Raw genomic sequence first — 144,179 nt, forward strand, 5'->3', positions numbered from 1 at the left:
TTGTGGTTTACAAATATGCACACATTTCAAAAATGTGTTTGGCCTAAGCATGCTGAACTTTGAAAGAGCTAAATTTCTGTGTTTTTGAATGTTTTATGTCGTCCTCTACATAGCATAAAAATACTGTTCATCTGTTGTTGACTGTATTCTTCTAATCCGTCTGTAGTCAGTGATACTTGTTTTTTTTCACCAACTCACCAACTTTGGTATGTTTCAGGGTCACCGAGGTTTGGTTGGGCCAGTAGGACCTGCTGGACGTCCAGGTCCTAGGGGCAGTGTTGGTCTTTCAGGACCACATGGAGATATTGGAGCACCTGGTCAGAAGGTGAAATTAACATCAATAAAGTTTGATCAATGATTTTTTTTACAGCATGTTTTTTACCTCGTAGTAACTATGTACATTTTTGTGTTGTTTCAGGGAGACAGGGGCCTCCAAGGAGATAGGGGATTGTCAGGGCTCAAAGGCTTGGAGGGGGCTGCAGGTGACCAAGGCAGGAAGGGTGAGACTGGAACCAAAGGACAACCAGTGAGTACTTTCAAGTATTTATAGGAGGTAAAAGTCAAATGTTTAATACCCCGAGCTTGTACAAATGGGAATTCCATGAACAAAATGAGAAATATACCGTATTTCCTTGAATTGCCGCAGAGCATATAGTATGCGCCTGCCTTGAATTACTGCCGAGTCAAACTCACTTCCCAAAATAATTAGCGCATGCTTAGTATTACCGCCTGGTTAAACTTGTGACGTCACGAGTGACGCTTCTCCTGTCATCATTTTCAAAATGGAGGAGGCTGATTTCAATACCGTTAATTTGAAATCGCATAAAGGGAAGAAGATTAAGAGCTATTCAGTAGGATTTAAGGTCCAAGTTTACATCACACTCAAATGTTTACTGCATACCTTTGGTAAGTGCCGGAGTGAGAAGAGGTTTTAAAATAATTGCGCATGCTTACTTTTACCGCATGCCTTTGGTAAGCGAAGGAGTGAGAAGAGGTTTTAAATTAATTAGCGCCCCGGCGGCAATTCAAGGAAATACGGTACCTCTTAAGTGGCATTAAATGTCAACAGTTAAGTTATTATTAGACTTTGATAAATATTCTAAATATTTCGGTGATGATTGGTTTGGTTGCGGGACTCACCATCACAACTCAATGACAAGTCGCGACCAAAATTGGTCATCATTACACACAGCGGAAAAATATTTTACTTACTCACCATTCCATATATTTTGGGTTTTTTTGGACCCGGAGAAGGTATTCAACCGTGCTCCTAAACCAGGGGTCGGCAACCCAAAACGTTGAAAGAGCCATATTGGACCAAAAATACAAAAACAAATCTGTCTGGAGCCACGAAAAATTTAAAGCCATATTACATACAGACAGTGTGTCATGAGATATGAATTTAATTAAGAGGACTAAATGACCTTGAATATACCTACAAATGAGGCATAATGATGCAATATGTACATAAAGCTAGCCTAAATAGCATGTTAGCATCCATTAGCTTGCAGTCATGCAGTGACCAAATATGTCTGATTAGCACTCCACACAAATTAATAACATCACAAAACTCACCTTTGTGCATTCATGCACAACGTTAAAAGTTTGGTAGACAAAATGAGAGAGAAAAAGAAGTGGCTTAAGACACGTACTAGAAAGTGGGAGAAAGTTATACATGTAAACGAACTACGGTGAGTTCAAAGACCGCCAAAATTAGTAGGACAAAACGGCGCTCGCCAAATACTCTAATCAGTGAGGCATGTTTAATACAAACAATGTGCTTTATAACAATTAGGGAAGTTTGTGTCATGTTTGTCCTCCTACAGAAACCATATTAAAACAAAACATGTTTTTTTCCCCCTCATCTTTTTCCATTTTTCATAAATTTTTGAAAAAGCTCCAGAGAGCCACTAGGGCGGCGCTAAAGAGCCGCGGGTTGCCGACCCCCGTCCTAGACCATCCACTTAAAACACCCTACTCAGTGGCCTAGTAACCTACTCAGTGGCCTAGTGGTTAGAGTGTCCCCCCTGAGATCGGTAAGTTGGGAGTTCAAACCCCGGCCGAGTCATACCAAAGACTATAAAAAAATGGGACCCATTGCCTCCCTGCTTGGCACTCAGCATCAAAGGGTTGGAATTCGGGGTTAAATCACCATAAATAATTCCCGGGGTGCCCACTGCTCCCCTCACTTCCCAGGTGGTGATCAAGGGGATCCCAGTGTGCACAGAGACGTTTAATTGACGTTGAAACAACGTTACATTCCCGTGTTGAAACAACGTTGGATTTGGGTTGAAAATGAAAGTTGGATCAAGGTTTAAATACCGACGTTGAATCAACGTCAATGTTTCAACGTTGATTAAACTTTCAGTTTCTACCTAACAGAGACGTTTAATCAACGTTGAAACAACGTTACTTTCCCGTGTTGAAATAACATTGGATCTGGGTTGAAAATTAAAGTTGGATTAACGTTTAAATACCGACGTAGAATCTACGTCAATGTTTCAACGTTGATTCAACTTTCAGTTCAACCTAAGATCAACCAACCAATTATCAACGTAATATCAACCAATATATAAATATAATTAAAGACCACAAAACATAGTGCATATATAGCTCCAGGCTGAATCCTGTTAATGCAAAATTAAAATTAAGTAAAAAGAAAATGAAGAATGTCAATCAATATAATTATTTATCGATATAATTATTTATTTAGCCTGTGATGCCCATCCTATTCCTCCCTTCCGTCCAGGGGCATATTTCAGTTTATTTTTTTATGGCATCATGGACAATCGTTTCGGTCCCCTTCTGGGTATCCAAGACACTAGCTGTAAACAGGCAAAAAGAATACAAATTAATTAAGTGTGCATGTGATTTACCCCAATCAAGTTAATGTAATTATTAAACACACACACAAACTCACCTGTGACTACATCGAGCAGCTTCGTCTCGGCAAAGCCAATTTTTTCCTCCTCTCCCCTTCATGTTCAGATTGGACATTAATTAATTTGTCATGAGCCTGAAATTGAACACGCAAGTCATTCATGCAGGCCAAAAAGTACGGAATTTTGCATTATTATAATTCCCGATCTAGCACTCATAGATTAGAATTTGGGTTTTACATCGCCTATTTTTAATATATATGTAGAGAAAGAGGAAAATACCTGTCCATGACGGCGTGGACGGCGTGGCGCAGTGGAAGAGTGGCCGTGCGCAACCCGAGGGTCCCTGGTTCAATCCCCACCTAGTACCAACCTCGTCACGTCCATTGTGTCCTTGAGCAAGACACTTCACCCTTGCTCCTGATGGGTGCTGGTTAGCGCCTTGCATGGCAGCTCCCTCCATCAGTGTGTGAATGTGTGTGTGAATGGGTAAATGTGGAAGTAGTGTCAAAGCGCTTTGAGTACCTTGAAGGTAGAAAAGCGCTATACAAGTACAACCCATTTATCATTTATTTATCATGATGGTGCTTAAACAGCTCTTTAAGTCATATCCACCAATCTTTGAGAGCCTGACTGTCCGCAAATATACAAGAGAATGTGTTTAGCATACACTGGGGGAAGGGGCTGGCAAACACATACATACATGTATAGGGCCTGTTTTATCTACACGTGTTTTATCTACACGATTTCATAATCTGAAATTTCTATCTAAATACAATAATATTTCCGATGTAAAAACAGCTACACAATTATAATGTTATATTACTTACCAGCAAATCTTTCTTGCTTGGTTGAGTTTTTATCAACTCGTCAAGGTCGAGTAGTTCCTCCACTGTCTCCAATTTCTGCACATGGAAGGACAGTTTTATCAAAAAATTATCCTTTTTGGTATTATATGTATCATAGCAAGTGTACTGTGTCGTTCCATATATGCATAAACTGAAATCATTGGTACATTGCCTTGCATTAACGTTCTGCTTTACAATTACCGGTAGTGGTACATGTACATAGACTTAGGGGCGGACCAGATGAAACGTGGGGGAGGGTATGTTTTTTTTTGGAAAAAAAGAGATTGTTTAGCATAAAACTGAAAAATAAATAGTTTTTTCTCCAGACGTATATAATAAAAAAAGTTTGCTCCTGTACGCTCTGCAAAAAAAAAAGTTGGTTGCCTTCTTCTGCCAAGAGAAAAAACTTTGTACCCCCCAAAAATTTCTGTGCTCCGTGCAGTCTTTTATTGTCAATCATAAAACATATGAAACAAAATCTGTCTGGATATTTTATTGTCATATATTTTAGTATACATGTTGGCCAACAGGTCAACAGTGAAACCATTTGGAAGTTTCAATACTTGACAAAAGCTCTTGTAATAGCAGTACTGGCCTTATCAGTAAAATAAAAAAATAAGTAAAGATCATAGCATTTAATATTACATGGATCCTTTTATGGGCGACCCGTGGACTTGCCTTTTGAGACAAAGCCTTGCTAACAAGTCAAACTAATTAAAAAGTACCTGTACGTAAAATAAACTGGCAACATTTTAAATGAACATTAAAATAAGCCAGAAAAACCTAACTACCATCCAGACAGGTGTTTTGAAGATCAAAATCAAGAGGAAGTAAATTAATACATTGCCTGGCGCGGCTGTAAAAGACAATGGGTACAGAACCAAACATTTTTTTTTTTTTTGTGTTAGCCTGGAAAAACAATTGTTTGCTTTTGGGCAAGGGGGGGAAAAAATTGTTAGTTGTCTGCTTGGGGAGAAAAAAAAAGTTTGCTCAGGTCCAGTTTATACAGTCAAAATAAACGTTGAGAATAGACGTGAGATAAAGTTCTCGTTTTCCTGCAACCCTCTTGTGAAAGGGCCACAATTATATCGATATAAATAACCAGTATTATCTCAAGGTACAAACCTGAATCTTTATGGACGTCGATGGTTTTCTTTGCAGTGATATAGTTCGATTTCCAATTCAAATCTTCGCTCTTCGTCTTGCTTGCTGGATTGGAAAGTACTTGAGCACGCATGCGCACAAGCTTGGCTGTGATACGCTAGGTGGTGTGTGTGGTGCAGCACGCTGCCATCAAGCGGCGGTTTCGTTGAAAACTGTCGCAAATGGCCGATGCGCGCAGAATGGTTGGCAAGTTGAATTGTACACGTTGAAACGACGTTGAAACGACGTTGAAACGACGTTGAAATGACGATGTCCCCCAATGAGGAAAACAAACCAGATTTGCAACATATGGTGTGGTGGGGTCAGTTGGTTGTGATTTGGTCGGGATATGGTTGAGTGACGTCGCGACGTAATTTCAACGTCACCTCGACGTTGAACTAAGGACGGGTGCCCACTGGAATGGGTCAAATGCAGAGGAAAAATTTCCCCACACCTAGTGTGTGTGTGACAATCATTGGTACTTTAACTTTAACTTTAACTTTGGCGGTCTACTCCCTGTATGACCAGTGTCAAAGATTATTCCACATTGCCGGCAGTAATTTCGACTTTGTCAGGGCAGCCCGTTGTCACCAATTTTGTTCATAACTTTAACGGGCGGAATTTTTCGATGCAGTCAGGGCATTGAGGGCATTGGGTTTCACGGCTGTGGGATTTTTTGCGAATAATCTTCACCTCCAAGTCTGAGTCAATGGTTTCATGAGATCCTGTCCCAAGTAAACCATTTTAAGTACATCTTCACGAGTGAGGGAAGAATGCATCATGAGATCGACAGGCCTTCTGCAGCAATGCGGACTCTGTATTGGTCCGTCATGGTGAACAGGGAGCTGAGCCGGAAGGCAAGGCTTTCAGTTCACCGGTGGATCTACGTTCCCACCCTCACCTATGGTCATGAGCTAGATAGAGGGAAAGATGAATACAGCAACGTAATGTACTGCAAAAAGGAATGGGCAAAGAATAATGGGTAAAACTGCCCGTAGATAGGTGTGCTGAGTTTGTAGCATCATATTAAAAAAATGTGCGTCTGTAATTGCTGCCAAAGTTGCATGAACAAAGTATTCAGCAAAGGCTGAGAATACTTATATGTGATGTTGTATTGTATTTTAATAAATTAGCACAAAATGTATGACTGTATTCCTTTTTGGAATAAGACTGTAACATAACATGTGGTGAAAGTGAAACGCTGTGAATACTTACCAAATGCACTGTCTAAGGTCATATTTTAATACCTAACTAAATATAGCTTTTGGGGGCTCAGATTGCAGTCAGCTCCAGAATGCATGTGATGGACACTTTTCTAGCCAAAATGAAGTCGAAGAATTGTCTGCAAAGTCTTTGGATGGAAACATTTTGCTTGGTAAGGCCAAGTTATGTAAGATCCTCACACTCCAGAGACCCCAAAAAAGGTGCTTTACTTATGTAACTCTTCAAGAAAATAACATTCAATCCTTTCAGCTTTACCCTCCCTCCCCTCCTATCTCCATTTATGTTAATGAAACGGAGAACACAATTCAGCCCTTGGGGTCAGATCGTTTTACACTATTTAGTGAATAGAGTTGCTTAGCCAAAGTTGTTGGCCCAAAAGTGGATCTGTCTAGAGGATGTGAATGACTGGCTGTATAAACATCAGGGCTGCCACCATGGACGACAGACAGACCTCAGACCGATTTGGGTGCAGACACTTGAACCCTATCACAGTGTGTGTCTTAGATGTAGTGTGTGACTATGGGCTGGGGCTACTGTTGATCCAGACATTGTGCATGTCCCCTAGTTCTTTTGAAATGCAGCAGGGTTGTGTAAAGGCCAACGTATTGCATTTCTATTTGGTTGGTAATGGCCTCGCAAAAAAAAAAGAAGAAAACATGACACCAACACACATATCTGCACACTCCTTTGAACTTTGTCTTGTAATTAAATGAACAAAACACCTTGTTGATGATCATGTGTTTTCCAGGGGCAGCCAGGCAATCTAGGAATGGCTGGTTTGCAAGGCTTTCCAGGTCCAAAGGTAAAAAAAAAAAAATAGTGCACCAACTGTATGCTGAATTATCAAAAACTAAACTATTGTTCTTTCCTTAGGGTCCAAATGGAGACATAGGACTGATAGGTTTAATCGGCCCTAAGGGCCCAATGGGAACTATGGTATGTTCATGCTGTAGTTATCGATAATCAATCAATCAATCAATCAATGTTTATTTATACAGCCCTAAATCACCAGTGTCTCAAAGGGCTGCACAAACCAAAACGACATCCTCGGTAGAGCCCACATAAGGGCAAGGAAAACTCACTCCAGTGGGACGTCGGTGACAGTGACGATGATGACTATGAAAAACCATGGAGAGGACCGCATATATGGGCAACCCCCCCATTCCTAGGGGACTGAAAGCAATGGATGTCGAGCGGGTCTAACATGATACTGTGAAAGTTCAATCCATAGTGGATCCAACTAGTCCAGTCAGATAAACCCTCTGAAGTATGGTAATTTTCGGACAATAGAGCGCACCTGAATGGACATCAGCCGCCCAAGTTTTGGACATAGTGTAATTTATACAGATATTGGTCGCATATTAGCCACTGGTGTACACATTGAAGCATGAAGTATTTACACTGGTACTTGTGTTCATTCACAAATTTAACAAAAGACAGTTCCTGTAATTCTGCACTCTGGGGCAGTTGGTTTTATCATTTTCGGTGTCGAAGTTGAGATCAGTTGGAGTTGCTTCAGGCGGCGGTTTCTCTGCCTCGTTTTTGCTTTCACTTCCTTATCAAGGCGGATAGCCTCTGGACTTGTTCACTCTTCTTCAATGTGTGGCGGTCCAGCCTTACAGGTCCAAATGGTTGTGGTCGATTTATGTTCAATGCTGCCGCTGTTTCCTTTTTTAATGGTCGGATCAATCGTCTTCGGCTGGGGGTTGTCACTTCATGATAAGCGTGTTCAATTTATTGTGGACAATTTCTTTAGTCCACCGCGACATTTTGGTCAATTTCTGGGTCTGGTGTGACGAGGCTAAAGTTATTTGCAGGACAGGATGCTTGGAATCCGAAAAATTCATGAATTAGTTGCAGAATTGCACAAAGCAGAGGGTTCAAAGCGTAGCAGCTTGTAGTCTGGAAATTAAACTAATCAGAAAAAGTGTAAGATTCCCTTCAACAGTCTCCGTAACTGTCATTGTACAAAAAAACTCAAGTCACATTCAATATTATTGTTTGTTTCAGGGATTTGCCGGACCAGTAGGACCTGAAGGAAAAATGGGACCAATGGGAAAACCTGTAGGTTTCTGTGTGTGAGTGTATGCGTGTGCAATTAAATTGTCTATTTTCATTAAAACAAGGGGCGATGAAAATAGGAATATAAAATACAAAAACATTAGTCAAAATGTTTATTTTTTATTTCTGCAGGGGCCACGAGGTCCAAGGGGGAGCAGTGGTGAAATGGTAAGATCGAATTCCAAACTGTAATCACAAATTAAAAGAATCCAAAACTTATAAACCAGGGGTCACCAACCTTTTTGAAACCCAGAGCTACTTCTTAGGTACTGATTAATGCGAAGGGCTACCAGTTTAATACACACTTAAATAAATTGCCAGAAATAGCCAGTTTGCTCAATTTACCTTTAATATATATATATATATATATATATATATATATATACATTGGTAATTCTGTCTGTCATTCCGTCGTACATTTTTTTCCTTTTACGGAAGGTTTTTTGTAGAGAATAAATGATGAAAAAAACACTTAATTGAACGGTTTAAAAGAGGAAAAAAATAGAAAATTAAGATTAGTTCATCCTTAATTTCGACTCTTTAGAATTTAAAATTCAACCGAAAAAAAGAAGAGAAAAACTAGCTATTTCGAATCTTTTTGAAAAAATTAAAAAAATAATTTATGGAACATCATTAGTAATTTTTCCTGATTAAGAGTCATTTTAGAATTTTGATGACATGTTTTAAATAGGTTAAAATCCAATCTGCATTTTGTTAGAATATATAAAAAATTGGACCTAGCTATATTTCTAACAAAGACAAATCATTATTTCTTCTAGATTTTCCAGAAAAAACATTTTAAAAGAAATTCCAAAGACTTTGAAATACAATTTAAATTTGATTCTAAAGATTTCCTAGATTTGCCAGAATATTTTTTTTTTTTATTTTAATCATAATAAGTTTGTAGAAATATTTCACAAATATTCTTTGTCGAAAAAACAGAAGCTAAAATGAAGAATTTAATCAAAATGTATTTATTATTCTTTACAATAAAAAAAAAATTGAACATTGATTTAAATTGTCAGGAAAAAAGAGGAAGGAATTTAAAAGGTAAAAAGGTATATGTGTTTAAAAATCCTAAAATCATTTTTAAGGTTGTATTTTTTTCTCTAAAATTGTCTTTCTGAAAGTTATAAGAAGTAAAGTAAAAAAATAAATGAATTTATATAAACAAGCGAAGACCAAGTCTTTAAAATATTTTCTTGGATTTTCAAATTCTATTTGAGTTTTGTCACTCTTAGAATTAAAAATGTCGAGCAAAGCGAGACCAGCTTGCTGGTAAATAAATACAATTCAAAAAATAGACGCAGCTCACTGGTAAGTGCTGCTATTTGAGCTATTTTTAGAACAGGCTTGCGGACGACTCATCTGGTACTTACGGGCGACCTGGTGCCCGCGGGCACCGTGTTGGTGACCCCTGTTATAAACTATAAAGATTTTTTTTACGATACACTTGTGTTTAATATATATCAAGATTAGGCTATGGCGTCCGACTTAATAGATACAGATTCTTCACTGCAAACTCATTCTTAAAGTGGTTTATGGCTATAAGTAATACTATGCATGGGAAAAACGGTACTTTATTACTCTACTGAAGGGATATTCAATTAAATGGTTTTGAGGGCAACATTTCCAGAAAGCTAAGGACCGTGGGACAGGACTTCACACTTCACCATTAATTTTATTTTGTCCATTTCTGGAGAACCGGCGTCCTCTACCATAGGTTTGATTTTGGCCGATTTAGTTTGCCAGAATTACAGGAGAGCTCTGGTGTTTTTAGGGCCTTTTTGCACAAAAGCTAGTCAAAGATCATTTCTATGACAGCACTCTAGTGTTTTCAAGAATCTGTTACTAAAATGTTAGTCTCACATAAGTTTTTTGAACTGAACTCGCGGGCCACAAGTTTAATATCCCAAATCCAACCTTGAGGAACACTAGTTGTACAGCTAAAAAATTGAACACATGACTACTGACTGCATCCGAAGTATACAAGCTACAGCAACACATTTGGGGAAAAAAGGTAATAACTTAGAGTGGTGCCTTGAAGAATGCTTTAGTTTCTGTAAATCACAAGTGTTCTATGTTTGCTAGCAAAATTAAAATGTCAATGCAAGGATTTGTCAATGTGTTAACAATGGTCCAAGTTCCTCTATACAACAGGAACACTATTGTGTTTTTAGGAATTTGCTGGTTTTGAAATGAACTGGTACGGCTCCACTGTATTTAAAAATAAATAAAAGCAAGCTTGGTTTGAGTGGCAGCTTGAGTAAAATTCATATTATCCCTGCGATATGCTTGTGTCTGCTGGCACTCGTTGTGTGGCCTTGCTGTACTCTCAAACAGCCTTGCGTAATCATTCTCAAGGAAATGCCGTGTCAAATTGTTAGAATGACAAACCGCAGCATTTTCTTCACATTCACTTTTATGCCAGCTCATAATATGTAATGTAAACTTAGAATATGGCCTTCAGAATTATTCATCATTTCCCAACACTGCCAAGTCCTTCTATTTATTTTCTGTTAGCCCAAATTGATTACTTCTACAAGTAAGGGCACTGCTTCAAAAGATGTATACTGTCTTTGTAGTTTCATACTTGTGCTTGAATGGCGTTTATTAAAAAAAAAACATTTGTGAAATTGTATTTTATGTCAACAGGGTTGCATAATATGACATGTCTTGCTCAGTCAGCTCTTCTATTTATACACAGGCTACAGGCAAAAGATAAAAAAACACTTCCAAATGATGTCTCAAAAATGAAAACTCAAGCACCAATATGGACATAGACGGAGACATGTTAGAATTCCACTCACAATTATACTTCTTTGCAAAATTATAGAGACTTTTGCAAGTGTGGAGATACAGTTTGGCCATACAGTACAGCTTTATGCTTGCACTCTTTCACATTCATCAAAATAATGATGATGATTTTGAACATTTTCACACCAAAATGTTATTTTTCAGGGGCCCCAAGGACCACATGGACGTCCAGGACCCAGAGTAAGTTGCAGCAAAATGTCATTTAAATTGCATTCTTTATCATTGAAACATATTAGTCTCCTCTATTTGGCACTGAAATCAGGGTTCAGAACATTTAGTGAGATTTTAGAATGTATTGGTAAACCAAATATTTATTGATAATTTAGCCGATCCTTCATACCTAATTTACACATATTGGGAATTTGATATGAGTCTAAAAAGTGTCTTCAAGACTAAGAGAGGAAATAGAGTACTTATTTGGAAAGTGAGCACAAGGAGAAGACAATGGATTTGTTTAGAGGTGAGTGTGCAGGTGCAGGAGGGCTTTGTTTCATTCTTAGCATTGGGTCATAAACCAGACTTGAGTCAATGCAAGCAAGCTTGAACTAATGTTGGAACCATCTTCCCAATCTCAACCTTTTTGATCTGAAATTTGGCTTCTGCTGTACAGGGTTGCGACAGTGAATCACTTACATGATTGTTTGGCCTACTTTTGCGCTTCATGATGCACGGGTTCCACCTAGATCAGGGGTCACCAACCTTTTTCAAACCAAGAGCTACTTCTTGGGTGCTGATTAATGCGAAGGGCTACCAGTTTGATACACACTTAAATAAATTGCCATAAATAGCCAATTTGCTCAATATACCTTTATCTCTATGTTATTATTAATAATTAATTATATTTATCTTTGTGGAAACACTGATCCTCTTAATGATTTCTCACAATAAATATATATTTTTGATGACATGTTTTAAATAGGTTAAAATCCAATCTGCACTTACTTTGTTAGAATATATAACAAATTGGACCAAGCTATATTTCTAACAAAGACAAATCATATTTTCTTCTAGATTTTCCAGAACAACAATGTTAAAAGAAATTCCAAAGACTTTGAAATAAGATTTAAATTTGATTCTACAGATTTTCTAGATTTGCCAGAAAAAAAAATTGATCTTTAATCATAATAAGTTTGAAGAAATATTTCACAAATATTCGTCGAAAAAACAAAAGCTCAAATGAAGAATTAAATTTAAAAGTATTTATTATTCTTTACAATAAAAAAAATAAATTTACTTGAAAATGTATTTAAATTGTCAGGAAAGAAGAGGAAGGAATTTAAAAGGTAAAAAGGTATGTGTTTAAAAATCCTAAAATCATTTTTAAGGTTGTATTTTTTTCTCTTAAATTGTTTTTCTGAAAGTTATAAGAAGCAAAGTATAAAAATAAAAAGAATGTATTTAAACAAATGAGGGTTGGGGGGGGGGAGGCAGAGCAGAGAAGCGGCAGATCAACTCCTCTAAAAAGGGCTCTATTTCATAACTACAATATATAAACACATTTTAGGGCGGTACTTGAATGCTTCTACTGAGGACGCCATATTTGCCAACCTTGAGACCTCCGAACTCATTCGGAAGGTGGGGGCGTGTTGAGATGGTAGCGGGGGGTGTATATTGTTGCATCCCGGACGAGTTAGTGCTGCAAGATTTTTGGGGTATTTGTTCCGTTGTGTTTATGTTGTGTCACGGTCCGGATGTTCTCCCGAAATGTGTTTGTCATTCTTGTTTGGTGTGGGTTCACAGTGTTGCGCATATTTGTAACAATGTTAAAGTTGTTTATACGGGCGCCCTCAGTGGGACCTGTATGGCTGTTGATCAAGTACGCCTTACACTCACTTGTGTGTGTGTTAACGCCACATATATTATGTGGCTGAGCTGGCACGCTGTTTGTATGGAGGAAAAGCGAACGTGACGACAGGTTGTGGAAGACGTTATAGGCACGCCCCCAGTAGTGTTGTCCGGTCGGAAATTGGGAGAAATTCAGGAGAATGGATGCCCTGAGAGATTTTCGGGCGGGGCACTGAAATTTGGGAGTCTCCCGTGAAAATCATTAGGGTTGGCAAGTATGGAGGAAGAAGCATCTCTAAATATTGCTGGTAAGGCATTCCAGAGTACTGGACATTGTCCAGCCCACCAACAAGAACAACATGACACAGACAAAGAGCACATTCAGCATTTATGTTCAAGTTTCTCAAGGATACCATTGTATGACAGTATTTTAGTCACATTCATATTGAAGATCACTCCATGAAAAGGCTCCTGTTACTTCAGAGTCTAATGATACAGAGTAAACTATCTATTCGTGTAGCGCCTTTTTTAATGTGTACTTTTTTTTTCCATTCATAGGGTCCCCCTGGTGCTCCAGGTCCTACTGTAAGTAAGAACATGTTTTTTTGTCTAAAGTTGCATACATTTTTCAACAAGATTATGCAATATTGATGGGAGATTCAGACCACTGTCTCAAAGTTTTCCCATTGTCCTTCCCCTTTTTGAAAATATGTTGGCCATTTCTTATTAGAATGAGTATTAAAATTGGTTGTTTTCTAGATACCGACCAAATTCCCTCAGTACTACTGGATACCAGTTCACGTAAAATCAAATGTTAATCTATTGTGATACCTTCGTTGCACATAACATGAGTTCCCATTGGAGACTCGGTACCAGCTACAGCCCTTGGCGGGTAAACAAGCGTATTTATATCCGACTCAACCGGACTGCGTCTAGGTAATGTTCCAGCAGTTGGTGCGTAATAAGTATAAACACTTTATAGCGATCAACAAAAGACAAGACTGGCACAATCAACTTAAAGGCAAACACCACTTCCTGACTATGGAGATAAATGCATACTTGCAAATGAGACTCAGAAGTAGAAGAAAACAAGATATATTGGACAGCACAGTTATTATCAGATCAGTATTGAATGTTAAATGTTTTGAACAAACAAATGATTAATTATTACAACATGAACACAAGCAAAAGTACCAAAATTGGCTATTTAATAGATATACATGTACAGTATAGCATCGATCAATTAATTCCATTGTTTTTTTGACAGTTAATATCAAACTGTCAGCTTTCACAATCCCCTTGCAAGCATACACAAAGAGTAATCTTTTCATGGACTTCGATGACATTCACAAGAGTTATTTTATTATTATTATTATTTATCTTCATGTTATATTTTTTTATTATCTTCATGTTATTTCTTTTTACACAGCCAAAAAAAAGGCAAGATGGAAATGTCTGCCTCATTAATGAGCCCGCTTTCATTTCATACTTAAGCACTTGTGCCTCGCTTACTGATTAGTTGGACAAGAGAGCGCAAATATTTTTTCCACACTTCTAATAAACCAGGAAAAACATCAAACATAATTGTTTTGTCTCCACACAGTATGTGATAACTGTTGGAATGTTTTATTTACCCCTCCGCAGGGAAAGAATGTGACAGCTTATTGATACAAGACTTTACTCTCATATTAAAATCCTTTTTTTCCAATTGTAGCTATAGTAGAAGTATATGTTTTTCTTTAACCCAGGGGCAAAGGTTATTTTTGTTCAATAAAAATAAATGTTTATTTTGTCCCCACAGAGGCAGCTATATGAGGATTCAGCATTCTACAGCCTGTCTGACTCTAATGGTTCCCCCGGGAAAGAGGTGAAGTATTGAATTAATTTCAATAAAGGAAGTTTGAATGCATAACAGACAGATGAATAGTGAAATACATTTATTACTACAAACCCCGTTTCCATATGAGTTGGGAAATTGTGTTGGATGTAAATATAAATGGAATACAATGATTTGCAAATCATTTTCAACCCATATTCAGTTGAATATGCTACAAAGACAACATATTTGATGTTCAAACTGATAAACATTTTTTTTTTTTTGAAAATAATCATTAACTTTAGAATTTGACGCCAGCAACATGTGACAAAGAAGTTGGGAAAGGTGGCAATACATACTGATAAAGTTGAGGAATGCTCATCAAACACTTATTTGGAACATCCCACAGGTGTGCAGGCTAATTGGGAACAGGTGGGTGCCATGATTGGCTATAAAAACAGCTTCCCAAAAAATGCTCAGTTTTTCACAAGAAAGGATGGGGCGAGGTACACCCCTTTGTCCACAACTGCGTGAGCAAATCGTCAAACAGTTTAAGAACAACATTTGTCAAAGTGCAATTGCAAGACATATAGGGATTTCAACATCTATGGTCCATAATATCATCAAAAGGTTTAGAAAATCTGGAGAAATCACTCCACGTAAGCGGCATGGCCGGAAACCAACATTGAATGACCGTACCTTCGATCCCTCAGACAGCACTGTATCAAAAACCGACATCAATCTCTATAAGATATCACCATATGGGCTTGGGAACACTTCGGAAAACCACTGTCACTAAATGCTGTTTGTCGCTACATCTGTAAGTGCAAGTTAAAGCTCTACTATGCAAATTCAAAAGCCATTTATCAACAACATCCAGAAAGGTCGCCGGCTTGTCTGGTCCTGAGATAATCTAAGACGGACTGATGCAAAGTGGAAAAGTGTTTTGTGATCTGACGAGTCCCCATTTCAAATTGTTTTTGGAAATATTCGACATTGTGTCATCCGGACCAAAGGGGAAGCGAACCATCCAGACTGTTATCGACGCAAAGTTCAAAAGCCAGCCTCTGTGATGGTATGGGGGTGCATTAGTGCCCAAGGCATGGGTAACTTACACATCTGTGAAGGCACCATTAATGCTGAAAGGTACATACAGGTTTTGGAACAACATATGCTGCCATATAAGCGCCGTCTTTTTCATGGACGCCCCTGCTTATTTAGGCAAGACAATGCCAAGCCACATTCAGCACGTGTTACAACAGCGTGGCGTCGTAAAAAAAGAGGGCAGGTACTTTCCCTGGCCCGCCTGCAGTCCAGACCTGTCTCCCATCGAAAATGTGTGGCGCATTACGAATCGTAAAATATGACAGCGGAGACCCCGGACTGTTGAACGACTGAAGCTCTACATAAAACAAGATGGGGGAAAGAATTCCACTTTCAAAGCTTCAACAATGAGTTTCCTCAGTCCCCAAACGTTTATTGAGTGTTGTTAAAAGAAAAGGTGATGTAACACAGTGGTGAACATGCCCTTTCTCAACTACTTAGGCACATGAAATTCTAAGTTAATTATTATTTGCAAAAAAAAAAAATACAGCTTATGAGTTTGACCGTCAAATATCTTGTCTTTGTAGTGCATTCAATTGAATATGGGTTGAAAAGGATTTGCAAATAATTGTATTCCGTTTATATTTACATTTTACACAATTTCCCAACTCATATGGAAATGGGGTTTGTACATGCGTCAGTTTGGTGCTGATTGTGTTTATCAAGATATTTCTCTAATTTCTGACCAGAATTTCCAGAACACTGACGTTAGCCTCCCAGACCCAAGTTTCGAGATCTTTAAGACGTTGAATTACATGAGCAGTGTGATCGAAAGCATTAAAAAGCCCCACGGAACAAGAGAGAACCCTTCTCGTGTCTGTAAAGACTTGATGGATTGTCATCACAAGCTAAAAGATGGTGAGGGCAGCCTGACAGATGAGAGTCGATGATTAAAAATGTATTATTATAAATTAACACTAAAGTCATTTCTTATTATAATGTTTAACTTTGCCCTAAGTCACTCTTCTCATCTTGTTCCCGCTGTCTTTAAGGATGGTTCTGGATTGATCCAAACCTTGGATGCACTTCAGATGCTTTCCAGGCTTTTTGCAACTTTACTGCAGGGGGTCAGACTTGTTTACATCCCCTGGCTCCCAATAAGGTAATACAATATATAGTTATCAAATCTTAAGATGCGTAATGCAACAAAACAAGCATTCACCATGATGCTAATAGCAGTCTTAGTTTTGATACTGAAGCAGTTGATGACAGATTGATGGAACCTCTGTTTTTGTCCCTGCAGATGGTGTTTGGTGTAGGGAAAGTCCAAATGAAGTTTCTCCATTTACTGAGTACTGAGGCCAGCCATAGCATCACACTCCATTGCCTAACAGATCCTTCCAACAGCACCGCAGATGGCTTCGTCTCTCCCGGCCACACACATAATCGTCGGTTTCAAGGCTGGAACAATCAAACGTTCGAGACCGACACGCTACTTGAACCACACATGCTACAAGACGAGTGTGAGGTAGGACTGCAGCATTGTCCTGTTTTTTTTTTCCAGACTCGGTCATATTTAACACTGGTAGAGTCGGTCTGATGTTCCTACGGGTGCGTGACAATTCCCAATACTCTTGCCTCTTTTGACCTTGAGTTCCTGCAATGATGATTCTGCAAAATGTATGAGCCTGCCTTGTTATTTTCTCAGTGAAGCTGTCTTTAAAGAACCCATAGCGTCCAGATGACCACATTTTTTTTTCTTTATGTACAAACCCCGTTTCCCTATGAGTTGGGAAATGGTGTTAGATGTAAATATAAACGGAATACAATGATTTGCAAATAATTTTCAACCCATATTCAGTTCAATATGCTACAAAGACAACATATTTGAAGTTCAAACTGACAAACATTTTTTTTTTTGCAAATAATCATTAACTTTAGAATTTGATGCCAGCAACACGTGACAGAGAAGTTGGGAAAGGTGGCAATAAATACTGATAAAGTTGAGGAATGCTCATCAAACACTTATTCGGAACATCCCAAAGGTGTGCAGGCTAATTGGGAACAGTTGGGTGCCATGATTGGCTATAAATGCAGCTTCCATGAAATGCTAAGTAATTCACAAACAAGGATGGGGTGAGGGTCGCCATTTTGTAAGCAAATTGTTGAACAGTTTTAGAACACATTTCTCAACGAGTTATTGCAAGAAATTTAGGGATTTTATCATCTACAGTCCGTAAAATCATCAAAAAATTCAGAGAATCTAGAGAAATCACTGCACATCAGCGATGCTATTATAGACTTTTGATCCCTCAGGCGGTACTGCATCAAAAACCGACATCAGTGTGTAAAGGATATCACCACATGGGCTCAGGAACACTTGATAAAACCACTGTCAGTAACTACAGTTGGTCGCTACATCTGTAAGTGCAAGTTAAAACTCTACTATGGAAGGCCAAACCCATTTATCAACAATATCCTGAAACGCCGCCGGCTTGGCTGGGCCCGAGCTCACCTAAGATGGACTGATGCAAAGTGGAAAGGTGTTCTGTGGTCTGACGAGTCCACATTTCAAATTATATTTGGTAACAGAGGACGTGGTGTCCTCCAGAACAAAGATGAAAATAACCATTCGGGTTGTTATAGGCACAGAGTTCAAAAAACAGCATCTGTGATGGTATGGTGGTGTATTAGTGCCCAATGCATGGGTAACTTACACATCTGTGAAGGCACCATTAATGCTGAAAAGTCCATACCGGTTTTGGAGCAACATATGTTGTCATCCAAGCAACGTTATCATGGACGCCCCTGCTTATTTTAGCAAGACAAGTGTTACAACAGCGTGGCTTCGTAAAAAAAAGAGTGCGGGTACTTTCTTGGCCCACCTGCAGTCCAGACCTGTTCCCATTAAAAATGTGTGGTGCATTATGAAGCGTAAAATACGACAGGGAAGACCCCGGACTGTTGAACGACTGAAGCTCTACATAAAACAAGAATGGGAAAGAATTCCATTTTCAAAGCTTCAACAATTAGTTTCCTCAGTTCCCAAATGCTTATTGAGTGTTGTTAAAAGAAAAGGTGATGTAACACAGTGGTGAACATGTCCTTTCCCAACTACTTTGGCATGTGTTGCAGCGATTAAATTCTAAGTTAATTATTATTTGCAAAAAAAAAATAAAGTTTATGAAACTGAACATCAAATATCTTGTCGTTGTAGTGCATTCAATTGAATATGGGTTGAAAAGGATTTGCAAATCATTGTATTCCGTTTATATTTACATCTAACACAATTTCCCAACTCATATGGAAACGGGGTTTGTATTTTTTGCTCCTGAAAATGAGTCGGGCCACCATTTCCCGAATCATCAGTTTGTTTTTCAATTATTGTTGGATTACCAAATGTACTTGGAAGGCCCCCTTTCCTTCGGCACACTCCATATGCTGTCCACTCTTGGCGTGACGTCATCAAGAGAACTAGAGCCCATATCCTTGCATAGACAGTGTGGATGAAGACATACAGTATAAAACTTGCATTCTACTCACTTAATTGCATGTTTTTGTCGCCGTGGTCCATGATTAATACAAAACTGAGGTGGTTAACATTATAAGCAAAAAGGAAATATAAAATAATCGCCATTTCAGGACTTCCTCGCTCTTCCATCTCATCTTCCATAGACAGTATACCGTGGTTCCTTGTTATCTTTCAACATTTCTTCAATCGTGAGGAAAAAAACATCAGATTTTTTTCAAGATGGCACCGCTGTAGTTGCAAAGCTGTTTAATTTAGATAAAATCTGCTTTTGTGGGACAGGACGTCATGCACTTTTTTAAAAAAAATTCTGTTTTCAAGGCGGATCGCATTTTAAATTTTGAAACATCCCAATGGGCGGCGATTGACATGAAGTCAACTTGTCGAAGGTTTTTCATCTTGTTGAGATAAATGGATGAAGACATGCCGATTCTAGAGGTCCAAAATTAAAGAATACTACAAAGGCATAAGCCAGGCCGCTATACATGTATGGGTATATTGGGGCCTTTGTCAAATATCTGCTGTTACGGCATACTTGCCAAGCTTGAGACCTCCGAATTCAGGAGACGGGGGTTGTGGGAGCGGTGGGTGTATATTTTAGCCTGTAACAGTTAGGGATGCAAGGGATTCTGGGAATTTGTTCTGTTGCGCCTATGTTGCCGCGGGAGATTTTCGGGAGGGGGCACTGAAATTCAGGAGTCTCCTGGAAAAATCGGGAGGGTTGGCAAGTATGTGTTACGGGGACCGGGAAAGCAAGTGATTTTTTGTATGACACGCTCGCCAGGCATGATGTAACTTTGATAAGTTACATCAAGTTGCCTTTATCAAGGCAACTTTATCAAACTTTGCCTTGATAAAGTTGATAAAGTTGTTTATCAAGGCAAAACTGTGGTCTGTGTTACTGGTAACAGTCTATTTTTAATGGCTGGACCAAGTTTATTTGCCTCTGCTCCCCTGGAAGGACATATTAAACTTTTTGTGGTTGGCTTTATTACAACTTCCCTTATTACGTGATTATGTGCGGATTTGCGAGGTCTCGTAAAAGCCTGCGCTATTTTGCTACACAATTTAGTCGCATCAGAACGGCGGTGGGGTTTGCCAGGTGGTGGTGCCCTACCATGGTGACGCTGTGACGCCGTTTCGGATCGCTTAGAAATCCAAGGTCATTCTGCTCACGTTAAGTAGATCAGCTTTGCGTGTGCTTTCAGGTTTGCACGTGTTTTAATACACGCAAACCTCAAGGAACTCAGGCCCTCTATTTCCAACATGAGTCACAGGAATAATTTGAAGTAAATGGTAAATGGGTTGTACTTGTATAACGCTTTTCTACCCCTTTTTAAGGAGCCCAAAGCGCTCTGACAGTATTTCCACATTCGCCCATTCACACACACATTCACACACTGATGGCGGTAGCTGCCATGCAAGGCGCTCACCAGGACCCATCAGGAGCAAGGGTGAAGTATCTTGCCCAAGGATACAACGGACGTGACTAGGATGGTAGAAGGTGGGGATTGAACCAGTAACCCTCAGATTTCTGGCACAGCCACTCTACCAACTTCGCCACGCAATCAAAGTTTATTTATATAGCCCTTAATCACAAGTGTCTCAAAGGGCTGCACAAGCCACAACGAAATCCTCGACTCAGATCCGACATCAGGGCAAGAAAAAACTCAACCCAATGGGATACAATTAGAAACCTGTGGGGACTTAAATGCTTCTACTGATTGACTACTGCCGTATTTTTCGGACTATAAGTCGCAGTTTTTTTCATAGTTTGGAGGGGGGTGGGTCTTATACTCAGGAGCGACTTATGTGTGAAATTATTAACGCAATGATGTATAACAGGGGTAGGGAACCTATGGCTTGCGGGGCTGATGTGGCTCTTTTGATGACTGCATCTGGCTCTCGGATAAATCTGAGCTGTCATTGCTTAACATGATAAGTAATGAATAATTCCACTTGTAATAAATGTTAAAAATAATGTTCAAAATATAAAACATTCTCATGCATTTTTAGTCCATCCATCCGTTTACTACCGCACCTGTTCAAGAAGTTGCGTTAAGAAGTTATTTATTTATTATTGGTTAGTGTGGGGCTTGTCCTCCTGGGGGTTCTTCAGACCACCAAGCACCGACATGAGAGCCCGTTTCAGGGTTACACTATTGTTTTATTTTTCAATAAGTCTCTCAGTTGCTTTCCAGCAATTGTATTTTTCTCTTTCGTTCTCGCTCGCGCTCTGGCTCCCATCTCTCCTCCTGACTGCTGCTTATAACAGAGCGACAGGTGATTAGATAACAACGCTCATGTGGGCCATCTATGCAGCTCTCGCTGATTTCGAGGCCGGTCCTGGCACACCCCAGTTCGCTGCAGGCCCGCGGGCTACGCCCCCTCCACAGTTAGCTTCAGAATAACAATGTTATTACAAAGAATAAGAGACCTATTATACTCTAGAAATGTTGGTCTTACTTAAAAATGCACACGTTTCGTTGTGTTCAGCGTTAGAAAAAATATTATATGGCTTTTACGGAAATACATTTTAAAATATTTGGCTTTTTGGCTCTCTCAGCCAAAAAGGGTCCCGACCCCTGCTGTATAATATCAAATAATATTATTTAGCCGATTCACGTAAGAGACTAGACGTATAAGATTTCATGAGATTTAGCGATGAGTGACAGATTGTTTGGTAAAGGTATAACATGTTCTATATGTTATAGTTATTTGAATGACTCTTACCATAATATGTTACGTTAACATACCAGGCACCTTCTCAGTTGGTTATTTATGCGTCATATAACGTACACTTATTCAGCCTGTTGTTCACTATTCTTTATTTATTTTAAATTGCCTTTCAAATGTCTATTCTTGGTGTTGGGTTTTATCAAATAAATTTCCCCCAAAAATGCGACTTATACTCCGGTGCGACTTTTATATGTTTTTTTCCTTCTTTATTATGCATTTTCGGCAGGTGCGACTTATACTCCGAAAAATACGGTATTTGTTAATAATTCCACTATTGTGTTGCAGATCCAAGATGGCAGCTGGCACCAGTCCCGTTTCTTCTTCCATACTCAGGAGACTCACCAACTACCTATCGTAGACCTGGTGGAACCCACAACACCACGTCCCAATGTTCAGCAACATATAGAAGTTGGTCCTGTCTGCTTTTTTTGAAGTAACTGCCATCATTCTCGGCCTTTTTTACACAGTTGGCTGGATCCCTCCTGAATGTCTTCCATCCAAGGAAAAAAACTGTACTCATCTCGTATGAAATATGGTTATGCTTGTTTCAATATTAGCCGAATGGTGCTAAAACTGGCTGTATATATGGACCCATATTGCCCTCAAATCGCAGTGTTGGGCCTCACTCTGCAGCAGTCAATCAAAGTCCACTAAAACACACCGCGCCTCCCCTCCACACACGCTCAGACCCTACGTAAAGGAGTGTCTATGATGGGAGCACTGTATAACTCCAAGTATATATGAGTGCAATAGCATGTGGATGTTGTTGAAATGATTTCCAGGCCGAGGCTTGATGGATTTTGTTTTCATGAAATGTTGTCTTTGGTCCTGTTCATCTTCACAGATGGTGCTCTACCTCTACCTTGCTTTCTGAAATAATTGCTTCTAGGTTAGTCTTTGTTTCCTTTGTGTCGTATGTACCGGTTACATCAAGGTTTATTATGTTGTATAAGTACTTATGTTGATTTGGTCACTTTTAATTTATGAACCGTTATTTAGTGTGCTACATATTTTGTAGCTTTAGCTTACATGTGGTAGGTTCTTCTGGGGAATCTTGTCATTGGTGCTGCAACAACGAATGAGTCAGTGGTAGTTTTTCTTTTTTTTCTTTTTTTTGCGTTTCCTGTGTATATATTGCCAGCATACTGTATGTTTATTTATATCCTTTTTGGTTTTTAACATTACTGTACAACAGTAAATAATACTCTCAGAGAACTACTTGTTCAACCACACTTATAGAAGTATTTATGTTTTGGTGGTGTTTTTTCTGTCACACTCCAGTTTGATCAGAGGTAGCTGCAGTCAACTGGCAGCTAAAGCCAGAATTCTATAAAACACAGTCGTCATATCCTTAAGTTATATTACTTTAAGCAAAGTATGATTATATAAATTGTCTGGATAAAAGAAATGGATGCATCTGTATAAATAATAAATATGATGACAAATAAATTGAACATTTACCACTGGTTGTGTTTTCTTAAGGTATTATCACCTGTATGACTTATTTTGATTGGAAAAGAATAAGTGCAGGCACGCATTTCACAAAAAACAGCAAAAATAAGAGTGAAATACGCCAAAACAAATCATTCTAGTTATTGTTTACAAAAAACTCCCTTCTTGTCTCTCATGGACACACAACTGTTGCTGACTTTGGACTAACAACCGCACAACATCATGGCCGCGGAACAGAGACACGCTGCAGGCTTTCACACACACATGCATCCACAAAAAAATATACGCCACACACACATACCCCATGCCCCATCCAACGCCCTTGATGCAAATCCCTTAAGAGTGATGGACAGCTGGGCAGCGCCCGAAGAGCTGCAGCCAGCCACCGTAGCCCCCACTCCCTCCCCTCTGGTAAAAGTCTTGAGATGTGTGTTATAATATGTACATGTATATGTGCTTTGCTATGGAGGTTTGTTCCTACTCCCACCCCCTAAGGAGCCCAGTCTAGAATGTATTTTTTTACTCATCCTCCCCCAGCGTTTACCTTTTCCCCATCTTTTACGGGGCGCCTTGTGACGACCCATCAGCGTTCCTGTTCTGTAACCCTCTACACCATGGGTGTCAAACTCTGGCCCGCGGGCCAAATTTGGCCCGCCGTTTAATTTCATTTGGCCCTTGAGGCAATATCAAATTAACATTAGAGCTGGCCCGCCAGTAACACCACATTTACCGCTAATACTCATACTTGCCAACCCCTCCCGATTTTCCCGGGAGACTCCCAAAGTTTAGTGCCCTTCCCGAAAATCTCCCTGGGCAACCATTCTCCCGATTTCCACCCGGACAACAATATTGGGAGCGTGCCTTAAAGGCACTGTCCTCTACAACATGCCGTCACGTCCTCTTTTCCTCCATATAAACAGCGTGCTGGCCAAGTCACATAATATATGCGGCTTTCACACACACATACATGGTCAACAGTCATACAGGTCACACTGAGGGTGGCCGTATAAACAACTTTAACATTGTTACAAATATGCGCCACACTGTGAAACCACACCAAACAAGAATGACAAAACACATTACGAGAGAACACCCGCACCGTAACACAACATAAACACAACAGAACAAATACCCAGGACCCCTTTCAGCACTAACTCTCCCGGAATGCTACAATATACACCCCCCGCTACCACCAAACCCCACCCACCTAATTTTTGTTTTATTTTCGAATTTATTAGCCTGCGGAAAAAGTTAAGGTTGATATTTACCTCAGAAGGCTGCAAATAGAAAAGTGGCATTAATTTCTTAAATTATGTTTTATTTAATATACCACTGATGTTTGTTCGTTTGTTTTTTGAAAGTTGATTTTGCACTATTACGTTATATAAGCTCTGCCTGTTCCATGGGAGGAAGCCCGAGTACCCAGAGGGAGCCCACGCAGTCACGGGGAGAACATGCAAACTCCACACAGAAAGATCCCGAGCCTGGGATTGAACCCAGGATTACTCAGGACCTTCGTATTGTGAGGCAGATGCACTAACCCCTGTTCCACCGACAGTGCTGCACTATTTAAGCCTTGCTTGTTCAATATTCATTGCAAAACTTGTTTGGGTCACTATTAAAAGGTTAATTTGTTCAACCTTGGCCCGCAGTTTTGTTCAGTTTGAAATTTTGGCCCACTCTGTATTTGAGTTTGACACACCTGCTCTACACTGTGTGTTTGTCTAATCTCGAACGGGTTTGTGCTGAAAACAAAGTTTTGTTGTACTTGTGCAATGACAATAAAGACCTACCTACTTACCTATTTGACCACAATGATCGTAATGGAGGCCATTGGGACTCAGGCGGGTATTTGATAAAACAAAGTACTCACTGGCTTCTTACGCTCTCACAGGAGGAAAAGCAGTCAAGTTACACGACAAAAATCATGCACACTGCGTTCCTGCTCGTTGCAAAATAATCTTAAAAGCATGTCAGTTGCAAACTGGATTCTACCACAACAAGCTATAAAGTTGAGGCTCCTGAAGTAAGCATATTTTTATCATGTTTTTATAGAAGAAAAGTAGATCATCCATGATGGGAAATCTCACAATATTTACAAGTTTAGGTTTTTTTGTTCGTCAAACTAGTGGCATCATTGGGCCTTTTTGAGGGAGCTTTCAACTCCCCTAAATATTCTTAAAACCCACTAAATTATTTGGTGTCATATTAATACATCATTATCATTATTAGTGCATCTATAGATGGGTTGCAATCACGTGACCTTGAGGGACATCCGTGCATTTCTGGGTTTCAGGCGATGGCCTAAGCCCCATTAGGCTACCTGTTTGTGTACCTGAATCCAACCAGATCGAGGCTTTGTTTTTAAGTTTTAGAGCAAACATATAAGCGATCATGAAAATATATTTTATATAGGATGGAATGGATTTAAAAATATATATATTTCAACCATTTATCATTTATCACCATTTACTGCTCTCTCACTTCACTTGACACTTACGGGATTTCGAGAAGAAAAGATTGGAGGCACATCATGTATTTCCAATTAAACATTAACCGGTGAAGGAGAAAATTGTACTTATTCCTGCATCGGTTAGTAGCGTATTTGATTGACATAATGAGTGCCGTGTTGCTGAGATCGTGACAATAATGAAAAAAGATATGTTTGTTTGCAGTTGAATTCCTGCTACAATTATAAGCCTCATCTACAATTAATGTCTGCAGTTTTTTTCATGCTGTGAAGTTCATATTTTATCTCATTATTTAGCTATAGATGTCCCTGGTGTTCACCAATGTTTGCTAGCGATATCGAGATTCAGTATATGCTGTTGAGTCTACAATATAACTGTTCTTCTAGTTTATTAATTCCATTAAAGGCCTACTGAAATGAGATTTTCTTATTTAAACGGGGATAGCAGGTCCATTCTATGTGTCATACTTGATCATTTCGCGATATTGCCATATTTTTGCTAAAAGGATTTAGTAAAAAACATCGACGATAAAGTTTGCAACTTTAACGTCACTGGATGTAGGGCTCCTCACATCCTCACATTGTTTATAATCATAGCCTCCAGCAGCAAGAGCTATTCGGACCGAGAAAGCGACGATTTCCCCATTAATTTGAGCGAGGATGAAAGATTCGTGGATGAGGAAAGTTAGAGTGAAGCACTAAAAAAAAAAATGCGACGGCTCCAGGCGGCGGCAGTAGGAGCGTTTCAGATGTAATTAGACACATTTACTAGGATAATTCTGGAAAATCCCTTATCTGCTTATTGTGTTAATAGTGTTTTAGTGAGATTATAAAGTCATACCTGAAAGTCAGATGGCTGCGGTGAACGCCAGTGTCTCTGAGAGAAGCCGAGGAGCCAAAATCACAGCTGCCTTTTTGAGCTGCAGGAGGAAGTCGCATAATCCACTCAAGTCTCCGGTAAGAGCCGACTTAATATCACAATTTTCCCATCCAAAAACTTGCTGGTTGACGTAGAGAAACATGTTCGCTTGATCGCTCTGTGTTAAAGCTTCACAACAAACAAAGAAACATCGGCTGTGTTTCAGTAGCTAAAGGCAGCTGCAATCTACCGCTTTCCACCAACAGCATTCTTATTGGACGTCTCCATTATTAATTGAACAAATTGCAAAAGATTCAGCGACACAGATGTCCAAAATACTGTGTAATTATGCCATGAAAAGAGACGACTTTTAGCTGTGTGTGGTGCTGGGATAATATGTCCCCTCATACCAATAATGTCACAAGCACGCGTCAACATAAGCGTCATCATTCCGCAACGTTTTAAACAGGATACCTCGCGGGAAATGTAAAATTGCAATTTAGTAAACTAAAAAGGCCGTATTGGCATTTGTTGCAATGTTAATATTTCATCATTGATATATAAACTATCAGACTGCGTGGTGGGTAGTAGTGGGTTTCAGTAGGCCTTTAAGGATATTTTCTTGATGCAATCAAATATCACCAAAGACGCTATAATGTGGTAATCCGTATCGAATAAAGCACTTGGCTTTCCTGCACAACAACAACAAATAAGCTTTCAGTTTCTGTTATGAAAACCAAGAAAGAAAATATAGTGGATTGTACCAACAATGACAATATTTATCACTAGAATTTAAAATGACGTTAGTTTATTTCCACAATCTGGTCTTCCTGATTATATTTAGGCATAGCAACATAGCACAGAAAAACAAAAAGTAATGAGATCTCTTGTCCGTCCTTTACCGTTTCTTTAAGACCCTACTCAGTGGCCTAGTGGTTAGAGCAGTGGTTTTTAACCTTGATGGAGATACCGAACCCCACCAGTTTCGATTGCACATTCCCCGAACTCTTCTTTAGTGAAAAATTCAATGTTTTTTTCTTCAAATTCACGAAAAAGTCATATGTTTTCTTACTTGTGTACAAAATGAACATTGCATGAACCATACTTGCAAACCCTCACGATTTTCCCGGGAGACTCCCGAATTTCAGTGCCCCTCCCAAAAATCTCCCGTGGCAACCATACTCCCGAATTTCTCCCGATTTCCCCTCGGACAACAATATTGGGGGCATTCCTTAAAGGTTCCATCCTTTAGCGTCCTTTACAACCTCTTGCATGTCCGCTTTTCCTCCATAAAAACAGCGTGCTGGCCAAGTCACACAAAATATGCGGTTAGTATACACACTTCAGTGAATGCAAGGCATACTTGATCAACAGCCATACAGGTCACACTAACAGTGGCCGTATAAACAACTTCAACACTGTTACAAATCTGCGCCACACTGTAAACCCACACCAAACAATAATGACAAACACATTTCGGGAGAACAACCGCACCGTAACACAACATAAACACAACAGAACAAATACCCAGAACCCCTTGCAGCACTAATTATTCCGGGATGCTACAATACACACCCCCGCTACCGCCAAATCCCGCCCCCCAATACTGCCCACCTCAACCCCGGCCCCGTCATCTCCCAAATTCGGAGGTCTCAAGGTTGACAAGTATGGCAAAGAACAAAACCAACACAGTGCATGAACTCACAACAAATTACACAGCTTACACACATTACCATGAATTAATTAACTTTCAACTTAAACAAGTTGAGAAACATATTCGGGTGATACTATTTAGTGGTCAATTGTACAGAATATGTACTGTACTGTGTAAACTGTACTGTTTCATATAATGTATTCTCTTCCTTTGCTATCCACAAGTAAAAGTTTCAATCGATCACTCAAACAACCTGCAAATCAGATGGAAAATTAGAGGGAACATTGTTTGGGGGTATCCATAATACGCTGATAGGGAGAAGTTTTTATTTACATGATAAGTCAGAAGTGTCTTTACCTCCGTGGCGGAGGCTCCGCCGAACCCCTGAGACCGACTCACCGAACCCCTAGGGTTCGATCGAACCCAGGTTAAGAACCACTGGGTTAGAGTGTCTGCCCTGAGATCGGTAGGTTGTGAGTTCAAACCCTGGCTGAGTCATTCCAAAGAATGTAAAAATTTGACCCATTACCTCCCTGCTTGGCACTCAGCATCAAGGGTTGGAATTGGGGGTTAAATCACCAAAATTGATTCCCGGGCGCGGCCACCGCTGCTGCTCACTGCTGCCCTCACCTCCCAGGGGGTGAACAGGGGGTCAATTGCAGAGGACACATTTCACGACACTTAGTGTGTGTACTGTAACTTTAACTTTAATTTAGTTCTGCTATCAAACACTACTACTACATAACTCGATTTCCCGAACAAATCTGTTAGAATAATTGTATCTAAGTTATCACAAAACTTTGTGTTTCAATGTGTTCCCGGCGAGTAGACAAAAGCTGTCTTCGATCCTACCAAGAAGAAGACTTGTAAAACTCGTAGGATGGGAAGCAACATGAAGGTGTTATGTTTCTTTGATGTATTGCAATCCACAGAAAGATATTGTCTTGACCCGAGATCTACAAAGCGAAGAGGAAGCATGACCTGACGCAAGCTCCAGGGACCTCTTCTTTGAACTGTTTTTAATCAAAGGCGATGGCTGTTTACGACCCCCTTTCCTTTAGAAGCAACTGGTGCCTTGCAATCAGAGAACGTCCAAATAAAAGAGGTGGCGTTCAATCTTTCGTCAGAGCAAAAAACATTGTACGAGGGTACAGGTGTACGTGTTTCTCCTCATTGAGCCAAATGTAATTCTGTCTATGTTTAATTCCTTGCTTCTTGTCTTGTTTAATAGATGTCATCAGTGTTTGAACATGACAAAATCTAATTTTCAAACAAACATTTTACAAAATGATCACTGCAGACACACGCATGGACTGATTGTATTCCACAAGATGATGAAAGTGATATTTTTAACAGTCATTTCCTTTGTCGCACTCTCTTTTTCCTGACTCTGTTCCCTTTATGAGACACTTCTTTCGGGACTCTAGGAAAGCTCTTTCCTATCTCTCTTATTTGAACGACTGGAACACCTAAGAGCAGAACAGCAAAAATGCATTTTCTAATCAATCTCTACACTCACTCTCACTTGTTTTAATGCTACGCTCAAGCTGCTTGACCATCATGTGAATTAAGCCGCGAATAACAAAAAACAATGTGATGTCCTATGCAAACATCCTTAGGGGGTTGAGCCTCCGATGTCTTTAAAACCTATAGTGACGCCTGTATTATATTGGTGCTGTGTGTGAATAAATAAAGGTGAGATTTTATGACGATTATAAGGAAGTTGTCGATAAATGTTCCAAAATCCGCGGCAGACACACTACAAAATGATGTACAAAATCTTTCTAGATAATTTGTCTCATATTGTCTCTTCCAACAGTGCATTCAAAAGGTTTAGACAGCGCTTCACTTTTTCCAAATGTTGTCATGTTACAGCCAGGACAATGTGAAAACATTTTTTTTTTTTTTGCAAAATAAAAATAAATTCCATGTACATAAGTTTTCACCGCCTTTGGCAGCAATTACAGCCTCATGTATTTTAGAACAGGATGCGACAAGCTTGGCACACCCATTGCTTTTTGTCCATTCCTCTTAGCAGCATCACTCAAGCAGGTTGGATGCGAAGTGTCTTGTGCAGCCTTTTTCAGATATTTCCAGAGATGTTCTAAAGGATTCAAGTCTGGGCACTAGCAGGGCAACTCAAGGACATATACAGAGTTGTCTTGAAGCCACTCCTTTGATATATTGGCTGTGTGCTTCAGGTCGTTGTCCCGCGGAAAGATGAACCGTCGCCCAAGTCTGACTTTAATGAGCTCTGTGGAGCAGGTTTTCATACGGGATGGCTCTGTCTTTCTTAACACAGTTGTACTCTAATTAAGCTGTGACAACGTCACAAGGATGATCAGTTGAAACAGGATGCCACTAAGCTCGCTTTCAAGCTCCACTGCAAAGCCTGTGAATACTTATGTCAAAAGTTTACATACACTTGTGAAGGAAATACAAACCCCGTTTCCATATGAGTTGGGAAACTGTGTTAGATGTAAATATAAACGGAATACAATGATTTGCAAATCCTTTTCAACCCATATTCAGTTGAATATGCTACAAAGACAACATATTTGATGTTCAAACTGATAAACATTTTTTTTTTACAAATAATCATTAACTTTAGACTTTGATGCCAGCAACACGTGACAAAGAAGTTGGGAAAGGTGGCAATAAATACCGATAAATTTGAGGAATGCTCATCAAACACTTATTTGGAACATCCCACAGGTGTGCAGGCTAATTGGGAACAGGTGGAAGCCATGATTGGGTATAAAAACAGCTTCCCAAAAAATGCTCATTCTTTCACAAGAAAGGATGGGGTGAGGTACAGCCGTTTGTCCACAACTGCGTGAGGAAATAGTCAAACAGTTTAAGAACAACGTTTCTCAAAGTGCAATTGCAAGACATTTAGGGATTTCAACATCTACGGTCCATAATATCATCAAAAGGTTCAGATAATCTGGAGAAATCACTCCACGTAAGCGGCATGTCCGGGAACCAACATTGAATGACCGTGACCTTCGATCCCTCAGATGGCACTGTATCAAAAACCGACATCAATCTCTAAAGGATATCACCACTTGGGCTCAGGAACACTTCAGAAAACCAATGTCACTAAATACAGTTCGTCGCTACTTCTGTAAGTGTAAGTTAAGGCTGTAATATGCAAAGCGAAAGCCATTTATCAACAACATCCAGATATGCCGGTGGCTTCTCTGGGCCCGAGATCATTTAAAATGGACTTGTGCTGACAGTGCACTGAGACTCGCCCTCACTCGTGCTGAGTGCAGCACGCCCAAGCAGCAACAAGCCTACAGCATGCAAAAATCAACACACCTGGAATTGATGAGAATAAGCAGCATAAAAGCCAGCAGACCCGAGGAACCTTTGCCAGAACGTCGCTATCTTTTCAGTAAGCATTACGTCTGGCATTCCCTCCCCGGTGCTTTGCTCTTTGCTCTTTGCTCTTTGCTCTTTGTTCTTTGCTCTTTACACTCTCCGAGTCTCCCTTGTTCATGTCCCTTGTGTTTTCCACAGTGACTCCCCTGTCGTCCGTGATTGTACCTTACCTCTCGACATCCATCCGGATTCCTAACTGCCTTCCTCGATCCACGACTTCCCTGCTCAGACCCAGACCACGCTGCCTCGCTCCTGTCCCCGACATCTTGCCTGCTCACCAACTGCCTCTTCGCCTTGCCCCTCTGGATTCGACGAAGGATACAACCAACACTCACAGACAACAAACCCTGATAACATGTACATTATTATTATTACACATAGTCATCAGTCATTCACTAAGAGTAGCATACACACGCCATGTAATCATCAAAGGTTTAAATAAACCTTGTGAACCGTAGTTGTGTCCTGGTTGTCGCCTCTTTCCCTCCTCTGTACATAATAGTACGTTCTGGCCAATAACATGTCGGAACCAGGCGACAACGGCAAGTTCCAGGCCCAGATAGCCATATCTTCCGACCTAGCTCTCCTTAGCTACGTTGTTAGTGAACATCAGGTTCGAGTTACTGCCCTTGAGGGCCAACAATATGTTTCTAGAAAAAAAGGTGATGCCTTTAATCTCAGGAATACCATGCCTACCATCAAGCATGGCGGTTGTAGTATTATGGAACTGGTAGTATTATGGAACTGGTGCTTTACAGAGAGTAAATGGGACAATGAAAAAGGAGGATTTTCTCCAAATTCTTCAGGACAACCTAAAATCATCAGCCCTGAGGTTGGGTCTCCAGCGTAGTTGGGTGTTTCAACAGGACAATGATCCCAAACACTCGTCAAAAGTGGCAAAGGAATGTCTAAATTCGGCTAGAATTATGGTTTTCGAATGGCCTTCTCATAGTCCTGACTTAAACGTTTGGACAATGCTGAAGAAACAAGTCCATGTCAGATAACCAACACATTTGCTGAATTGCACCAAATTTGTCAAGAAGAGTGGTCAAAAATTCAACCAGAACTTAAAAGCGCCTTATTGTAGTGAAACTTGCCAAGGGACATGTAACCAAATATTAACATTGCTGTACGTATACTTTTGACCCAGTAGATTTGGTTACATTTTCAGTAGACCCATAATAAATTCATAAAAGAACCAAACTTCATGAATGTTTTTTGTGAAAAACAAGTACGTGCTATATAAGAGTTGTAAAAATGACTGGAAACTCAAGACAACCATGACATTATCTTATTTACAAGTGGATCCTCTTAAGGCCCAAGCTGTTTGTTTACATGCTTTTTTATTTCTCTTTGCTATTTGGGCTTATTGGACTCCAATTAGAATAAAAACTAAGAACCATCTTTTGATATGATGTACTTAGTCCATAAGTACACAAACGTGTACTTCATGTTTAGTAACTGTTGGATTTGGTTGTCCTTGTATTTCCTAGTCAGATTTTAGAACAGCTAAAGTGTGAGTCTTTTACATAGACCTTGAATTTGGAATGGTGGAATGAAGACATAACTATCCGTTATCTCAACTGTCCGACGTAGGGAGGAGAAGAAGAGGGGCGGGTAAGACTGAGTGAGGAGGGAGAAACTGCCATTTTAGGATTAGATCAATTTGGACCGAGCTTTGAAATGTTGTATCTAGATTGATCTCGCAAGGCGCTTTGGTAATAAAATAGCAAAATGAGCAACCTCTTGATTTAAAACCAGCTTATGTGTCATCAAAGAACCTGGGGGCGTTGACCGAAGGAAGAACAGGTCTAAAACGCAACTATTTGGGGGCTCGTCCGGGGATGACACGCTAAAAATTGGACTGCTCTTGCAAACTTACGGACAGACTCACTTGGCCAACATCAAGGTAAGCAGTGCCTTTTTCTAAAATCTGCATTAGGAGTCAGTCTAAAAGTCTTGTAAGTCAAACACTGTTATATACAACAGAGACAGGGTGCTGATTTTGATAGGTTGGTTGCATTATTGCCTTGTCCGCCATTGCATAAAAGTTGTAGATAAGTGGTCAACTCAAGTTATTGTGTCTAGATTACCGTGACGGGCTGCTTCATTGACGAGTAAGCAAATAGTCGGGTGTGGTTCGCCCTGGGGAATTGGTCTCCCCTAAAAGAGTAACGGGACGGATAACCGTTGTGTGGATAGTAAATACTCCCCGGTTGTGAGATCCAAGTGACATTAACGTGTGCACGGAAATTAAGAATGGGTTGGAAGCCATTTGTGAAAGTACAATAAAATATTCCCCGGTTGCAAGATCCAAGTGACACTAACGTGTGCACGGAAAATACAGACCGTAAGGGTGGAGGCCCATCTGTGCCACATGACAAATTCCGAGGTTGGAGGCCATTTGTAAAAAGTACAATAAAGTTCCCGTTTGAGAGATCCCTGCGGCACTCAGGTGTGCGTTAAAATGAAGGAAAAAGACACAATGGCAAAGGAGTGTGACAGACAGGAACGTAATGGCGGCTGGGAAAATGTGATCAATCGTTACTGTTTAATGATCAATTGAATGTACTGTTGTCGACAAGAAAATTAACAAAGAGAAAAAAAAAAAAAAAAAGAAGAAAAAACAGAGAAAATAAAAAAGAGAACGTTGCTTGAAAGGGGTAAGAGGGTGTTTACTACACTCGTAAAGTAGTGAACTCAAACGTTAGGTAAATTAAGAAAAGTAACTCGAAGTTTTATGGTAAAGTGGAACGTAGAAAGAGAGAGCAAGAGAGGTTTGAAGGTGAAGAGAATGGATGGTGAAAACCTTACGTAAATGGTTTCTAGGAGAGGAGAATAGAAATAGAAACAGTCTGAAGAGTAAGGAAGAGATGGATACAGGATGTGGTTTGAAAATGAAAAAGCAAGTCGAAGTAAGGAAGAGAATGTGTCAAATAAAGGTATTGATGGTGTTTGTGTGTCAGCGTATGCTGTTGGGGGTTCACTGCATTTGTTTGTTTGTATGGCTGGTTGTTAACTCCTAAAACTTAAATACATTTGGGTTTTATAGTTGTTCTTATAATACTTAGTTCAGAAATCGTATGAGTGAGTGATCCATCTATTTAATTATCTTCCTCCGCTTATCGGAGGTCGGGTCGCCGGGGCAGCAACCGAAGCAGGGAGGCTCAGTGACTTCACTTATACAGGGCCAGTTTGTGAAGCTCAGAGTGAATGACAAATGTTGTTTGCAGTTACTAAGGGTTGATATGATGCAGCTGCGCTTCTGGGTGTGCCGTGAGATAAGAGTTGTCTTAGAAACAAGGGCATCTTTGAGGGTATTCCGCCTTATCTCTTGGAAAGTGCGTTCGCGCACACAAATAGGTGTGTGTATGTGTGTGTGTGTGTCACATTGATAGTTTTAGACGAATGAGAATAAACACATGCCCTTATTTTGTAGAATATCACACACGACAGGAAGTCAGAATGCACAACTAACTAAGTGATAGACACAAACGATAGTCTCATTAACTTATAGATAAGCCAAAGCTTGTGCAGTTCAAAGGATTCTTAGATAATCTTTAGTTGATTTAGAAAAGCTACTTAAATATACATAAAGTAATGCGTATAAATCGCTGAAATAGGGGTATTGATTAACATTTAATGGGACAATTAATGTTGGGGTTTTAAAATGTGATATGCATAATTGGGCGAAGCAGGATGACGATGATAAGACGGATGACAGAGTAACAAGGAAACGACTCCTTAATTTTCAAATCACTGTAGAAAAAAAAATGTCAAAAGAACCGAAAGGACAAAAGTCAGCTAAAGTATATTCAGCAGTGGGTGACCTTCCTTTTGAGTTCCAGCAGGCGGAGAAAAGAATCCGCAACAGATAAGAGACCAGACAGATGGACTCGGATGGTGGACAACGCGGTGCTTCAAGGTCAATCCGGGGTGGAAACTGTTTCGCCTGTGCCCACAGCTGGACGCCCAGAAGGGGATACAAACAGACCTCTGCTGGACATCATCAATCAATCAATCAATGTTTATTTCTATAGCCCCAAATCACAAATGTCTCAAAGGACTGCATTGTCCATTGACATAAGTGTCAATGGACAATGTTATCAGTTTGTGATTGACACTGGTGCCACCCACTCATCTCTGAATGCAAAGGTACCAAAGAAACTGTGTGCTTCCCTTTTGAAGGTCAAAGGCTTCGCTGAGGTCACAAGAAGGTGACCTGTCACCAAACTGCTTCCGGTTGAAATTGCTGGACACACACTGAAGCATCCCTTTGTGGTCGACCTGAACACACCGTGCCTGCTTGGTAATGACCTGCTTTACAAACTGTGCCCTGACATTCAATATCGCACAGAAGGGACCTTTCTGGTGTTACCTGACGGTACGGCCACCAAGCTGCGGCACCACTATCAAGGCACCTCCATGAGCATGAGTTCATACCACAACCTGGAGCACCAAACATGGCTGGCGCCTACTGAGTACCTCAACTCCTGCTGCAACTGTTCTATCAGTGAAAACCCTGGCTGACTGAGCGTTTTCCGTGTGCCCCACCACCTGACCCGCCATATGTTATGATCACAGGTAGACGACATATCAGGAGGCCTTTGACTCCTTTTTATATATCAATCAATCATATATATATATATATATATAGTATATGTTGGAACTCAAGGTGTGGCTACTCACGTTGACATATCTTTGCAACAACTAGCATGGTATAAGATGGACACCAATGCAGTCCCACATTGTTCCCTTGCTCTCTGTCCCCCCTACGGAAACTAAAGACTTAGGTCCAATGATGAAACCACACAAATACCACATTATTAATTGTTTCAGTTGTCTGTTAAACACATAGCTATGGGCTGCACTTTGGACACTGCGGCTGTAGGCTACAAGGAGCTAGCAGCTACACAACAGCTGAGCTAAAACTACACATAACATTTAAGCATATCAAATAATTACAGTTGCTTATTACATGAACAAAGTAGTCAAGACAGAAGTCTAATCGAAAGTATTCGGTAACAAACGGGTCCGCATCATTCAACTTTCTACAACATGAGCCTGACTTAAGGAATTATTGCGGCCACAAGGTGTGGTAGAATGTCAAATTACTATTGCAAAAGCATCCGCCATAAGGTTGGTTTTTTCTAGCATTTGTGTCAATATAAATATAAGCATATTTTGTCGCCTTCACCAGGTTGAATAATTTACTTTACTATCAGCTAAACTTTTTCTTAGATGTTTCTGAAAGTAAAAGTATTACAAACACCTTTGATGTCCCTTCTTCAGAAACAGAAGGGGGAGGAGTTGAGGGTGGAGTCAGACTCCTTATAAAAAAAAAAAATCGACAATCATCCGACTCTGACAATTTCCATAGTTTTAACATTTTTCAAGTAAAAACAAAGTCAAATTTAGAAGTGGTAATAAAAGCATTGACTAAAAATGATTTGTTATTTAGAGACCTGACAATCAACAGACCCATACTGATGATGTTATTGACAAGCTTCGATGTTGGCTTTGATTAGAAGAAGATAGGAATGAGATTGTTTAGGTTAGCAGGGTGGCTAAGTTTCCCAATGTTTACTCTCTTGGTGGTCACAACAGGAATGTAGAAGGTGCCATGATTGGATGTAGGCAAGACTGCTGTCAGGGCGAGGTAAGGGAGAAGTGGAGTAGTTGTAACATTTTTTAGTGGGTAAAAAGATGTAACGAAACTTAATTTGAAAATAACGATGTTGCACATCGATAGTGGTTTACTATATTAATTTGGAATATGGAGGAGGTGAGGTAACATCTGGGTAAAGTTTGTAATTTTATTGATATGATCAATCAGGTACAAGGGAAAAGGTACTTGCTGACTTGCGTTGACAATTACAGTGGTTTTTGCCAGAAGCAACCACAACCTAAAAAGAGGATGCAAAATCAGCAAAAAATAAGGATTGTTAATGACCTAATAGCTCAACATTGTTACCCCAAAAAAATCATGTCAGAAACGACACCCATTTTAAAAATGCTCACTTAGCTTTGGTCGAAAAGGATCTCGGACTAAAACACAGGTTTTGTTCGGTGTACCATCCTCTTTTTAGGTAAGGTCGAGAGAATGAACAAGAATTAAAACAAATTGGCTAAAATCTGTGCACAGACCAAATTAAAGTGGGTTGACGCAGTACCATTGGCTTTAATGGCCACTCGAATGTCCATGAACAAAACTGGTCTTTCACCCTATGAACTGCACACAGATCAGCCCTTCCCAGGTCCAGCCACCCCCTGGAAGGAGGAATCAGCGTAATACCAAACTGGTAAGTTGAGCAAATTCAGAATTATGTGCCAGTTCCTCTGTGCAGATTTGAGGATGACAGCCCGCCACACCAAATTCCCTTCCGCCGGTCGAGAGGCTCAAGGTCATTAACCGCAAGCGGACGGAGCCCAGGTGGACCGGTCTCTTTGAGGTCGTGGAACTGACGTCTCACTCCCTTCGGCTGGCAGATGTCACTGCCGCCATCGCCACATCACCGGCCCCACTCGGTCCCCTTGCAGAACTTACACACATAGCCTCACAACCCAAAAGACGACGCCGAGAGAGGTCTCCCCACGTTGAGCTGCCGTCTACCGTCGTGTAGATCTACCAGACCTACTCAACTGCTGTTTCATATATCCAAAGCTATCATTACTTGAGATCAACCTATATACTCGATGTTATATAACTTCTCTTACTTGTTTTCAGCATAACTATTGGTGTCGCTACAGTAAGTGAAAAGTTTGATGTTTAACCCCGTTTAGTTACCTAAATTACTCTGATTTTGATAGACGAAAGGTAGGATGTTACACCCAGCAGTATTCCCTGACAGATTGGTACTTAGGCTTGTTCTAATGTCCTTGTGCCTCAGTCCTCCCTTCCTGACGACAGTGACTGACAAGTGTCTTAAAACATAAGGAGGACTTGAAATAGACTTGATCAAGGGGGACAGCAAGACTTTTTTTTTTTATCAGTGCAGTGTGATTGATAGCGAGGGACATAGTAGCTATTACCGTGGTAGTAACCTAAATTTTTGATACGACGCAACTCTGAGCTATTAGTGTCGGAAGCAGAATACATACTTTAGGGTGTGGTGACCCTGGTGAAAGCAGGTAACCCACTACACCGGGCATTGGAATCCCACTGGCCCCCAGTATTACATCAAAACTACTCGGGAAGGGATGACCTTCCAGAGGAACTGTGATCGTTCCCAGAACCCCATCGCCCTAACAAACGCCAATGTGGGTGTCATGCCCAATTTGCCCAGTCCGTTTTATGTTGTGTTAGGGGTTGACCAGACTGGTAAAGAATCTAAAGGGATTATCAAAATTAATGTCCTCGAGAGGGCGCCAAAGTATGGGTGATTGTGTTGCTTGTTCCGCTGGAAGTCCTTTTTCCCGCACTTACCCCGCCCCTTTTAGGTTGACTGACAAATGGCCCAAACTGGCTTATCTCCTTGTTTTCTGAAACCACGCTGCCAGGGTGCAATTTGTTGGCTAGAGTGTACCCTCCTGTTGACAATTTCATCCGATTTCTTCCCCTTGTGGCCCCAAAAATGAATTACACGTGTTTTCAATTCACAGGACCCTCTTCGGCTCCCAACAAATTGGGTGACATTGACCCTTCCTGGTGCACCACACTGATAGATGGCTCCAAAATAGACCCTTGGGCAAGGGCTGACATATTCTGGTATTGTGGGGAACACAGATTGTACATTTGAATCCCGACGTCAGCCGTTGGGCATTGTGCTATGGTTAGACTGGTGACCCCACTCACCCCGGTGGGTACCAAATTAACACCCCCTGTAACTCCTGTTTCATCGGCCTCTTTAACTTCCTGCCGACGCCGTCATGTTCAATCTAGGAGGAGTGTAAGGGGCTCCTTTGATTTGATGAGAAACCCTGGTGGTGTTTGCTTTCAGGTAAAAGGGCAACCAAGAGGGGTCCCAAGACAATATAAATTGTGGTGTGATTCCTGTGCAGGTTTTGAGGACCTTCCTAACTTTGGTGCTATTTTCCCTGTGACTGCTACTAAAAATGTAGAACAAATTAACTATGTTTTTTATAATCTGTTAAGATTGACCAACCTGACTCGTGACGCTGTTGAGAGACTTGCTGAGCAACTTGCCCCGACCTCCCTCAGGCCATCCAGTTAGGCAAAGTGGTGACTTTTGAGAATGGCTAGCTTCCCTTTCTTGACGAGGACTCCCTCCCTCTATCCAAATCCCAAATGTGACTATTATTTTATTTTAGTGTGAGCTTGCTAAGACTTTGATGTGAAGTAGGTGCTTTAGAAGTATTGTAGTTGTGTTGGGAGATCTTTTTTAGAAGATCTGAAGGGGGACTGTTGGATTTGGTTGTCCTTGTATTTCCTAGTCAGATTTTAGAACAGCTAAAGTGTGAGTCTTTTACATAGACCTTGAATTTGGAATGTTGGAATGAAGACATAACTATCTGTTATCTCAACTGTCCAAAGTAGGGAGGAGAAGAAGAGGGGCGGGTGAGAGTAAGTGAGGAGGGAGAAACTGCCATTTTAGGATTAGATCAATTTGGACCGAGCTTTGAAAGGTTGTATCTAGATTGATCTCCCAAGGCGCTTTGGTAATAAAATAGCAAAATGAGCAACCTCTGTCTCTGATTGATTTAAAACCAGCTTATGTGTCATCAAAGAACCTGGGGGCGTTGACCGAAGGAAGAACAGGTCTAAAACACAACATAACTTGCTAATTCTTATTTTTACACTTTTTTTTCCAAATTCCATTGTATGTTATACTCTTCTGGCACCACCAAATGGCAGTATAAGTGTCCACATAAGCGGCCATAGACCCCAATTCAGTAGTGTACACAATTTTGGGAATAAGAGCTAAAAGGTGATGTCCATGCATGTGGCCACTAAGCCTTTAGAGCAGGGGTCTCAAACTCACTTTACCTGGGGGCCACTGGAAGGAGAGTCTGGGTGAGGCTGGGCTGCAAGAAAAGATTTCCTAAAAATGTTTTTGCATACTCCTCAGCATGTCTAGTTGTATAATGACGTTTCAGAGATTATCCCAACTTTCTCTCTGCAAATAAGACATGTCGGGGTGTCCCTGTGCTCAACAAAGAAATATTGCATCTCCCACTTTTCCTGGAATTGACTTTGCTCATCATTAACCCTTCACTTCACTGCAGGCTTTGAAAAAGACATGTTTGGGTTTGTGTGATATATTTGTATTCAACCGACGCATGGAGAATAATGTTATATCCGCAATGTGTGTTATTCCGCTTTTACTCCGTACAGCAGGGGTCACCAACACGGTGCCCGCGGGCCCAGGTAGCCCGTAAGGACCAGATGAGTAGCCCGCTGGCCTGTTCTAACAATAGCTCAAATAGCAGCACATACCAGTGAGCTGCCTCTATTTTTTCAATTTTATTTAGCTGGTGTCGCTTTGCTCGACATTTTTAATTCTAAGAGAGACAAAACTCAAATAGAATTTGAAAATCCAAGAAAATATTTTACAGACTTGGTCTTCACTTGTTTAAATAAAATAATTTATTTTTTTACATTGCTTCTTATAACTTTCAGAATGACAATTTTAGACAAAAAATACAACCTTAAAAATTATTTTAGGATTTTCGAACACATGTACCTTCTTACCTTTTAAATTCCTTCCTCTTCTTTCCTGACAATTTAAATTGATGTTCAAGTATATAAAAAAAAAATTATTGTAAAGAATAATAAATACATTTTAATTTAATTCTTCATTTTAGCTTCTGTTTTTTCGACAAAGAATATTTGTGAAATATTTCTTCAAACTTATTATGATTAAAATTAAAAGAAAATATTCTGGCAAATCTAGAGAATCTGTAGAATCAAATATAAATTGTATTTCAAAGTATTGTGAATTTATTTAAAATTTTTGTTCTGGAAAATCTAGAAGAAATAATGATTTGTCTTTGTTAGAAATATAGCTTGGTCCAATTTGTTATATATTCTAACAAGGTGCAGATTGGATTTTAACCTATTTAAAACATGTCAACAAAAATATATATTTATTGTGAGAAATCATTACGATGATCAGTGTTTCCACAAAGATAAATATCATTAACTATTAATAATAACATACAGTTAAAGGTAAATTGAGCAATTTGGCTATTTCTGGCAATTTATTTAAGTGTGTATCAAACTGGTAGCCCTTCGCATTAATCAGTACCCAAGAAGTACCTCTTGGTTTCAAAAAGGTTGGTGACCCCTGCCCTACAGCAACTCGGCAGTCGGCGGATAATAGCCAGGAAAGAACCGGGATAGCGAGCGCAAAAAGTGGCGGGTCCCGGAGTGTTATTCGGCGTCATATAATGTAGTGTTCATCGTTTGAGGAAATGCAAAATAACAATAAAAACAAAAAATCTAATAACATTTTGAATTGGTCCAGGTTATCGGGGATTGTTATTACTGTCGGACAGGTGTCGCAGTGTGACTGCAGCCAGGCACATGAGAAAACCCTTGTCTCCGTGGCAACGTCTCTGTCGCTTTCACTCACTTGCCGCTTTTCCACTAACGCAGGGGTAGGCAACCCAGAACGTTGAAAGAGCCATTTTGGACCCAAATAACACAACGCTGTCAAACGCCATTCATATAAAACTTGCGGGCCGCACTAACATTAAACTTTCATATTAAGGTGGGGGCCGCAAAATAACGTCTACGGGCCCCATGTCTGAGACCCCTGCTTTAGCGGGCATGTAAACTTTTGACCACGACTGTACATGTGATTTCTTACATTTTTATTTTTAATACATTTGCAAACATTTCTAAATAAAAACAACTGTTTGTATATTGTCGTTAATGGTTATTGTGTTCACAATTTTGAGGACAAAAATGAATTTATTCCATTTAGGAATAAGGCTGTAGCATAAAATTTGGACAAACTGAAGTGTTGTAAATACTTTCCGGATGCACTTTATGTGTGCAGTGATCACATGTTTCATCACTTTTGTCTCTACAAAGCAGATCAGTTGTGTCCAAACTTTTTCCCTCCAAAGGAATGAAAAATTATATTTTTTCATTTCTATCTGTTTTACAAATACTATATATTTTAGGAAAAAGCTTGGATATTTGTATTAACATGTTTCTCGAATACAAGCGGCCAAAATGAGTTTCCTCCGCCAGGTGGCGGGGCTCTCCCTTAGAGATAGGGTGAGAAGCTCTGCCACCTGGGAGGAGCTCAAAGTAAAGCCGCTGCTCCTCCACATGGAGAGAAGCCAGATGAGGTGGCTCGGGCATCTGGTCAGGATGCCACCCGAACGCCTCCCTAGGGAGGTGTTTAGGGCACGTCCAACCGGTAGGAGGCCACGGGGAAGACCCAGGACACGTTAGGAAGACTATGTCTGTCGGCTGGCCTGGGAACGCCTCGGGATCCCCCGGGAAGAGCTGGACGAAGTTGCTCGGGAGAGGGAAGTCTGGGCTTCCCTGTTAGGCTGCTGTCCCCACGACCCGACCTCGGATAAGCCGAAGAAGAATGATGGATGGATGGATGGATGTTTCTCTATACATTGTAATCAATGTCCTTCACATTTTTTGTGGGTTTTTCTTGTTTTTTTTTATTGAGATTGAGACTTTTATTTGTATATTGCACAGTACAGTACATATTCCGTATAATTGACCACTTAAAGGCCTACTGAAACCCACTACTACCGACCACGCAGTCTGATAGTTTATATATCAATGATGAAATATTAACATTGCAACACATGCCAATACGGCCTTTTTAGTTTAGTAAATTGCAATTATAAATTTCCCACGAGTTTCTTGTTGAAAACGTCGCGGAATGATGACAAGTTCGCGTGACGTCCCGGACTGTCAGGAAATATTAGCACTGCACCACTAGCGGCTAAAAGTCGTCTGCTTTAATGGCATAATTACACGTATTTTGGACATCTGTTTTACTGAATCTTTTGCAATTTGTTCATTTAATAATGGAGACTATAAAGAACAATGCTGTCGGTGGAAAGCGGTGGATTGCAGCTGTCTTTAGCACCGAGACACAGTTGGTTTTTCTTTGTTTGTTGTGAAGCAGAGCGGTCAAGCGAACATGTTTTCTCCATGTCAACCAGCATGTTTTTGGATGGAGAAATTGTGATATATATCTTACCGGAGACATCAGTGGATTATTCGTCGTCCTACAGCAGCTGTTTAAAAGGCAGCTGTGAGCCTGGCTCCTCAGCTTCTCTCTGAGACACTGCGTGTTCACCGCAGCCATCCGACCTCGAGGTATGACTTTACAATCTTTAAAATCTCACAAAAACACTATTAAAACAATAAGCAGATAAGGGATCTTCCAGAATTATCCTAGTAACTGTGTCTAATTACATCTGAAACGCTCACACTGCCGCCGCCCGGAGCCGTCGCTTTTTTTTTCTTTCTAGTCCTTCACTATCAATATCCTTATTCACGAATCTTTCGTCCTCGCTCAAATTAATGGGGAAATTGTCGCTTTCTCGGTCTGAATTTCTATCACTGCTGGTGGCTCCCATTAAAAACAATGTGAATATGTGTGGAGCCCTGCAACTCGTGACGTCACGCGCACATACTTCCGCTACAGGCAGGGCTTTTCTATTAGCGACCAAAAGTTGCGAACTTTATCGTCGATGTTCTCCACTAAAACCTTTCAGCAAAAATATGGCAATATCTCGAAAAGATCAAGTATGACACATAAAAAGGACCTGGTATTCCCGTTTAAAGGCCTACTGAAATTAGATTTTCTTATTTAAACGGGGATAGCAGGTCCATTCTATGTGTCATACTTGATCATTTCGCGATATTGCCATATTTTTGCTGAAAGAATTTAGTAGAGAACATCCACGAAAAAGTTTGCAACTTTAGGTGCTCAGAGAAATGCCCTGCCTCTACCGGAAGTCGCAGACGATGACGTCACACGTGTGGGGGATCCTCACATATTCACATTGTTTTTAATGGGAGCCTCCAACAAAAAGTGCTATTCGGACCGAGAAAACGACAATTTCCCCATTAATTTCAGCGAGGATGAAAGATTCGTGTTTGAGGATATTGATAGCGATGGACTACACAAAAAATAAAATAAAAAAACGCGATTGCATTGGGACAGATTCCATCAATCAATCAGCCAATCAATCAATGTTTACTTATATAGCCCTAAATTACTAGTGTCTCAAAGGGCTGCACTAACCACAACACAAACTACTACGACATCCTCGGTAGGCCCACATAAGGGCAAGGAAAACTCACACCCAGTGGGACGTTGGTGACAATAATGACTATGAGAACCTTGGAGAGAACCTTGGAGAGGATGTTTTTACTAGGATAATTATGGGAAATCCCTTATTTTTCTATTGTGTTGCTAGTGTTTTAGTGAGTTTAACAGTACCTGATAGTCGGAGGTGTTTGTCCACGGGTGTGTTGATCCGCAGTGTCTCAGGGGAATCGACGGCAGCTGTACGGATGGCACAAGCTCAGCTGATATCCGGTAAGAGGTGACTTTTTAACCACAATTTCCTCACCGAAACCTGCTGGTTGACATGTGGTCGGGATCCATGTTCGCTTGACCGCGCTCTGATCCATAGTGAAGTTTCACCTCCAGGAATTTTAAACAAGGAATCACAGTGTGTTTGTGTGGCTAAAGGCTAAAGCTTCCTAACTCCATCTTTCTTCTGTGACTTCTCCAATATTAATTGAACAAATTGCAAAAGATTCAGCAACACAGATGTCCAAAATACTGTATAATTATGCCATTAAAGCAGACGACTTTTAGCTGTCTGTGTGCGCAGCGCTCATTCTTCCTAAAAACCTGTGACGTCTTGCGTGCACGTCATCATTACACAACGTTTCCAAGACGAGACTCCTGGAAAATTTAAAATTGCAATTTAGTAACCTAAAAAGGCCGTATTGGCATGTGTTGCAATGTTAATATTTCATCATTGATGTATAAACTATCCGACTGCGTGGTGGGTAGTAGTGGCTTTCAGTAGGCCTTTAAATAAGAAAATCTAATTTCAGTAGGCCTTTAAATGGTAACACCCGAATACGTTTTTCCACTTGTTTAAGTCGGGGTCCACGTTAATCAATTCATGGTTATTGTTATTGTATTCATACAATGAGCCACGGAACACATTTTTATTATTATAAACAAACAAAAAAAGACCAAACCAGTCAAGATGTCATTAGGTTGAGTGTTTACTCATGAGGACCTTACATAAGGGCTTCACATGAAGGTGGAAGGGCTTCACGGTGGGAGAGGGGTTAGTGCGTCTGCCTCACAATACGAAGGTCCTGCAGTCCTGGGTTCAATTCCAGGCTGAGGATCTTTCTGTGTGGAGTTTACATGTTCTCCCCGTGAATGCGTGGGTTCCCTCCGGGTACTCCGGCTTCCTCCCACTTCCAAAGACATGCACCTGGGGATAGGTTGATTGGCAACACTAAATGGTCCCTAGTGTGTGAATGTGAGTGTGAATGTTGTCTGTCTATCTGTGTTGGCCCTGCGATGAGGTGGCGACTTGTCCAGGGTGTACCCCGCCTTCCGCCCGATCGTAGCTGAGATAGGCGCCAGCGCCCCCCGCGACCCCGAAAGGGAATAAGCGGTAGGAAATGGATGGATGGATGGATGAAGGTGGAAGAGGGGTTAGTGCGTCTGCCGCACAATACGAAGGTCCTGAGTAGTTAGGGTTCAATCCCGGGCTCGGGATCTTTCTGTGTGGAGTTTGCATGTTCTCCCCGTGAATGCGTGGGTTCCCTCCGGGTACTCCGGCTTCCTCCCACTTCCAAAGACATGCACCTGGGGATGGGTTGATTGGCAACACTAAATGGTCCCTTGTGTGTGAATGTGAGTGTGAATGTTGTCTGTCTATCTGTGTTGGCCCTGTGATGAGGTGGCGACTTGTCCAGGTTGTACACCGGCTTCCACCCGATTGTGCCTGAGATAGGCACCATGCCCCCCGCGACCCCAAAGGGAATAAGCGGCAAAAAATGGATGGCTGGACCTTACATAATAAGATGTAATTGCATATCCAGACACTGAGGAGCGCTAAAGAGCAGTTCAAACCGGAACTCGCAGCCAGGAAATTCCCGCATGGTCACTGGTGGAAGAAGAAAAAGAAGAAGGTTTGTTTTGAAGCGTGGCTGCTCGCTTCTGCAATGTGCTCCACATGTTCCATCCCGACAAACATCATCATGTCGCCACCGGAGACATCTGTGCACTGCGGTAGTGATGGCGAAGAGTCGAAGGGGACGAAAAGAAAGGTTTCTCTCTCCAAGTAAGTGTTCGGAAGTCAAACTCAGACCATACGCAGATATCAAGTTCACATAGAGTTTATTTGTAATAATGTAGTTATTAATATGATATCACCGAACTCTCAATATTCGTGTCGTTCACAAACTAGACTATAAAGTTATTTTATATAAACACAACACGTTCCTGTACCGTTGCTCTTCCGGTGACACCGACTTGAAACACTGCCTTGTAATATTTGGTCCACCCAGACTCTAGCACCCCCCGCCGCCCAATAAGGGACAAACGGTAGTAAATGGAAGGATGTTGCCAAAATCGTTTTTGTATGTCTATAATATCTGGAAAAATTACATTGTGACGAATACCCAAAACTACAACTAAAGTAAGAGGGATTTCTTCTCAACTCTCTGTCATACTTGCCAACCTTGAGACCTCCGATTTCGGGGGTTTGGGGGGCGTGGTTAAGAGTCAAGTATTTCATATATATATATATATATATATATATATATACATATATATATATAGATAGATGGGGTGTTAATTAATATAAAACCTCTCCTCACTCCTGTGCTTACCAAAGGCATGCGGTAAGAGTAAGCATGTGCTAATTATTTTAAAACCTCTTCTCACTCCGGCACTTACCAAAGGTATGCAGTAAATATTTGAGTGTGATGTAAGCTTGGACCTTAAATCCTACTGAATAGCTCTAAATCTTCTTCCCTTAATGCGATTTCAAATTACTGGTATTGAAATAAGCCTCCTCCATTTTGAAAATGATGACAGGGCAAGTGTCACTCATGACATCACGAGTTTGACCAGGCGGTAATACTAAGCATGCGCTAATTATTTTGGGAAGCAAGTTTGACCCGGCATTAATTCAAGGCAGGCGCATACTATATGCCCTGCGGCAATTCAAGGTAATAGGGTATATATACAGTATATATGTATATATATATATATATATATATATATATATATATATATATATATATATATATATATATATATATATAAGAAATACTTATATACTTATGAGAAATACTTGACTTTCAGTGAATTCTAGCTATACATATATTTATATATATATATATGTATATATTTATTTATTTATTTATTTTTATTTTATTATATATATATATATATATATATATATATATATATATATAATAAAATAAAAATAAATAAATAAATAAATATATACATATATATATATATATATATATAAATATATGTATATATTTATATATATATGTATATATATATATATATATATATATATATATATATATATATATATATATATATATATATATATATATATATATATATATATGTATATATATTAGGGCTGCAACTACTGATTAATTTGATATTCGATTAATATGTCGATTAATAATCGGATAAAAGAGAAAAACTACATTTCTATCCTTTTCAATACTTTATTTAAAAAAACAGAATACTGGCACCATGTCCTTTCGGCTTGCCAAATAAAACAAGGCAAGTGTCACAAAAATTTTATTTTTTTAATAAAGTGCACCATTGTCCTGCACAATAGCAATAATTTTGCTTAGGGGAATTTCAAACCTGGCTATTACCTATTCCAACCATTCTGCAATGTTGGATGCTGAATGTCTTTCCTCTAGTGGCATGGTCGTAAGGCAGATTGACTTCATGTTCCATTCGTCTCCAATGTAGTAGCGGCATGTATTGCCAAGATAGTTTACACTTGTCCACACATCAGTAGTGAGAGCAAGTTTGCTCTGGGTGGCTTATATGTCAGTCTACAACTGCATGGAATGTCCGCTCGTACTTCCTCTCCATCAGTTTGGTAAAATGGTTCCTCGAGGGAAGAGTGTAACCAGGGTTGAGGACGTGAATCATTTGTCTAAAACCTTCATCCTCCACCATTGATAGTCGCCTCATGTCTACATTCTATGTGTCTACATTAAAACATTCTTGTTCATACTGCATTTATATATGCTCATTTTAAACTTAAATGCAGAGAAGGAAACCACAACTAAGTCAATTGACAAAAACTGTGTTTATTAAACAGTTTTTAAGCTGTGGCACAAACATTCATGTCATTTCCAAAACAGAAAGTGCAAGATTGTCAGAGACATTTTAAAACAAGCTATTTGTGCAATTTTGTGCATGATGTCACTAAGATGACATTTCAAAACAACACTAAAATAAAGTGCACCTTTTGCACAGAACGCCACTACAATAGTTTAAAACAAATAGTGCTCTTTTGTGCATGATGTCACAAGATATTTAAATAACTGTCAAATAAAAATGAGCTGCATGATAGGAAATCAAATAGTGTTCATCCTTCTCTATGTGGTAGATTACTGCGGACATTATTTTCTTTTGTTGTTGACTATTTTTTTCATACGGTGTTGATCTGGAAATGTTTGCCTCGGCATTTTGATGTTTTGGGCGTGTGGCACCAAACGGAGATGTTGACATGCAGTCTCAAGCACTCTTCATTCTGTAGCAGGGGACTTTTCAAATGATGCTACATATTTGCAGTAATACTACTTTTTGTAGCAACGCTTTTGCCCCACACTTCACAAATTACGGTTGTCTGTTCGACATATTCCCACTTGAAACCAAACCACCGCCAGACGATGGACTCCCTGCTGTTTTTATTGGGTATTAAGTCTTCCTTCATTTGTTACCAGATTTGCACCGTATTTCTCTTGTATTACCACTCGCACGGCTCCCCTAGCATCACAGCTAACGTTACCCATGCTGCTACTTCTCTGCTCCGCGAGGGCGTATACGTACAGTATGTGACGTACGTAAAAAGGTGAGCTTGCTGTCTGTGAGAAGGAGAGATAGGAAAGAGTGAAGAAGAGCCTGTAGTGTAATTCCCACAGTTAAAAGCAACTGCGTGAGAACGTATACTCGAATATCGTGATATAGTCATTTTCTATATTGCACAGAGACAAACCCACGATATATCGATATATCGTCCAGCCCTACTTAGGCCCCTTCTACGCTAAGCCGGATGAAGCTATCCAGGTTAAATCCCACCTAACCTTATCCGTGTCCACACACACAACAATGCCACCGTTTATGACCTCTGCCCCCTCTGTCCGCCGGCGCCATGCGACCAAGTACGCTTTTTTTTTACTGTTTACTTTAAACACAATCGTCTTGAGATGAACTTCAGATCCATCTGTCAATTATAACTTTTGTTGTTGTTTGTTTTTTGTTTGTTCTTATTAGGCCCTTCTTTAGAAAAAAAAAACATCTTTGTTTTTTATATGGCAAACACAAAATATGCAACATTTTCCCCAAAAATATCTCAAAGTGGAATATTTCATGTGACATTGATTTTGATTATTATTATTTTTTTAAAGAAAATACCCGCCTGCATGGCAGCTTTTGTGTTATTAGAGTAAACATTGCAACATTTTCTTGTCACATTTCACCTGTTTACTCTTTTATACCACTTTTTCTGTTTCTTTTTTTAATCGTATTTTTAGAAAGTGCTTAGGGCCGTTAAAAAATTACCCGCGGGCCTCAAATGGCCCCCCGGGCCGCACTTTGGTCACCCCTGGATTAGACATGGCCTAAATGTTGTCATCATCACAATTGCAATAAACAGAGCTTTTAGCTTTGGGTCACAACAGATATGTGAAATTATCTAATGTTTTTAACCTTATTTAACCATAGAACATGAAGTTATTGACTGGTTGGTTTCAATTTGTGCTCATGTGCATGTATTACCACACATGGGTTATTTAAAAAAAAAAATCATGGCGTTTCCTGGCTCATTTTATGTATGCGCTGCTTTAGAATCAGAATCTGATTCTGATTTACAAGATTATATACACGTCATTGTACGTTAAGCACATTCCTTCTCAAATAGTGGGGCGCGAGTGACCTCGGGGAACATGTTTTTTTTTTTTTGCCGTTCCTGAATATGATGAAGAGTATGTAGCGCTTGGCTTCACTGTAACCACGGTGGGAGATGAGGAAAGACCGGTGTGTTGTTTCCTTTAATGTTAATAAGTTTAGAATATTATGCAGAGGTATAGTTAAATAAATTTTATAGACAAATTATACTATCTGTAATCACGGTGAAAAGTGGGGGGGGCACAAAATATTTTCTTCTTTGTAGGTGGGGCATAACAGATGATATTTGAGAAGCAGTGGTATAGCACATCACTATAATGATGAACAGATGCGTTATAATGCACGACCAAGTCAGCTGTGGTTTGTGTGTATCAATAAGTTAGGACGCCATGATTTTGTTGGACAACAGAGTTGGAAGACAAGCTATACGCACAGTCCCGTTATAATGTGTTTGATGGCTAGGATAAACACACCAAAGCTATAAAAAAAAAATAACTGTTGCTAAATGTTTATTTCAATTGTTCCGGGCTACCACAAATACATGAATGTATGGGAAACACTAACAGATTTAAAGTAAATGTATTAAATAAATGACACACCCGTTGAGAAGGTTGCCGTTCAGCTCCTTGTTAGGGAACAAACGTATTTAAACAGTTTGTCATGCATGGGAAACCTATGATGATTTTTCTCTATTTTACAATGTTGGATGCTCGTGTTAAACAATGCCATAGTGTCAAATCATAAGGTTCATACATTTCGGCGTTAGCCTGCACAAAGTTTTGGATAACTCTGAACGCTGTGTTTTGCAGTCTTTTTTTAACAGTAGTGTCAGTGTGATGTGACAGTGTGGTGGACGTACTTATGTGGGCATTTAGGATACATGCTGTCGGCCAGCCTTCACCCACTCTGCTTCAGGCGGTTAGACTGATGGCGACATTCCTTTTGTCTAATGCCCTCCTGTCTGTTTTGGTGTCTATAAAATACATATTCCTGTATATTTGTCCACAACATTGTATACGGGATTGTTTTGTCAATATAGGCCACTACGAAATTGGACTAACCGTTAAACTCCAACATGCGATATGCAGTGAGTGTTATTAATGCTGGTAAAAACTGTTTTTTATAATGCCGGTTAGGCAGGTGTACCTAATGCTATGACCAGCTGAATTTATATACTGTTTATGAAATTCATTTTCGACCGTGTCTGGAAAAAACAATAGCAGTGATGTTTGTCGTCAATTTACACCAAAGGATTTACACAAAGCATGTTAGATGACAACGAAGTGTGTTAAATGTACAAACCCCGTTTCCATATGGGTTGCGTCATATAAACGTAATTCAATGATTTGCAAATCATTTTCAACCCATATTCAGTTCAATATGCTACAAAGACAACATGTTTAAAGTTCAAACAGATAATCGTTTTTTTGCAAATAATCATAACTTTAGAATTTGAAGCCAGCAACACGTGACAAAGAAGTTGGGAAAGGTGGCAATAAATACTGATAAAGTTGACCAATGCTCATCAAACACTCATTTGGAACATCCCACAGGTATGCAGGCTAATTGGGAACAGTTGGGTGCCATGATTGGGTATAAAAGCAGCTTCCATGAAATGCTAAGTAATTCACAAACAAGGATGGAGCGAGGGTCACCACTTTGTAAGCAAATTGTCAAACAGTTTTAGAACATTTCTCAATGAGCTATTGCAAGAAATTTAGGGATTTTACCATCTACGGTCTGTAAAATCATCAAAAAGTTCAGAGAATCTGGAGAAATCACTGCACATAAGCGATGATGTTACGAACTTTTGATCCCTCAGGCGGTACAGCATCAAAAACTGACATCAGTGTGTAAAGGATATCACCACATGAGCTCAGGAACACTTCATAAAACAACTGTCAGTAACTACAGTTGGTCGCTACATCTGTAAGTGCAAGTTAAAACTCTACTAAGCAAAGCCAAACCCATTTATCAACAATATCCTGAAAGGCCGCCGGCTTGGCTGGGCCTGAGCTCACCTAAGATGGACTGATGCAAAGTGGAAAGGTGTTCTGTGGTCTGACGAGTCCACATTTCAAATTATATCTGGAAACAGAGGACGTGGTGTCCTCCAGAACAAAGAGGAAAATAACCATTCGGGTTGTTATAGGCACAAAGTTCAAAAGCCAGCTTTTGTGATGGTATGGGGGTGTATTAGTGCCCAAGGCATGGGTAACTTACACATCTGTGAAGGCACCATTAATGCTGAAAGGTCCATAGAGGTTTTGGAGCAACATATGTTGTCATCCAAGCAACGTTATCATGGACGCCCCTGCTTATTTCAGCAAGACAATGCCACACTACGTGTTACAACAGCGTGGCGTCGTAGTTAAAGTGTCCGGGTACCACACTGGCCTGCCTGCAGTCCAGACCTGTTTCCCACTAAAAATTTTGAAGCCTAAAATACGACAGCAGAGAACCCGGACTGTTGAACAATTTAAGCTGTACACCAAGCAAGAATGGGAAAGAATTCCACCTGAAAAGCTTCAAAAATGTGTCTCCTCAGTTCCCAAACGTTTATTGAGTGTTGTTAAAAGAAAAGGTGATGTAACACAGTGGTGAACATGCCCTTTCACAACTACTTTGGCACGTGTTGCAGCCATGAAATTCTCAGTTAATTATTATTTGCAAAAAAAAAAAAAAAAGTTTATGTGTTTGAACATCAAATATCTTGTATTTGTAGTGCATTCAATTGAATATGGGTTGAAAATGATTTGCAAATCATTGTATTCCGTTTATATTTACATCTAACACAATTTACCAACTCATGGAACCGGGTTTTGTAGATCAAAATCATCCTAGGTTCCCTTTAAGTAGAGGTTGTAGTGCATTTTAGGTTTATCACCTTATTGTGTTTAACTATCTCTTGTTTTGCCAACAGTTGTGGTGTTTGTGGCACAGAGGAGGCCAAGTACAAGTGTCCTGCCTGTTTCACGCATTCTTGCAGGTAAGAACATGGACATACTAGCCTGCACTACATACTTAGAGAGCGGAGTAACTTCCAATGTAAGACTTTAAAAACTGTGCCACATGGAAGAACCGTGAGGGTGCACATGTCCACAATTTAATAGGTAATGAGTGGTTTTGACCTTGGGCAAAATCACTTCATGTTTGATTTTTTTTTTCATGCTAAAGTGACCACATACACATGTTCCGAATCCTTGTCCTTGACTCAACTTGTCCAGTTTCCGGTTACCAAGCCAAGTCTTGAAAGCCAATACTTGTGGTTTGAGCTACTGTCATCCTGTGTTTTTTCCTCAATCAGAGTGTGATCATGAATCAGGAGGAAAAAATCTAACTCAGTGCTGTAGATCCAATTGTCACATCCGTCTTGAGTAACTTGAAATTTTTTTTGTTGAATTAAGTAAAGAGTTAAGTCATCTTAAATATACCCAAAGCATTGTTGATAAATTAATATATGCTAAACATTCACATATTTTTGTTACAGGCAACAAAGCTACTTTGTATCATATCTAATCTAAAATATATTACATTTTGACTGCCACAAACCTTTATTGATCCCCAAGAGAAATTGTATAAAATTAGAAAATATGACTAAAACACACCATTAATGCTGAAAGGTACATACAGGTTTTGGAACAACATATGCTGCCATCTAAGCGCCATCTTTTTCATGGACGCCCCTGCTTATTTCAGCAAGACAATGCCAAGCCACATTCAGCACGTGTTACAACAGCGTGGCTTCGTAAAAGAAGAGTGCGGGTACTTTCCTGGCCCGCCTGCAGTCCAGACCTGTCTCCCATGGAAAATGTGTGGCGCATTATGATGTGTAAAATACGAGAGCGGAGACCCCGGACTGTTGAAGGACTGAAGCTCTACATAAAACAAGAATGGGAAAGAATTCCACTTTCAAAGCTTCAACAATTAGTTTCCTCAGTTCCCAAACGTTTATTGAGTGTTGTTAAAAGAAAAGGTGATGTAACACAGTGGTGAACATGCCCTTTCCCAACTACTTTTGCACCTGTTGCAGCCATGAAATTCTAAGTTAATTATTATTTTCAAAAGGAGGATAGAGTTTGTGAGTTTGAACATCAGGTGTCTTGTTTTTGTGGTGCATTCAATTGGGTGTGGGTTGGGGGGGATTTGCAGATCATTGTATTCCGTTTATATTTACATCTAACACAATTTCCCAACTCATATGGAACCGAGTTTGTATTTACTTATTTGTTTTTAATTGGTTTTTAATCTTCATTATTTACTTCGTCGGTATAGCTCGGTCGGTGAAGTGGCTGTGCCAGCAACTTGAGGGTTCCAGGTTCGATTCCCGCTTCCGCCATCCGAGTCAATGCCGTTGTGTCCTTGGGCAAGACACTTTACCCACCTGCTCCCAGTGCCACCCACACTGGTTTAAATGTAACTTAGATATTGGGTTTCACTATGTAAAGCGCTTTGAGTCACTAGAGAAAAGCGCTATATAAATATAATTCACTTCACTTCACTTCTTAAAAACACTAAAAAAAGTAATAAAATAAATAATGATAAAAACTACCAACTATGCAGATGTAATAGCACATAATAAAAACAATAGAATGGGTAGACTATAACATACAAAAAATTAAACAGGGTTCACACACACTTTCAAATCAGGCAAAGAAACTTAATTACAAATAGATAAAGAATGAATATGAATAAAAGTAAATACAACTTAAATTTGTACATTATGCTAAGGAAAGTGCGGTAGAATTGGACAGGTGGTAGCATGAATAAACCAGAATCATCTACTACAGAACTGTGTTATATTCTTATTCTTTTTATTACTTTGCCAAATAAAACATTTTTGAGGGCATAAGACTACTTGAAAATGTACCTTGTTCTTAAAAAAATATACCTAAGGTTTTTTAATTATTATTTTTTATTTTCATTTTTCCAAGATGGCGCCGTTGTTGTGGCTGCTGTTGGCAGGAGCTCTGTGCTCTGGTGTCATCCTTTTGTGTTTCCCTCTTGTTTTCATGTGTTATTATATATATAATTACATATATATATATATATATATATATATATATATATATATATATATATATATATATATTTTTTTTTTTTTTTTTTTTTTTGTGCCTTTGGGACTGTGTGACAAGGGGGGGCACAGGCTGCAGAGCTGGCACTGACTGCCGGGACGGACAAACTTCATAGTGTCTTGGCTGAATGAGCAGGTATCGGACAACTCAGTTTTCTTGGACATATCTTCGCTCATCCATGCGGACTGGACACTGGCCGAGAGTTTGTTGGCGGCCGATAGTGGAGTCTGCTCTTTTGGTTGCTTTGTTGGGTCTGCTCCTGTCTCAGGCCATACTCTCTCCACCCCCAGCAGGCGTGGAACACCGCAGAGACCACCGCAGTGTATATATTTATTTTACTTTTCTATGTAGAAGTGGCTGGTTGTATCTGCTTTAATGTCTTTCATTTCCTTTGCTTTCTTTGAGGTTTGATATTTCCCTCTTACACACATGTAACAGGACCCCCCCCCGTCAGGGATCCTGTTCTGTCTCCCTGTAATGTTTGTCTGATCTTGAATGGGATTGTGCTAAAATGTTAATTTTCCTGAAGGAACTCTCCTGAAGGAATAAATAAAGTACTATCTATCTATCTATCTATCTATCTATCTATCTATCTATTGATTGATTGATACTTTTATTAGTAGATTGCACAGTTCAGTACATATTCCGTACAATTGACCACTAAATAGTAACACCCGAATAAGTTTTTCAAATTGTTTAAGTCGGGGTCCACGTTAATCAATTCATGGTACAAATAAATACTATCAACATAATACAGTCATCACACAAGTTAATCATTATAGTATGTACATTGAATTATTTACATTATTTACAATCCGGGGGGTGGGATGAGGAGCTTTGGTTGATATCAGTACTTCAGTCATCAACAATTGCATCAACAGAGAAATGTGGACATTGAAACAGTGTAGGTCTTATTTAGTAGGATATGTACAGCCAGCAGAGAACATAGTGAGTTCAGATAGCATAAGAACAAGTATATACATTAGAAGTACATTTGAGTTGTGTATAATCCGGTGAGATGGGATGTGAATGGAGGAGGGTATTAGTAAAGTGTTGAAGTTGCCTGGAGGTGTTGTTTTAGAGCGGTTTTGAAGGAGGATAGAGATGCACTTACTTTTATCTATTTACTCTATCTATCTATCTATTTATCTATCTATCTACCTATCTACCTATCTACCTACCTACCTACCCACCCATCCATCCATCCATCATGTCAGGACGTACGATTTACATACCTAACTTGTAAATAAAAGTCTGCTTACAGCGGAGCCAATGGGAGGTCCTCTATTCCGTCCATAAAACCCAAAAACGCATCCAAAAAGCGCCAACAATACTCTATATTTATCTTTCCTGACTTGAATATTAACCAATTATTAGTGATATTGTTATTATAAGCGCTGTCGCAGACCAACTATTTATAGCGGCGCCGTGATCACGACCTTGTGTGCCAATGTTAGCATGGACTGATGAGCTGCTTGCTCGTCGTCTTCCTCGTCAAACTTTGTTGTAGATCATAAATCATGATTAGTCTCACCTGGATAGCAGAAGAACAAGAACATATTCCGACAAGTTGGTACACTGTGACAGCCAATTTCGACCTTACAATTGCGAGAACTACATGACAAGATGCTTGGTTCTACCTCCCTTTTATTAATTAATTACCTAATTAATTTTAAGTATTTTTTCATGTAAATGGGAATATATGAACATCCTACCAGTCGGCATCCTAATGACAGCAGATATTATACAGTAAGTATAATATCTGCAGTAAGCAGAAATCATTGGAGTTGAACGGAAAAGCAAATGTTGCGATACGTTTTTGAAATGAATGCGCTGCGTATGCTTAAAATGAGCAAAATATGTAAATATTAAATATTATTTAAAATGTGCTTGTTACTACATTACATATATACTAACACCATGTGTACAAAACCCTAATGGAGGTGTTTGGATGTTTTTTAAGGGCTTTATTGGCAGAATAGAGCGGTTCCAATTGGCTTCATTGTAAGCTGACTTGATTTACTATTTAGAATGCAAAAACAAAAGTATGTATATATATATATATATATATATATATATATATATATATATATATATATATATATATACATACATACACAAACCCTGTGTCCAAATGAGTTGGGAAATTGTGTTAGATGTAAATATAAACGGAATACAATGATTTGCAACCCATATTCCGTTGAATATGCTACAAAGACAACATATTTGATGTTCAAACTGTAAACTTTTTTTTTGCAAATCATTAAATTTAGAATTTGATGCCAGCAACACGTAAGAAAGAAGTTGGGAAAGGTGGCAATAAATACTGATAAAGTTGAGGAATGCTCAACGGTTTGTACATACATACACATATATATACATGTGTGTGTGTGTATATATTTATATATATATATATATACATATATATATATATACACGAGGGGTTAGTGTCTGCTTCACAATACGAAGGTCCTGAGTAGTCCTGGGTTCAATCCCGGGCTCGGGATCTTTCTGTGTGGAGTTTGCATGTTCTCCCCGTGAATGCGTGGTTTCCTCCAAAGACATGCACCTGGGGATAGGTTGATTGACAATATCAAATTGGCCCTAGTGTGTGAATGTGAGTGTGAATGTTGTCTGTCTATCTGTGTTGGCCCTGCGATGAGGTGGCGACTTGTCCAGGGTGTAACCCGCCTTCCGCACGATTGTAGCTGAAATAACCACAAGCGACCCCAAGGGGAATAAGCGGTAGAAAATGTGTATATATATATATATATATATATATATATATATATATATATATATATATATATATATATAAGCTGTATATCTGTCGCTATGTCTTTCATAATGATTGTGATTGTGAAGGATAGGCTACTTGTAAAAAAAAGTGCAGGTCCCCTTTAGGGTGAATAGAAGTTCATATAAATGTCTGCTATGTTTCTGGGATGGTTTTACGTAACTCCATTGAGTGTAAACGTTGTGTTCCATCTGGGCCTGAACGAGCCAGGTGTAACTTATCATTTTAAAACAAATGGCGCCTCTTTTTTTTAATTTAAGCAAATATAAAAAAGGCCAAAGGTATGTCATGCATGTGATAAAAAAAAGAGTGTTTCCACTGTTGCTTAACACAATATTTAAGACTGACACACAGCCATGTATTTGTAGTCACTGACACTTTCTTTTGATTCCTGGCCTGCAATAACATGCCACTAGAAGTAGAAACAATCTGCGGTCTATTCCTCGAGTTCTGTTGATGTTGAACATTTAGCACCTAATCCTAAAAATCCGCTCGCATATTGAAAGTTAGGCTGAAATTGTTTGGCACCAGAGGATGCCCTTCCCCTACTCTTACGGACACCTGCTGTTGAAGGCATCAGTCAGCATTTGTTTTGCATAGATTCTTTAGATTCAGTGTTATTCCTTCTCTGGCCAAATACCTGTCTCTCATCAGTGAAATTGGCAGTAGCAACGCATGGCATGTTTTTTTTTGTACTTACACCTTTACATGCCTGTTTGCACAGTCAAACACATTTCTGTTACGTAATGCTGACCCTTTCAAAATATTTTCTCCCTCAGGGTTTGGACTAGGTCGGCAGCTATTGATTAGCTTAGTAATCGAGTAATCCATCTATTAGTTTGCATGATTAATTGAGTGATCTAATAAAACACTTCACAGCCTAAGTGCTACTGTTAATATCTTGCCTCGTTTTCATGAAGCCAATAACATGTTTTGTCGGATGCCAAGTCTTTCGTACTTGACATTCATTCTGGTGTACATTTTTCTCTGGGAAGTTTTGTGAAAAAGCTATAATACAACAAAAAATAAATGATTTTACTTATTGACTTTTCCCTTTTTCCTTGTCTTTAAGTTTGATTTGTGTGAAGAAACACAAGGAAAAATCCAAATGCACTGGTGTTAGAAACAAAACAGCTTTCGTGACCCTCTCTCATTTTGATGAAATGGCACTTCTCAGTGGTAAGTATGTTGTTGTTTTTACAGTGATAAAAAAAAGTAATATTTTTCTGCTGTATGTGTATTTAATGTTCAACTTTTATTTGTAGACTACAGATTTCTGGAGGATACAGGAAGGTTTGCTGATGGTGCCCACAGAGATCTCATTCGTGTTCCTCGTGCTTCTTGGAAAGTGAGTCTTCTTTGTTTAACTTAAAGGGGCCCTTTTGTGCAAAACTCACTTTTTTCCCTTTTGGTACCTGCTGTTGTGTATTTGAGTTTGAGTTTATTTCGAACATGCATACACTTACAATATGATACATCACAATTTCCAGTTTCTCTTTTTAACATTTTCGAAAAAAAGGAATAAGAAGAAGCAATCCTACCCCCTTTTCCATTACATAGCAATTGCTAACACTTTTTTTTACTTCCTGTTCTCAATGTATTCACAATATACACCATAAATAATATTAGAAAAAAAATAAATAGATAATTAGTGAAGTGAGTTGTATTTCATATGTAAGTTCACAATGTTTATCATGGGTCTTCTTCTTCTTCTGTACTTGGTATAAACTTTTGAGTTTCAACAGTTTCTTGAAATTGGATCATATTCGTACACTAATGGTTTCAAATGGTGTACATGCATACAATAGTTTTATATTACATTTTCGTTGAGAAAAAATGTTGTACATTCTTGGGTAGCAGTTTATAGTTTGCTTTTTGCATATTTTGGCTGTTTGCAAATTTACTATATCATGGATTTTCAGTATTTTTGATTCAATAAATAAAGGGTTTGTTTGTTCTCGATATCCAACATTATGTAGGATTCTAACTGATCTTTTTGTAACATGGTTAGTGACTGAAGCGTATCTTTGTAGTTATTGTGCAGAAATATGGGAAAATACCTCAGTTTTGTTAACACAAGAATATGAAGTGATTTTTGGTCCAATACATTTTAGCTTTATTTATTATTGATGTATTTCTTGCCACCTTATGTTATATATTTTTTTATGAGATTTCCAGTTCATTTTATCATCAGTCATTACACCTAGAAATTTGATTTCATATACTCTTTCAATTTCTATTCCGTTTATTTGTATTTGTGTTTGACTTTCACTTCTACTGTTACAGAATAACATTATTTTAGTTTTACTGAGGTTTAAGGATAGTGTTTTTGTCAAACCATCTCTTTAATTTATTAATTTCTTCTGTTATTATTTGTATTATTTTCTGTGTGTTCGCTCCTAAAAAAAACGCTGTTGTATCGTACAGGAATAATACTAACTGTAAGTCTTTTGTATCTTTACCTATGTCCTTTATATAAAGACAGAACAATTTGGTGTATTGCTTCCTGTTGATTAAGTAGCTTCTAATCCAGTTAAAAACCAACCGCCTGATGCCATACCGTTCTAATTTTGTAATTAGAAAATTGTGATTAATTGTGTCAAATGCTTTAGTTAAATCCATAAACACTGCTGCTAAACACTGTTTATCATCTATTGCATTGGTAATTTCCTCTGTTATTTCGATTAAAGCCATCTGAGTTGAAATTAGCTCTGTATCCATATTGGTTCTCAGTGAGTATTATATGTTTGTTTATGAAACTCTCCAATCTGTTTTTGAACAGTTTTTCAATGATTTAAGATAATCGTGGAAATTAAGGAACAGGTCTATAATTTGAAAATTGGTGTTCGTCTCCAGTCTCATAAATCGGTACAACTTTAGCTATTTTCATTTTGTTTGGGAATTTGCCTGTTTTAAATGATAGATTACTGATATACAATAATGGTCCTGAGATATTTTTGAAACCTTTATTATTGTTTCCATATGAAGTGCATTACAATCGATTGAAGTCTTGGATTAACATTTTTTTCCCATTTTTAACTATTTCCTCTTGTGTCACTTGTGTGAGGAACATTTAGCTGGGATATCTACCCATGATGTCATTGAAGTCCTCAGTTGAAACTGTGTCTGGAATCTTTTCCTCCAATTTGGGTCCAATATTTACAAATTAATTATTTAAGCTTTTAACTACCTCCTTGTCATTATTTATGTTTCCGTCTGAGAAGTATTGGGGGTTAACCTTCTTAGTGCCTTTTTTAATAATAGTTTTAAGGATGCCCCATGTTGCTCTCATATTGTTTCTGTTGCTCTCTAATTATTGACTGTGGTATTCTTTTTTACACATTCGTAGTATGGTAGTTAGATTATTTTTATACTTTTTGTATTAATTTTCTGCTTTTGTAGTTCTTTGTGTTATAATTTTTGTTATGATATATTCTTATTACATGCATTTTTTAATGTTTTTTGTCTGCCATGGTTGATTGTTCTTTCTCTGCTTCTACAGAATTGTTTCCACGTACAATGTTCGTCATAAACTATTATGAACGTGTTCAAAAAACTACCAAATGGTTCATCAACATTTTTTTCATTGTATACATTGTCCCAATTTTGCTTTTCTTGCTCATTTTTGAAAGCAATCATACTCTTTTCTTGGCGTAGTCTTCGAAATGTATTTTTTTCATCCATGTAGCTCTTCTTGTAGTTTACATCATATATTGTGAAAACTGGCAGATGATCACTAATGTAAACCACTTGTACTGTTATCACAATCATTGGTAAAGATATTATCAATACGTGTGGCACAGTGTCCTGTGATTCTGCTTGGCTTTGTGATGTTAGGATATCAACTGATGCTTTACATTGTATCAATGATGACTTGCGACACTTTTAACTTGTTTATTTCAACTATTTCGTACATTGCACCATTCAGAGATAAATTTGAGGTGTCAGACTGTGAAGTTATATCACCCTTGTCATCAGAAGTACTTTAAAACAGCTTCAAACTCTCACAGTGGCTTCTGGTTTGAATTGCATTGGGGGCCGTTGGCTTGAGGCTATCTGCTCTTCCAACTCGCCTTATTTCACCGAAATCAATTTCCACATCAATTTGCAAAACCTGTGATGCTTTTCGCATTGATGACGTCGCCGGAAAATGCATAGACTGTATACATTTACCCAAAGCGCTTTGCATGAGTCCGACATTTTAGTCAATAGGCTCCTTCTTTTTTACTATCCTCTTGTTGTGGGCCAGACTGGCTCAAACATGCGCATGCATCCTACACTGTTGCCATTTCTAACTAAGTTATAGTTCTGATATCTGTCTGTAGACTTTCTATGGAAGCGCTAAAACAGCAACAAAGATGGCAGGGATAAGACGCTGTGGAAGTGGAGGCACGTAAATAAGACCGTCCACAAAATGGAACATTTTGTCAGAAAACCACTTGAAAACTGTCTGTAAATAATAATCGATGCAAAATTTGGACCAAAGAACCACCATTAGATGTTATGTAGACCACAAGGAAGTGTTGTACGTAAAGCTGGCAGCTGATTTTATAGCAGAGCCACTTTCATTTATTTTTAATCTGTCAGTTAAAAACAAAGACATTCCATCAGATTGGAAATCTGCTTTTGTCCTCCCTTTATTAAAGGGAGATGATCCTGCAGTTCTTTGTAATTATAGGCCAATATGTATGTGTCTTATAAAAAATTCCGGAATCCCTTGTCTGTGATCAGTTGAAAGAGTTCCTCTCTTCAAATTCAATTATTTGTAAGTATTAATCAGGCTTCAGGAACCAGCACATCACCATTACTGCTACAAAGAAGGTGGTAAATAACATCATTATAGCGCTTAAAAAAACAGTACTGTGCCTAATTTTTTATTGATCTCTCCATAGCGTTTCACAAAGTAGTCCACGCTATTTTAAAACGCAGGCTGTTTCTCATTGGACTGTCAGAACATACGGTCGCTTGGTTTTCAAAATATTTAGAAAACAGGACCCAGTGTATTAAATATGAGAGCTTTTCTTCAGAATTTGTCAATTTTCATACAGTGGTGCCTCAAGGATCTGTATTGGGGCCCTTCTTATTTATCTTATACATCAATGAACTCTGACAACATTTCTCTGATGCTAATATGCATTACTATGCTGACGATACAATTATGTATTGCTCTGGATCATCTGTTGAACAAGCTACTAATTCACTGCATAAAGCTCTTGTCGTTGTGCAAAATTCCCTTATTGATTTAATACAGTTCTCAATGCTGACAAGACAAAACTTATGCTTTTTTCCTAACATAGGAGGGTGCCTCAAACTCCGCCCTGGTAGTGTCCACTCTTGAAGGGAATGTCATGGAAGTGGTGCATGAATATAAATACCTTAGTGTTTTATTTGATGACTCTCTCCCTTTTAAACCTTTTATTGATCAACTGGTGAAGACTTATTTTGAAATATTTTTGTTTTAAATTTTCCCTGTATGTTTTCCATGAATGTTAATGTCTCTAATATACATTAAACGCCTACTGAAACCCACTACTACCCACCACACAGTCCGATAGTTTATACATCAATGATGAAATATTAACATTGCAACACATGCCAATACGGCCTTTTTAGTTTACTAAATTGCAATTTTAAATTTCCCGGGAGTTTCTTCTTGAAAACGTTGCGTAATGATGACGTGTACGCGTGACGTCACGGACTGTTAGGAAATATGAGCTAAAAGTCGTCTGCTTTAACCGCATAATTACACAGAATTTTGGACATCTGTGTTGCTGAATCTTTTGCAATTTGTTCATTAATATTCGAGAAGTCGAAGTAGAAAGATGGAGTTGGGAAGCTTTAGCCTTTAGCCACACAAACACACTGATTCCTTGTTTAAAATTCCCAGAGGTGAAACTTTACAACGAATCTCAGCGGTCAAGCGAACATGCACCCCGACCGAATGTCAACTAGCAGGTTTCGGTGAGAAAATTATGGTAAAAAGTCGCTTCTTATCGGAGATCAGCTGCGCTTGCACCGTTAATAAAGCTGCCGTCGACTTCCCTGATACACTGCCGTCAAGACACCCGTGGACACACCCCTCCGACTATCAGGTACTGTTAAACTCACTAAAACACTAGCAACACAATAGAAAGATAAGGGATTTCCCAGAATTATCCTAGTAAATATGTCTAAAAACATCTAAATCTGTCCCAATGCAATCGCGTATTTTTTTTTTACTTTTTTTTTTTTTTATTACCGTATTTCTAGTCCGTCGCTATTAATATCCTCAAACACAAATCTTTCATCCTTGCTCAAATTAATGGGGAAATTGTCATTTTCTCGGTCCGAATAGCTCTTTTTGTTGGAGGCTCCCAATAAAAACAATGTGAGGATGTGAGGAGCCATCAACAGGTGACGTCAACGTCTGCGACTTCCGGTAAAGGCAGGGGTTTTCTGTTAGCTACCAAAAGTTGCAAACTTTATCGTGGATGTTCTCTACTAAATCCTTTCAGCAAAAATATGGCAATATTGCGAAATGATCAAGTATGACGCATAGAATGGACCTGCTATCCCCGTTTAAATAAGAAAACCTCATTTCAGTAGGCCTTTAACATTGATCCAATTGGCAGGTTCTCAGCGAGCTGCAAACAACCCTCCATTTACAAGTACATGCCGTGACGTGCATATTAACCAAGCTATACCGACATTATTATTGTAAGAGCCAACACTGAGAAACTACTTTACTGGCAGTGTGACACATCACCTTGCTCACACTGCTCCATGATCATTCGTCAGTAGACAGCTTCTGACTACTAGCTAGCTTGAGCTGCTAACAACGTTGGTTGCGACTCACCACAAAAATAAAGAAGGCGCTTGAGCTGCTGCTGCTGTATTGTCTTTGAGTTAGTAAAAGTTAATGCTATGTTATAAATCATACTTCTCACTCAGGGTTTCCCCTCGACTTCCAAGATATCTGTGGCAGTAGGGGCATGGTTATGGGTGTTGTCACCATGACATCCTCAAGTAATTTCCATCATTTGTTATGATATATATATATATATATATATATATATATATATATATATATATATATAGTTTTTTTCAAACGCTCAGAAAATGTATACATACCAGTGTTTCCCACAGGTCAGGCATCTTTTTGTGGTGGTGTGGTCGGGCAGTGGCGGTGGCGGCGATGACCAAGAATAACGCAGCGTTGGAATATAATTACAACACTTTATGTACATATTTATATCGTATTTACATATTCATATAATATGTAACTACAAGCTCCATTCACAGACAGAGTCCCATTGCTTTTATGAGCGGTCAAGCGAGTCAAAAGCCGTAAAAAAAAAAATATATATATTATTATTATTATTATTTTAATTTATTTTATTTTATTTGTGGCGGCATTAATTCTTTCGTGGCGGGCCGTCACAAATAAATGAATGTGTGGGAAACCATGCATACATTTAAAAACAAATATATTATTATTAACTGCGATGAGGTAGCGACTTGTCCAGGGTGTAAACCGCCTTCCGCCCGATTGTAGCTGAGATAAGCACCAGCGCCCCCCGCGACCCCAAAGGGAATAAGCGGTAGAAGATGGATGGTATTAACACATTTTTTTTATTGTTTTGTCATGATTTAAATTTTTGTTGCTTTTTGTACAATGTACTTAGTACATGTAACTACTGCAACATTGCTACGAAGCATTTTTTATCTGAGGAGTGAGGATTATTCTGAATTAACCAGCTCAAGGAAACACAAGTGCTGAAAATTACAACATCCCAGTGAGGGCGGACATAATGAGTCACTATTTTATGTTCTCATTTGAAACTTTTTGCGCATATTAAACGCTAGGATTGCTATGCGCTCTGTGAAATCAGTATGCTAGGAAATAAGTTTTGGTAATGCTTAAAATGACCAAAATATTTAAATATTAAATGTTACATGTTACCCCTGGACAGCAATGAGGTGGCGACTTGTCCAGGGTGTATGTTCCTTCCGCCCGATTGCAGCTGAGATAGGCTCCAGCGCCCTCCATGACCCCTAAGGGAATAAGCGGTAGAAAAGGGTTAAATGGATGTTACCCCTGGATGTTTTTGAGTGAGATTTGTCGGTGGTATAGCTTGTAGGGATAGCGATATGGCAAAAAAAATAGATCACATTTAATTTTTTCATATCATCCACACAATTAGTGGGTGTTTTGATTCTCCCAGTCGGGACCAATACAGCCACATAGACGTTCTGAGTGCCTGCAAGTCCGCATTGAGGGCAGAAATACTGGTGAGCTGTAGAATATAGTGAAAGTAAAAACTTTCCCTAAAGCAGCTGCTACTTTTTAATGTTGTGTTTCAACTTCTGTGCTAGTGTTAGTCATATTTTAATTTGTTCTTCTGAGCTGCAATTCCAGCTGTGTAGGGGGAAGAGGCACATTGCTGATTGAACATTCATTATGTTGTGTTTGTGACAAGCCTCACTTTTGCAACCGTGAAACGGTACACATTTTCACACAAACACACACAAATGTACCCAACTCCACACACACATTCACAGACACACACAGGATCATGGTCAATAATATTTAATTAAATATATGTAGCCAACCTGATAAAACCCCTTTCTGCGGAGGCAACAAACTACGTCAATATGGATTTTATTTAGGATGCTTTGTGCTTGTTAAATCAAGATTATTTGCAGTGATGCTCCATTGCTGGAATGTTAACAGTGACTCCTTCAGAGGTCAAATCGGTCAAAAATAATGAAACTTTTTCATCCACTTCTTGGAGAAAAGCACTGATAAAGGCTTGGAACATGATGAGTTGGAGGATTTAGCTTCTTCTAGTGCATTGCAAGTCCTATGATCTGGTGGTAGACATGCCTATCTCCTATCGTTTTAATAAATCTCTTACCATCACTAATTGCCTGCCAGTCTGAAGCCATGAAAAACGTAGATGAGCAGCAAAAAGGTGAATCTTTGCCCTTTAACATTTTAGATGAAGGCACTAAAGTCAGGTTCATTGATGCAGAACAGATGTTTGGTATTTAGACATATTTGTCTAAGGAGCCCTCAACCCCCACTTTCTTTCCTCCTAAATTGAAATGTCAGCCAACCTTTAGTTGCTAAAAAATCTGCTCAAGGCTGAGGAGAAGCTTTCTTTTTTCAGAGAATGGTGGTTTTGTCATAATTTGCCTGCATTGTTATAGACTGTTTTATACATATGTATTAGTATGTGTTGTTCTTTGCTACATCACACTTCAAATGTTGCGGTTTCACCATAATGAGGATGTCTTTTTGTCCTAAATGGAGCAAAAATATCTATACTATAATAGTATTCGCGACTAGCTGAGACCAAACTAATCTGTTCAGTATCCTGGCCACTGATGGGCTCAGCCTCAGCATCATTAATATTGGATTGGATTAAAACAGTGTAAAAGTAACTAAAGGGTGTTGTTTCATGTCTAGAGGGATCTTATATTGTTGAAAAATATATTTCAAAGAATGAAAACAGTTTTGTTCTGCTCCAGCTATGAAAATATTGGATTTATAATTAGTGATTCCTACTTTGCGGAAATGTGTTTCTCATCGTCATGTCCGGAACCAATTAACGGCAGTAAACAAGTGACATCTGTATTTGTGTTTTTTCCTTTTCTGTGAGGTACAGCTGTAACACTTCAAGAATGCCACTCTAATATTGCATGTTTTTCTTGTGCAGGTGAAGAAGCTGATAGTCAATGCCAGAAAGATGAACATAACACTGAGAACACTTCCCAGCACATTCACCAAGAGCAAAGAAAACTCCACCATCTTTCAGCATAAGTAAGAAGTCACAATTACTCTGATAAGCATGACACATTTTGAATTTGTGCAGAAGAATATGCCTCACATCACTGGTAATGTTGCGTTACATATTTACTATGTTACATGTTAACACATCTGCTTAATTTTTTTTTACCATAGTTCTTCCATATCTAAGGTTACGACTCATTTATAGGTATATCAGCAATTGAAGAGAACCATTAGTATTTATTTAGTAACGGAGTGGAATGTTGGAACTTGGAAAAAAAACAACCAACAAATTCTGAATGGCATTTATTTATCAATATGGGATTAATATATTATCACATGCATCTAAAATAAATAATCAATCAAAGTTCATTTATATAGCCCTAAATCACAAGTATCTCAAAGGGCTGCACAAGCCACAACGACGTCCTCGGCTCAGATTCCACATCAGGGCAAGAAAAAACTCAACCCAATGGGATTACAATGAGAAACCTTGGAATAATAAGTGTTGCTATGTATGTTAAATTACCACAGGGTGGCACTCTTGCTAAATCCTAAAAGTTACATACAATCTCACTATGCTGAAATTACTTTGTGTCATCCTCCTGTAAGCAATAGGATATTTGCATCAATCCCTACACCAGCTGACTAACCACTAATAAACAGATATACACACCATTACATAGAGCATAGTCCAAGCAGCCTGTACATTACAATGTACTGCACAGTGCAGTATTATTAATTAGGATGTTGGTGCCGATACCACTATATTGTTCCACTATTATGTATACCACCATTTTAATATAAAAACATGTACTTTAATTCATGCTGTCAAATGATATTTTTTAAAGGATCAGATTAATCACATTTGAATTTGGATTAATCACATTTAATCAGAGGTTATTTCTCAGGTGAAAAATTTAAAATAACCTAAAAAAGAGCTTAACATTTTGACACAAATGCAATGTTATTGTCATAATGTCATCCAGGAACATTTAAAAAACAAAAAATTGAATGTACGTCATTTATTTGCTCAAATCTTGATAACCGTTTTATTTAAAGTCCAGTCGGTGTATTTTGGAGTGAAATTTTACAGGGAGAACTCCAGTCGCCATCTCCTCCAACATAAATTCTGCGATTAATCTGCGACTATACATGATTAATGCAATATTTTTTGTGATTGATCACATAAGTTAACTAGTTATTTTTGACAGCAGTAGTTAAAAGATGTTTGCCTTTTTTGATGGGAGACATTAAGGTTTTTAAAATGTGATGTTAAGATCACTATATGCTAAAGAGTGACAATAATTAACACAAATTGTAATAAAGTACCGTATTTTTCGGCTAATAAGTCGCACCTGCCGAAAATGCATAATAAAGAAGCAAAATAAAAATTACAAGTCTCACTGGAATATAAGTCACATTTCTTGAGGAAATGTATTTGATAAAACCCAACACCAAGAATAGACATTTGAAAGGCAATTTAAAATAAATAAAGAATAGTGAACAACAGGCTGAATAAGTGTACGTTACATGATGCATAAATAACCAACTGAGAAGGTGCCTGGTATGTTAACGTAACATATTATGGTAAGAGTCATTCAAATAACTATAACATATAGAACATGCTATACGTTTACCAAACAATCTGTCACTCCTAACTGCTAAATCCAAAGAAATCTTGTACGTCTAGTCTTTTACGTGAATTAGCTAAATAATATTATTTGATATTTTACGGTAATGTGTTAATAATTTCACACATAAGTCGCTCCTGTGTATAAGTCGCACCCAAACTATGAAAAAAACTGCGACTTATAGTCTGAAAAATGCGGTACATAAGAAAAGGGCGCTGTATTGGTAAACGTTTAGACAGCCTTCACAGAGAGTGTTGAAAGTATCATTGGCAGGTGTATGTCCGGTGTAGTGACAACACCTTGACTTAATTTCATGAATGTAGCTGGATTTACTTCATTGGAAAATATTTTTGTCATCTGTTTAATAAATGCATATAGGAAAACAAGACTGTTTTGTGGTTGAATCTGCCTGTCAATGTGTTAGTTGCAGCACTCTGGATGAGATTAAATATGTTAAACACCTGCTTTGTCAGTTTTGCAAAAAGTGCATTATAGTAATGTGGTCTGGTTGAAATAATACCGCAAGTCAGCAAATTGGAGTGTGGCTCAGCCAAGACAATGCTAAGTGGGAATAATATAAGATGATTAAAGGCAGTCACCTGCGATGAGGTGGCGACTTGTCCAGGGTGTAACCCGCCTTCTGCCTGAGCTGAGATAGCCACCAGCACCCCCCGTGACCCCAAAGGGAATAAGCGGTAGAAAATGGATGGATGGATAAAGGCAGTCACAAAGTCAGAATTCGCCAAACCATGAATTTACACATGAAAAACGTATACAAATGACACCCAATGATGTACAGTAACTTGCCTACGCTTATACAATTTTGCACAACGGGTGGAAATCTGGGCAAATATACAACCTCATCTGTATTATTAAAAAAAAATAATAAAAAAATGTTTGGAACTACTACCATAATGTGCCCCTATACAATTTATTTTGTCAATTCTCCTTACCCGTGGTCATTTGTTGTGCATGATGAGTGCATAGTCTCAGGGTTGAATAATAGAGATACTATCCTGTCAGTTGGTTTTAAACAACTTTGTTTTTAAATTCAAATTCATATTACATATCAGATTAGGGATTTAACAGTATGAAAAATGCCATATCGCGTTTATTGTGAACATAATTAAGGTTATCATCGCGGTATTGTTGAAACTGCTCAAAAAGTACTAATACACACTGAACTATTTTAACCAAGTTTTATTTAAACAAAAAAACAGATAAATAATGAGGTACACACAGGCAGTCTGCTTTCCTTTGGAGAGAAAAAACTAAAGGGGTCATGTTAAGCTAAATCTACTTTTTTCAACTTAAACAAGTTGAAAAACTTTTTCGGGTGTTACCATTTAGTGGTCAATTGTACGGAATGTGTACTGTACTGTGCAATCTACTAATAAAAGTTCCAATTAATCAATCAATCAATCAATCAATCAGACAACGGTGACTGCCGCCAGCCATCTGTCTTGAGTGACTTTCACCACAATACAAAATCCTAGATGATATAACAAGATCAGCGGCTCACCCTGGTTTGTTGTCGCCACTAAATAAGCAGGCAAAGTTGTGGTCAGAGAAGAGAAACGGAAAAAGGCTGGCCAAGGTTAAACTTCTAACGAGTCTGTAACTTTCTAATGGTAGAACCTGGACTTACATGCTTATATTGACAATAAAAGGCTTTTAAATAAATATTAGCTCATTTGGAGTTTGATGCATGCAGCATGTTTCAAAAAAGCTGGCATACGTGGCAAAAAAGACTGAGACAGTTGAGGAATGCTCATACTTATATACTGCTTTTTTCTAGTGACTCAAAGCGATTTTACATTGTGAAACCCAATATCTAAGTTACATTTAAACCAGTGTGGGTGGCACTGGGAGCAGGTGGGTAAAGTGTCTTGCCCCAGGACACAACGGCAGCAACTAGGATGGCGGAAGCGGGGATCGAACCTGGAACCCTCCAGTTGCTGACACTGCCACTCTACCAACCGAGCTATACCGCCCAAAACAGTGGAAAATCCCACAGGTGAAGAGGCTAATTGGGAACTAGTGGGTGCCATGATTAGGTATAAAAGCACCTTCCATTAAATGCCCAGTCAATCACAAACAAGGGGCGAGGGTCACCCCTTTGTGAACAAATGCGTAAGCATATTGTCGAACAGTTTAAGGACAACATTTCGAAACGAGGTATTGCAAGGAATTTAGGTATTTCACCATCTACAGTCCATAAAATCATCAAAAGGTTCAGAGAATCTCAAGTCCTACATATTTTCATGGTCTGCCGTGAAAATTGTTTTTCTTTTCCAAGGTTGCCGTCCAAAAATCTGCTTGTGGTAACTATCTTTTAATAGTTTAGCTGGCTTCCCAACTTTTTCACATTTCACAATTTATTTTACCCTCAAGAGTGACAATTAAAGATAAACATAGTGACACATTATGGCACTTTGACACTGTTATTTTCGGTCTCCCAATGTAAAGCAGCTGCCTCATTAGTTTAGCAGATGGTACACAATAACTTTTTTTAAACGACAATTTCTGCCTTCTCACCCATCTGTCTCCATCACCTCATCCTTTGAGGTTAGAATCCATGACTATGGAGCTTTGCATACATTTGTCATAACTTTGTGGATAGGCCTCAAAGGTCGGCCAACCTTATCCATCAGTGTTGTCTTTCTTTGGCGCCTGATGGACAGAAATAAAGGAGCCAGGTTTTTTGAATTGTGCCCTTTTGTAATGTGTCCAATCCATAATCCAGTCAGATAGTTCCCTGCCATATTCGCAAGGCGATTTTGCAGACTCTCTGTTCTGTAGTGTGGATGACACTATAAATCAAAACAATTATTCAATCAGCAAAGATAATCTTGTCTATCTTGAGATGTATGAGATTTGTTTCACATATTAAATCAGGGTGTACCCCGCCTTCCGCCCGATTGTAGCTGAGATAGGCGCCAGCGCCCCCCGCGACCCCAAAAGGGAATAAGCGGTAGAAAATGGATGGATGGATGGATATTAAATCTCTACACCTTTGCAGTGCTGTCCAAAATCTTAGAGCACCTCTACCTTGTTGTTTTAATGAACATTTTGAGCAGCTTGTTGTAATATTGGTTCATGTCTTTTTTTTTTTTTTTTTTCAAACTACTGTCTCTTTCTCATTTTGCCAATGATTTGTGGCACTTATCTCAGGTACGCACTGCAGCCTTCCCTGAAATAGTTGAATACATTTGAGCAAGCCACTTTTTCCAGTGAAATGCATAGTTTCCATTTGCTCTAACAACAGGATATTGGCGTCACACCTGGTGCCCCACCTTTATTTTCTTGCATGTGCAAGCACATACAGGCCTCTACATACACATGGTCCCATACTGACTTATTAAAGAGGAAACTCAGCCAGCAAGTGCATACATTCCTCTGACTAAGGGGTTACAAGTTTCACTCCCACCTACAATTACGTAGGGAATCTCCTCCCAGACCCCCTTTTTATTGCACTGTACAGTTCACACGCAACCATCGCCTGCGAATTCATTAGCTACAACTTTACAATGTAGAGACTTGGCCAGTTTGACACATTTTTATCTTGTAACGCTGTACAGATGAAATACATTTACTGTAGGTTGTATACCAAAGCAGGGTAGTAGTTGCAAGCGAACGTGTCCATTAGTGCAGTGGTTCACAAATGGGGGTACGCCTACCCCTGGAGGTACTTGAAGGTATGCCAAAGGGTACGTGAGATTTTTTTTAAATATTTTAAAAATAGCAACAATTCAAAAATCCTTTAAAAATATATTTATTGAATACTATTTCAACAAAATATGAATGTAAGTTCATAAACAGTGAAAAGAAATGCAACAATGCAATATTCAGTGTTGACAGCTCAATTTTTTGAGGACATGTTCCATAAATATTGTTTGTTTGAAATAGTCTTTTTTTGTGAAAAAATGTTTAGAATTAAGTTCATGAATCCAGATTGATCTCTATTACAATCCCCAAAGAGGGCACTTTAAGTTGATGATTATTTCTATGTGTAGAAATATTTATTTATAATTGAATCACTTGTTTATTTTTCAACAAGTTTTTTGTTATTTTTATATCTTTTTTTCCAAGCAGTTCAAGAAAGACCACTACAAATGAGCAATATTTTGCACTGTTATACAATTTAATACATCAGAAACTTATGACATAGTGCTGTATTTTACTTTTGTATCTCTTTTTTTCAACCAAAAATGCTTTGCTCTGATTAGGGGGTACTTGAATAAAAAAAAAAAATGTTTACAGGGGGTACATCACTGAAAACAGGTTGAGAACCACTGCATTAGGGGGACAACAGAGCAACCAAAGGTTAAACTAGCGTATTAATCTTACAACTATTTGGCGCTTATGTCAAAGTAGTAAGCACTTTTTAACTTTCGATGTGATACTAAAATTGGCGTATTGAGTATTAGTCAAGACCAATATTGATTGGATACAGTTTCAGCACGATTCAGGAATACTGCTTTATTGTATGGAATGTTAGAAAATAATCGATCTATGGAAAACTCAGAGAATAGAAGTATATGAAAAACACTAACCTATTTATTATCAACAGTCTGGAATGGACTTTAGCTGTCTTTAAGTTGAAGTGGTGTGGTTAGTGTTTTTTGGAGACACACAGTGGCCATAATAACTAATTGTGTTAAGATAATGAAACAACAAGTTGAATGATGGGGGACATTTGATACTGGATACTTTCTAATACATTTCTGCCTCGAAGACTTGGTATCTGTCAGTAATATGCAACTATAATTATTTGATACTTGCTTTTATGCTGACAACAACATGCTGAAGGACTGCTTGTATCAGAGCCCCGATATCAGAGATTTTAGATGCTAGCTGTTACATGATACCGCTATATATTTTATCTGAGCGTTTTACACAATCACTATCAGATCGGGTAACATCAACTGGTAACCATACATGTGTAACTACTGTATGTAAATATATATATATGTATATTTAGTATTTTTTGTTAATTACAGCTCCAAATTAAATAAGAATTCAACAGAATAGGAAAGGAAGGTATTTTCTCATGAAACAGATTAATCGTCGCTGCCTTTGTTCAAATCGAGCTAAACGATACTATACATCTTGAGATAAGTTTAACTTGCATTTGTCTCTCTGCAATTTGTCTAAAACTGCTAAAAGCTGGAGTTACATGTATTCAGAACAGTATTTTGTTTTGTTTTCAAACACAACAACTACGTACTGTACAATTAAGTCACTTTTGTTTATTTGTTGTCTGTTCCGCGGTTGTTCTTTTTGTAATAAAATCCATCCACAGGGCAAGCCAGCTAATTTTGCACTATTTTGCCTGTATACAGTAATACTAAGCGATTACTTGTCATGTTCCACATGACATTTTCTTGCTCCTGCCCAATGACTCTGTGTAGGAAACAGGGCGCAGCGGTCTTACATTTTCTAATTAGCTCTTTAAAATGGAGTCATCGCCGCAAAGACAAATATGACTCATTGTGTTTGTCATGCGTTTGATTTGTTCATGTTATTTCTTGATATATTCCGTGTACTACTTTATGTCACTAAATGGCAGATAGCTTAGTTTAATTTTCTCTCCTTCCTACTATTTTTATTCTGTGCCTTTTATTCATTGAGATCTCTGTGTGACTCCCTTTTTTGATGTATTTATTTACTAAATCCTGATTTTATAGGCAGCCGTGTCCTTGCATCCTAGGGTAAGCTAAACCAAATCATGTCAGAATGTGACAGTTTTAAGCGTTAAAGACGGCAAAAGTTATAAGATAATCAATTAAATTTGATCACCATCTCTACTGGAAATTTAACATCAAATAACTGAGTCGTAAAATAGCAAAACATATTGGAATCTTAACAATAATAGAGCCTATTGTGAATCACAAAACCTTGCATATTCTATGTTGTACACTCTTTTTTTCCATATCAAAATTATTCTGTGGAAGTCTGGGGTAACAGAAGAGCACCTTACCAAAGTTATACACATTACAAAAAAAGAGCCCTGGGAATGAATAACAATGTTGGGTATCTGGAAAACACAAATGCACTATTTATGAAGTCACAAACCTTACAATTTATGTGAATGGTATGGTGTATATGTGGATTTTAAAACTGCACAAATAATATTGGAAGCAAGATATCCTACATGATCTTCTACCACCGAAAATCTAAAACATGATCAGACCTACAGATGGAAAATATAATTTGATGGTTAAATTGAATTTAAAGCAGCCTTGTCAACACAACTTTTAAAAGTGCAGTATGTGCATATGTCAAATTTGTGGGTTGACTTAATTGAATCAATTATATAAGGAAATTGAAGCAATAACAATATTATTTAAAAACTAGATACATTTAAAACATTTATATTTCTTAGGTAGAACAAAGAGTAAGAAGTAAAACATATCCTAAAACATATTATTTTTGCCTGTTTTCTGCTCATTTGTCAACTTATTAGTTTGAAATTGTCGATTTTAGCGAATATATGTGACCGATCGATGTTCTGGTCTGATGAATGTGACTGTTGCGTTCACACTGCATTCACATAATATACACATCCTATTACAAACCCCGTTTCCATATGAGTTGGGAAATTGTGTTAGATGTAACAGAAAACAATGATTTGCAAATCCTTTTCAAACCATATTAAGTTGAATATGCTACAAAGACAACATATTTGATGTTCAAACTCATAAACTTTATTTAATTCTTTTTGCAAATAATAATTAACGTAGAATTTCATGGCTGCAACATGTGCCAAAGTAGTTGGGAAAGGGCATGTTCACCACTGTGTTACATCACATATTCTTTTAACAACACTCAATAAACGTTTGGGAACTGAGGAAGCTATTTGTTGAAGCTTTGAAAGTGGAATTTTTTGCTATTCTTGCTTGATGTACAGCTTAAGTTGTTCAACAGTCCGGGGTCTTGTTGTCGTATTTTACGCTTCATGATACGCCACTCATTTTCGATGGGAGACATGTCTGGACTGCAGGCGGACCAGGAAAGTACCCGCACTCTTTTACTACGAAGCCACGCTGTTGTAACACGTGACTTGGCATTGTCTTGCTGAAATAAGCAGGGGCGTCCATGATAATGTTGCTTGGATGACAACATTTGTTGCTCCAAAACCTGTATGGACCATTCAGCATTAATGGTGCCTTCACAGATGTGTAAGTTACCCATGCTTTGGCCACTAATATACCCCCATACCATCACAGATGCTGGCTTTAGAACGTTGTGTCTATAACAATCCGGACGGTTATTCTCCTCTTTTTTCCGGTGGACAACACGTCCACAGTTTCCAAAAATAATTTGAAATGTGGACTCGTCAGACTACAGAACACTTTTCCACTTTGCATCAGTCCATCTTAGATGAGCTCGGGCCCAGCGAAGCCGGCGGCGTTCCTTTGCGTTGTTGATAAATGGCTTTCGCTTTGCATAGTAGTGTTTTAACTTGCACTTACAGATGTAGCGACCAACTGTAGTTACTGACAGTGGTTTTATGAAGTGTTCCTGAGCCCATGTGGTGATATCCTTTACACATTGATGTCGGTTTTTAATGCAGTACCGCCTGAGGAATTAAAGGTCCGTAATATCATCGCTTACGTGCAGGGATTTCTCCAGATTCTCTGAACCTTTTGATGATTTTACGGACCGTAGATGGTAAAATCCCTAAATTCCTTGCAATAGCTCGTTGAGAAATGTTGTTCTAAAACTGTTTGACAATTTGCTTACAAATTGGTGACCCTCGCCCCATCCTTGTTTGTGAATGACTTAGCATTTCATGGAAGCTGCTTTTATACCCCATCATGGCACCCACCTGTTCCCAATTAGCCTGCACACCTGTGGGATGTTCCAAATAAGTGTTTGTTGAGCATTCCTCAACTTTATCAGTATTTATTGCCACCTTTCCCATCTTCTTTGTCAGGTGTTGCTGTCATCAAATTCTAAAGTTAATGTTTATTTGCAAAAAAAAAAAAGTTTATCAGTTTGAACATCAAATATGTTGTGTTTGTAGCATATTCAACTGAATATGGGTTGAAAAGGATTTGCAAATCATTGCATTCTGTTTATATTTACATCTGACACAATTTCCCAACTCATATGGAAACGGGGTCTGTATATCCACACACGAAAGAAGCCTGGGTCGGATTTGAAAAATTCTGAATTGCACTGTTCACATTGACATGGAAAATCTGATACAGGTCACATGGGCAAAAAAAATGGGAATTGTCCTGCAATGTGATCAAGGATCTTTGTGAATGAAATTAAATATATGTATCCTGTTTATATACTTAATACTGTCAAGTATTAGGTGATTTATGTATTGTATTGATGATTAAAAATCATATTTGAGTGATGTGACAGGACAATATGAGCTTTTTATTCTTCCTACTCTTTTTGTGGACACTCCGCATGTTTTATTTATATTTCTTAAATGTTCTGTTATTTTAACAATTGTTTTTTTATTTGCAAATGGAGATATTGTGTTGAAGATGGTTATTGTTTGAATTGTGTACAACTGTAAGTGGTTTGTTCTGTTAGAAATAAATTGGTTAAATTTAAGTTACTGCACAAAAGTTCGTTTTGCTGTTTTGTTTTTATTTTGTTGGGAGGATTTTTGACAGCCCTGTGAAAATGTTTACCAATATGTTGTTTAAAAGAGTTATTTTTATTGTAATAGAAGTGAAACTGGTGACTAAAGAGCTTTAGAGAACTTGAAAGTTATGTCATATCAGATTGAAAGTAATAATCTTGCGATGGACTATTCGTTGTCAATCCTAACTGTATATGTAAAGCTCAAATTAAAAACAAATTTAACTTTTTTCCCTTTTTTAGAGAAAAACAGTTTCTCTGGCACCTGAAGATCATGTTTCCTCAGAGTGGTACAGAATTCAGCCAGAGGAGGTAAGTTGGATTCAAATTCCTAAATAAAGGGGCATCTGGTAAGATGTGACCTTTATATGTTACTGTTTGATTATCTTGAAGGCCCCATTTACAACTTGCTCAAAGTTAAAAAAAAAAAAATGAAAATTAAAAAATATCAAAAATACACCACCACTAATGTTATCATTAGTGGTTTACCAAAACATATACCGTATTTTTCGGATTATTATAAGTCGCTCCGTAATATACGTCGCACAGGCCGAAAATGCATAATAAAGACGGAAAAAAACATATATACGTCACACTGGAGTATAAGTCGCATTTTTGGGGGAAATTTATTTGATAAAATCCAACACCAAGAATAGACATTTGAAAGGCAATTTAAAATAAATAAAGAATAGTGAACAACAGGCTGAATAAGTGTACGTTATATGACGCATAAATAACCAACTGAGAAGGTGCCTGGTTTGTTAACGTAACATATTATGGTAAGAGTCATTCAAATAACTACAACATATAGAACATGCTATACGTTTACCAAACAATCTGTCACTCCAAATCGATAAATCCGATGAAATCTTCTTCCTCGATGTCGCTTCTAAACAACTCTGCCAACTCCAAAGGTATGCGCTGCTTCTTCTTGTCTATTTCTGCTGCATATTTCACTACGTCCAGCTTGTAATCTGCAGTACATGATTTCCTTTTCAGTGCCATTTTTGTTCAGCCCTTCTCAGTTTTTATAAGTTACCGCCAATGATAAAATGATCCATTTTAATAGCTACGGCAGTAGCATATACCATATAGCAGTTAGCATTCCATGACCCTCAATGCACTTCTGCCATGACCCTCCCCCGCCAAATTCTTATTGGTTGGCATGTGTGTGACGATAGCTGACATTTTCGTCGTCTCTTCCGCGAATGAGATAAATAATATTATTTGATATTTTACGGTAATGTGTTAATAATTTCACACATAAGTCGCTCCGGAGTATAAGTCGGACCCCCGGAGAAACTATGAAAAAAACTCCCACTTATAGTCAGAAAAATAAGTTTTTTATATATATATATATATATATATATATATATATATATACCGTACACAGTATATGTCAAGATTTTTCCCAATTACTAATTGTATTGAATTAAAGAAATGCTCATGTACACACAGGAGTCATGTTGTGCACATACACAAAAGCAGTCCCAGAGAAGCAACTCACTTTTCATATCATGTTTTTGTTACAATGGATAGAATATACATTAAATGATGGCTAACGATAGTTGACCAAATCACTAACATTATCTTAACAACTCACAAAGCTAATAACCGTGTCTTTATACGGTACTGGAAGACACAATCGGTCCATGCATGTGCAAAGACTTTCTCACTTCCTTCACTTGCTTCTCCACACAGAAAGAGCCCGACCCCAGGATTGAACCCAGGACCTTCGTATTGTGAGGCACAGGCACTAACCCCTGTTTCACCGTGCTGCTCTGTGATATTTGAACAATTTATTAATTTTTTTGTACAAAAATTAAATCATACACAATAGAAAAAGAGAACTACTATCAGAAGATGAACAGTATTATCGCAGTAACTTTCACTCTACTGTCATTGCACTGAGTGACGTGTGCAGGCACATCTGAATTGTTATTAAACAAAAATATGTATTGGCAATTGGCATTTTTGTGAATTGATTCAATGTAAAAGTATTGAAATAGATTGATTACTATATTTTGTAAAATTTTCGTTCAAGTTTCTGTACCGATAAGAGTTTGTGACAGTCAATTGGTAAAAGGGACAGCTCGCACATACCTAACTGCAGTAAGACTGCGTTAAATTAGGTTGAATGGGAGTGACGTAAATTTGCGCACGCGTGGGACCGATTATGTCTTCCAGTACCAAGCACTTGCGCTTGTTATGTGCGGGTGTAGTTTATGTGCAATACGCACTAAAAGCTGTAAGAGGGTGTAATAATAATGTTTAAAAACAAAACGGAAAGTTAGCGCCCTCTATGCATCTGCATTAAGGTTGCGAACAACCCCTTAAATTAGCAAGCTTTATTAAATAAATTGTACTTTTTTTATTCATGGTGTATTTTAAATATCATTTCAGGGTGTCGGACGGACTAACACTTGAACATATCTTGGCTCCTTATATACACCCTACGGAGTCCGATCCCGTGATACGCCAAAAGTAAGTATTTTCTACTCGATGCTGTTTCTTGTATTTGTTCTTTTTAGTTGCTGAACAACAGAACAGAGCTAAGCGATTAATACATTCGGCGTAACTGTAACCTAATTTAGTTGCGATTTAGTTCCAATAAAATTATCACATATGAATGTAGTACACATGCATGATCATCGTCTGTTTTCTATTCATGTAGGATATATGGCATACATTTTCATATGACTGTGGACTAAGCTTTAACCCATATACCATATGTAGAGGTAATTTTGCAATTTCAGCGTTTTATAAACATGCTGAGTATTATCTTTTATGGTAGTGTTTCCCACTTTCTTTTTGTCACATTTTCAACTTTTTTGTATTGTTGTTATTTTAGTCAACCACAGATCAGTCTTTGAGAGAAATTAGTGTGACTGAGCAGCAAGCTTATCTTGGTGGAATATATTATGCCTTCATGAATAAATAGCATTTTCTGCTCATTCATACTCCTAGTATGAATTGTAAAGGTTTATACATGTTATGTTGTATAAGGTCATATAAAAAAACCTTAAAAACAAACAAAATACACCATAAAAAAATGGAAATACAAATCTAAATTAAATAAAACAGAGGAAAACTTTCACAAAAAAGTCCGGAACAAAAAATATTGTTGTGTCTTTTTAAATATATGGTATTTTTCGAAGTATAAGCCGCTCCGGAGTATAAGTCGCACCTGCCGAAAACGCATAATAAAGAATGAAAAATATATATATAAGTCGCACTGGAGTATAAGTCGCATTTTGGGGGTAAATTTATTTCATAAAACCGACACCAAGAATAGACATTCGAAAGGCAATTTAAAATAAATAAAGAATAGTGAACAACAGGCTGAATAAGTGTACGTTATATGACGCATAAATAACCAACTAAGAAGGTGCCTGGTATGTTAACGTAACATATTATGGTAAGAGTCATTCAAATAACTGTAACTAATAGAACATGCTATACGTTTACCAAACAATCTTTCACACCTAATTGCTAAATCCATTGAAATCTTATACGTCTAGTCTCTTACGTGAATGAGCTAAATAATAATATTTGATATTTGACAGTAATGTGTAAATAACTTCACATATAAGTCGTTCATGAGTACAAGTCGCACCCTCGGCCAAACTATGAAAAAAAATGCGACATATAGTCCGAAAAAAACGGTAGACAAAAAGGCCCAAAATGAAAGAAGTAAAACAAAATATCTCAGGATATGACTAACAAAAATAAACCTAGGAAGAATTTTGACAGATTCCTTTCTTTTAATTCCGGCAACTGCTCAAATTAACTTAAAGCTATTATTGCGTTTACTCGTTGAGTAAAGATTGTAAAAGTCGCCACAAAGTAGTGATGAAGTACGCTGCAACAATACTCTGTCATACAAACCCCGTTTCCATATGAGTTGGGAAATTGTGTTAGATGTAATTACTGTATAAACGGAATACAATGATTTGGAAATCATTTTCAACCCATATTCAGTTGAATATGCTACAAATACAACATGTTTGATGTTCAAACTGATACACATTTTTTTTTTTGCAAATAATCATTAACTTTAGAATTTGATGCCAGCAACACGTGACAAAGAAGTTGGGAAAGGTGGCAATAAATACTGATAAAGTTGAGGAATGCTCATCAAACACTTATTTGGAACATCACACAGGTGTGCAGGCTAATTGGGAACAGGTGGGTGCCATGATTGGGTATAAAAACAGCTTCCCAAAAAATGCTCAGTCTTTCACATGAAAGGATGGGGCGAGGTACACCCCTTTGTCCACAACTGTGTGAGTAAATAGTCAAACAGTTTAAGAACATTGTTTCTCAAAGTGCATTTGCAAGAAATTTAGAGATTTCAACATCTACGGTCCATAATATCATCAAAAGGTTCAGAGAATCTGGAGAAACCACTCCACGTAAGCTGCATGGCCGGAAACCAACATTGAATGACCGTGACCTCCGATCTCTCAGACGGCACTATATCAAAAACCAACATCAATCTCTAAAGGATATTACCACATGGGCTCAGGAACACTTCAGAAAACCACTGTCACTAAATACAGTTTGTCGCTATATCTGTAAGTGCAAGTTAATGCTCTACTATGAAAAGCGAAAGCCATTTATCAACAACATCCAGGAACGCCGCAGACTTCTCTGGGCCCGAGATCATCTAAGCTGGACTGATGCAAAGGGGAAAAGTCTTCTGTGGTCTGACGAGTCCACATTTCAAATAGTTTTTGGAAATATTCGACATTGTGTCATCCGGAACAAAGGGAAAGCGAACCAGCCAGACTGTTATCAACGTAAAGTTCAAAAGCCAGCATCTGTGATGGTATGGGGGTGCATTAGTGCCCAAGACATGGGTAACTTACACATCTGTGAAGGCACCATTAATGCTGAAAGGTACATACAGGTTTTTTAACAACATATGCTCCCATCTAAACGCCGTCTTTTTCATGGATGCCTCTGCTTTTTTCAGCAAGACAATGCCATGCCACATTCAGCACGTGTTACAACGGCGTGGCTTTGTAAAAAAAGAGTGCGGGTACTTTCCCGGCCGGCCTGCAGTCCAGACCTGTCTCCCAGCGAAAATGTGCGGCGCATTATGAAGCGTAAAATACAACATTTAATTATAAATTAATTTCACTTTCAAAGCTTTGAATTCCACTTTCAAAGCTTCAACAATTAGTTCCTCAGTTCCCAAACGTTTATTGAGTGTTGTTAAAAGAAAAGGTGATGTAACACGGTGGTGAACATGCCCTTTCCCAACTACTTTGGCATGTGTTGCAGCCATGAAATTACAAGTTAATTATTATTTGCAAAAAAAAAATAAAGTTTATGATTTTGAACATCAAATATTTTGTCTTTGTAGTGCATTCGATTGAATATGGGTTGAAAAGGATTTGCAAATCATTGTATTCAATTTATATTTACATCTAACACAATTTCCCAACTCATATGGAAACATGGTTTGTAAAAGAAACCAATACAAGCTTAAAAAGAGTAATCCAGCCATCCATTTTCTACTGCTTGTCCCTTTCGGGGTTGCAAGGGTGCTGAGGCCTATCCCAGCTGCACATGGGCGAAAGGCGGGGAACACCCCGGACAAGTTTCCACCTCATCGCAGGGCCAACACAAATAGACTGACAAAATTTACACTCACATTCACACATTAGAGGGAATTTAGTGTTGCCAATCAACCTATCCCATGTGCATGTCTTTGGAAGTGGGAGGAAGCTGGAGTACCCGAAGGGAACCCGTGTAGTCACGGGCAGAAAATGCAAATTCCACACAGACAGATCTTGAACCCAGGAATCGAACCCAGGACATTCTTATTGTGAGGCATGAGCACTAACAACTGCGCCACTGTGCTGCCCTAAAAATAGCCAAAACTCTGAATCAACACTAAGGGGCCTCGGTTGCAAACCACCTAGTAACGTAGGAGAGTTTGTGCACATTTACCTATAAGTGAGTTGTAAAACTATCAATGCTGTGCACACAGGTATTATAACACCAAACTAAACAATCTAAATGAAGTCTTCGTATGGACGGAATGTTTTAAGGTTTTCATAGATGTCAATTTTGCTGTTAATATTTTCATGGCAAGAACGTGATGATTTCATTTGGCAATCAAACCCACGTTGTGACCCACAGTGTTGATGTGCCTTTGTTTCAGGTTGAAGAGGTATGTAGAAGCCCCGATTGAGGATGTCAATGTTTTCATGAAGGCAGAAGGACGAAAGGCAAACTCAGTCAGGTGAGATATATTCTTTAGTCATAATTTTTTGCCCAGGACAAAAACTCAGCCTACACATAAAAATGTAAATCCAACAGTAATAAAGACAATGTGTGATAACCACATAAACAGCCATTGCAGTCAACTTATTGGCAGGTCGTAAATGACTGATGGATGTGTGCTAGTTCCAAGTCCACACTTTTTGCCAAACCTAACACACACTCATAAACATCCTTATAAAATCCCAAAAGCTTACAACAAAGTCAATTTCTTTGATGGCACAATGGTGTTTTATGTGAGCAGTCCATCAATATTATTGGATACTGTTTGTTCGTGTATAGAATACATTTTACAGATCAGTTGAAATATGGAAGTTTCATTATATTTCCATACCCAACCTGCATATTGGAATGCTTAATGCACGAGATGTCGGATGCAGTGAGGTCACCTACGATCTTTCTGGTATTTATAGTTTTACTTGTGTTTTTTAATCAACATATACATATTTGTAGTTGTAGTTGTTGTTTTGGCACATTTGCTCATTGTATACTGACAAATAGTAACATTGTATACTGACAAATAGTAACATTTTGAGTTAAAAACACAGAAATGTGAATTGATGCATTATAAAAAACGTCCGGCCACATGCCACAAACATGTTACTATTTAATGCTAATTTATAACTTGAAACCATTTTTGTATGTAAATCTGAACTGTTGTTTTTTAATATTTGCGCTTTGTTACACTATTGGCCTCTCACTCAACTTCAGCTTGGACAGACTTCAGACCCTAAAGACCCTAACATACTCGAGTGGAATGCAGTCCGCAGAGGTCTGCGTATACTCAAAGCGGAAGTCCGGCATGCAAATCTCAAATTTTACAACCGCGCTGACTCACTCATGTCACACAAAAAACTGTTAAGTATTTTTCATATCAACACGCACCAATCTGTATTTTGTTACCAAAACATACCATTAAATAAAAATCAGGCTATTGTATGAATGAAATGTGTTCCACGATTTACCTATGAGAACATTTTAGACGCAATTGATTTGCCCAGTCGATAACGGGCTGCAACATTGTACTCTGAACAGCTGGTGGCGACTACTACTCCCCAAAATTACTCTCCTTCCTCGTCACCTGTGGCTTTTACTGGCTGTGCATGTCACCGTCTTTTTATTTCACTGCCTGCAAATCCAGAAGGCAGATCTGCTTCACTTATGTGTTGTTAGTTTCTAAAGCCAGGACAGAAATAAATGTAACAAAAAACTCAAATATTATGGGAAACATAGGATTTTAAATGAAATTTGACAGGAAACTATGACATTGCAGTAGGAATGGGCAACATGGCCTAAACTTTATGTCATGACATATAGTGCAGCCTCCTGTGATAATATATATCACAATATATAATTTGGTATGTAAGGCCTAGTTCACACTGCAGGTCAATTCCGATTTTTTTCATTTCAGTGTGGACAGTGAAATTTCAAATTATGCATATATGTGGATATAAACTACATAAATATGCAATGTGTTCTCAATGTGAACGCTCCAGTGCTCAGGTCGCATTTATCTGACCTGAACGTCTTCAAAAAGTGCCAAAAAAACGGTTACAAAATAAAAACGGAGAAGACAAAAGGAACTCACAAAAGTTTTACGACTACTATCTCCAACTCCTTACCCTCAGACACTCTTTTCAAGCAGACATTGAATCAAAATATCCCGTTATACTGCCAGAGCCGAAATACTTGTTTTCCTTCTTAATCTTCTACGCGCAATAATTTGTTTAGTTTGACATTGATTGCACAAAATTTGTGAAATCGCCACCGATGCCCCAGTACTGAGACTTGACTGAGACTTCCGTAAACACTACCATATGTGCTACGTCATGTGGGTCAGATTGCAATCACATTAGAAATCGCTCTTTTTTGTAATGTGAACGGCCACTAAAAAGATTCGATTTGACAAAATATATCAAAATTGGGCATCCGAACCTGCCGTGTGAACGTAGCCGAAATGACAATAAAACCATTTCAAAATGGGTAACAAAGGCTCCTAATTTGGCTGCTGACACATTCAGTAACATATTGCGTCATGTCCATTTATGTAATATTTTGTCAAAACTATTATTACTGTACTCTTCTTGCTAATTTAATGTTAATAACTGGTTACTTTCTGTTGAAACGGTTTTATCTACACTTGTTAAAATGTGCTAAAAACTTATTCTTCTGTTGTTTGGCTACTTCATATTCAAGACTAAGTATTTTAACTGGTCAATTTGCCATAGATGCAAGAAATAAGGAAGCATTGAAATAGAGTTTCCCTCTCACCCTGTACTCTGGAGACTGGTCAGTTATAGGGGCAGTATTGGCCATGCTAGTGCTGATCCTAATACTTCAAATTCAAGATTATTGAATGATTAAATTGTTTTTATTACAATTATAATCAGACAAAAAAACAGGATGGTGTTGTCACAATGGCAATTACATATTTTAATTATCTCCTACTTGTGAGTATTTTTTAAATCCATTGGTTTTTGTCTTTAAAGCACCCTGTGTCCAGTTATGTATTTCCTGTATTTTTGTAAAATAAAAAAATATTTTTTGATAATATGAAGAAAAAAACATTGTTTTAACCACTGTACCATATATTAATATTTTACTTGGTATTGCTACTGTTGATGTGTGTATTGATCTGCCTACTTGTGTTTACGTTCAAGAACTCTAGCTTGCAATTAGCGGTTAGTTTATCCTCCTCCAGTATATATTGTAGTATATTTAGCTGTAGCTCGACTTCAAGTAAAAGTACTTGTAAGAAACATAAATGATTTGCCACCATGGAGGCGAGGATTGATGGCTTGGAAGTGGCTTTGCACTGTGGAGGGACATTAACCTTTAGCAAGAAAGCTACATTGCATTGATGACACGTTTGTTCACTTTGCCCTGTCAAATTTGCGGGTAACAGATTGAATGTGTCATTACCATGTATTTTCATAATATAAGGATAGCATTAAAAGTACTGTCATCGGCCAGATGTATATTATTTATATTGTATATTGCGTAAGCTTACACTGCAGTGCAAGTGTCTATGGAAGCTCTTGTGCAGGGGTCACCAACGCGGTGCCCATGGGCACCGTAAGGACCGGATGAGTCGCCCGCTGGCCTGTTCTAAAAATAGCTCAGATAGCAGCACTTACCAGTGAGCTGCCTTTATTTTTTAAAATTTATTTATTTACTAGCAAGCTGGTCTCGCTTTGCTCGACATTTTTAATTCTAAGAGAGACAAAACTCAAATTGAATTTGAAAATCCAAGAAAGACATGTTCTTCACTTGTTTAAATAAATTCATTTATTTTTTTTCCTCTGTTCTTATAACTTTCAGAAAGACAATTTTAGAGAAAAAATACAACCTTAAAAATTATTTTAGGATTTTTAAACACATATACCTTTTTACCTTTTAAATTCTGTCCTCTTCTTTCCTGACAATTTTAAATCAATGCTCAAGTATTTTTTTTATTTTATTGTAAAGAATAATGAATACATTTTAATTTAATTCTTCATTTTAACTTCTGTTTTTTGACGAAGAATATTTGTGAAATATTTCTTCAAACTTATTGTGATTAAAATTCCCCAAAAATATTCTGGAAAATCTGTAGAATCAAATTAAAATCTTATTTCAAGTCTTTTGAATTTCTTTTAAAATTTTTGTTCTGGAAAATCAAGAAGAAATAATGTTTTTTCTTTGTTAGAAGTATAGCTTGGTCCAATTTGTTATATATTCTAACAAAGTGCAGATTGGATTTTAACCTATTTTAAACATGTCATCAAAATTCTAAAATTAATCTTAATCAGGAAAAATTACTAATGATGTTCCATAAATTCTTTCTTGAATTTTTTCAAAAAGATTCGAATTAGCTAGTTTTTCTCTTCTTTTTTTCGGTTGAATTTTGAATTTTAAAAAGTCGAAATTGAAGATAAAATGTTTCCAAATTTTATTTTAATTTTTTATTCCTGTTTTCTCTTAAAAAGTTCAATTAAGTGTTTTTTTTTTAATCATTTATTCTCAACAATAAACCTTCCTTAAAAGGAAAAAAAATGTGCGACGGAATGACAGACAGAAATACCCATATATATGCGTATATATATATATATATATATATATATATATATATATATATATATATATATATATATATATATATATATATATTAATTAGGGCTGGGCAACGATTAAAAATGTTAATCGAAGTTAATCGCACTATTTCTCCGATTAATCGTGATTAACTGCATTGTATACGCAAAGCCCAATAATGAATTCAAAAGCAGTGTGTAGTGCACCTTTATTGGAATATTCTCTCACATGAACAAAAGCGCCAAAACATTTGTTGTGCAAACACAATTTAAATCAGTCCTTGTTAAACAGTAGCAGTTAAATAGCATATTTTATGAAAATCAACTCAAAAAATGTAAATACAAATATTTAAGCTTATTGCCACTGCCAGGGTATTTAAGTTATCCTGTTTGTTATGGAAAATAAATATAATCTACATACAAATCTCTGAGCATCAATCATAACATCTGAACAGGCAGTTTCTGAGGTAACAGCAGAAACATTTTTTTTATCAGGGACCTTATGTTTGAAAAACCTATATTATAGGTAGTGGGCTGTTTTAGGGAATTTTTTATCAAATTATCCGTAGTAGCAATATTAATAATGTTGTGTTTATTCTGCATAGTACACTTAAAATAATTATGACCATATCTAGGAATTGATATGATGGGAATTTTTTCCGATTGTTTGCTTGATGCTTTGATAAACTGAACGCATCATATACATGGTACTATATTGTGACGTTATGAGCCAGGGAAAAAAAGAACTACCCTACCCAGCATGCAACAGGAGTGACGAGCATGCGCAGTAGCCCGGTATAGGTTGTGTCGCCATGACGGCATTTTGTATGTTGTGATATGCACGCTCTGAAAGCAAACGTTAAGAACTCAGCCAACACTCCTAGTCTGCATTATTGATAAATAGACAGACAACACATATTCTCCGCTGCTTCACAGGCCGCTGGATGTAGCTGGCAAAGTATTCCCATGCTAGCTAGCCATTCTAGCAAGCACGCGTCATTCAGTCCAAAATGGCCCGATCCATCCACATTCAGAATTGTCTGGCGGTCGTAAGTGATCCCGGAGTGACCACGCTGTAAGCCAGCCATGAAATTTGCAGAATTTTCCGGTATTTTTGCCAAATGTTCCATCTTTACCAAGAGCCCCTCGACCCCGAAGCCCGTCCGGGCGAGGCCATCTTTTTAAGAAAAGGCGTTAACAAAATAATAGTATGTAAACAACATACGCAAATGTGCGATAAAATAATTTTCGGCGTTAATAGATTGATGAGTTAACTCGTAATTAACGCATTAATTTGCCCATATATATATATATATATATATATATATATATATATATATATATATATATACATATATATTTATTAAAGGTAAATTGAGCAAATTGGCTATTTCTGGCAGTTTATTTAAGTGTGTATCAAACTGGTAGCCCTTCGCATTAATCAGTACCCAAGAAGTAGCTCTTGGTTTCTAGTGACTGTGGAGATTCTGCAGAGTCCACTCTGTTCACATCCCTCAAGTCTGGTAGCACCTTAATGAGGACAAAAGGATGGATGGATTAATATTGGTGTGATATAGTTGAGCTATGTATTACAAATTTATAAAACATAAACTTCAAGAGCTATTTACAAAATAAGATAAAAATGAATGGCTTGTTGAATAATTTACTAAAGAAACGTATTCGGAACCTGCTTCAATAAAGAAACCCTTATGCAAAAGTGGACATTCAGCCAGTCATCCTCTGACTGGAAATGATGAAAATGCAAGAGTCATTCCCACCTCTCTAAATGTTTGTTTTATGTTTTAATATTATAATGTTTTCCACTCCCAACATCCAAATGTTGTCCTCATTTTTCTGTCTGTTAATCAAATCATACAGAACACCAACACCTGTTGACGAGACAGAGATACTCCATTTGCTGCCAAAAATGTTTTAACAACTCCAAAACAATAACTACCCTGTCTGTCTGCACTTTCGCTTACAAATTTGTGGTAAACACCCAGCAGCTTTTCTGACCTTGTCTGTTTGTCAGGTTGCCCTACGGCTAGTTCAGGTCTGAGCAACATTGCTTGATTACTTGGATGTAATGTTATTTTAATTGCAATGTATTAAGGCCAACAAATAATTGCGCTTAAATCCTGGGGATTTTAATGGCAAAAAATGTCCTGAGGATATTTTTCCCTGAACATACTGCAATTAAATATAACTGTAATATAATTTGAAAAACAACGTGTTCCGTCCATACTTCCACTTAGCCAAATTATAATTTGAAATTTAGTGAATATTTTTACTTGATGTTTTTTTCTACTAATGTTTGCATTAAGAGAGTGGATTTTTTAACATATTACTGTTGCATTGTTTTGTACAAAACCTGAGCTTGGTGTATAATAAAAAAATATGTGAATTGTATCTAAGTAAAGTATTTGTTCCGAACCAGTCCTGCAGGAATGTCTGAAAACTCTAACAATTTAGTTATGAGATCATGTCAAGTGATCTGCAACTCCATATCCATGCCCAGGGGGAAGGCTTCTTGGAAGATAGTCCACCCGTGAAAACCTGCAAATGTCACGTTGTAGGAAAGCGCTTTGATTGGCCTATTGAGTGGGTGTCTTCTTGGGCGGTTCACAGTCTCCGTGTGCTTTTAGCAAAACAAACAAAAGATCCTCAACCTTATTTTTTGTTGGTTTTGACAGATGGTGGGGACGGTGCCAATTGCAGTTTAACTCCAACCTTATATTTGCATTGTCTTTTGTGAGTGTAAAAGCAATCCATGTCCACCGACAATCCAATTAATTATTCAGACTTGTGATTTATTGCCATCCCTAACGTTTGACAGGGCTACTTGCACGGAATATTCATGTCATCCCAAACAAGTAGCTTGTTTTGTAGTATGAGAGCAGCTCCACAAGACTTCTGTCTAATCCATCTAGGAACTTTAGCTGGTTACAGATAATGGTGTCCCGAAAACCACTTTTTCACTTCCTATACTTTACCAATATCGGAGCCTTGAGTATTGGCCAATACCAATAGTGAGCCAATATCAACATACATACTTTTATTAGTTTGTAATGTGGAATGTTCATAAAAAAAAAGGCTTGCTCAAGTTAATTTACGCAAACAGAAAACAATAGTAGGTATGAAAAACACTGACCTATTTTTATTTACAGGTTGGAATGGACTTATGCTGTCTTTAAAGGCCTACTGAAATGAGATGTTCTTATTTAAACGGGGATAGCAGGTCCATTCTATGTGTCATACTTGATCATTTCGCGATATTGCCATATTTTTGCTGAAAGGATTTAGTAGAGAACATCGACGATAACGTTCGCAACTTTTGGTCGCTAACAGAAAAGCCCTACTTTTACCGGAAGTCGCAGACGATGACGTCACCCGTTGATGGCTCCTCACATTGTGTTTAATGGGAGCCTACAACAAAAAGAGCTATTCGTACCGAGAAAACGCCAATTTCCCCATTAATTAGACCGAGGATGAAAGATTCGTGTTTGAGGATATTGATAGCGACGGACTAGAAAAAAAAAAAAATGCGTCTGCATTGGGACGGATTCAGATGTTTTTAGACACATTTACTTGGATAATTCTGGAAAATCTCTTATCTTTCTATTGTGTTGCTAGTGTTTTAGTGAGTTTAACAGTACCTGCTAGTCGGACGTGTGTGTCCACGGGTGTGTTGACGCCAGTGTCTCAGGGAAGTCGACGGAAGCTTTATGGACGGCGCAACATTTAGCTGATCTCCGGTAGGAAGTGACTTTTTACCACAATTTTCTCACCAAAAACTGCTGGTTGACATTTGGTCGGGATCCATGTTCGCTTGACCGCTCTGATCCATAGTAAAGTTTCACCTCCAGGAATTTTAAACAAGGAATCACCGTGTGTTTGTGTGGCTTAAGGCTAAAGCTTCCCAACTCCATCTTTCTACTTTGACTTCTCCAATATTAATGAAAATATTGCAAGAGATTTAGCAACACAGATCTCCAAAATACTGTGTAATTATGCGGTTAAAGCAGACGACTTTTAGCTGTGTGTGTGTGTGCAGCGCATTTCTTAACAGTCCGTTACGTCACGCGTACACGTCATCATTCCGCGACGTTTTCAAGAAGAAACTCCCTGGAAATTTAAAATTGCAATTTAGTAAACTAAAAAGGCCGTATTGGCATGTGTTGCAATGTTAATATTTCATCATTGATATATAAACTATCAGACTGCGTGGTGGGTAGTAGTGGGTTTCAGTAGGCCTTTAAGTGGTAATTGTTTTTGGTGACAGCCATGTTAATTAATTTGGTTGGGATTTTGACACAGTAAGTTGAATACTGACAAGTTTGTTACTGGATACTTTCTGATAAGTTTCTGCCTTGGAGACTATGTATCTGTCAGTATTGCATTTTTTGGACTATAAGGCACATTTAAAATCTTTTAATTTTCTCTACAATCGACAGAGTGCCTTATAACGTGATGCGCCCAATGTACCTATTGATTCTGGTTGTGCTTACCGACCTCGAAACAATTTTATGTGGTAAGTGTGACCAGTAGAAGGCAGTCACACATCAGAGATATGTTCACTGCAGGTTGAAGCCTGTTAAAAAAATTACGCTAACAAGTAGCCGTAACAAGGCAACACCAAAACTGTGATGTTTCATCGAGAATGTTTTAGTACGATTTTGGTAAGCTACGAAGCCGTACACCTTGATGGAATGCGGAACATTACGGCTACAGTAGTCGTACATACTGTTACAACGTACGGGTATTATTATGGTGAGTGTATAAGGACCCCAAAATGGCACCTACTAAGAGACGTTATCTGGTGTTTGGTAATGCAATATTTTGCATAACCAACTTTTCTTATCTATTGGTACCTGCCGATGTGTATTTGGGATATTTGGGGCGGCATGGCGTAGTGGGTAGTGCGGCCGTGCCAGAAACCTGAGGGTTGCAGGTTCGCTTCCCACCTATTGACATCCAAATCGCTGCTGTTGTGTCCTTGGGCAGGACACTTCACCCTTATCCCCGGTGCCGCTCACAATGGTGAATGAATGATGAATGAATGATTAGTGGTGGTCGGAGGGGCCGTAGGCGCAAACTGGCAGCCACGCTTCCGTCAGTCTACCCCAGGGCAGCTGTGGCTACAGATGTAGCTTACCACCACCAGGTGTGAATGAATGATGGGTTCCCATTTCACTGTGAGCGCTATGAATATCTAACAATAGAAAAGCACGATATACAATTCTAATCCATTGTATTGTTATTATTATTATTATTATATGCATAAGTCCAGAAAATTTGTGCGCGTCCACCATTGTTCAATAAGCTCCTTCTTTTTCTCTATTCTCTTTTTGTGGGGCATTCATCCTCAGCTGTTGCCATTTCTAACATAAAGTAGTGTATGGTTTGAACTTGTATCTGTCAGTAGACTCGCTATGGAAGCTCTAAAAACTACCGGTACAACAAAGGTGAAGGGGAGAAGGCGCTGTTGAAGTGGAGCCAAGTAAATAACACAGCCCACAAAACGGTGCAGCCTAAAGAGATGGTCTGAAAACGGCTTAAAGATGGTCTGGAAAACATAATCTATGCAATATTTTGACCAAAGAACCCCGATTACACGTTATGTAGACCACAAGAAAGTATTTTATATTTAGAAAAAAAATCATAATATGACCCCCTGAATACGCATTATAATTTGGCGCGCCTTTTGTATATAAATAGACCTGAATAGACAACATCCGCAGTGTGCCTTATAATCCAGTGCACCCTAGGGCCGAAAAATACGGTATCTATAATTATTTGATCATTTTATATTTTGACAAATGTCATGTTTAGTCTTCAACACTGTTTTACTTATGTGACACTTAAGTATATCTAGCTTGTGTGCAATTGTTTTTAGCTTTAGTGTAACGGCTAGCTTTTTAATAGCCTATTGCCTACCATGTTTACATATTGTAAATAATTAAGACAAGGCCTGCTTGTATCAGAGCGCTAATATGGGATATTTTTGATCTAAGCCAAAATAATCAGATTTTGCTGACTTTGGACCGAAAGCAGATCAGGACACTCTCTTGTTACAAACATGTAAAATGACATAACAGATTTGGTCTAAATGTCATTTGGTTTCACTTAACCAACAGACTTAAATCATCTTTGTGCTTGCTTCTAATGTGATCTGGAAAAGGTACCACAAGTTGGAGATACAGAAGAGCCTAAGAGACAACTTGAGCTACAAAATACTGATTGAGTATCCTGTACTCCATGTCGCACTGAGGGCTCATTGGAAGGACTTCCCGTTGAAAGGTCCAGGTAAAGAATTCATTATTCAAAACACAATGAATTAAGTTCTTATCTAATGTCAGCACTTGTCTTTTTATCTTAAAAAAAACAAACAAGCAATTGTACAGTTCTTTCTTGATGCTTTGCTTCATAAAATTGTTTTGTTGAACACCTATGACCGCGTGGAGATGAGAAATAATTGGACCAAAAATAATTCCAACGGGATTGTCTCATGAACTTGGTTTCTCCAACAGAGACTGTAAATATTCCCCCCGCCTCTTAGTTTTCACCACGGCAACGTGCTACACTAACAGAAAAGTGTGCTCTGCATAGCATCACAGACTCCAGTTGAACCTCAGCAGCAAACATGGCCAGAGAGAGGATCAAATACGGCTTACTGTTGAATATAATGACCTCATAAGATGTGGAGTGACATGAAAGGAGTGAGTGTGCTTATGTCACCTGTATGTTACTCCTCAGTGTGCGCCATGTCCTTGTGGAGAAAAAACACATCTGTTTTGCTGAACAGGAGAGCTTGGCGATATGGGAAAGGAAATCGTATCACAATATATTTTTTTCATCAGTCAGTATCAAAATGTATTACTTAATACCGTATTTTTCGGATTATAAATCGCTCCGGAGTATACGTTGCATTGGTCGAAAATGCATAATAAAGAAGGAAAAAAAACGATATATGTCGCACTGTCACATTTTTGGGGGAAATTTATTTAATAAAATCCAACACCAAGAATAGACATTTGAAAGGCAATTTAAAATAAATAAAGAATAGTGAACAACAGGCTGAGTAAGTGTACGTTATATGACGCATAAATAACTAACTGAGAAGGTGCCTGGTATGTTAACGTAACATATTATGGTAAGAGTCATTCAAATAACTATAACATATAGAACATGCTATACGTTTACCAAACAATCTGTCACTCCTAATCGATAAATCCGATGAAATCTTCTTCCTCGATGTCTCTTCTAAACAACTCTGCCAACTCCAAAGGTATGCGCCGCTTCCTCTTGTCGTTTTCTGCTGCATATTTCACTACGTCCAGCTTGTAATCTGCAGTACATGATTTCCTTTTCGGTCCAATTTTTGTTCAGCCCTTCTCAGTTTTGATAAATTACCGCCAACGATGAAATGATCCATTTTAATAGCTACAACAGTAGCATACAGCAGTTAGCATTCCATGACCTACAATGCACTTCTGCCATGACCCTCCCCCGCCGAATTCTTATTGGTTGATGTGTGTGTGACGATTGCAGACATTTTTCTCCGTCTCTTCCGCGAATGAGATAAATAATATTTTTGGATATTTTACGGTAATATGTTAATAATTTCACACACAAGTCGCTCCGGAGTTTATGTCGCACGCCCGGCCAAACTATGAAAAAAAACTGCGACTTATAGTCCGAAAAATACGGTAAATTAAATCCCTATTTTTTCATGTTTAAATGTTGCATTGCCAATAAAAGAGATGTGAAGACAGAAGGTTTTTTTTGCTTCAAACATGCATTTTTGTTAAGGGTAAAACATGACAGATGTACTGGAGAACATGATAAAATTGTTTCGGATGCACTCTTTCAATATCTTACACCACCATTTTTTTATAGATTGTGTAATAGTTAGATGCATGTTACACCACAAAAATAAGCATTGTTTACTGTACTCTAAAAATGTATACAAACCATGAACTCACTTCTGGCAAGTCTTTAACCCTTGTGCAAGCCTAATATTGACTATTCACACTTATTCTTAGAATCCAAAAGGGACCCGCTGATAAAAGTGTCATCTGTCAGCAATAATTGGATATTTCTGTTTGTAATCTTTTAACAACTTCAGATCTATCTGCTGATAAATGGTTTTTTTTATGTATAATTATTGATTTATTTGTATGTTTAATTGGCCTTCTTGTCAAAATATAACTTTTTTATACTGCAACATTTTTGATGCCAAGTGGAACTTTTAAGGTTGGGTAAATACAGCCTTGAATAGGTAAAAAAATCAGGACAACTTTGCTTTTCATACCGTTGACCATTAGACAAATACATTTGTACAGTGCCAACTAAGCTAGAATGACAGCGAAAACAGACACAACTTAGTTGAGTTCACACAATCTTTTATATATAACTGCCCAAGATCATTTCGATTGCATCGCAGTTTAACTCATTTACGCTCATCAAAGCTCAGAAAATGATGTCTCATTATTTTTGGTGCCATCTGTTGGTTAAGGAGGCGCAATTACACTGAAACTTGATGATCTTGTTTTTCCAATAGCCAAGAATGAGATTAATTTGGTTCTCATGTAAAAAAATAAAAAGCATCATGATACACCAGGATTACAGCTTGTTTAAAAATATCAGTCACAATGGCAGTAAATGGGGCCGTAACAGTTCTTAAAGGCCTACTGAAATGAGATTTTCTTATTTAAACGGAGATAGCAGGTCCATTCTATGTGTCATACTTGATCATTTTGCGATATTGCCATGTTTTTGCTGAAAGGATTTAGTAGAGAACATCCACGATAAACTTCGCAACTTTCGGTGCTAAGAGAAATGCCCGACCTCTCCCACCAATCAATCAATCAATCAATCAATGTTTACTTATATAGCCCTAAATCACTAGTGTCTCAAAGGGCTCCCATAAGTCGCAGACGATGACGTCACCCGTTTGAGGGCTCCTCACATCCTCACATTGTTTTTAATGGGAGTCTCCAACAAAAATTGCTATTCGGACCGAGAAAACGACAATTTCCCCATTAATTTGAGCGAGGATGAAAGATTTGTGGTTGAGGATATTGATAGCGACGGACTAGGAAAAAAAAAAAAAAGTTAAAATAAACAACGCGATTGCATTGGGACGGATTCCCATGTTTTTAGACTCATGGGATAATTCTGGGAAATCCCTTATCTTTCTATTGTGTTGCTAGTGTTTTAGTGAGTTAAATAGTACCTGATAGTCTCCACGGGTGTTTTGACGCGCAGTGTCTCAGGGGAGTCGGCGGCAGCTATGGACGACACAAGCTCAGCTTTTCTCCGGTAAGAAGCGACTTTTTAACCACAATTTTCTCACCGAAACCTGCTGGTTGTCATTCCGTCTTGATTCATGTTCGCGTGACCGCGCTCTGATCCATAGTAACGTTTCACCTCCAGGAATTTTAAACAAGGAATCACAGTGTGTTTGTGTGGCTAAAGGCTAAAGCTTCCCAACTCCATCTTTCTACTGTGACTTCTCCAATATTAATTGAACAAATTGCAAAAGATTCAGCAACACAGATCTCCAAAATACTGTATAATTATGCGGTTAAAGCAGACGACTTTTAGCTGTGTGTGTGTGCAGCGCTCATACTTCCTAAAAACCTGTGACGTCTTACGTACACGTCATCATTACACGACGTTTCCAGGACGAAACTCCCGGGAAATTTAAAATTGTAATTTAGTAAACTAAAAAGGCCGTGTTGGCATGTGTTGCAATGTTAATATTTCATCATTGATATATAAACTATCAGACTGCGTGTTGGGTAGTAGTGGGTTTCAGTAGGCCTTTAAGAAAAAGCGTGTATACTTCATTTTTATATTCTAGTCTAATAGTGTTGCAATCAAAAACCCAATGCAATTTTATTTAAAAAAAATCGGTAAAGAAAAGAAAAAACTCCCGTTAACCTAAAAACTGAACAATCGTCACATTAGGAACACGTGAACATTTTACACATCTTGTTGGATACAATTTGTCCTATCCCCACTATTTTAAGCCGCCAACTTCACTCACTTCACTCGGCCAAGTTTAATGACAAAGTAAAAACCTCTCTTTCACCTTGGCTACTACATAATAGCTTTGTGCTGTGCTGCTCAGGTTGCTGGAATCACGTGGACAAATTGTCCCTCATTAGTATTGAGGAAAGGTTTTGCAATATACTGTATTGTTTTATTGCCCAGCCCTACTGCACAGTATGATCAAGTTTAGCTACTGACTCAGATGGACTTGTTTTTTTGTAATAGACCACAGTATCACCCTTCTATCAGACCCATTCTGGCTGAATGACGAATTGAGTTATTCTGGTCCGTGTTTGTGTGTGCCCTCAATGATAAGGCGTTGCTGTGCTGCCGTTTTGGTGTAATGTTAGTCAAAGAAGCATCCTGATAATTGCTCAAGCTCCGGCCTGGGAAGCTGGACAGAAAATGATAACAAGCGATCAGATACTGTGACAGCAGCTTACGCAGCGAGGATAAAGGCTTTAGAGGCTCTCAGGCTCCACTGCACAGCAGGAGGAGGCATCCAGTATCCTGCTTTAAAGTACATTTGCAATACTTTTGACACGGAAAGAGAATCCTTCGGTAAGAGGTCGTGAACCAGATTTAGGTGGAGTAGTTGGACTCAACACAACACAACGATTGATTGGATCTTTCAAACAAGCTATAAAAGTTATTTTTTCGTACATTGGGTTCGGCCACCTTCCTACATTTTTATCCAACAAGCCTAAACAAAGCAATTGCTGAGACCTTTTGAGTAGAGGAGATTACATGTTGAGTGATGGCGTGTTGGCCAGGAGGTCAGTGATGTCAGGTGTGACAGGCGCCCATCCAAAAGAAGTACTTATGTAAACAGGAGAGGCAAACTGCAAAAGAAGGTAGAAGCCAAGACAAAAATTGATTCACAACTTTTATTCTTTTTACAAGGACAATGTGTGTAATGTTTCCTCTGCCTTTTGTTTTAAACACACTTCTTTAAAAGTAAAACTAGTGTTGTCACAGGCTTTCTTTCTCACATGTCCTCCCTGTTTCATTACATAACTAATAGCTTGGCACGTTGCCCCATCCTAAGCACCAGCAAGGGGCCAAAGCATAGCGTCATCCTTCCCATCCTGCCTGAACTGTCCCTCATTTTCACCATCCATGTTTACACAAGACTCTCGCTGTGCTGGAGCAAAGTCATCACGGCAAATCATTTGGCCATCATTTTCTAACCAACTGCCAATATTTGATCTCGCTGTCTTTTTTTATACACAAATGGGATTGTATTGTTTCAGCTGAGGTCGCGTCAGCTTGTGAAAAGTCCGCAACAAAGAGTCAAGCAAGCCAGGACCAGAGACGATCTTCCCCTCTCCCGAATGGTTCTCGAAACACCAACCTCGCCATGGCACAGTCCAGCCCTGAAACGGAGCCCCCGCAAAAGAAAAGGGCAAAGACGGAATTAGAGGAGGGAGAGATCGAGGACAGTGATGATGAAGATGAGAACACTGGGAAAAATAGCAGCACGTCCATTAAGATATGTGCTGGTGCCAGCAGCCTTGTTAATTCCATGGACATGAACAAAGATGGACTGATAGACAGAGAGGATGATAATTGTATTAATAAAGTCGCCAACACTGTTGATGACAATGGGGATGCCAGAGAGAGTTCAGAGGTCAGCATGGCTGAGAATGCTATGAAAGAGCCTCTTTCTATCCATCAGTCTGTTATTACTCCCAGCAGCCCTGAGTTGGAGTGACACAGTCCAATTTGCATGTGCTCACAAGTTTTGTTGGTATCATGTAACCTTTTTTTATCTTAGTTTCTTCAATAAATACATATTATTTTAATGTATTAGTGCCATATGTCTGATTTAAATCTCAGCTCCATTTTCTTCCTCTGCCTGGCCTCTACAACTTTATTCACCATCGTATTTCGTAACAGAATTACCGTCATTTACAAACTGCAGGCCGCTACCTTTTTCCCACACTTTAAACCAGGGGTCTCAAACATGCGGCCCGCGGGCCAATTGCGGCCCACGAGACGTTATTATGCGGCCCGCGCTTTGATATGACAATTTAATGTTGGTGCGTCCCGCGAGTTCATAATTTAATATGAATGCCGCTTGACAGCGTCATTCTTGCCAACGTCCCCAATTTTCCCGGGAGACCCCTGAATTTCAGGGCACCAATTCTCTCGAAGTCCCAATCAATTTTTACCAGATCAACAATATTCAGGGGAGTGCCATAATGGCACTACCTTTAGCGCCCCCTACATCTGGAACTGACAGCGTGCAAGCCCAGTTGTATGTTGCATCTGGCCACGTGAGGCGCAGGTGTGTTATTGCAAGATATATTTGATCAACAGCTACACACCTCACACTAAGGTGGGCCGTAAAAAAACTTTTGACACTGTTACAATTATGTGCCAGACTGTGAACCCACACCAAACAAGAATGACAAACACATTTCGGGAGAACATCCGCATCGTAACACAACATAAACACACCAGAACAATTACCCAGAATCCCACCCCTGCTACCACCAACCCCTCACACCACCACCCTCCCTACTTGCGTCGGTTGAGGTGTTGTATATTGTAGCCCTGCAAGGTGTTCTGGATATTTGTTCTCTTGTGTTTAAGTTGTTTTAGGGTGCGGACATTCTGCCAAAAAGGGTTTGTCATTTTCGTTTTGTGTGGGTTAACAGTGTGGCACATATTTGTAACAGTGTTAAAAGTTTTTCTACGGCCACCCTCAGTGTGTCCTGCATGGCTGTTGAACAAGTACGTCTTGCAGCCACGTACGTTGTTCTGCACAAGTCTCACACAACATGTTGTGGAGCTGGCGAATTGGTTGTGTGATATAAAAGCGTGCGCGATGACACATAGTGGAGCAGTAGTCTTCTTTTGGGGGCGTGCGGACCTCTGGAGGTACTTGAAAGTATGCCAAGGGACAAGTGAGATTTATTAAAAACATTCTAAAAAACAGCAGCAATTCATAAGTCCTATATACATATGTTTATTGAATAATACTTCAATGAATTATTAATGTAAGTTCATAAACTGTGGAAAAATAATACAACAATCAAACATTCAGTGTTGACAGCTAGACTTTTTGTTCCATAAATATTGATGTTTAAGATTTCTTTTTTTGTGAAGAAATGTTTAGAATGAAGTTCATGAATCCAGATGGATCTCTTTTACAATTCCCAAAGAGGGCACTTTAAGTTGATGATTACTTCTATGTGTAGAAATCTTTATTTATAATAGAATCACTTGTTTAATTTTCAACACGTTTTTTAGTTATTTTTATATATTTTTTTTCCAAATAGTTAAAAAAAGATCACTACAAATGAGCAATATTTTGTACAATCCAGCACCATATTATTCCATAACTGTAATTTCAAAATGAGTAAAACCAACTTTATGTTAATAAATCACCTTTAACTCTGAAAAGCGTTTCTCTCCCTGGTCACATAAGACTACTAGTGCAGATTTTCCATCAGCTAGTAAACGTTAATGTTTTTTGACACCTCCGCAGTGTCCCCTGCTTTGCATGCTCTCACACGTGGCCTCTCCAAACTGTATTCTTACCTAATGTTAGTTTATTACAACAGCGGTGCCAGTAATAACGGACAGTCCAGACCATTGGTGGGGCCAGTGTTTATAGATGTGTTTTTATGGCCAATACTAACCTCTTTTGGTTGTTAACTCCCATTGACTGACTTTCTTTGATGTCTAAGCCGTTGATGACGTATTTTCCACCCGTTTCCAGTCAGGGGCAATGATCTCACATGTTAGTGCATCTCTTCTCTTAGGTTAACTACTGGACCAGAGACTTCAGACTGTTCATTTACAAACCCCGTTTCCATATGAGTTGGGAAATTGTGCTGGATGTAAATATAAACGGAATACAGTGATTTGCGAATCATTTTCAACCCATATTTAGTTGAATATGCTACAAAGACAACATATTTGATGTTCAAACTTATAAACATTTTTTTTTTTTGCAAATCTTTAACTTTAGAATTTGATGCCAGCAACATGTGACAAAGAAGTGGGAAAGGTGGCAATAAATACTGATAAAGTTGAGGAATGCTCATCAAACACTTCTATGGAACATCCCACAGGTGTGCAGGCTAATTGGGAACAGGTGGGTGCCATGATTGAATATAAAAGCAGCTTCCATGAAATGCTAAGTAATTCACAAACAAGGATGTGACGAGGGCCACCAATTTGTAAGCAAATTGTCGAACAGTTTTAGAAAAACATTTCTCAACGAGGTATTGCAAGGAATTTAGTAGGGGTGTGACGGTACGTGTATTTCTATTGAATCGTTTCGGTACGGGGGTTTCAGTTCGGTTCGGAGGTGTACCAAACGACATGGACATATCAAATGGCGCACCGCACGTTGTGTAAACAATGCACACCGAGGCACCATGAATTGATTAACGTGGAGCCCGACTTAAACAAGTTGAAAAACTTATTCGGGTGTTACCATTTAGTGATCAATTGTACGGAATATGTACTGTACTGTGCAATCTACTAATAAAAGTTTCAATCAATCAAAAAAACAACACCACAAAGCATGCTAGCAACGACTGGGCTATGATAGACTGACCACACCTCCTCTTTTCACGGGATATGTCCTCTTTGCGGAGCTGTCCAGGTGGAGTTTCTTAAATGCCTCGGATGTCCGGCATTTTAAGTTAGGTTTGAGTGTATTTTCAATGTACATTCAGGGTCAAGAAGGGGTTAAAAACACAAAAAAAGGGATGCACGCAGCAACATTCGTGAGGGAGGGGCAGAGACAGAGAGAGTTATGATAAACGCGCATGCGTCGCCGGGCTCTGCTTTTTACCTATGGATTTATCAGAGTTTATTTTTTATTATCGATAGCAGGGGTGTCAAAAGTGTGCCATTTGCGGCCCACAGCTAATGTTTTAAAGGCCAACGGCACATTCTAAAAATACCATTAAAATAAACAAAAACATAAACAAAAGTGAAATGAAAACGCTTAAAGGCTAAATAAATGTAATTTAGAAAAAGTTGCAACATTGACGGCTTCACGGTGGCAGAGGGGTTAGTGCGTCTGCCTCACAATACGAAGTTCCTGCATTCCTGGGTTCAAATCCAGGCTCGGGATCTTTCTGTGTGGAGTTTGCATGTTCTCCCCGTGAATGCGTGGGTTCCCTCCGGGTACTCCGGCTTCCTCCCACTTCCAAAGACATGCACCTGGGGATAGGTTGATTGGCAACACTAAATTGGCCCTAGTGTGTGAATGTTGTCTGTCTATCTGTGTTGGCCCTGTGATGAGGTGGCGACTTGTCCAGGGTGTACCCCGCCTTCCGCCCGATTGTAGCTGAGATAGGCGCCAGCAACCCCGTAAGGGACAAGCGGTAGAAAATGGATGCAACGTTGACTAATAAAACCAAGCTGTTTTTTTTTCTTTCGAACTGTCATTGCTCAAAACATAATATTGAATCAAAATCAATGTTATTATGAATTATTGACCGATCCAAGTTTCCGATTACTTCACATCAAATATTCCACCAAGAAAAATATTTTTGGTGGAAGATTTAGCAAATTTGTTAAATAAATAATCAAAAAATGTATATTTTGTTGTTTTCTTACTGTACCGAAAATTAACCGAACCGTGACCTCTGAACCGAGGTACATACCTAACCAAAATTTTTGTGTAACGTTACACCCCTAGAATTTAGGGATTTTACCATCTACGGTCCGTAAAATAATTTAAAAGTTCAGAGAATCTGCAGAAATCACTGCACATAAGCGATGATATTATGGACTTTTGATCCCTCAGGTAGTACTGCATCAAAAACTGACATCAGTGTGTAAAGGATATCATCACATGGGCTCAGGAACACTTCATAAAAACACTGTCAGTAACTACAGTTGGTCGCTACATCAGTAAGTGCAAGTTAAAACTCTACTAAGCAAAGCCAAACCCATTCATCAACAATATCCTGAAAAGCCGCCGGTTTGGCTGGGCCTGAGCTCACCTAAGATGGACTGATGCAAAGTGGAAAGGTGTTCTGTGGTCTGACGAGTTCACATTTCACATTATATTTGGAAACAGAGGACGTGGTGTCCTCCAGAACAAAGAGGAAAATAAACATTCGGATTGTTATAGGCGCAAAGTTCAAAAGCCAGCATCTGTGATGGTATGGGGGCGTATTAGTGCCCAAGGCATGGGTAACTTATACATTTGTGAAGGCACCATTAATGCTGAAAGGTCCATAGAGGTTTTGGAGCAACATATGTTGTCATCCAAGCAACGTTATAATGGACGCCCCTGCTTATTTCAGCAAGACAAGTGTTACAACAGCGTGGCTTCGTAAAAAAAGAGTGTGGATTCTTTCCTGGCCCGCCTGCAGTCCAGAACGGTCTCCCATCGAAAATGTGTGGCGCATTATGAAGCGTAAAATACGACAGCGGAGACCCCGGACTGTTGAACGACTGAAGCTCTACATAAAACAAAAATGGGAAAGAATTCCACTTTCAAAGCTTCAACAATTAGTTTGCTCAGTTCCCAAACGTTTATTGAGTGTTGTTAAAAGAAAAAGTGATGTAACACAGTGGTAAACATGCCCTTTCCCAACTACTTTGGCACGTGTTGCAGCCGTGAAATTCTAAGTTAATTATTTGAAAAAAAAAATAAAGTTAATGAGTTTAAACATCAAATATGTTGTCTTTGTAGTGCATTCAATTGAATATGGGTTGAAAAGGATTTGCAAATCATTTTATTCCGTTTATATTCACATCTAACAGAATTTCCCAACTCATATGGAAACGGATTTTGTACATGAATGATGCCGTACAAAGTCCAAACTGCGCTTTCAATTGAGGACTTGTTCTCCCTTCAAAGTTATACAGCACCTTTAAAACATATATTTATGTCAGCCTTCTTTGTACTGCTGATGTACAGTACAGTCTGTGAAAACATGTAGTGAGGTTTCCTTTGATTCCAATTTCCAGTCTGTTTTAATATTGAACCAAGAATCGATGGTACACTCAAAGTTCGATATAACCCGGGCCTTGGGGTCCATAGAATACGGATCGTGTTTTTCTGAGAAAGGGTTAAATTAGACTGACCATACGTACTCTTTTACCCGAACATGGCGACTTTTGCGGGGCTGTCCTGGCGGGGTTTCTTAAATACCTCAAATGTCTGCCGTTTTGTGTCAAGATTGCGTGTATTTCCAATGTATGTACAGGGTTAAGATGGGTTGAAAACAAAACAAATTGTGAAGGTGTGCGAACGCAGTAACAGTCGTGAGGGAGGGGCAGCGACAGAGAGAGCGAGAGAGCAAGGCAGTGGATTGATTGATTGTCAATCAAGGCATACTTTGTCAACAGCCATAGAGGTCACACTGAGGGTGGCTGTATAAACAACTTTAACACTGTTAGAAATACCAAACAAGAATGACAAACACATTTCGGGAGAACATCCGCACCTTAACACAACATAAACACAACAGAACAAATACCCAGAACCCCTTGCAACACTGACTCTTCCGGGATGCTACAATAATTTCAGAAGTCTTTGAACACACCAGTTTGTTTACATGTACAACTTTCCTTGATGCTGCCACAGAAAGATTTGTTCAACGCCACTCATTCTCTGTCTCTATTTGTCCATCCAATGTTTTATGCTGTGCATGAATCCACAAAGGTGAGCTTTGTTGATGTTATTGACTTGTGTGAACTCCTAATCAGACATATTTGGTCACTGCATGACTGCAAGCTAATTGATGCTAACATGCTATCTATGCTAGCTGTATGTACATAATGCATCATTATGCCTCATTTTTTATGTTATGGGTCACCAACCTTTTTGAAACCAAGAGCTACTTCTTGGGTACTGATTATTGCGAAGGGCTACCAGTTTGATACACACTTAAATAAATTGTATTAAATAGCCAAATTGCTCAATTTACTTTTAACTCTATGTTATTAATAATGATTAATGATATTTATCTTTGTGGACACACTGATCATCGTAATGATTTCTCACAATAAATATATATTTTTGATGACATGTTTTAATTAGGTTAAAATCCAATCTGAACCTTGTTAGAAAATATAACAAATTGGACCAAGCTATATTTCTAACAAGGACAAATCATTATTTCTTCTAGATTTTCCAGAACAAAAATTTTAACATACATTCAAAAGACCTTGAAATAAGATTTAAATTTGATTCTACAGATTTCCTAGATTTGCCAGAATATTATCTTTTAATTTTAATCATAATAAGTTTGAAGAAATATTTCACAAATATTCTTCGTCGAAAAAACAGAACCTAAAATGAAGAATTAAATTAAAATGTATTTATTATTCCTTACAATAAAAAAATAAAATACATGAACATTAATTTAAATGGTCAGGAAAGAAGAGGAAGGAATTTACAGGGTAAAAATGTGTATGTGTTGGAAAATCCTAAAATAATTTTTAAGGTTGTATTTTTTGTCTAGAATTGTCTTTCTGAAAGTTAGAAGCAAAGTAAAAAAAAAAAAAATTATTTATTTAAACAAGTGAAGACCAAGTCTGTACAATATTTTCTTGGATTTTCAAATTCTATTTGAGTTTTGTCTCTCTTAAAATTAAAAATGTTGAGCAAAGCGAGACCAGCTAAATAACATTTAAAAAATAGAGGCAGCTCACTGGTAAGTGCTGCTATTTGAGCTATTTTTAGAACAGGCCAGGGGGCGACTCATCTGGTCCTTACGGGCTACCTGGTGCCCGCGGGCACCGCGTTGGTGACCCCTGTTTTAGGCATATTTGAGCTCATTTGTAGTTTCCGTTTCCTTCAAATTGAACACACCTTTTGCCACTCAAAGACAGTAATTTCCATGAGTTATCACACCCTCTGAAAAGCCTCCATTTTAGTGATGTTTTTCAATTTTGTAAAAATATTACATTTCAACATTTCTGTCAACAAAGATTCACATCAGCCTGCGACAAAGTCATTTTGATAGTAGTCTGATAAAGCTTATGTAGACACATCATGTGTAGCCTTCATTTTAACATTTATAATAAGCTTTACATTTTTTGCGGCTCCAGACAGATTTTGGTCCAAAATGGCTCTTTCAACATTCTGAGTTGCCAACCCCTGCCCTAACAAGACGTGTAGCAAATGGTGGATCGTGTTCCCACGTCACTGAATGGGGTGGGCACTATCCACAGAAGGTTTGGACATCACCGGGTCAAATTTAATTTTTTTAGTTTCATATTTATTTCGCAACTACCAGTTTCTTCCGACATAAAAACAATTGTTCAAGCTGTTGCTAGTTAGCGCTTCTATTGGTTTATTTGTTCTGCCTCGTCATTAAAGCTAAGTCTTTATGTTGTATGTGCTTCTAAATATTTTATAGCTTTCTCCAACACATTTTGTAGTCCTATCGAATTTACAAAGCACTTGCTCTCTTTGTTTCACTGCTTTACTTTCAGCTCGCTGGCTGCTAAGCTTCCAGAGCTAAGCTAACCCCAGTCCGAAAAGTCCCCCTTTCTTGCACCCTTCTCATGGAAATGTTGTCCCTGCTTATGGGACGTGTCCACCAGTTAAAGCAGAGTTACTTTGTAACTTTAAATGCCGTGGTCACACTTGCAAGCGTTAGCCGTACTGAGCTAACTAGCCCAGTTTGTAGCAGTCCTAAACAGCATACTTGTCAACCCTCCCGATTTTCCCGGGAGATTCCCGAATTTCAGTGCCCCTCCTGAAAATTTCCCGGGTCAACCAGTCTCCCAAATTTCTCTCGATTCCTGATAAACCCCAAGTCGTGGATGTGGCAAAAGAGAAAGCAAACAATTGGGGGCACTGCCTTTAGCGTCCTGTCTCACCTGAATATATGTCTCCGTTATCCATAGGTTTATCTACAACCCATAAAGTAGGCAGTCACAGAGCTATTTCTCAGCGTGTGTGTGTTCCAGCCGGCACGGTAATACACTGACACAACATCCGGATTCCCATAATGCATTGCTTTAAAACTACGGCAAGTAGTAATGTCCAAAAACATAACAGAGACGAAGCAGAAGAACGAAGAAGAAACATGGCGACGAGTAAGAAGAAGTACACCTGCAAATTCCAAAATGATTGGAAAAAATTATTTAAGGACAGTTTGAAGTGGAATGCTGCCTGCCAATTTTGTAGATCAGACTTCTCCATTGAACTCGGTGGATAAACGGATATACTCATTCATGAACGGATTATGACATAAACCCCCGAATTCGGAGGTCTCAAGTTTGGCAAGTATGCCTAAACAGCATACAACCAACGGTGAGCCGGCTAAGACATATTACAGAATTAGTTTGTTAACCGGTCCTACACCCCAGTCTACCGGCCACCACACCAATATATAAACGAGCAAACATTTTCCCTGGCACCATTGCCTTTTATAGAATATTGCGTTATCAGCATTGAGCGTGAGAGTAACACAATTTAACCCAATCTCACTCCACAAGCCACACTTGATGTAACACAGTGGTGAACATGCCCTTTCCCAACTACTTTCTCATGCTTATTTTTCCCATTCACTATGATTATTATTTTTTACTAATAAAATGTTTTCCTTCTGAAATTTCATAGTTCAAGTAACTGATTGGTTGACCGAAATAACCAATTCCAGACCAATCCATAAATGATTGTGCTTAAAGGCCGACTGAAATGAGATTTTCTTATTTAAACGGCGATAGCAGGTCCATTCTATGTGTCATACTTGATCATTTTGCGATATTGCCATATTTTTGCTGAAAGGATTTAATAGAGAACATCCACGATAAAGTTTGCAACTTTTGGTCGCTAATAGAAAAGCCCTGCCTGTACCGGAAGTATGTGCGCGTGACGTCACGAGTTGCAGGGCTCCACACATATTCACATTGTTTATAATGGGAGCCACCATCAGTATGAGCAATTCGGACCAAGAAAGCGACAATTTCCCCATTAATTTGAGCGAGGATGAAAGATTTGTGAATTAGGATATTGATTGTGAAGGAAAAGAAGAAGAAAAAAAAGCGACAGCTCCGGGCAGCAGCAGTGTGAGCGTTTCAGATGTAATTAGACACATTTACTAGGGTAATTCTGGAAAATCCCTTATCTGCTGCTTATTGTTTTAATAGTGTTTTAGTGAGATTTTAAAGACTGTAAAGACATACCTCCAGGTCGGGCTCCTCAAATCCTCACATTGTTTTTAATGGGAGCCTCCAACAAAAAGCTATTCGGACCGAGAAAACGACATTTTCCCCATTAATTTGAGCGAGGATGAAAGATTCGTGTTTGAGGATATTGATAGCGACGGACTAGAAAAAGAAAAAAAAATGTGATTGCATTGGGATGGATTCTGATGTTTTTAGACACATTTACTAAGATAATTATGGGAAATCCCTTATCTTTCTATTGTGTTGCTAGTGTTTTAGTGAGTTTAATAGTACCTGACAGTCGGAAGGGTGTGTCCACGGGTGTCTTGAGGCCAGTGTCTGATGGAAGTCGACGGCAGCATTATGGACGGCACTAGCTCAGCTGATCTCCGGTAAGAGGCGACTTTTTACCACAATTTTCTCACCGAAAACTGGTGGTTGACATTTATTAAGGATCCATGTTCACTTGACCGCTCTGATCCATAGTGAAGTTCCACCCCTGGGAATTTTGAACAAGGAATCACCGTGTGTTTGTGTGGCTAAAGGCTAAAGCTTCCCAACTCCATCTTTCTACTTTGACTTCTCCAATATTAATTGAACAAATTGCAAAAGATTCAGCAACACAGATGTCCAGAATACTGTATAATTATGCGGTTAAAGCAGACGACTTTTAGCTGTGTGTGTGCGCAGCGCTCATATTTACTAACACTCCTCGACGTCACGCGTACAGATCATCATTCCGCGACGTTTTCAAGAAGAAACTCCCGGGAAATTTAAAATTACAATTTAATAAACTAAAAAGGCCGTATTGGCATCTGTTGCAATGTTAATATTTCATCATCAAGGGACGGCGTGGCGCAGTGGAAGAGTGGCCGTGCGTAACCCGAGGGTCCCTGGTTCAAATCCCACCTCGTACCAACCTCGTCACGTCCGTTGTGTCCTGAACAAGACACTTCACCCTTGCTCCTGATGGGTGCTGGTTGGCGCCTTGCATGGCAGCTCCCTCCATCAGTGTGTGAATGTGTGTGTGAACGGGTAAATGTGGAAGTAGTGTCAAAGCGCTTTGAGTACCTTGAAGGTAGAAAAGCGCTATACAAGTACAACCCATTTATCATTTATCATTTTATCATTGATATATAAACTATCAGACTGCGTGGTGGGTAGTAGTGGGTTTCAGTAGGCCTTTAAGACGAGACTTAAAACACTCCACTGTGGAAGCAGTTTGAACATTGAGGGACGGAGTGTTCCAGAGCTTAGGGCCGACCACAGAGAAGGCCCTGTGTCCCCTGGTTTTAAGTCTGGTCTTGGGCACCAGGAGCTGGAACTGGCTGTCGGACCTCAGAGTGCGCGCAGGATTGTACATTTGGATGAGGTCCGAGATATACTGAGGTGCCAGTCCATGCAAACCTTTAAAAACAAACAGCAATGTTTTAAAATCAATTCTAAAATGAACAGGGAACTAGTGCAAACTCTGAAGAATTGGTGTTATAGGCTCGTGTTTCCTGGCCGCTGTTGAAAGTCGTGCTGCCGCGTTCTGGACTAACTGCAACCAGGAGAGAGCTTTTTGGCTAATGCCGGAATAAAGTGCAAAACCTGTGAAAAAGAAAGACATACAATCGTATTTTGATTTTTTTTTTTTTAATAATAAACAATTCAAAATATGCTTGTGGCAAGCACTTCAATTTTTACTTTCTCTTAGCACTCCAAGTAAATATGTCAGATGACCTTTCTGAAGCCTCACACTCCTTACCATTTTACAGACATCGGCTTGATATTGCACACGTATGACGGTTGGGAATGTTCAAGTTGAAAACTACTGTATATAAAGCCTCCAGAACTATGTTAGCTTGAGGTTGGAACAGTTAGTTCATTAGAATGGCCAACAATCTCTTTGAAGGGCAATCATCGTTATGTCATCAACGTTGTGATGTCATTGCTTTATGTCAGAAATATTGGCTCAGATATGTGCTCGCTTGGATTGCTTGCAGTCAACTGTTTGTCACTTTGATTGCCTCCCCCATCAATACTCTTCTCGTCTTTGAGTCGATAACAAGTCTCATAACTGCATGTGTTCCTCAGGGACCTGAAGATTGACAGTGTTGAGTAGGCCATCACCGCACATGCACACACATTTTCAGTTTGTTTGGACACCTTTGAAAGCCACACTTAAAGGCCTACTGAAATGAGATTTTCGTATTCAAACAGGGATAGCAGGTCCATTCTATGTGTCATACTTGATCATTTCGCAATATTGCCATATTTTTGCTGAAAGAATTAAGTAAAGAACAGCGACTATAAAGTTCGCGACTTTTGGTCGCTAATAAAAAAGCCTTGCCTGTACCGGAAGTAGCAGACGATGTGCGCATGACGTCACGGGTTGTGGAGCTCCCCACATCTGAACATTGGCCACCAGCAGCGAGAGCGATTGGGACCGAAAAAGCGACGATTTCCCCATTAATTTGAGCGAGGATGAAAGATTAGTGGATGAGGAAAGTGAGAGTGAAGGACTAGGAAAAAAAAAAAAAAAGACGAGGGCAGCGGGAGTAATTCAGAAATTATTAGACCAGTGGTTCTTATCCTTGTTTTACTGTTTTAATTGATTTTACCCTTTAAAATTGTTTTTAATCATATTTTTTTTTATATTGTTTTTTTGTATATTGGTTTTATATTTATTTTTTTTTGTTTTTATTCAGTCATTGGTGGAGCATAATATTTTTTTTTTTAATATTGTTTTTAACATGGCTGTGCAGCACTTTGGAAACATTATTGTTGTTTAAATGTGCTATATAATAAAGTGGATTGGAATGGATTTGATTGTTGGAGGTACCGAACCCCACCACTTTGATATGCGCAATCACCAAACCCTTCGTTAGTGAAAAATTAAAAGTAGTTTTTTTTCCAATTCAAGACAAAGTTATATGTTTTTGGTAACACTTTAGTATGGGGAACACATTCTAAGTAACAAAGACTTAATTTACAGTTATTTGGACACTAGGAAAACATTCTAAATATTAAAGACTTAATTTAGAGTTATTTGGTTGGGGTTAGGGTTATAATAATGCCATGCCGAATAAGGCATTAATAAGTACTTAATGAGTAGTTAAGAGCCAATATGTTACTAATTTGCATGTTAATAAGCAACTAATTAATGGTGACTATGTTCCCCATACTAAAGTGTTACCATGTTTTTTTTTCCTGGTGCACAAAATGAACCGTGCATGAACATTACCTTGTTAAAACAACAAAACCCAACACAGTGCATAAAGTCACAACAAATTACACACCTGCACATCAGTCTGCTGTTGCCGTATCCGTAATACGCCGACAGGGAGAAGTTTGGATTTACACGGAGAGTCAGGTGTGTTTTGAAGTGAAGTGAATTATATTTATATAGCGCTTTTCTCTCGTGACTCAAAGCACTTTTACATAATGAAACCCAATATCTAAGTTACATTTAAACCAGTGTGGGTGGCACTGGGAGCAGGTGGGTAAAGTGTCTTGCCCAAAGACACAACGGCAGTGACTAGGATGGCGGAAGCGGGGATCGAACCTGGAACCCTCACGTTGCTGGCACGGCCACTCTACCAACCGAGCTATACCGCCCCTCCTGTCCTCCTTGACCTCCGCCGAACCCCTGAGGCCAACTCACTGAACCCCTAGGGTTCGATCGAACCCAGGTTAAGAACCATTGTATTAGACACATTTACTAGGATAATTCTGGAAAATCCCTTATCTGCTTATTGTGTTACTAGTGTTTTAGTGAGATTATATGGTCGTACCTGTAGAACCTGAAAGTCGGAGGGGTGTGGTGACCGCCAGTGTCTCCGAGGGAAGCCACGTTTCTCAACGAGGCGAAGGCAGCCGGTGGGGCCGGGGTGAGATTTGATTTTTTTTTTCCCCTTCTCCACGGTGGAAGCATCTGACGGTCGGAGACGGCCGGTGGAACGACGCAAGCTCTCCGCTCATGTCTACGGTAAGAGCCGACTTATCACCACCACTTTCTCACCAAAACCTGCCGGTTGACATGTGGTAGGGAACCATGTTCGCTTGACCGCTCTGTTCCATAGTAAAGCTTCACCGTCATATTTCGGTAATATAAACAATGAAACACTGGCTGTGTTTGTGTTGCTAAAGGCGGCCGCAATACACTGCTTCCCTCCTACAGCTTTCTTCTTTGACGTCTCCATTATTCATTGAACAAATTGCAAAAGATTCAGCAACACAGGCGTCCAGAATACTGTGGAATTATGCGATGACTTATAGATGTGAACGGTGCTGGAACAAAATGTCCTCTACAATGCGTGACGTCACGCGCACACGTCATCATACCGCAACATTTTAGCATGATACTTCCGTGCGAAATTTAAATTTGCAATTTAGTAAACTAAAAAGGCCGCATTGGCATGTGTTGCAATGTTAATATTTCATCATTGATATATAAACTATCAGACTGCGTGGTTGGTAGTAGTGGGTATCAGTAGGCCTTTAAAGAAAAACTGCACTTTAAAAAAAAAAAAATGCTGTCCATTATCCCTTTCTGTGCATTTCTAAATAGTAAACAACTGCTAGCACAAAGCGGCTAATAATCCAAGTAACGTGGATTCACCTGTTTTGCCTAAAAAGTTATCTTGAAAAAATATACTGTACTTGTATATATACTGTAACCATGTAGCAACAGACACAGACATGATAACATGTAATATTTATTTCTGTGTGTGTGTATGTGTGTGTGTGTTTTGTCTCGTCTTGTCTCATACTAACAGTGGTACTATTGTATTGTTAGTGTACTGGAATTTTTCTTGTGTTTGTTTGTATGGTATTGTTCTTGGATTATATTGTTCATGTTAAATGTGGAATGAGTGAGAGGAGTTGAGATATTATAAGCATCATCTTCATCCAACCCCTTTTCAAGCCTTGCACAAATGTCTCTGCCAAGATGTAAAAAAAATGTGTTGTTGTACAGTGCAGGTTTGAAATAAATACTTCAATGCAATATTTACAGCAGTGATTCTCAACATTTTTAAAGAAGTAAAATACATCACTTTGTCATCAGTGCAAAATATTGCTCATATGTAGTGGTCTTTCTTGAAATGGTTGATTTATATAGGCTAGTACTCTGTACTGATATAGTAATACAGTTGGGAGAGTACTGTAAACTGACAGTTAATATTAAAACATTTTACATTTCTAACAATTTTGAACAGAAAAAGTTCAAGCACATTCAGTTAAATTTTTCAAAATTACAATAAAAAATATTTGGCCGGGGGCCGGGCTGTATATATGCGCACTAATTGACTGAAAGAGCAAGCACGTGGCGCGATGATGTCATGTTATCGATGGAAAAATGCATTTTTAGACAATATGATTTGCCTGAGCGGCCAGTAGACCCCGAGAGTAACAAACGGTTGCCTTGTTGCCTTTTCATTAAGAAAAATAAAACAATTTTTTGGGGTAAGTTTGCTGTTTTCAAGAAATGTAATGCTGAACACATGTCATTATGTCAAGATAATGACCCTAGCATTTATTTAATTTAAAAATATATTTCAACATATTGAGAAAAAAGTTCTTTTTTTTTTCTACCAAGAAAAGTGAACTTGTTACAAGTGAGAATATACTTATTTTAAGGTACTTTTGCGTTCATTGAGGTTAGCTGATTTTACTTGTTTTGGAAAGTCTTGACAAGCCAAATTTTCTTGTTCTATCTATTAGCAGATCATTTTGCTTAGTTAAAAAAAATACGTATTTTTTTCCTTGTTTTTTGAACACTGACTTTTTGCAGTGTACTACTTATGCCCATCAAAAAAAATCATAAATTGGGTGATATCAGGGGCGTCACTAGCTTTTAAGGACAGGGGGGCATAGCCCCCAGAAGATGAACAGGATGTGAGCGAACTTAGCGCACGAGTACAAAACTTCACAAACGGCTAACAAAGACTTAGAAATTATTCTTTGTTATATTATTATTTCAGTCGGTTAAGGAAATTAAATATATATGGAAGTCTGAATAGAAGGGAGAAACGTTTATGTATACTGTAAGAAAGACTTAGAGTCCTGCTGATCTGAAAAAGAGCCAAAGCTGTCAAAGAGCTAAGGGACCATCTTCAAAGTGCAATGCTGAAACAAATAATGCAAACAATTAAATGTAATTTCTAGGGCTTGACACTAATGATGTCCCCTCGTCCCGGGGACGGTAAAAAAAAAATGCACAGGACGATGGCTAACCTAATCATATTGTTTCTTCAACTTGAAAATAGCTGACCGTTTTTTCCCCCTTCTCTGGGATTATTATTCCCAGTTTTGATCTTGGACGTCTGGTCACTTATAGCATATAAGAATATTCTATCACTGTTAAGCAAACTATGAACACGCCAAAACATGTGTCCTTTATCATAGTTACACTAATGACAAAAAAAGCGTGTGCAAATCAGTGGTATTCAGTGAGATAAAATGCGCTGCCAGTTCATTGCTCCTGCCAAAAGAATTGCACTGAGTGGAGTGGATCACCACTCCAAGATGGCGGCCGCGCGTCTCGTCTCGTCAGCGCCAGTAGGCAGTAGCGCTCCTTACGCTATGAAGTGAGGGGAAACTGAGTGAATAATGACAGGTTATATGATTATTTATTTTAAACTCTTTTTCGGGCCACTTTGAAATTAATATTTCGGCATGTATTTGTAAAAAAAAAGAAAATAAATATAAATAAAATAAAATATAATGCCAAATTAATTAGGGGGGCTTAAAAATATTATAGGGGGGGCTTGAGCCCCCCTAAAATAGGCCTAGTGACACCCCTGGGTTATCTCAAAGGAACTATGAATATCTTAGTGGGTACTGTATACAGCATGTTTATACAATGCATCTGGAAAGTATTCAAATATTCACATTTTGTTATGTTACAGCCTTTTTTTTTAATTGAATAAATACATGTTTGCCCTTAAAATTCTACAGACAGTACCCCTTAATGACAATGTAATAGTTTTTAAAATTATTATTCAGATTTATTAATAATATATATATATTTTTTTAAATCACTTAAGTATTCACAGCCTTTTCTCAAACTTTGTTTTTGCACTTTTGGCAGAAATCACAGCCCCAAGTCTTTTTGAATACGATGCCACAAGCTTGGCACACATTTTTTGGGCAGTTTTGCCCATTCATCCTTTTAGCACCTCTCATGCTCCATCAGGTTGGATGGGAAGCATCAGTTTTCATCCAAGATGTCTCAGTACATTGCTGCATTCATTTTTCTCTCCATCCTGATAAGGCTTCCTGTCCCTGCCGATTAAAAACATCCCCACAGCATGATGCTGCCACCACCATGCTTCACTGTAGGGATGGTATTTGCCTGGTGATGAGTGATGCATGGTTTCCTCCAAATATGTTGACTGGCACTCACGCCAAAGAGTTTGATCTTTGTCTCTTCAGACCAGATCATTTTGTTTCCCATGGTCTGAGAGTCTTTCAGCTGCCTGTTGGCAAAGTTTCTTACTAAGAAATGGCTTCCGTCTGGCCACTCTACTGTACAGGCCTGATTGGGGTATTGTCCTTCTGGAAGGTTCTCCTATCTCCACAGAGGAGGGCTGTATCTCTGACAGAGTGACCATGGTGTTCTTGGTCACCTCCCAGACTAGACTATGATGAATGCAGCAATGTACAGAGACATCCTGGATGAAAACAAACACTTCCCATCCAACCTGATGGAGCTTGAGTGGTGATGCAACGAGGAATGGGCTAAACTGCCCAAAGATAGGTGTGCCAAGCTTGTGAGATGTTATTTAAAAAGACAGAAAATCTGTAATTTAGTCCGGTTTTAATGCCCTCCACAGCACAGAGTCAGCGCTTCTGAAAGTTTTTAACGATATTCTCCTGTCAACTGATTCTGGTAAATATGTCTTCCTGGTGCTTTTAGATCTGTCTGCTGCGTTCGACACCGTCGACCACGCCACCTTAATCACTCGCCTTGAGAACTGTGTGGGTATTAAGGGCGCCGCCCTCAACTGGTTCCAGTCGTAACAAGCCGACAGGAGTTTTTATTTAAAAATAGACAGTTTTATGTCTTCCACAGCTCCTCTATCACACGGGGTCCCCCAGGGCTCAATCCTTGCCCCAATCCTATTTGCGCTTTACCTTCTCCCCCTTGGTTCTATTTTTAGGAAGTAGTGAAGTGAAGTGAATTACATTTATATAGCGCTTTTCTCTAGTGACTCAAAGCGCTTTACATAGTGAAACCCAATATCTAAGTTACATTTAAACCAGTGTGGGTGACACTGGGAGCAGGTGGGTAAAGTGTCTTGCCCAAGGACACAACGGCAGTGACTAGGATGGCGGAAGCGGGAATTGAACTTGCAACCCTCAAATTGCTGGCCCGGCCACTCCACCAACCGAGCTATACCGCCCCAAGTATGGTATTGCATTTCATTTTTATGCCGATGATTGCCAGATCTATGTTCCCATGGCACAAAATAACACAGTTCAACGTCTCATTGACTGCCTGCACGACATCAAAGCCTGGCTTTCTGCTAACTTCCTGAGCCTAAATGAAGACAAAACAGAAGTTATGTTGTTCGGTCCAAGTCGCTCTCCCTCCCCCAACGTTGACCTCGGCATTCTGACCCCGTATCTAAGCGACTGTGTCACAAACCTGGGGGTAAAGTTCGACTCAGGTTTTAAATTCGAAAAACAAAAAAAACAACAGCGTCGTTCAAAAAAGCTTTTATCAATTACGCCAAATAGCGAAAGTGAAACCGACATCAATCTCTGAAGGATATCACCACATGGGCTCAGGAACACTTCAGAAAACCACTGTCACTAAATATAGTTTGTTGCTACATCTGTAAGTGCAAGTTAAAGCTCTACTATACAAAGCGAAAGCCATTTATCAACAACATACAGAAACGCCGCTGGTTTCTCTGGGCCCGAGATCATCTAAGATGGACTGATGCAAAGTGGAAAAGTGTTCTGTGGTCTGACGAGTCCACATTTCAAAATGTTTTTGGAAATATTCGACATCATGTCATCTGGACCAAAGGGGAAGCGAAGCATCCAGACTGTTATCGACGCAAAGTTCCAAAGCCAGCATCTGTGATGGTATGGGGGTACATTAGTGCCCAAATCATGGGTAACTTACACATCTATAAAGGCACCATTGGTTTTGGAACAACATATGCTGCTATCTAAGCGCCGTCTTTTTCATTGACGCCCCTTCTTATTTCAGCAAGACAATGCCAAGCCACATGCACCACGTGTTACAACAGCGTGGCTTCGTAGAAAAAGAGTGCCGGTACTTTCCTGGGCCGCCTGCAGTCCAAACCTGTCTCCATCGAAAATGTGTGGCGCATTATGAAGCGTAAAATACGACAGTAGAGACCCCGGACTGTTGAACGATTGAAGCTCTACATAAAACAAGAATGGGAAAGAATTCCACTTTCAAAGCTTCAACAATTAGTTTCCTCAGTTCCCAAACGTTTTTTGAGCATTGTTAAAAGAAAAGGTGATTAGTGAACATGCCATTTCCCAACTACTTTGGCACGTGTTGCAGCCATGAAATTCTAAGTTAATTATTATTTGCAAAAAATAAAATAAAGTTTATGAATTTGAACATCAAATATTTTGTCTTTGTAGTGCATTCAATTGAATATGGGTTGAAAGGATTTGCAAATCATTGTATTCCGTTTATATTTACATCTAACACAATTTCCCAACTCATATGGAAATGGGGTTTGTAGAAAAGCACTATACAAGTATAGTCCATTTAAGATTTCTTCCTAACTCACATAAAGATTGTGAAAGTGCAGATTTCCTTCAAAGAAGGGATGTTTCCTTTATGAACAGCAGATGGTGCTTTTGAACATGTCTTGCTGAATGAATGGCGCCTGGCTGTACAGACTTGGGTTCATTGTCACGTCCATCATTGATCTTTTTGAGCTGCATGCTCTGTATTACATAGCATCGGATGATGTTTTAATTCCCCTATAAACATAGTCCGTGCTCGGGGAATGAGGTATTCCACTGAGGGTTCTCATTGCCGGGGCCCCTGTGTGTGACAAGGTTGTTTTTCTGCGCAATTATTGTATGTTTAAAAGTTGGCTGTTGCATGCTTGACAGGACTAACCCCCCACTTTGTTTGGATCAATGAATGTGATATTGAGCTGTCTGGAAAAAGATAGCGTTGAAAGATGAGTTCTGCACTTTCATCACAATGGAATGCTACGGATGGCTGAAATGAGGGACTGTTCACTGAGGGCTCACAAAAGCCATTACATAACCAAGTTAGTTGTATTGTGTTAACGAGACAAATAACAGTCTGATTGCCTGGCGCTTTAGGGATTGAAGCAGCAAAGGGAAAGAGCACCGACAGGAGTGTTTTGACTGTAAATCAGGAAGTCCCACAACTTTGTGATTAGGTGAACTTGGAAAAGTAAAACAAAGCTAAATGGACACATCCTGCATGTGCAAAGCCGCGTGCACCAAATCGTGCAAGGAGGAATAATTCTATATAGAAAAGCTTGCTTATAGTGGCTTGCAAATGCAATTAGATGAAATCTTCTGGAAGCCAAGTGAGTACAAGGGAGTGTTTTGTATATTTTTGGAAAATCATCCAAGCTCAAGTGAACATGTTGCTCTGAAATACTTTCCAACATCTGCCGCCCATCAGGATGTCTGCTTTCCGAGCCACTGCTGCATTCCTGAGCCACTCCCAATACCTGGATCAGAAAAAAAAAAAAAAAGAAGAAGAAGAAAGAAGCCTTCCCTGCACCCCTGAGCTCTCTTTGCCCCGGTTCAAATTTCACTGCAGGTATTTCGCACCAGGTGCAAGCCTCTGCTGTCTGACTGTTTTTTTTGTCTTCTTCTTTTTTTGAGGAGTCATAAAAGTAACAGACATTGGCACGAGAGCAGTGTGAGTTCAGGTAAACAATGAAGGAGTTAGTTCAGGGGTTGCTTTTGTGACATGAGCAGCTCAATAACAACTTTCTGCAACCACAAGAACACCACTTTGTTCTACCCTGTCTACATGCGTTCCTATCGCCTGTTGTGGGGGTTTTGTTATTTGTCTACAGCCCCAAGATACACATTTATAGTTTACGTCATATTAAAAACAAACTCACAGTTTGAGAAACAGTACAAACAACTTTAAGAACAAAGAAGAATGCAGAGACCCAGCGTGATACATGATATCATGATCCTGAATTGCATTGCCTAATAAGGCGTTGTCATCATTTATTACATAATTTTCTGTTTACTACACAAAGTGCTGTATATGCCAAGTTTATTCATCATATCCTACTTAATATTCACACTTCATTCGTTTATCATTACATAATCCTTATACCGAACAAGCGTCAAATCTATACTTAATACATGATAATTCTGTAAAAAGCAATAACCTTTTGAACTTGTACATATTGAGCAATTCAGGACAATTAAAGGCCTACTGAAACCCACTACTACCCACCACGCAGTCTGATAGTTTATATATCAATGATGAAATATTAACGTTGCAACACATGCGAGTTTACTAAATTACAATTTGAAATTTCCCGCGGAGTTTCTTGTTGAAAACGTCGCGGAGTGATGACGCGTGTTTGTGACGTCACCAGTTGTAGTGGACATATTAGCCCAGCACCACTTACGGCTAAAAGTCGTCTCTTTTCATCGCATGATTACACAGTATTTTGGACATCTGTGTTGCTGAATCATTTGCAATTTGTTCAATTAATAATGGAGACTATCAAGAATAATGCTGTTGGTGGAAAGCGGTGGATTGCAGCTCCCTTGAGCACCGAAACACAGCCGGTGTTTCTTTGTTTGTTGTGAAGCTTTAACACACAGTGGTCAAGCGAACATGTTTCTCTACGTCAACCAGCAAGTTTTTGGATGGGAAAATTGTGATATTAAGTCGGCTCTTACCGGAGACTTCAGTGGATTATGGTACCTCCTGTAGCTGTCAAAAAGGCAGCTGTGATCTTGGCTCCTCGGCTTCTATCGGAGACACTGGCGTTCACCGCAGCCATCCGACTTTGAGGTATGACTTTAGAATCTCACTAAAATAATATTAACACAATAGGCAGAGAGGGATTTTCCAGAATTATCCTAATAAATGTGTCTAATTACATCTGAAACGCTTCCACTGCCGCCGCCCGGAGCCGTCAATTTTTTTTTGTGTGCTTCACTCTAACTTTCCTCATCCACCAATCTTTCATCCTCGCTCAAATTAATGGGGAAATCGTCGGTTTCTCGGTCCGAATAGCTCTTGCTGCTTGAGGCTATGATTATAAACAATGTGAGGATGTGAGGAGCCCTACAACCCGTGACGTCACGCCTACATCGTCTGCTACTTCCAGTAAAGGCAAGGCCTTTTTATTAGCGACCAAAAGTTGCGAACTAAATCCTTTTAGCAAAAATATGGCAATATCGCGAAATGATCAAGTATCACACATAGAATGGACCTGCTATCCCCGTTTGAATAAGAAAATCTCATTTCAGTAGGCCTTTAATTACACTTTGGTTCTGCCTACTCCTTGTTGGACATGTTGAATTATTAAACTAATCAATGTGATGCACTTCAATGTGGCCTTTGCATGTTCGATACAAAGTACAATCTTCCCTTGTTTATTGCGGTTAAAATCTGATATAGAACAGTGGTTCTCAAATGGGGGTATGCGTACCCTTGGGGGTACCTGAAGGTATGCCAAGGGGTACGTGAGATTTTTTTAAAATGTTCTAAAAATAGCAACAATTCAAAAATCCTGTATAAATATATTTATTAAATAATACTTCAACAAAATATGAATGTAAGTTCATAAACTGTGAAAACAAATGCAACAATGCAATATTCAGTGTTGACAGCTAGATTTTTTGTGGACATGTTCCATAAATATTGATGTTAAAGATTTATTTTTTTGTGAAGAAATGTTTAGAATTAAGTTCATGAATCCAGGTGGATCTCTATTACAATCCCCAAAGAGGGTACTTTCAGTTGATGATTACTTCGATGTGTAGAAATCTTTATTTATAATTGAATCACTTGTTGATTTTTCAACAAGTTTTAGTTATTTTTATATCTTTTTTTCCAAATATTTCAAGAAAGACCACTACAAATGAGCAATATTTTGCACTGTTATACAATTTAATAAATCATAAACTGATGACATTGTGCTGTATTTTACTTCTTTATCTCTTTTTTTCAAACAAAAATGCTTTGCTCTGATTAGGGGATACTTGAATTAAAAAAATGTTCCCAGGGGGTACATCACTGAAAAAGGTTGAGAACCACTGATATAAAGCATTTAAAAAAATCTAAGTTACAACCTTCTAAGTATGTTTTTAACATTAGGAGAGCCCTTTAGACATGAAGTAACCCCCTTAAGTCACCTGTGTACTCTTCTAACCCAACATTGTAATGCTGTCTGAGGCTGAGCCAATCAGTGGCCATGATACTGAACAGCACGTCCTGCTTGTTTTGGTCTCCTCTAGTGGCCAGTACGACTGTAGTATTGATATTTTTAGTTCATTTGGACATGTTTATGCTGGAAAATGCTTTATGTAGGCCAAAAATGTTGTTGAATATGACGTGGTTAAGCCGCAAAATTTGAAGTGGCGAGGGATGACTAAAAAGCATCGTCGTTCTTATCGCCTTAAGGCAAGGGTGGCTCGTTTTGTCATTGCTGTATTCTAAAAATAAAATGAATTCTTTATATATTTTTTCAAGATTGTTTCGTTTAGCATAGATCAGTGGTTCTTAACCCGGGTTCGATCGAACTCTAGGGGTTCGGTGAGTCAGCCTCAGGGGTTTGGCAGAGGTCAAAATACCCGACTCATCGTGTAAGTACAAACTTCTCCCTGTCGGCGTATTACGGATACGGCAACAGCAGACTGATTTGCAGGTGTGTAATTTGTTGTGAGTTTATGCACTGTGTTGGGTTTTGTTGTTTAAACAAGGTGATGTTCATGCACGGTTCATTTTGTGCACCAATAAAAAAAACCATGGTAACATGTTAGTATGGGGAACATAGTCACCATTAATTAGTTGGTTGCTTAATATCATGCAAATTAGTAACATATTGGCTCTTAACTAGTCATTATTAAGTACTTATTAATGCCTTATGGCCTTATTATAACCCTAACCCTCTAACCCTTACCCTAACCCTAACCAAATAACTCTGAAATAAGTCTTTATTACTTAGAATATATTCCCTAGTGTCCAAATAACTCAAAATTAAGTATTTGTTACTTATAATGTGTTCCCCATTCTGAAGTGTTACCAAAAACATCTAACTTTGTCCTGAATTTGAGAAAAAAAAAAAAAACACTTTGATTTTCACTAAAGAATGCGCATATGAAACTGGTGGAGTTCGATACCTCCAACAATGCTAAGAACCACTGGCTGAGATTGACCTACATTGAAAGCATACCAAAAATGACTTGACGGTTCCTGCCTCCCGAAACTTTTATTTTTTTCTGTTTTCAGTCCCTTAGTGTGTCTTGAGGTGTTTTCAGAGCAGCGCTTAAGACTTGCCGTACTCTCACAGCAGTAACCTAATCCACCCCAAGGCCCCCATTCTCACAATCAGTGGCGTGTATGGCTTTGCCAGATCAAATAAAAGAATAGCATTCCAGTGCTGACCTCAGGTCAGCAGAGAGCCTCCACCATGGTGTTATATAAGAATGGACACGTCTGAGAGTTTGCAGGAAACCATGACATTTGTGCTTGTGCGGCGTCGCAGTTTGAAGACAGCAAGACCAGGCGGTGTCATATTTCATAAATAAACATACTTTATTTAAAGCATATAAAATTAAATCATTTTACAATTTATTCCAGTATGACTCTTAATATCCAAATAAAGTAGCTACATTTCCTTAGATAAATAATAATATTAACAATAAAAAAAACAACATTCATTCATCCTTTTGACATGTTTTGCTTTGTCTTTTTCATGAAGGGAGTTCACTAGCTGCCACAAAACATGAACGATAATGCCCATGTCAGGAAGTCATGCAACCGCACACTTGTTAAACAAGCTGTGAGGTGGGTTGGTGCGCTAATTGATGTTGAGTACACATATGCACACGCATATAGTCTACAGTCGGGGGTCGAGGATCAAAATATACACAGTGAATTGATATCAGCCGCTAACGTAAATGTACAAATATTAATTACATTGTGCTCCGTAACGAAGCCAGCTTAGACGCTCCCTTAATATGAAGCAATTCTTAGTAAAGAGTGCTGATGTAGTCACAGCAAACAGTGCACTTCATAAAGTCCTCCTGATGTAAGCCCACAATTCCTTGGGAATCTAGTTACAACAAGAAGTTGGTAGTTGTTTTGGTGGCCTATTTACACCCCTGCGTTCATCTGGACCGCCACCTCTCTTTCTCTGGGGGTCTTCGCCAATCAGTCTCTGAACTTGTGGATATCGTTGGAGAGGCGGTAGAAGGGGTAGGAGGCTTCGTTGGCGTGGGGACAGTTGTAGGTGCACTTGCAGGACTCGATCATCATGATGTTCTTGTTGAAGGTCTCGCCGTCCTCGCAGCGGAACTTGACACTGATGGTTCTGGTGTCGTGGGGACCGCAGCAGCGACCGTCCACGCAGGTGCCGCAGTACTTGGGTCTGTACTTCTTCAGGCTGGAGCAGCCGGCGTAGGTGAATTTCACTGGCTGGCTTGACTTTTTGGTTCTACTGCATTTCTTTCCTTTCTGCAAATGCGAGCACAGTTGAGGCATTAGTGAGGAATTTAAGCCCTGCGGTGATGTCTTCCTAATACGGGGTTGAAGCTTACCTTAAGGTTGGAGTACAGTGACTGGGTGCATGGTCGCACTTCACAGATTCGTGTCTCCTTGACCAGCTTGCACTCGCTGTTGTTGTTGGTGACTCTGGTGGAGATGCCTGTTCCACAGCTCTTGGAGCACTGAGACCAGGGCGTGGTTTGGATGATGCACTTGTGGCTGTCAAACATGTGGATCTCAGGTTGCGGCCTGAAGGCTGTCATGAAAAGAAAAGAAATACAATAAGCAAACCGTACTCTCATATTTCTTTAGAATAGCCATTTAAAAAGTGTGTTTCTCTCACCAGCTAGCGACTTCAGGCCTCCCTTCACAATTGCGATCAGCTCGTTCCTGTTGGTCAGGTCTTTTTCCAGCTCTTCTGTCATTTTGTCTTTGCCAAAGATCTTCTCCAGGATGTCTGTCTCCTTGCCGTCGTCGCACACCCACTCTTCACAGCACTGACCCGCTACCTTGACCAGTCTTGGGTTGGCGCAGCCCAAGTTGGGCAAGGAGAGCTCCTGAGGACACAGCGGGACGCATCCCACTGCCCCGTCGATGCATGTGCACTGGTGTTTACAGTTGGGCTGGAAGCTCTCTGCGTTCTGGTAGATCCTACTGTTGTACTCGCAAGGTCTGCCCTCTGACTTGGCTGAGGGAGGGAGAGAAAAAAACGGAATGTTATTCCTCCCTGCTCTCCACTTTGAAGCCCTCTGAGAAGCCATTTTCACTTGTGCTCTGAGGTGAAGCCGACATGTCTGTGCACTTTACGTACCTCGGCAGATGCCACGAGTTGAAGCAGCGGCAAAGCTTGCCCCGAAGTTACACTCCAGCCCCTTGGTGTGGTCGCAGGGCTCGGTCAGGCTGCAGTCCTCGTTGAGCTGCCTGGCGCAGACTTTGCAACAGCCGCAGCCGTCAAGGACGACGCTGACGCCGGGCGCGCACTTGGGCATCTCCATGGGGCACTCGCACATGGACGGGCAAGAGGACAACACCTGTACAACCGAGAACAAATCTCTTAAAAAGACCGGAAACTATGGAACCACGTCTAAAAACAAATATGGTTGACCCACATTTGAATTAATGAAGTTCATAGAAACTTACCAAGTTGATGCTCCCCAAAAAGGTAACAACGGCAAAAATCATCAGCATTTTGAATAAATTTCTTGCCAAGCCAGGTCCCAGAAGTAGAAAAGTAGTGAAACGCTGTCTTGAAGTATTCCCTCTTGCTTTGTGTTGGCTTCTAGAGGTCCAAGCTGGGCTTAGTGAAGCTCTCGGTAAAGTCTGCTTAGCTCCGGCACCCTCCTCTCTTTTATACTCTACTGGGTAGCTGACGTCGTCCCCGGGCTGCCTGCTGAACTGTTCCCAAACTATGCCAGGAATGTTTCACTGCGCTTTTTCCATCCAAGACCTAAGCTCCACCCTGTCTAAACCGTGTGCTTTTTTTCTCTCTCTTTCGCTCTGGGATGGATTTTTGTTCCCCCCTCCAACACTCTTTTCCGTCTCACATTTTCCTTTCTTGTTTATCATGACCCCCCATTCAAATTCTTCCTGTCAGAAGAGGTGTGCGTATCCTCTCGGATTTGTATGTTTTCATTTATCTGTTCAGTCATTTTGTCAAAGCAAATGATTTATTGTTTTCAGAACCTTTTTTTCACTGCATCTCTCCCAATGTGACAGGAAGTAAACCCACAAAATAGCATCAACTGGTAAAGCTTATGGTATGAATGAATTATAGGCATGGAGAAAAGCAATAGGATTAAATAAGCTCTGCTTCTTCCTACTCCTTTTCAAACATTGTGTAAACATATCAAAAAAAAATAAAAGGGGCATGTTTGCAGTGATTATGACAACAAATATTGCATTCATAAGGCGTCACCACGACGGGCAGTAGGTTTTTTTTTCGCATGAGAAATCCGAAAGTGTGGGCTGCAATACGTTTAAGTCTATTTCTGGCTCTCCGGCGCATTTATTCAGAGCAGTTAAGCGCTTCCAGATGCGCACCAAAAGTCAGACGTAACAATATGACCATATTTGGTATTGCAGTAGCCTACATTATTACCATATTCCCCCTCCACCCCTTTTGGCAAGCAGACCACAAAGCATTCCTGACATCTTAAAGGCTTGTTAATATGGTCTTTATGCAGGGAAATTGCTTTACATTCACCGCTTGGGGCAATTTGAACTTTTCACGCCGTCCGTCTGTCACGTTTCCGAGACTGGGGGAGGAGTGGGTGCCGTTATAAAAGCGCTGTAATTTACAGGCGATTAGAGTTGAGTTTGCGAGGGAGAGACTAACACTTAGTTTTTACTTCCGGATCGACAGGTCGTCTGTGTCACGTGTTGGGATGGCTCCGGTGAGTTTCCCCCCCACTCTTTTTTTCTCACTTTATGACGCATATAAAACAATTGTAGAGTCTGTTCGAGCTCTATGTATAAAAGGTGGGCATGTTTTCAGTCTGAAATATGTTGGGTTTTTTTGCTGTCATTTAGACTTGACCAACCTGCTGTGTGCATTCAAAAGGGGGCGTGTCTCTTTGCTGGTGAGTAAACGATCCAAATATCGAGAGCATCGATACCAAGGGTATAGTACCAGCAATAAATAACATACTATGTGAATTCTATTGCACTGAAACATTTGAAGTACATAGTATTCATTAAAGTGAAAGTCTCTGCCAGGGGATTAAATACAAATACTAACTGGGTAAAACAGGATTTGCTGTATATTTTTTAAAGAAAAAAAATAGCCCCCCGCGACCCCGAAAGGGAATAAGCGGTAGAAAATGGATGGATGGATGGAAAAAATATATATATTTTTAACCCCCTGTGTGTCAGGCTTTCCCCTGACAGTTTGTTTGTGTTTTAGTTTTTTTTCCTCTGCATTTGACTTTGTTTCCTCTGTTTAGTATTTCCTGTTTTAAGTTCCTGTCAGCGCTCTTATTTTGTCGGTTTCCTGTGTTTCTCCCTGAGCGCTTTTTCCCTCAGCTGTGGCTGATTGGCACCTGGCCACACCTGTTGTCAATCAGTCTGCTTCTATTTGAGTCTGTTTTTGTCCTCCAGTCTGTGCTGGATTATTGTATTGTCATGCCACATTTTGCTCTTGTGTCTTTGCTACCTGTCGTGTCTGGCAACGTTACAGCTACTGCCTGTCGTGCTACATTTTGTCCTTGTCGTTGTAGCGGCAAGCTGATTTTTTTAGCCATTAGCTGTTTCCAGTTTTTCTTTTTGCTACCCGCTAGCTTCCATGCTAGGCCCCTTTTTGTTTTCTAGCTCCAGTGCTAGCTCCCTTAGTTTGATAGCCCCCCCGCGACCTCAAAGGGAATAAACGGTAGTAAATGGATGGCTGGATGGATATTGTGACATGTACGTGGTGATATTATGATTAGCATGATCAACAAATTAAATGCCAACCCATCCACCCATCCATCCAATAATGTTCTCATTCAATTAATTTAAAATCATTTAAGTAATGGTATAACAGTATTGGTATTGGCAATACTGGCCCTGTATTTACATGGTATCGAATTGATGATGAAATGTGCAGTATCGCCCACCAGTAGGAGTAGCCCATTTGCAAAGAGGGCGTGTCCATGTAAGCACATGTGAAGTGAAGTGTGAATTATATTTATATAGCGCTTTTTCCTCAAGTGACTCAAAGCGCTTTACATAGTGAAATCCAATATCTAAGTTACAATTAAACCAGTGTGGGTGGCACTGGGAGCAGGTGGGTAAAGTGTCTTGCCCAAGGACACAACGGCATTGACTAGGAAGGCGAAAGCGGGGATCGAACCTACAACCCTCAAGTTGATGGCACGGCCACTCTACCGACCGAGCTATACCGCCCATGTGCTGCTTTGTATTGTATCATACACCTGTATTACTACTAATATCACAGGTACTTTCCATTCTTTACACCCCTCCTTGTTTATTTCAGTATCCTGTACCTTTTGATCATTTATACAGAAATCCTGCTTTCATGCACGCGTCAGTCTGGCTTTTTATTATCTGATCAGTTTTATTTAGGGATGTGAGCACCCGTTAAGGAAAAACGAGGAAAATTGAGAAAAAAAAGAGGAGCATTTCTAACAACACAAAGTGCTGCCACGGAAATCCTGAAATAATATTTTTTTAAATCAAGACTACATTTCCTGCAATTGGGTGCATTTCTGCACCATATTTTACCTTTAGATTTATTCTTATCTGCCAACCTCTTCCGGCTGTCTTTTTGACACTTACATGTTCCATGTTATGTTGCACTGAATTTTTTGTTTTTTTTAGTAGATCATTTACTAACATTATTATCATTTAAAGGGGAACATTACCACAATTTCAGAAGGGTTAAAACGGATAAAAATCAGATTTCAGTGGCTTATTTTATATTTCGAAGTTTTTTTCAAAATTTTACCCATCATGGAATATCCCGAAAAAAGGCTTTTAAGTGCCTGATTTTCACTATCTGTAAATCCACCCGTCCATTTTCCTGTGACATCACATAGTGATGCCAATACAAACAAACATGGCGGATAGAACAGCAAGATATAGCGACATTAGCTCGGATTCAGACTCGGATTTCAGCGGCTTAAGCAATTCAACAGATTACGCATCTATTGAAACGGATGGTTGGGGTGTGGAGGCAGATAGCGGAGACGAAATTGAAGAAGAAACTGAAGCTATTGAGCGAATAGCTATTGAAACTATTCGGCGATCGCCTTCTAACCAACGATTGCATTTTTAACCACTGGAGCAACTTAAATCCGTCGATTGGTAAGTGTTTGGCATTAAATTTGGGTGGAGGGAAAGGCTGGATGCAATTATAGCTACAAATGTACATACAGCTAGCCTAAATAGCATGTTAGCATCGATTAGCTGGCAGTCATGCCGTAACCAAATATGTCTGATTAGCACATAAGTCAATAACATCAACAAAACTCACCTTTGTGATTTCGTTGACTTTATCGTTGGAAATGCATCTGCTTTTACTGTCGCAGGATATCCACACATTCTTGCCATTTATGCAATGTTGGCATCGATTAGCATGCCCTGCTAATCGATGCACACTCCACGTAAGTCAACTTGAATCCGTCCCTGATCGTGTTGTTACACCCTCCGACAACACACCGACGAGGCATGATGTCTCCAAGGTACGGAAAACAGTCGAAAAACGGAAAATAACAGAGCTGATTTGACTTGTGTGTGTAATGTGTTTGAGAAAATGGTGGATTGCTTCCTATTGTAACGTCACGGGTGAAAGGTCATCGCTCCGACAGCTAACAATTGAAAGGCGTTTAAATCGCCAAATTCACTCTTTTAGAGTTCGGAAATCAGTTAAAAAAACATATCGTCTTTTTTCTGCAACATCAAGGTATATATTGACGCTTACATAGGTCTGGTGATAATGTTCCCCTTTAAAATGTAATGGTAAAATCCATACCATGCACACAAAGAACTCAGAAAGCGTTTGTCATTTAGCAACGTTATAACTATGCACTTTCAGGTAATATACTTTTGGTGTCGTGACCTCCGTTTCCAATCTTTACATCAAAAATCTACCTTCTCGCTGACTACTAATAAATACTGTAGGACTCATACTTGCCAACCTTGAGACCTCCGAATTCGGGAGATGGGCGGTGAGGGGTCGCGGTAGGGGACGGGGTTTGGTGGTAGCGGGGGTGTATATTGTAGCGTCCCGGAAGAGTTAGTGCTGCAAGGTGTTCTGGGTATTTGTTCTGTTGTGTTTATGTTCTGTTACGGTGCGGATGTTCTTCCGAAATGTGTTTGTCATTCTTGTTTGGTGTGGGCTCACAGCGTGGAGCATATTTGTAACAGTGTTAAAGTTGTTTAAACGGCCACCCTCAGTGTGACCTGTATGGCTGTTGACCAAGTATGCGTTGCATTCACTTGTGTGTGTGTAAAAGCCGCAAATATTATGTGACTGAAAAGCGGACATGACGACAGGTTGTAGAGGACGCTAAAGGCAGTGCCTTTAAGGCACGCCCCCAATATTGTTGTCCGGGTGGAAATAGGGAGAAATTATGGAAAATTGTTGCCCTGGGAGATTTTTGGGAGGGGCACTGAAATACGAGAGTCTCCCGGGAAAATCAGCAAGTATGCTAGGACTAAAACTTGTTTGGAATTAACAGTGTTCGGATTTTTCATCCATCCATCCATCCATCCATCCATCCATCCATTTTCTTCCGCTTATCTGAGGTCGGGTCGTGGGGGCAGCAGCCTAAGCAGAGAAGCCCAGACTTTCCTCTCCCCAGCCACTTCGTCCAGCTCCTCCCGGGGGATCCCGAGGCGTTCCCAGGCATCGTCTTCCTAACCTGTCCTGGGTCTTTCCCGTGGCCTCCTGCCGGTCGGACGTGCCCTAAACACCTCCCACGGGAAGCGTTCGGGTGGCATCCTGACCAGATGCTTGAACCACCTCATCTGGCTCCTCCTGATGTGGAGAAGAAACGGCTTTACCTTGAGCTCCCCCCGGATGACAGAGCTTCTCAGCCCATCTCTAAGGGAGAGCCCCCCCACCCGGCGGAGGAAACTCATTTCGGCCGCTTGTACCCGTGATCCTGTCCTTTCGGTCATAACCCAAAGTTCATGAACATAGGTGAGGATGGGAACGTAGCTCGACCGGTAAATTGAGAACTTTGCCTTCCGGCTCAGCTCCTTCTTCACCACAATGGATCGATACAGCGTCCGCATTACTGAGGACGCTGCACCGATCCGCCTGTCGATCTCACGATCCACTTTTTCCTCACTCGTGAACAAGACTCCGAGGTACTTGAACTCCTCCACCTGGGGCAAAATCTCCTCCCTAATCTGGAGATGGCACTCCATCCTTTTCCGGGCGAGAACCATGGCCTCAGACTTGGAGGTGCTGATTCTTATCCCAGTGGCTTCACACTCGGCTACGAACTGTAATTACTGTATTTCCTTGAATTGCCGCCTGGGTGCTATTTAATTTAAAACCTCTTCTCACTCCTGCACTTACCAAAGGCATGCGGTAAAAATAAGCATGCACTAATTATTTTGAAAACCTCTTCTCACTCCGGCACTTACCAAAGGTATGCAGTAAAAATTTGAGTGTGATGTAAGCTTGGACCTTAAATCCTACTGAATAGCTCTTAATCTTCTTCCCTTAATGCGATTTCAAATTACCGGTATTGCAATCAGCCTCCTCCATTTTGGAAATGATGACAGGGGAAGTGTCACGAGTTTGACCAGGCGCTAATTTCTAAGCATGCGCTAATTATTTTGGGAAGCGAGTTTGACCCGGCAGTAATTCAAGGCAGGCGCATACTATATGCCCTGCGGCAATTCAAGGAAATACGGTATCCAAATATAATTAGCAGCAAAGTGGACAGCCGTCAACGTCGTGGCTTGGCGAGCGAACAGCGGCGACAACAAGTGAGCTAGCTAGATGGTTAGATAACTAGCGAGCTTGTTTCGGTGCTCTCAGCCATGGTCTTAACTTTTTTTCTTCTATTTATTTTGAAGCCCCAAAACAAGCTTGCTCGTTAGCTTACCATCTAGCTAGCCTACTTGTTGTCGCCTCCGTTTGCCATGACGACTATCTACTTTTCTCCATCCCATCCATTTTCTACCGCTTATTCCCTTTTGGGGTCGCGGGGGGCGCTGGCGCCTATCTCAGCTACAATCGGGCGGAAGGCGGGGTACACCCTGGACAAGTCGCCACTTCATCGCAGGACCAACACAGATAGACAGACAACATTCACACTCACATTCACACAATAGGGACCATTTTAGTGTTGCCAATCAACCTATCCCGAGGTGCATGTCTTTGGAAGTGGGAGGAAGCCGGAGTACCCGGAGGGAACCCACGCATTCACGGGGAGAAAATGCAAACTCCACACAGAAAGATCCCGAGCCTGGATTTGAACCCAGGACTGCAGGACCTTCGTATTGTGAGGCAGACGCACTAACCCCTCTTCCACCGTGAAGCCCTATCTACTTTTCTGCTAATCATATTAGCTTGTCCTGCAACTCACCTGCAGCATTCAAAAAAATGTCTTTAGAACGTATTTTTATTGGTATTTCCTTTAAAAACGACACAAAAATGAACGTTTGAAAAGTCATATTTTCGTATTTTCACGGACGATGTTTAGCAAAGAGCTGTAAAGCCTATTACACTTATGACTATGTCTGTAGCCATGTAACAATCTCTAAAAGATGTTTGAACAAAGTGTTAGATTGCATTCCAATAGCTTTCTGTAATCTTCCTTCCTTAACTTCCTCTTTGGTTTTGGCTACTTTCAAAGAACCAAACATGCATTCATCAGAGTTTCAATGTCTGTGCCAAGACAAGCCAGTAACATGTATACAAACACAGGATTGATGCTCGTGCTTGCTTGAGTGTGATGTAAAGCCCTTGTCAGACCCCCGAAGGAGCATTGCAGAACATTCTCAGGAAGTGCTCAGCCTTCTTAATAATGCGGTTGACAAACAGAACAGGACAGGCTGATATGTTTTTTTTTAAACAACAGATCACACTGTGTTATGTTCTGAATATAACTGGTATGCAGTGAGTCCAGCAGGAAGTTGCGCTATGACCGAGTAAGGACATACGAAGAGGGACGGATGTGACAGTGTCACTGAGTCAGCTTCTAATACGATGATATGATACTGACTTGTTGGAACACTTATCAGGATAAGCATTGTGTAATGATGGAATATCTCAGCTTGTAATTGAAAAGCTGATGTCAAGCATTCCGGACATATTTCATGTTCTGCATTATTTCCCGTATATCATTTGTTTGTGCAACATCCGATTTTCAGAACAGTTGCTCGGTTGGTCGAGTAGCCGTGCCAGCAACTTCAGGGTTACAGGTTCGATTCCCGCTTTCGCCATCCTAGTCACTGCCGTTGTGTCCTTGGGCAAGACGCTTTACCCACCTGCTCCCAGTGCCACCCACACTGGTTTAAATATGTAACTTAGATATTGGGTTTGAGTCACTAGAGAAAAGCGCAATATAAATATAGTTCACACTCCACTTGATAAGATATTCCAGCTTTCTACAAAATGTATACTTTTTTTAAAAATTGGAATGCAAAATGCGCAACTATAGTTGATTTTGTCCCATTTGGTTTACTTTTTCCTTGGGTTGATTATCTATTTTGTTGAGTTGCCCCTATAAAGGCCTACTGAAACCCACTACTACCGACCACGCAGTCTGATAGTTTATATCTCAATGATGACATATTAACACTGCAACACATGCCAATACGGCCGGTTTAGTTTACTAAATTGCAATTTTAAATTTTGCGTTGAAGTATCATGCTAAAATGTCGCGGTATGACGACATGTGCGCGTGACGTCACGCATTGCAGAGGACATTTTGGTCCAGCACCGTTCACAGCTATATGTCGTCTCTTTTCATCGTATAATTCCACAGTATTATGGACATCTGTGTTGCTGAATCTTTTGAAATGTGTTCAATTAATAATGGAGACGTCAAAGAAGAAAGATGTAGGTTGGAAGGGGTGCATTGCGGCCGCCTTTGGCAACACAAACACAGCCGGTGTTTCCTTGTTTCCTTGTTTACATTCCCGGAAGATGACGGTGAAGCTTTACTATGGAACAGAGCGTTCAAGCGAACATGGATCCCTACCACATGTCAACCGGCAGGATTCTGTGAGAAAATGGTGGTAATAAGTCGGCTCTTACTGTAGACATGAGCGGAGAGCTTGCGTCGTTCCACCTGGACCTGTCAACGAAGCAGCTGCGGACTCTTGCCTCCTCCCACCGGCCGCCCCCGACCGTCGGATGCTTCCAACGTGGAGGAAGCATCGGCTGCCTTCGCATCGTCGAGAAACGTGGCTTCCCCCGGAGACACTGGCGGTTACCACATCCTTGGCCACACCCCTCCGACCTTCAGGTTCTACAGGTACGACCATATAATCTCACTTAAACACTAGTAACACAATAAGCAGATAAGGGATTTTCCAGAATTATCCTAGTAAATTTGTCTAATAACATCTGAATCGCTCTTTCCTCATCCACAAATCTTTCATCCTCGCTCAAATTAATGGGGAAATCGTTGCTTTCTTGGTCCGAATCTCTCTCGTTGCTGGTGGCCATGATTATAAACAATGTGAGGATGTGAGGAGCTCCACAACCCGTGACGTCACGCACACATTGTCTGCGACTTCCGGTACAGGCAAGGCTTTTTTATTAGCGACCAAAAGTTGCGAACTTTATCGTGGATGTTCTCTACTAAATCCTTTCAGCAAATATATGGCAATATCGCGAAATGATCAAGTATGACACATAGAATGGACCTGCTATCCCCGTTTAAATAAGAAAATCTCGTTTCAGTAGGCCTTTAAAGCTTTAATAAAATGTCCAAAATGTGTGGGTAAGATGGAAAACCAAAACCAAACCCTGATTGATTAAGTGATTTACTGCTGGTTTTTTAGACATGTGTATCCTAAAATACTCAAATAAAGTAAATCCAAGTGTACCAGTCTTAACAGGGGCCAGCCGTTGTGACTCCGCCAGGTGTACGTTAGTAAACTTCCCTCTCTTGACAACTTCAAGAGTAGTGCTGGCTGCTGGGCTACCAGCTCGGGCTTTTACCTCAGTAGTCAGCATGCTCACCTCTCATAAGAACAACCGGGGTTCGCGTTCCTGTGCGAGATGCAGTAAAAAGGCACAGCGCCGAACCAGCTAGGTTACACCAACAACCTGAGTTTCCCTTTCTCTGTAATATTCTCTAAACATTTAGTTGAACAGTTTTACATTTTGTCTTTCATTCCCTATATGTTTCCACAATGTTTAAAACAATCAGCTGTGGGTGATTACCGTAATTTCTGGACTAAAATGTGCACCTTTTTTTCCTATGCTATTAAACCTGCATTAAATTTAACCTCTTCACATTAGACCAATGAAATTGCCACGAGGGTCACATTGGGCCGACAAAATTGTTCACATTAAATCAAAACCCCTCTCCCAATCATTCAGTCGGCCATTTAGCCCATTAAACACTCACCCTCATCATAGTGCTCAATGACTTTTCCAGTATGCTACGTCAAGACTGGAATACACACCCGCGTTGTGGTGTTTGCTTCCCCCCCTGATGGCGTCTTGGTCGATTTGTAGTTCTTCCATGGGTGGTGGCGCGCAAATTGTAATCCTCTTCCAAAACACTAAGGGGCAGTGTCTCCAGAAGGAGCAACTGCAGACTCGATAATGTGTATTTCCTTCCTGTGAAGAGTGACTATATACAACCCCAGAACCAGAACATCGACAACTTTGTCTTCACTGGAACATGTCTATGAATGTTCTGATTCATTCAGGTCATTGTCATCTCACGGCATTCAATTGATCGCTACTATACTAGAAGAAATTTAGCCTGTCATCCGAGTCGGCTTCATCAGTTCGTGCTCATAGTCTTAGATTGGTCAGATCTAGTTGAGCCGCTAGTGCCAAAACCTCAAATATTTATATTCCAATACCAGGAGGGTGTGCCTGGGCAAGGATGGTTTTGCCGTATCATGGTGAGAAAAACAACTGTTGAGATGCAAGCAAGTAATCTTACCGTCGATGCCAATGACCGTCGTTGGAAGTGTAGTTTCCCCTCGTTAACATTGATGTATTGTGTGGCACGATCTTAGACGGAATCGCCCACGTTAGCATTTTAACCTGCTTAAGCTTTACCAGGGGAACAGCAAGGTGCTCTCGGCTCAGCTGTAAATTGGAGTCCTTTCATTGTGTCTTAGGCCTCCACCAGGATGTGCATGCCTGGAGCACCTAACAAGGGAAGTGTCTGGAAGGTACCTGAACTCGGTGACTAAGCCACCTCAAATTGGTCCCTTCAGATTAGAGATGCGTGGTTTGCGGTCTCATCCGCGGAGTCCCCGGAGAAACTGCGGGTCGGGCGGGTGAAATGACGAAAACATAGATTTTAATTAGATTCGGGCGGGTGGCAGTTGAACCATTCGGAAATATTTGATACACATGGTTCTGGGATCGGTATCCTTTACCAATCAAAGAGCAATTTAGGACCGGTGTCACAAAGCGAAGAAGACGATAGGAGATGCAAACATTCTCTAGAATGACTGCCGTCAGTCACCCAGATAATAAGTATTAGGGCGTGCTATGAAGCCATTGGCTTTGTCGCCTTCTACAACATGTACGCTCTGCTTGTCAGTCCAGCAACATGTAGTGTGAGGCTTCCGCAGACACACGCACACGACTGCAAGGCATACTGGGTGACAAAGAGTATACTAATGGTTGTGATATAAACAATTTTAACACTCTTAGTAATATGCGCCACGCTGTGAAGCCACACCAAACAAGAATGACAAACACATTTCGGGAGAACATCCTCCCAGTAACACAACATAAACGCAACACAACAAATACCCAGAGTTCTTTGCATCCATGACACTTCCTGACTATTTTATACACCCCGCTAGAAGCAAACCCCGCCACCCCCCACCCCACCCCTTGCGTCGGTAAGGTGGGCGGGGTTGGGGGCGCGTTGGGGTGTTAAATATTTTCAGGTAGTGTCACGGATGCAAAGGATTCTGGGTATTTGTTGTGTTGCGTTTATGTTGTGTTACTCTGAGGATGTTCTCCCGAAATGTGTTTGTCATTCTTATTTGGTGTGGCTTCATAGCGTGGCGCATATTAGTAAGAGTGTTAAAATGGTTTATATCACAACCATCAGTGTACTCTGTAGCACCCAGTATGCCTTTCAATCTTGTACGTGTGATTGCGGAAGCTGCATACAAAATATTGCTGGACTAACAATTGGTTTGTACATGTTGTTGAAGGTATCAAAGGCAATGGCCTCACAGCACACCCTTATTCTTGTCATCAGGATGAACACCATTGTATATTTGCGAGAATGTTAGCGGCTCCCATTGTCTTCTTTACTCTGTGAAAAGGGTTTAAATAGCTCTTTGAGTGGTAAAGGTGGCCGATCTCTGATGTATTTCAACGGGCGGCTGGCGGGCGGTTGCGGTTCTGACAAAATGTTGGTTCGGGTGGACGGCAGGTGGATGGCGACTTTGGTGATGCGGTTGCGGATTATATAATTGCCTATCCGCGCATCTCTACTTCAGATAGCCATCCCCACCTTATTTCTAAGGATGAGCCCAACTTCCTTGGGAAGGGACCTCATTTCAGCCACTTGTATATGTGACTTTGCCCTTCTGGTCACTACCTAAAGGTTGTGATCAGAGTTGACGGGAGAAACTTTATTCACAAGTCTGGTATGGTGACTGCCTTCCTACAGCTGCTGCATTTGTCTGGAGGAAACTCTAAAAATGAGAATGGACTGATAACACCAAAATGCAACATTTCTTTAGAAACAACGTGTTTTGTTCCAGTGCCGTAAATAAATCCGAAGGCAGACTGCTCTGTGTCTCTGGATAAAAAGATGAAGACCTCCAGCAGACCCCTTTCCGGTTTTATGCAGTTTAAATGTCCTGTATGTGATGAAGCCATGAAGAGAAGAAAATATTGTGTCTCAGCTGCAGCCATGCAGATAAGAAAAGAACACTCATTCAAACGTTATCTCCCTTGCCCCAAGTCTTTAGACAGGGAAGAAACAGTTCTGTCATTCGGGCCAGTCTGTTTAAAATGTCATTTAGTCAGAAACTGAATGTCACGCCTGCTATTTGGACGGACATTGATTCTATTTACTGAGAAGTCAAGGTGTCAAACTGTACATGTCGGTGGAGTCGAGTTATTAGGGGAAGTCTTGACACTTTATGGAATTTCCCCCTGCTTGCACTGTTTAGTTTTGCATAATCTTTCCGAGTCCTTTTGTTCCACTTCCCCAACATTTTCCAGACATTCCTTTGTTGTCACATTCATGCATGACTCTGCTTTGTGTGCAACAATAGAAGTAACTCAGGGTACTCCGTCTTAATATCCCTCATTATCGCCCGGAATTAGACTGTACCTTTTTAGCATCATTTCATTGTCTTCAGTTTAGTCAATGCAATGCAGTTAAAGGCCTACTGAAACCCACTACTACCCACCACGCAGTTTGATAGTTTATATATCAATGATGAAATATTAACATTGCAACACATGCCAATACGGCCTTTTTAGTTTACTAAATTGCAATTTTAAATTTCCCGGGAGTTTTTTCTTGAAAACGTCGCGTAATGATGACGTGTACGCTTGACGTCACGGGCTGTTAGGAAATACGAGCGCTGCGCACACACACAGCTAGAAGTCGTCTACTTTAACCGCATAATTACACAGTATTTTGGGGATCTGTGTTGCTGAATCCTTTGCAATTTGTTCAATTAATAATGGAGAAGTCACGGTAGAAAGATAGAGTTGGGAAGCTTTAGCCTTTAGCCACACAAACACACGGTGATTCCTTGTTTAAAATTCACGGAGGTGAAACTTTACTATGGATCACAGCGAACATGGATCCCGACCGAATGTCAACCAGCAGTTTTCGGTGAGAAAATTGTGGTAAAATGTCGCTTCTTACCGGAGATTAGCTGAGCTTGTGCCGCCCATAAAGCTGCCGTCGACTTCCCTGAGACACTGGCGTCAACACACCCATGGACACACACCTCCGACTATCAGGTACTGTTAAACTCACTAAAACAATATTAACACAATAGAAAGATAAGGGTTTTCCCAGAGTTATCCTAGTAAATTAGTCTAAAAACATCTGAATTTGTCCCAATGCAATCGCGTTTTTTTTTCTTTTTTTTTTTTTTCTTTTTTTCTAGTCCTTCGCTATCAATATCCTCAAACACGAATCTTTCATCCTCGCTCAAATTAATGGGGAAATTGTCGTTTCTCGGTCGGAATAGCTGTTTTTGTTGGAGGCTCCCATTAAAAACAATGTGAAGATGTGAGGAGCCATCAACGGGTGACGTCATCGTTTGCGACTTCCGGTAGAGGCAGGGCTTTTCTCTTAGCACCGAAAGTTGCAAACTTTATCGTGGATGTTCTCTACTAAATCCTTTCAGCAAAAATATGGCAGTATCGCGAAATGATCAAGTATGATACATAGAATAGACCTGCTATCCCCGTTTAAATAAGAAAATCTCATTTCAGTAGGCCTTTAAATTGTCTTTGTGCACCTGTGTAATCATGCATGGCACATTAGATTGAGAGAATCTCATCGCAATCGATCCCGACAACTATGAGGCTGTGTTTTCTACTGCTGCTTCATCCACAGCTGCTGGATTGGGTCTGCTTTCACTCATACCAGCCAGGTGTGCACAAGTATGAGGGGTTCCCTTCATCTAACTAAGCCAAATTCCTCAGCATGGAGAGAAAAAAGGGGGGCGGGTAGGAGAGGGGGTGGTCTTTTCTCGGCCATGTCTTTCCATCATGAGGAATGAAGGAAAAAAAGAGTCCTGGTGTCTGGGTGGTTGCAGGTGTTTGTGTCACTGGGGTTCTGGGTGGTGAGCTGGGCTGGAGTGGAAAAAAAAGGAATGTGGGGCTCCTGGAATGTTTTGAGCAGTCTAAGATAATTGAGGGAATCTGGAACAAGAAAAGACAAACCAAGGTCCCACAGTGGAAGAATGTGCTTCTGGGATGCTGGAAGATACATTCCGTCTATTCAGACCGCTTCACTGAGCCCAAAACATGCTTCAGATGGTACCTTTAAAGGGGAACATTATCACCAGACCTATGTAAGCGTCAATATATACCTTGATGTTGCAGAAAAAAGACCTTATGTTTTTTTAACCGATTTCCGAACTCTAAAAGGGTGAATTTGGCGATTTAAACGCCTTTCAATTGTTCGCCTTTCGGAGCAATGACCTTTCACCCGTGACGTCACATCGTGAGGCGACTTGCCATTTTCTCAAACGCATTACACACACCAAGTCAAATCAGCTCCGTTATTTTCCGTTTTTTTCGACTGTTTTCCGTACCTTAAGGACATCATGCCTCGTCGGTGTGTTGTCGGAGGGTGTAACAACACAATCAGGGACGGATTAAAGTTGCAACCGTGGTCAAAAAATGCAAAAGTCCCTCGTTTGTTCTGCACACTGTACCGATGACAGCTATGCTACGACAGAGATGGCAAGAATGTGTGGATATCCTGCGACACTCAAAGCAGATGCATTTCCAACGATAAAGTCAACGAAATCCCAAAGGTGAGTTTTGTTGATGTTATTGACTTATGTGGATTGCTAATCAGACATATTTGGTCACGGCATGACTGCAAGCTAATCGATGCTAACATGCTATTTAGGCTAGCTGTATGTACATATTGCATCATCCTCATTTGTAGCTATATTTGCATCCAGCCTTTCCCTCCACCCACATTTATTGCCAAACAAACACATACCAATCGTTGGTTAAAAGGCGATCGCCGAATTCGTCCGCGCTTCCTCTCGTGCCGCTGTCTGTCGTGATATGGCTCAATAGCTTCAGTTTCTTCTTTAATTTTGTTCTCGCCATCTTCCGCCACACTCCAACCATCAGTTTCAATACATGCGTTTTTCTGTTGAATCGCTTGCGCCGCTGATATCCGAGTCTGAATCCGAGCTACTATGCTATACCTTTCTGCGCTATCCGCCATGTTTGTTTCTGATGGCTTCACGCAGTGACATCACAGGATAATGGACGGGTGGATATAGCGATGGTGTAAATCAGGCACTTTAAAACCGTTTTTCGGGATATTGTGTGATGGGTAAAATTTTGAGAAAAACTTCCAAAAATAAAATAAGCCACTGGGAACTGATTTTTATTGGTTTTAACCATTCAGAAATTGTGATAATGTTCCCCTTTAAACCCCAGTTCTATGCGTCTCCTCATGTAAATGTCACATTATGCAGGAGAAAAACTGCTCCTGACCTCCTTGATGTATTTCAAAAGTCTGATTTCCAATGTTACTTCTTTAGCATCCTCAAAGTGTCACTGCATGTTACTCTTTAGACCAGGGGTCGCCTACGCGGTGCCCACGGGCACCAGGTAGCCCGTAAGAACCAGATGAGTAGCCCGCCGGCCTGTTCTAAAAATAGCTCAAATAGCAGCACTTACCAGTGAGCTGCCTCAATTTTTTAAATTGTATTTATTTACTAGCAAGCTGGTCTTGATTAGCTCAACATTTTTAATTCTAAGAGAGACAAAACTCAAATGGAATTTGAAAATCCAAGAAAGACATGTTCTTCACTTGTTTAAATAAATTCATTTTTTTTTTTACTTTGCTTCTTATAACGTTCAGAAAGACAATTTTAGAGAAAAAATACAACCTTAAAAAGGATTTTAAGATTTTTAAAAACCTTTCAAATTTGTTCCTCTTCTTTCCTGACAATTTAAACCAATCTTCAAGTAAATGTATTTTTTTTATTGTAAAGAATAATAAATACATTTAGATTTAATTCTTCATTTTAGCTTCTGTTTTTTCGACGAAGAATATTTGTGAAATGTTTCTTCAAACTTATTATGATTGAAATTCAAAAACATTATTTAGAATCAAATTTAAATCTTATTTCAAAGTCTTTTGAATTTCTTTTAAAAATTTTCTTTCTGGAAAATGTAGAACAAATATAATGATTTGTCTTTGTTACAAATATAACTTGGTCCATTTTGTTATATATTCTAACAAAGTGCAGATTGGATTTTAACCTATTTTGAAACATGTCATCAAAATTGTAAAATTAATCTTAAGCAGGAAAAATTACTAATGATATTCCATAAATTGTTTTTTTTATTTTTTCAAAAAGATTCAAATTAGCTAGTTTTTGTCTTCTTTTTTTCTGTTGAATTCTGAATTTTAAAGAGTCGAAATTTAAGATAAACTACGTTTCAAAATTTTATTTTCATTTTTTTCCTGTTTTCTCCTCTTTTAAACTGTTCAATTAAGTGTTTTTTTCATCATTTATTTTGTACGACGGAATGACAGACAGAAATACAAATTATATATATATATATATATATATATATATATATATATATATATATATATATATATATATATATATAGATATATATATATATATATATATATATATATATATATATATATATATACGACTGTGTTGGATCCAATATGGATTGAACCTTCACAGTATCATGTTAGACCTGCTCAACATGCATTGCTTTCGTCCTCTCCAAGGTTCTCATAGTCATCATTGTCACCGACGTCCCACTGGGTGTGAGTTTTCCTTGCCCTTGAGTTTTCCTTGCCCTTATGTGGGCCTACCGAGGATATGGTA

At 39.3% G+C, this 144,179-nt stretch overlaps 4 protein-coding genes across 6 annotated transcripts in view; 3 read left to right on the forward strand and 1 right to left on the reverse strand.

The window, feature by feature from the left end:
• The window catches only part of LOC133540752 (collagen alpha-1(XXIV) chain), a 286,309-nt gene extending 262,961 nt beyond the window's left edge, over positions 1-23,348 (forward strand). Inside the window, exons 48-60 of one of the 2 annotated variants that reach the window (XM_061883645.1) lie at positions 218-325; positions 419-526; positions 6,843-6,896; positions 6,968-7,030; positions 8,105-8,158; positions 8,288-8,323; positions 11,117-11,152; positions 13,316-13,342; positions 14,559-14,624; positions 16,367-16,535; positions 16,670-16,779; positions 16,921-17,145; positions 22,171-23,348. In XM_061883645.1, coding sequence (XP_061739629.1) covers positions 218-325; positions 419-526; positions 6,843-6,896; positions 6,968-7,030; positions 8,105-8,158; positions 8,288-8,323; positions 11,117-11,152; positions 13,316-13,342; positions 14,559-14,624; positions 16,367-16,535; positions 16,670-16,779; positions 16,921-17,145; positions 22,171-22,317 — 1,203 coding nt within the window. In that variant the 3' untranslated portion in view covers positions 22,318-23,348. Of the gene's footprint in view, positions 1-217; positions 326-418; positions 527-6,842; positions 6,897-6,967; positions 7,031-8,104; positions 8,173-8,287; positions 8,324-11,116; positions 11,153-13,315; positions 13,343-14,558; positions 14,625-16,366; positions 16,536-16,669; positions 16,780-16,920; positions 17,146-22,170 lie in introns of those variants that run through there. The other variant, XR_009803719.1, reaches the window with a different exon arrangement.
• Positions 23,349-38,907: 15,559 nt separating this feature from the next.
• znhit6 (zinc finger HIT-type containing 6) lies at positions 38,908-100,945 on the forward strand. The gene is made up of 11 exons (XM_061884054.1): positions 38,908-38,967; positions 46,742-46,983; positions 53,746-53,811; positions 59,770-59,876; positions 59,963-60,045; positions 68,399-68,502; positions 78,957-79,025; positions 81,117-81,197; positions 84,889-84,969; positions 95,259-95,383; positions 100,390-100,945. The coding sequence occupies exons 1-11, from the start codon at positions 38,908-38,910 to the stop codon at positions 100,848-100,850; spliced, it is 1,479 nt and encodes a 492-aa protein (XP_061740038.1). The 3' UTR covers positions 100,851-100,945.
• A 24,049-nt stretch (positions 100,946-124,994) lies between these two features.
• ccn1 (cellular communication network factor 1) lies at positions 124,995-127,346 on the reverse strand. The gene is made up of 5 exons (XM_061883646.1): positions 127,110-127,346; positions 126,781-127,000; positions 126,313-126,657; positions 126,023-126,225; positions 124,995-125,939 (listed from the first exon to the last, which is right to left on the reverse strand). Exons 1-5 carry the CDS (start codon positions 127,155-127,157, stop codon positions 125,637-125,639), a joined length of 1,119 nt encoding a protein of 372 aa, XP_061739630.1. The 5' UTR covers positions 127,158-127,346; the 3' UTR covers positions 124,995-125,636.
• A 777-nt stretch (positions 127,347-128,123) lies between these two features.
• Positions 128,124-144,179, forward strand: part of ddah1 (dimethylarginine dimethylaminohydrolase 1) — a 224,864-nt gene continuing 208,808 nt past the window's right edge. Inside the window, exons 1-3 of one of the 2 annotated variants that reach the window (XM_061883648.1) lie at positions 128,124-128,362; positions 128,499-128,548; positions 135,693-135,907. In XM_061883648.1, the coding sequence (XP_061739632.1) occupies positions 135,695-135,907 (213 nt within the window). In that variant the 5' untranslated portion in view covers positions 128,124-128,362; positions 128,499-128,548; positions 135,693-135,694. The remainder of the gene's footprint in view (positions 128,363-128,498; positions 128,549-135,692; positions 135,908-144,179) is intronic. The other variant, XM_061883650.1, reaches the window with a different exon arrangement.

The sequence above is a fragment of the Nerophis ophidion genome, linkage group LG22 (assembly GCF_033978795.1).
Source record: "Nerophis ophidion isolate RoL-2023_Sa linkage group LG22, RoL_Noph_v1.0, whole genome shotgun sequence".
Taxonomy (NCBI): Eukaryota; Metazoa; Chordata; class Actinopteri; order Syngnathiformes; family Syngnathidae; genus Nerophis; species Nerophis ophidion.

Bases quoted from the DNA above. Each gene is read 5' to 3' on its own strand.
- znhit6 (XM_061884054.1), top strand. From the start codon at position 38,908: ATGACCTTCCAGAGGAACTGTGATCGTTCCCAGAACCCCATCGCCCTA. The intron at 46,984-53,745 runs GTAAGTGTTCGG...TTTTGCCAACAG, and splicing joins AGAAAGGTTTCTCTCTCCAA to TTGTGGTGTTTGTGGCACAG. The intron at 53,812-59,769 runs GTAAGAACATGG...CTTGTCTTTAAG, and splicing joins TGTTTCACGCATTCTTGCAG to TTTGATTTGTGTGAAGAAAC.
- ccn1 (XM_061883646.1), bottom strand. From the start codon at position 127,157: ATGCTGATGATTTTTGCCGTTGTTACCTTTTTGGGGAGCATCAACTTG. The intron at 127,001-127,109 runs GTAAGTTTCTAT...TCGGTTGTACAG, and splicing joins TTTTGGGGAGCATCAACTTG to GTGTTGTCCTCTTGCCCGTC. The intron at 125,940-126,022 runs GTAAGCTTCAAC...TCGCATTTGCAG, and splicing joins CACTGTACTCCAACCTTAAG to AAAGGAAAGAAATGCAGTAG.